Genomic DNA, 133,515 nt, shown 5'->3' on the forward strand with positions numbered 1-133,515 from the left:
TTCAGAACAGGTAGTGTAAAGTGGGTTTCCTGGTCTATTTTATTGCAGGAAAACACTGGCTACATTTCAATGAAGTGTTCAAGTTCCAAGTCCCAGCTATTAGGCATGTGTGTCTTTCACTTGTAAGGCTTACAAATGGATCAGAGCCTTCATTCATGCCATGAGCTCCACCTGTGCTTTTCCTGCAATGACAAGTGAAAATGTCTCCTGTGAATAAAGTTTATTTTGTAACAATACATCTTTCATCCCTTCAAAAATGGAACATGCTGGTTGGGGAAAAAGCAACTCTTAAAATAGTGTGTGTGTGTGTGTGTGTGTGTGTGTGTGTGTGTGTGTGTGCGTGTGTGTGTGAAACTATCAGTATCTCTGTCAGTGTTCGGGTGTGTGGTTGTGCTGCTTCTTGCTGAGACATTGAAGACTTTATATAATCTCCTGAATAGTGTTTCTTTGAAGTATAGCATAACAGCCCAAGGATCTGCTGAGTTGTGAACGCACAAATATACATTCACACACAGATAGACACACACAGGCACCCACACAACACATGAGCTCACAGTCACAAGACAATGTGTTCACATACGCACGCAAACATGACTACAGAGTTTTGTGTAAGCTGCATATATGGAGTTATTGTTCCTATTTGCCAACAGCTTGTGGTGAGGACAAAATTGCAGCAAAGTTGTTCATTCGTTATTAATATCGACATCCTTGTCAGTGTGTCATTGTTGAATTAGCCCAACCTACATGTCTGTAAATGTATGCTTTTATTGCACTCACCAATCATACCATATAATATCATGCCCGACAACATTTGCTGATCATGCGCAACTTGACAGATAGTCAGAATCAGAACCGTTTATTGTCATTGTATGTTGAACATATAAGGAATTTGACATGACGGGAGGTGCGTAACATTTAACAACAATCAACAACAATCAACAGTGCAAAGTAGAAACAAATTAAATTTGCAGAAAATATAAAATAAAGTAAAATATAAAATAAAGTGGAATAGAAGATGAAGTGAAATATAAAGTAAAGTAAAGTGCACAAACGAACAGATAACAGGACTATAAACCAGTGAGATGCAAGTGTAGTGTGAAAGTGTCGAGTGTAATAGAAGGGATGTGCGGGGGAGTGACCGGAGGGAAGTTGTCCTGGAGATGACAGAGTCAGTGGGGGTCCCGGGCTCTGTTAATGAGCCCGACTGCCGACGGGAAGAAACTGTTCATGTGTCGTGAGGTCTTGGTCCTGATGGACCTCAGCCTCCTACCAGATGGAAGGGGCACAAACAGTTTTTGTCCAGGGTGAGAGGGGTCAGCCCTTGTCCTTGGCTGTGGCTGCAGCGTACCAGACCGTGATGGAGGAGTGACGTATATGTTGGTGAATAACAGCGTTGAGATCACTGTCTGTCTAATTCCCATCTCTTGTGCAGAAACCAAGTGGCCCACTTTTCATTGGGGTAAACGATTCCTTTGGTAAGTGTAGTTTCTCTTGAGAAGCGCCATACAGGCTTTTATCATACTTTTAATCTCATGTTGTTTGGACACGCACTAATCGTAATCCAGGGCTCATACAATGGACTCACAATGTTATCGGCCTAATTCACACAGTTTCTGGCGCTGTGTAATATGTAGTATACTCTGTAGAAACAGAACAATAGACTCACAAAGACAAAAAGGAGAGCGGTATTACAGAATAAAGATCACACAGGCAAAGAAAGCGAAAGGATGCCACAATAAATGAACACACACAGAGCCTTGTAGGAAACTATTAGGGCGGGATCTTTGTGTTTGTTCAGTCATCTACCTGACTTTTCAGCTAACTGTCTCCCCTGACTTTCTCTTTTGTGAGTTTATGTTGATGGCTCGCCTATTCGCAGCGTTATCACCTTCTCAGTACTTTCTCTCCAGTTTATTCCCTCTATTATCTCTGTCCTCTCCTGTTATTTTCCCGGTTTATCTTCCGGCCAATTTAAACCTACTTCGCCAGCCGATATTGTTTCTCGTTTTATTGGCCTGAGCCTATTGTGCTGTTACCTGCAGCAACAGACCTGTTTTTATAATTCAGAGACCAAAGGTGTGAGCTGCACATTGATTGCTCTGGCAGTGAGAGCAAAATGTTATGGATTTTCACTTGCATTCATAGATGTGATTACATCGGTGCATTCGTGTTTTCATTAGGCGAGGACAGGAGGTCACCCATCATGGTACGACCCAGGGACACTTAGCATTACTGGAGATACACACACCCCTGTGCAGTAGCTATGGATTCACTCATGCTTGGTGGTGCACAAGAGTGTGAAACACTACCTACATGTTTAGACCATCAGAGTAACAAGAAGTGTCACACTCGTGCAACTGCTAAAGAAGTAACCATTGTCAAGTTGTGTAACAATGCAGCCGTATGTGTTTCTTTGACAGTTGGCATTTAATTTGCTCCGACACAGTGTGGACATTTTTCAATTGTAAATGCCTTTCTCTCACTGTTACACTTTAATTCACTTCCCTTTTTTTTACAACCACGTCAACCACGGCAAATATAGAACTTTTGTGTGTGTGTGTGTGTGTGTGTCTGAAAACAACTTCCTACTGACCTTCCCCCAGGCCAACCTATCATCTTCATCATCAAACACGCACAAACTCTCTCTCACACACACACACACACACACACACACACACACAGATATATAAACACTCTATCTATTTATCTGTTTATTTATTAATTTAAACAGGCAAACAAGGAACTTAGTAACGTTTATAGTAAGAAACTTCTGCAAGGCAGTTTTTAAAAAATAGAAAGAAATAACTAGTACTTTGTGCATGATTGTTTCTACATGCTCAAGTGGTCCACTTGAGCATGTAGAAACAATCATGCACAGTCGGGCAAAAGAAAAAGAAAATCACAAATAAAGAGCAAGGATACTCATCTTACTTTGCCCAGGGGTGACTTTTGCAAAATGACAGGAGGCCAGGGGCCAGTAAATTAGCAAACATTAAAGAGCCACAACTCATCTTTCTTTGTAATTCATTATCTTCAAATGAACTGACTTATTATTCAGGTCTTAGCCTCCTCTGGCACTTTTTTTCAATATACAAGCTCTATTAGTCTATTCTGATGCTTTTGTATGCACTCTGGCAACTTATTTTCAATAAAAGTACAAAAGAAAATCCCATTGTGAATCAATTTATTTTCATAGTGAATTAGAAAATGGTCGAGGAGCCACCGGGAGCCCTATCTGGTCGCAGAAGGCAAGATGAGGTTAACACACTTGTTCATCTTCTGTGTTTATCAAGAACAAGCCAAGGAGACAGAGGTAACTGTCTGCCCACTGTTGAGCATTCTTGTGCTTATACAAGTAAAAAGCATTATTATTCTTTTTACAAGGATTATGGATAGTATAGACATATTTAAAATTCTCAATGAAAGCAGCAGAAATGTATATATTATGATTTTGAGGCCCTAGTGTGGGTCAAACTAAAAATTAAAATTGTAAAATCGGTGGAGTGGAGTTTAATGAATTATTATATTAATAATATACATAATTGTAACTGCTGTTTTATTAAAGTACACACAAAAGTGTTTTAATATCAAGGAAATATATATTCGAAATATATGATGCTGAATACCAGACTTGTAACCAATGGATATCTTGTTGTCAATGTTTGTTTCTGTCTGCAAAGATCATAATTTCTTGAAGTCAAAAATGAACTTACCATCAGAGAACCAGCACTACTATGCATCTGTCTGAGCAGTGGCGGCTGGTCAATAGAGGGCCATGGGGCATGGCCCCACCATGAGCCACACAAAAAATTATAATAATCATAAATTATACAAATTGTCAATATTTGTGTTTTTGAACTATGGAATGTACCCAGTAATGTGTGTAAAATATGATATCTGCGCAAAATATATGCTTTTCCTGCTCGTCCTCTCTGCCTGTCTGCTCGTCCTCTCTGTCTGTGTGCACGACACTCTGAGAACGCGCAGCTTGGGGGGCCTGATCGTTTTGGCCCAAAAGAGGCGGGTCTATGAAGCAGTTTAGCCAATTGCTGATTCAAGATATAAATGACTGACATACAATTTAGCCAATCAGCGCCCTAAAATAGATTCAGCTTGGGGCCAGAACGATCAGGCCCCCCTCGCTGCGCGTTCTCGTCAGGAGAAGTCTCTACAGGCGAGCGCCAGCGCGAGCACTCCTCCTCCAAGACCCGTTTGAGAGGAGAACTTTGGCGGAGATTCTGCAGCCAAAGAGCTGATATCAGATCAGCCTGACCTCACAATCAGACAGCAGGCTCGCGGGAAAGGGAAGCAGTACATGCGAAGCTTCTGTACTAGCTGTACACCAGACAGGTTTGCCTAGTTGGATGACGTCATGCTAATAATTTATTTAGCTTTTTAAAACAACGGGGACGGATCCAGCACGGACAGTTACGGGGGTGAGGGATGAGGAGGTAAGGAAACATGAGAACACCAGGACACACATGAGAACTCTGTCAAGCTACATATTAGACAAAGTGAACATCTTTTCTTCTACATAGCTGTCCTCAGTCTCATCTGCTTAACTTGGTCATGGAGGCATCAACATGTAATAGAGATGTTAAATTAACAGTGAAAACTCATCATAGCTTAATTTAACATCAGTATTCATAATTACACTTCATGTTTACTTCTCCTGATCTTTACCTCCTAGAACAAGGTCCATAGGGGCATCTCAACAAATAAACATGTTATATTATATTATATAAGTGTTATTTACTGATTGTTTTCGTGTTGGAATACATGTTAAATATTTAACTGCCAAGTAATAATGCGTGTTTGATACTTACATTTTTTTTGCATTAAATCATACTGGGATGTTTGCTGAAATTGATAGGATGGCCCTACCTAGAACATTTTCCACCAGCCGCCACTGTGTCTGAGTATTTGTGTATCACTGTGGGAAAGTCTCTGTGTGTGTCGAACTGTGAGTCAGTGACCTCAAGATTTACAACAGCTGTGTGATAAACATCTTAATCCCTTAGAATTACATTTGATCACACACTCATGCACACACATGCGCTGAGTCTCTCAGGTGGGATCCTTCTACACTTCCTGGTAATTACCTCGTCTGTCAAATAAACGAACTTGGTGAGAACAAGCAAGGCAGAGATGAGGGAGAAAGAGAAGGGAGGTTATTTGGATAGCGAGAGGGGGAGGAGTTTGGCGAGGTTGAATTGAGGGGAGGGCAAAGCAGGAAATGGTAGCAAGAGCGAGTTTAAATGAATGGCGTAGGAGGAGAGGAGATGGAGAACGCAGGTGTTGTCTTTCAATGCGTACTGTCACTTCTTTTCTCCTCTGTGCTTGCTCTCATTCCTACTTTGTTTCCGACTGTTCCAGCCTCCATTGCTGTTTCTGATACTCTCCGTTTAACTCTTCCATCCTGCTATTATTGTTCCTTTAGCTTGCTCTGCACGTGTCTGTGAAGTCACAATCCATATCCGAATGAGCTAACACGATAGTGATTGAGCCTGTGGCTCACTGATGAAAGCCCTTTGCATTTGCATAATGATGGACTTGATGTCGCAAGCAACATTCCCAGGAAAAATCACATGCGTCATTCTGTGAGATCCCAAAACACATCTGCAATTTCTGCTTATCGCCGTAGGCACCAATGAGCACCAAACAAAGATGTACCAGATTTTAACTTTAAATCAAAGTTTACAATGACAACACCAGGGCTTGGGAGAAAGAAACAAGGGGATATTTTGGTTGGACTAGATTGACTGAAATGTCCGATATAATCTGATGACACTCTACCTAAAACTATACTAACATTATTACAGTTTCCTTTGACTATGATAAGTCCAAAATGCACAGACTTTTAGTCTACAGATTGAGTAAATAGGATAAAAACTAACATGGGCATTTGACACAGCACTAAAAAATATGTATCTGACCACATTCACACCATCTTCCAGCAGCACACCATCTGAATAGCTGTCATTTCAACACCCCAGGTGTCTTCACTCTCCTGTGCATTCCCTTTTGCTCCTCCTCTGCTTCCCTTTCTCTCTTTTCTCCTTGCTCATTTTATCAATCCCCTCCATGCCTTCACTTCCCTCCACACCTTCCCCTCCATATTTCACGGGACCATACCTCAGAGGGAACCAAAACGAATATCATGTCACGTGAGATAAGATCTAGATCCCATGCTTTCTTCTTCTGTCTAGCCCTCATGTTCTCTTGTACTGAAGTCTAGTCCAGTTAATTCATTTGTAACACCATTTATCACAAGGACATCTGCACAGAACAAAAGATATAACTGAGCAAGAATTTGATGTATTGTGATATGTAGTATGAGACACATGGATTGAGTCAGCTGCATACTATCAGTGCATTATACCATATAGTAGACTATATACGATATAAATGCAATGCATGTTGTTAATGGACATCCTATATCCATAAGAAATCACACAAGTACAGGGGAAATTACACCTACATTGAGCTGAAAAGAAATCATCAATTAAGTGTTACCAAATATTAATTTGGTCATCTTTTTCTGGCAACCTGACAGATAGAAATACAATATTTACTCTTAAAGCTCCACCAACTTCATATATGATTCAATTCTAAGCCTATTTTATTCACTGGCAAGTCCTTCTCTTTGTCTGTCAGCCAGTAGGACGATGATAATTGGGCATTGCCTGATGCTGGTACTCCAACAATCTGGCAACAATCTATTCTGTCGTTTCGATATGGGGACATGTTGGTGTAAAAGGTTTGGATAATGACCATGGACCATAATAGTCAGACACCATAGAACAATTTAGTTAAACAAAATGATTTGTTTTGAAATGATTATTACATTCAAACACATCTGCTTCCCATACGAACTGAATGTCAATTTTTCACTTCATGTAGATTTGATCATTTGTGCATCCTCACTGCAGCCTGGATGAGCCAAAGTAATTTGCAGCTTACCAACATCTCTTGAATATGCATCATGTCAGACTGACACCTTACTTTGTGTGTCTGCTCATTACGCGTACAAACTGTGCCAGGGAGTGGAAAACAGACAGCTCAGAAGTCCCTTTTACACCAGCTGACACAGCACCTGTGGCCAAGAAGAAAAGCGTAAATGTTACATCAGAATCAGAACCGTTTATTGCCAAGCAAGTTTGCATTCACGATTCAAATTTACAATAAAATATAGAATAAAGTGCACAACAAAACAGATAACAGGACTGTAAAACAAGTGAAGTGTAAGTGAAAAGTTAAAAAGTGATGGGTGTGTTTTAAATAGAGAAACAGGGATGTGCATGGGGAGAGACCAGAAGGAAATGTGCTGGGGATGACAGAGTCAGTGGGGGACCCGGGCTCTGTTAATGAGCCCGACTGCGGACGGGAAGAAACTGTTTGTGTGGCGTGAGGTCTTAGTTCTGATGGACTGCAGCCTCCTGCCAGATGGAAGGGGCACAAACAGATCATGTCCAGGGTGAGAGGGGTCGGCTACAATCTTTCGTGCTCGCTTCAGGGTCCTTGACGCAAACAGGTCCTGGAGGGACGGCAGATTGCAGCTCATCACCCTCTCAGCAGAGCGAATGATGATCTGTCCAATGCGCTACATTGGACAGATGTCGGCTGTGCGAGCTAACTTTGGAAATGAGCCCAGTGACTGAGGCCCTATCCATGTCAAAACAATCGGGGCACAGTTAGAAAACCAGGCTATTTACATTATGTGTTGTCACTCAGGTTGTACATTACCATTTTCTGTGATAATTCCAAACATGACGTGGCAGGATACAACTTAGACCAGATATGTTGTCGGCACAGAAACACCTGTGCCACATTTGCCACAGAAACTGATATTTATTATTAGAATATATAATGGAAATGCATTCAACTCTGAGCATGAAAGAGCACAACTTCGACATAACTTTGAACCATCAACCTCTGTTTAATTAGTTGTACTTTTGCCCAGTGTATGTCAGTATCCCTGTTTGTGTAATGCCACAGATCACCTTACTGATTCAATTGCTTTTGATCATAGGTCTGTGTTCGCCTTTGTTGTAAAATCGTATTCAAACAATGAAAGCAGCACAAGAAAAGATGTAAGCTGAGCTTGTGTGGCATGTCTTCATCTTCCAGGTCCATATCTCACTTCATTCACGTCATTTAAATACCTCATTCATGTGTTTAGTTGCTTAACCTAAATCATACTATAGCTGCCATTCACTGATATTGTAGAAACAATTCAAACACATTGTAACTGAACATATTCCAGGATTTTTGTCAATGTTTAGGTTCTTTTTTTTGTGATATTTCCAGGTACATTACTGTACTTTTATTTAATTATTGAGATGGAGGATACAACGATCTCTCATTCTAAAACAGTTATATTGTATATATTTTTCAAAAGCTTCTTCATAATTGTATTTTATGTCTAATCTAATTCATTTGTAATTTGTGTTATTAACAACAGCAGTACTTTGCCTGTAGTTTTATTTCCTCTTAATATGTTATATGCACCAAACACCAACTTGTGGATGTATCCCTCAAACCAGCCTTCCTGGATCGTATTACATTATCACAGTGGTACCTGAAGCAACACCCCCAGCCCCCAACCACCATGCAGCCCTCGCACACAATGCTATGTCGGAACGCCTCCTAACACAGTACCTGCCTGCATAGCTCCTGCACATAGACACATACAAACAAGAAATGAGAAAGTACCAATGTTTCCTGGGGATATTTTTTCACACAAACCCACAGATGCATTCACACAAAGTTGTTGACCTGTCATAGAAGGGCGGTTCAAAAAGGTTTGGCCTGTGAGCTGTACTGTGGCCTCAAACACACGCACCCACATATAACATACCCAGACACACTCATCTCTCTCCCTTGCTCTCTGTTTCACAAGCACAATGATTTTGACACACACTAAACTTCCCTTGTTTCCTCTATTATTCAGTTTAAGCTTGAGACATAATATGCTCATTAAAAATACATGGTTCTTTTTTTAGTTTTCTTATTTCCTTGTAAATGTTTTATTCATTGTTTCTGTTTGATATCTGAGCAGCATATTGTTTCTGGGCACGGACAGAGAGCTTATCATCATAATGACAATTAACCCAGACTCATGGAAACGACATTGAGTTTTGCTGGGATTGCTGTGTTGTAGGAAAAGATTTCTAGAATTGTATCCGGACCCTGGACCTAAAACCGATTGATTGAGAATTATTCTATTTTGTGGGAGCGCTTCTATTTTAACTCGTTCAGCGGACCAGGAAACACACCGACCAATTACATGTGTTGTAAATCGCATCACGTGATGCTACTCAGCCAGTCAAACATGTGTATTCCGTCAAATTTCCCGACTCAAGTGAAATTTACACACACGGGGGAGAGACGAGGAAAGAGAACGAAGAGTAGGAGAATTATGTGAGTGAGAGAAGTTATTTCTCATGGCGTTCTCCAAAAAGAGAAAAGTGGTCAGAGAGACCAGAGTCTTTAACCAAGAATGGACAGACTCTGGACACACGCAGTTTAAAACCAGTACGTCCCACATGTTCAGAGACTGTGACGATTATTAAAAGCGGTAATGTGAAGCGCCACTACGAGACAAAGCACAACTCTTTTGAGCAAACGTTCCCACTCAAATCCGAAATGAAGTCACAGATAATAAATGATCCAAGAGCCCAATATGATCATAATCCTAACACATGAATTCACTGCCCAACGATGATGTTAACTGAAAGGGGAATAGAGCTGAAACATGGTTTCAATAACCACAGATAAAGTCCCTGCAGACAGATTTCTCTTATTAGAAGATGAGAAAAATATTATAACGTGGCTTTTTTTATGTGACTTCACACCCAAATTATCTGAATTTAAAGCTGCAGGGTAATTCAGTTCAATTCAATTAATTTTTCTAAAATGAAGTACTTTTATTTTAAGAGCCACATTTTTCAAAAGCTTTCTGTTCTGTAATGTATTCTTTAATCCAGCCCTTATTTTACTTGAAGCGAGAGAAGAACATGTATTTATTATTAGAGTATGTATTGTTTATAATTCATCAAATGTATTATTGTTATTATTATTATTATTATTATTATTATTATTATTATTATTGTTATTATCCAGTTTAATATCAAATCTGACAATAAATATTGTTGAGATATTATTCAATTCAACATTCTTTGTTCGATTTGACAGTCAGTTGTTGACTACATACAGATGTTAATACAACTGTTGTCTAATTCAATATATATGGAACTAAATCCTAGCACAAGTTAGGCATTATTGTGATGCTCTGGACCTTTGCATGAGGGAATTCTCTCTAAATCGACCTCGCCGAACTTTAATTGAATAGCCCTGGTCTAGAGAAATGCATTACAACTATAAAAGAAAATCTAGAGGAGCTACATTACCACTTTGATCTCTGGTAAAACACACGTGTGTGTGTGTGATAGAGAGTATGTGCTTGAATATAATTTGCATAAGCAGTATTATATTGCACCACCCCCCGAAAACATTAAATCATTAAAACACCATCTATACATTAACACTTAAAGCCATTTCAGTGCAATGAACAGTACAGGCTATGCACATTAAGCCATTTATTTAAATGAAAGCAAAGTAGGTACTGCACATTCTAGACAACATGTGTTAGCACTGAGCTGATATTGTGGCTGAAAATAGTCCAAACAAATCCTTGTGTCAAAAGACAGACCTTTGTAGTTTGGGTGAACACCTGTTGCCTCTCTCACTGATGAAGGGCTTCCCATTAAGTCAACTCAGTCACATACAAAGGACACACTGTATACTGTAAAACTACTGAATAAAAGAAGTAAGGAGGCCTGCCAACCAAACCAGAAAGATAAGATAATAATAGTGTAATAATAATAATCTTCATTCATGGAACACTTTTCAAAATCCATTTTACAAAGAATGAAATGGTCATAAATCCTGAGGTTTTAGATAAAAAAAACAATTTGTTGTATAGAAAATAAAAGGTAAGAATATAAAAAAAAACATTTTTAAGGAAATTGAAACCAAAGGAAAACAAGGAAAGCCTCTCAGATAACAGTAAGAAGGGACTTAAAAGTAGTACATTTGAAATTCAGAGCATATCTATGATTGAGAGATTGCCTCCATTCAATAGGGAACCATCAGATAGCAGGAATTAGACATTTCGTTTTTTACATCACAAAGGTCAACTTATCAGTCCAGGTTCCGTGAATCTAATGGCAAGTACAATTGCGTATCATCAGCAAAAAAAAAAGACACAATGTCTTTCAATAATGTGCCCAAGGGGCACAAACAAAGAAATTAAAATTGGTCCCAAAACTGACCCCTGAGGAACAGCATACTTAACAGACACACAATACCTACTGATTGACGGAGAAGAAAACCAATCTAAAGCTGCATCAGATATCCCCACTCAGTACCTCAGTCTGTCTAACTGGATGCTGTGATCGATCGTGTCAAAGGCTGAGCTGAGGACTGAACACATGCCATCATCAGCAGCTATTAAAAGATAGTGGGTAACCTTTAGCAGGGCAGTCTCCATACCGTGACACAGCCGTACACAGGATGCAAATGTTATTCTTTCCGAATCAATATTCTCCATTCGACACATTTACTGAGACATTGTGACTGGTGTTCAAAATACCAACATGTGAAGTGGTTGGATTTGGTTGACTTCCCTCAGTGATATAAAATCACAGAGTGAATTGCACGTCCAGAAGCCTTGCTGACTCATGGGCAGCGAGGCTTCCGTTCAGGAGGTAGCGAGGCTTTCTCTGTGAGGGTTATGACGATGACGCTAATGTTAATGTGCTATTCCAAATCTGTGTTCACAGGTCTGATTCATGGCATTGTCATGGTAACAAACAGGGAGATATGGATAGAGCACAGGTGAGAGGATGTGCGAAAGAGAAAGGAAATGAGATAGAGCATGATGCCAGTGCCTGTCCGTATATATTTATATATATATATATATATTTATATATATATATATAAATCCCCTGAAAACTTTTCATCTAACACTCACACAGACACACAGGCGCTTGCTTTCCCCTTCCTCACGTTTCACTCTCTCACACACACACACACACACACACACATGTTTGTTTTCACCTCTTTCATTTAGTTGTTCTCACAAGGATAACAGCCTCCTATTATCGGAGTCCACACAAACACACACACACACACACACACAAATAGCTACACATGGAGAAAGTGACATCCATCATTTCATGGTCACCAAGTTGCCATGGTGCCCCAGGCAATAACAAACAGGAAGCAAGTCAGTTTAGGAGGATGAAGCATGACAGGAGGCACGTCGATAACGCACGAACACACTTTTGCACAACATATCTGCAAGCCACCTATACTTATCTCCTCTTTGCTGCATCCTTCGATTCCTTTTTGCTGCTCCGAGCGGACCACACCTTTTTTAAATCCACTACTGTCCACCGCACACTTAAAATACCATTAAAATACACCTCCATGCATCCACCCCAATGTTGAACGTTTGTTCACCTGCCTGTATTGAAGATACACAGATAGGGATCACTTCATTTTGTCAAGTCAACACTAATGTGTCAGTGTTTTTTTTATCAGTGGTGCCTGTTTATTTGCATCTACGTATATGTGTTGTTTGCATGGAAGGTATTAAGTTGTGTGTCCATGTTGTACACCGTGGATAATAATGTGATGAAGATAGATTGATCGTTTGTGTGAGTGTGTGTTGTTAGTGTGGGATGTATGTGTTGTATTGAGATGTGCATTAATCTTTGTGTATAGTGTGGGGAGTAATATATCACAGGGAAGTGAACCAAATGACACACAGAGCGAGAAAGAAAGAAATGAAAATATAGAATGAGAATAAAGTTTGTGTGTGAAGATAGAGGATCAAAGTATAGAAAAAGAAAACTTGAATAAACACAATGATCGCCATCAGATACTAAATATGAACATTCATTGTTTTTAGTACAGAAAGTTAAGATATAAATAGATGCAACACTTCAGAAAGGACAAATGCACAAAATAAAGAAAATTATTTCATCCAAAACAGTGAAACCCCTCCCTGGACAGGGATTGTCCAGACATAGCGTAGGAAAGGCAGGCCTATCAAGTTTTGGATTTCTTGGCATGTTCAAGTGATGTGAACAGTTAGAGCGCTACTCTCTATTCATAGAGTTGGGAGGGTCGTATCTTTTGTTTTTAGCCTCAACTAAACCCCAAAACAACACAAAAGCAAAACAGTGACAATAAAATATAGCATAAAAGGTGTATCTTACACAAAAGCTGTGTATCTTTGTCCAAGAATGTTGTTCCTTAAGTAAGCGCCAACACAAACTTATATGGAATAACATTTCAATTCCATTTGTATTAATGACATGGACTGCAATACTAAGTATCTCTATCCACCAAGACAAGCACAATGCCTCTCCCAATTTACAAGTCTTCTTCATGCATCATACACTGGTGAGAATGCAGACTTTTTGCCAAGAACTTGTAGCTTTGCTGTCAGTCTTTGAGCATATGTATGTAGCCGTCGTGTGAATATCTAAGATTCTTTGACATGGTTCTCAGTTTGACACAAGTCAGCTGATGTCATTTAAACATGGAGAGCAGGGCCGTCCTTCAATCAGAGGGTCAGCGGTTCGATCCCTGGCTCCGCTAGTCGCATGTCGATGTGTCCTTGATCAAGACACTTAACCCCAAAAATGTCTCCCGTATAGCTGTGCCTACGGTGTATGAATGTGATATCATCTGAATTGCTTTGGAAAGAAGCGTCTGCTAAATGATTGTAATGTAATGTCTGTAGACAGAATCAGCATCGGCTAATTAGCTAGCGCTAGCAAATAGAGCTGATAAAATCTATTAGCAACTGTTATCATTTCAGCTGACAAAATCAGTGGTTGTTCGCTAAAAATCAGAAACCCGCTTCTATTTTCTGAAAACGAATTACAGCAAATTTCAAAATGGAAAATCGGTATTAAGTCAGTATTAAGTTTGAGCTGCTTTTTGAAGAGGAGATAGTTACATTCTTAAACATAATTATTCATCTCAAGTGACAGTGACAGAAAAAAAAACAGAACATTTTTACATTTCTTCACATTAAGTGTTCGACACACACACACACACACACACACACAAGTTATATATGGTCTCACCCCCTTTGTATTGAATAACTCTGATTAGACACAAAGGGGAAGAAGAGCGTGTGATTTAAAATAAGAAGTGTGGGAGAGAGAGGTTAATAGAGACGTGAGGGACAGAAAGAGAAAGACAAGACCTTGACGAGGATAACTCAGCTTAAATGTGTGATTATGCACTTTGAAAGTAATGTGGGCTATTCAGGCTCACAGCCCTCGTTACAGCCTTGAACACACATGCCAACAAAGAACACAGTACCGGTAAATGTATGTGTATAATTACCTGCCAGTTTTAAAGAATATATTACAAAGCTAGTACCACTCTGATCAACGGCTATTATGTCTGTGACCTCTGGGCTACCTGACTCCCTTTTAGGTCTTGTTTTTAGAAGATTTCTTTCTGAGTAGAGTAGCAGCATGCCACAGATGCTTTGTCTACGGGAGAACAAACCAAAGCAAGTACTGCAATGCCATTCTTTATTTAAAAAAAAAATCTGATCCATCTGAGCCACCTACAAAACAAATTTATTTTTTGTGACATTTCCCTTGAATTCACATAATCATCATTCACAAACACGAAAACTATCCAGACAGTTGTTCAAAAACAACCTTCATCCATCACCACTATGCTGTTTATAAATGTATTCTATACATTAGATGTGCACTGACAGTGTGCGAAATACGGGGGTCTCGGGGGGCCTGATAAACACAATCACACACACATACAAGTACATGTATGAAATTTGATTTCTGCATTAAACCCATCCTAAGCATTTAGGAGCAGTGGGCTGCAGTAAAGCAGCAGGGGAGGAACTTATGGTTCAGTGTCTCACTCAAGAACACTGACATGCAGACAGTAGGAGCGAAGGATCGAACCGAAGGATGACCCGCTACTTCTTTTTCTTTCGCTGTACATTGTTCAATTAGAATACAATCTAATTGCACAGAAATATATAGTCTTATTCAGATTCATTCAAAAAAGAAAAACTGCACCTTTTTGACACAGTAACTGAATATTATAAGCTCCACATAGTTGTATTTATTTCAAAGATATAATGCTGGATTACAGTACGGTAGAGGTGGTCGTGTTATATCGTCCATGCACCGTATGAGTGAGTATGGACCGAACCTCTTAAGCAGTTCCCTTCTTTTAGCCCAAGGCTTAAGCTGTCCACAGTGCATAGATAATGAGACATTTACAGGTAGTGTTTCTTGTTTTGACCTGATGTCAAGCATATATCAGTATTGCAAAGCCTTGGGAGGGCAGAGGAGTGAAGTAATTCAAGGCCTGAGCCCCAGCTCTATTTTGTCAATGGGGAAAACAACATAAACTTTCTCTGAAAAGTGTTAGTGTATCCAGCTTTTAGATCAAAGCAAGGGGGAGAATAATGATAAAAGAGACAGCAAGTACGAGGAAAAAATAGTCAGTCATGTATTTATTATTCAGTATTCATTCAGTAGCTGAATTCTAAGGTTTATTTGGTAGAGAACTCTGACAAGGAGCATTTGAATGCGTTTGTCTTTTTAAAAAAATTGCTGTATTTGGAAGAAATGTGATGCATTCATTTATTGACCCTGTGACCTTTTCTCCAGAACCACAACAGGGACAACTTTTCTGTTTCCCATTGATCATAACCCTGGCGTCTTTGTGTTGTGCATTATTGCTCCAAATAGACAGAAATGTATTGATATCAGTGACCTTATGGCTTTGCCTCTGGCACTGACCGTCTAATCACGCCCAACCCTACTTTGTATAACCATTTTGTCATGTGCTCAGTAAAGTGGTTAGTAGGTAATGGCCATTGGCCTTGAAAGAAGTATGCACCATGTTGAGTACATTTAAGAGTCTGTGTGAACATGCATGCCCTTTCACATTGTCAGTGATGGGATGTAGTGTATTGCAATCACCATGCCCTTGACCTGCGGGCTTCTTCAATTCAGGACCTGTGCTGCTGCTATTTCATATTATGTCAGCATGAGAGAAAGAGCTGCTCTGTATGGTGCACATGGGACAAATATCTTCATCTGGTCCATAGAGCATTAGATTGCTTTCACATAAGCAAAAGGAGCTTCAGGCCTCCACTCCCTAAACAGTTTTAGTGTTAGAACGGAAGCCTTGCTACACCTGCAGGCAGATGTATTCTGCTTCACAAAGTCAGTTATGGGTAAATAAATGCCATTGTGAAATCAAGGTTGCACACAGTTTTAGCTCCTGCACGAGTTGCAAACTTTGCTTGCCATGCTAATGTATGTTGTGTACTTTTTCGGTCATTGTCCGCGCAGACACAATGCAACATTTCCACGTAAACGAAAAAGTAACACTTCAAAAAATATGCTTTGATAGATATATAAGTGAATACAGAAAAGGGCTGGGAAGATGCCTTCCATTATTTTCTACCCGGCCAAAGAGTGAAATTGACATTTGTAAAACAATGTAGAAAAGATTGTGACAAATTGTGTTTTGAGATTGGGGAATTATTAAAGGTAGAAATGCCAGCTTAGAGCCAGACTACTCACCAGCATGTGGTAATGGGTAGCAGTGTGCGATTACTGTTTTGTTTCAAATAGGTCTGCACAAATCAGTATTCCACCTGTTTTCTCTCATGTAACCAGAGGGAACCTGTACAGACATAGTTTTTCTAAATGACAATTTCCTTCAGCACATGGTCAATTTTAGCCAAGACAGCAGCCCTAATAACAGGGAGCTGTGACAACAAACACAGGACTTTGCACCATGGTACTGGTGGTCGAGACTGCATGCCACAAAGGGTTTTTCTAAACCTTACGAAGTGATTTTGTTGCTTAAACCAAACGTTAGTCTGTTGTGTAATATCGTCCTGACTGACAGAAAAACAAAATGTGGTGCAGGCATGAAAGATACTTCCAATTGAAATAGATTAGTTTGAAAGTGATGCTGAGTGTACACGAATGACTGTTTCACAAACTGCTGTTAGACTGTGTTGGAATTACTTGCCATAGATAGGGTGTGCTTTTCATACATGTAGAGCAGCAAAAGTTTTCCTTTTTATTCAGAATTTACACTTATATCATGCCATCTTGATCAAGGGGTTAGGTCATAAGATTAAGAACTCTTCCTTAAATGGCTGCAGTTCTTTTTTTTATACATTTTTTTACATGGATTAATCAGTCTGTGGGATCAGAAATATATCACTCAGCAAAATAACAATCTAATTTAATCAGTTTGTGCGCTTGGTTGTACCTGCATCCCATTTCAAGCCCCATTACCACTAGCAGTGTGCAGCGGTACAGACCTTTATACCTCATTGCCCAACAACAGAAGGACGGATACAGGCTCATAGCAGAGGTTAACACACCATTTTCTGATTTCTTAGATTAATCTTTTCTTTCTTTCAAGCTTTCTGCATTTTATTTTTGATTGATTTAGTTTTTTCAGGAATAAGATCAGGAAAAATAATTGATCGAATGTCTTATCACCTGCTTTCAAGATAATCCTGTATGGTGTAACACCTCCAAAATTACACAAAAATATTGGTGGAATCTCCCTTTAAATACAGAGTAAGTACCTGATAAGATATATGTTGTCGAGCTCTGTGTGTAAAGTCCAATTTAATTAGAGTTCGCTTTCAGATTTAGTTTTCCTCTTTTTCTAAAAAAAATATAAAACTGAAAAGTAAATCTTAAAGTTGTGGAAAATGACTGTTGTTAAATCCTTTGTTAAAAACATTTTGGCACATTTAGCATTTCAGTGAAAGCAGTGATTCCACTTTGTTCGGGTTTATAGTAATGACCATAGGCTACTATCAAGACCAAAGTAAGTGTCTGGACTGAACTGGAAGGATGTAAAGTCAATACATGAGATCAACAGAGTGAATGGCTGCTTAAGTGGACAATTTCAGGCTCTATAACTTCACTGATAGTGTGAGAGAGACCGCAATTGAGTTTGTCAACATACAAATGTGAATAATTTTTACCAATCATCTAGAAATTCTGTTAATGTGATATCCATTCATCCTCCTGTCTATCCTTCCAAACACTTTGTCCTCTTTAATTTATTATGACATGTTATGTTTGTTATTCTTCACTTTGTAACAGTCTAACTGGAGTGTAAAAGTCTATTTTTTGTTTCGTATTGCCATTTTTTCCTGTGACAACTTTATGATTATGTCACTCTTTCAGGACACCAATGTCACCAATCCCTGCCTCCTCGCCCTTTAAAACCTTTACACAAATAAACTACAACACTATTTTTAGCTCTCTGACAGATTCATCATTTGTCAGAGTGGCAAGTGATTAAAATGTATTTATTTTACTTATTTACTTCTTTAAAAATCTGAATTCAATGTGGTAACTCACTGGTATGTGTTTGGACAATTTGTCACAAAATGAGATGTGATGGATCTACTCTTGGGTTGGATATACAACAAGGAGATACGCTAACTGGGAAAAATATATATTACACACACATTTCTGCTCCAGCTGTTGCCAAAAATAAAATTCTAATTATCGACCAGCAATTCCTGTCTTAAAGATTCTGAGATTTCTGTTATCTATTTTACTCAATATGCGTATTCCATATACTATTTATACCACTTTTTAGAAGCCAATAGGAAAGAAGTCATGTTTTCACTCATAAAATCTGTATAAGTAAAAAGACAATGTATATGTGTGCATATTGCCTGTTGACATGCCAATAGCAGACCTTGCCTCTGTGTATTTGCTAATGGGACCACTTTTCCTGCATCTTGTAATTTCCCCTTCCTGACCCATACGTGTAACCCACAGTTGTTGAACTCCTGCCTGCCTTCCTTCCTTCCTTCTTTCGCTGCCTCTCTTTCCCTCATCTGTAGGCAGGTGCTTGTCTGCTGGTTCTGACAAGGTAATGGAGAGATAGGACGCGTGCTGACTACTGAGCGATTGGCTACACCAGCAAATGCAAATGCAGAGAGATGAAAAAAAAGGGGAAGGGGTGAGAATCCAGTAGAAATGGGAAAAGTATGTAAGAAGAGAGAGATTATTGAGAAAACCATCAGAGAGGGACCAGCGAGACAAGGAAACAAATGGAAACTCTCTGGGGATGACAGACAGGGAACACCACCAAGGTCAGTTTTGGCAACAATAGCAAGAATCCCTTTGAGAATACAGGATTGTCGAGAGAGTGAGGTGGTTGATGCTGCTCATTGCTGATTTTCAGGTTTTCTGCTCAAGCGTCTGTGCATTTCCATACAAAGTGACAGACAACATCCAAAGCCAGCTGGAAGAAAAGAAGGGCTGATCAAGTTGAAACTGTGAATAATTTATACGATTTAATTTATGCTCCTGTCCAGTGTGTCTTCCAGGGTGGTCTTAAACCCTAAAGGCTCTATACAACAGGTGTTAGACATTGGATAATCTAATCAATAAATGATTACTGGAAATCAATAAAAGCTGCTCTACTGTCTGTATTACATACCATGTGGGGCTATCCACTATCAAAACAACTAGTAATGCTTCTGTTTCTGCTGGTTATAATCTTCCTACGGTGAATTTATAACAGCTTTGATTCAGCAACCCTTTATTACCTCTTCATCAAATGCTGTACTAATATAGCCAATGGCAATCCTCACAAGGGCAGTGAATTGCATCTGTTTTTTTTTCTGAAGCCTCTGATTGATCTTCTTCTTTGTTGTCTCTTATTTTACCTAAAAGTGCTATTCAGGAAATTACGCCAGAGCTTTTTCTGGTGCTATTTCCCACTGTTTAATCTCATGCCAAGTTGCGAAGCACAGTATGATATATAACGTGTCTATTAACTTAACGGGCCCACTGGCACATCAGATACAATGCCAAGTTTCTTTTAACGATAACCCCAGTTATTCGCTTACCTTAACCACGTGGATGCAAATCAAAAAGATTATGACGACGGACCAGTAGTAGTAATTCTGACCCATGATTTTCCCCTAAATATAACTAAATCTTAACCATGGCCGTTTGATTGTGAAACAGATCATTTGTAATGACTTCGGAGGGCACTGAGAAACTGTTTCTTTCTATCAATAGTGGCATCATATCAGAAAAACGTTTATATGCAATATGTCGTTCTAGAAGGCATGGACAAACAATGCATTTTCTCTTTTTTATTTCGAGGACTTATCGTTTTTTTTCCCCTCTTACCACAATCAATGTCCTTCTATACCGAATATCTCTGAGATATTATGTTTGGATTTGTTTTTTTCTACATAATATAACTGCACAGTGCAAAAGTGAAGTCAATTATTAAGTCAACCTAAATACTTTTATGTGTTGGACTGATTTATTCCTTACCATACACCCACGTTGCTTACAATATCAGTCGGTTAATTGAAACTGCTGACTGCTGTTTTATTCATTGTGTGCACTTCACAGTTCACTTGTGGGTCACTCAGTCCCAACTCATTAGAAACAACCTCAGTGGTGTCACTAACAGTGGTATAGAGGCCCATGAGTGGAAGCACACTGCTGCCACAGTGCAGCAGTGTGTTATGTTGTTCGTTCAAGCTGTGTTTCTGTTGTCTGGAAAGGTACTGCCAGTTTGCAAAAGTAAAGATATTTAAAGGGTTGTGTGACACCTTGCGTCTCTTGGGTGTAACTCACGTCATGATTTGATGAACAGAATGAAAACTTCATTGGGCATGCCACCTGGAACTCACCTGAAACATCTGGCTGCAGCCTTTGTAGCTGTGATATAATAAAAAAAGATGTTGCCTTGTTGTTGAAATACTTAAAATACTGAAATTATTACCAGACTCACTCTTGAGACCCATCCAAGAACAACATTATGAGGTTACTTTTGTGAACAGCAAGCTGTGTGTCAGCCTGACCCAGCGAGAAGAGGAAGAAAAATAGATAGAAGTACTACAGGTACAAGGTCTGGGCATTCGGCTTTAAAAACTAAGAGCTGAAGAGCTTAAGGCAGAATCGGATGCCGAGCTGTGTATAAAGTGGATTTTACTGAAACATTGACTTGTACTGTACTACAGTTAACCAGCTTATTCAAGAAAATGCCAATGGTTACAGTAAACACAATGCAAACCTCAGCAACTATTTGCTCATGCACATCATACAATAACAGAAACAAACCACCATCAATAACCTGCCACCATCACCGGGACATCATCCTTGTGGACATTGCTGTGTTTGCCCTTTTACAAGCTTAAAATCCCAAGGTAAGCAGCACTATAACACCGATACAATGTCCTTGTCCCAAACTGTACATTGGCAAATCCAACAAGGATAACAGAGCATAAAACAGCATCAACAGAGAAAGCCCCGAACAAAGCCCCCCCCCCCCCAAATAAAGTTACCTGTGTAAACTCTATATATTAAGCCATATTTGTGCATATTCTATGCCTTAAACCATGTATATTTTAGCGCTACCTGAGCAATTAAAATGTTTAATTCTACACAGTTATTGTGGACATTTTGGAATATGAGAAATCAACTGCATTGTTGCAGTAGTTTGCTGCCCAGCTATGTGTTGAAGTGTTCACCACTTTAAGGGTCTTGCTTTTCACAGGGATAAGCTGTTTTGCACAAGGTGATTTGTTGATCATGTTGTCCACACTCCATGAAACATTATCTGTGCCACAGAGATTACTGAAGAGGACTTTGCACTACAGTAGGTGGTTATCTGTCGATTCGGTATTTACAGTAATATGTCTTGCATCACCTCTCTATGCTGCTGTTATGGTTAATACAGTTGTAAAGTCAATTTGGGTCATTATTTATGCACTTCATCTTCTTAATAGATCAACATTAAGATAGATGGATCATTAACTGTGTGGCTTCTAATCATGCACAGTGTTTCTTGCTTAGCATAAGTCACCATTCATGGCCCTGCTGAGCTCACTTTGTTGTCATCATTTGTATCCTTTTGTACTTTCATTCAAATTGAAACTGACTGAACAACATTAATTAGCTCACACCTGTCATCACTGTCGGGTAAACCGGGACCTGGAGAGAAACTGGTTGTGTTTTAATTTACATTTCTTTACATCCATGCGTCATGTGTATTTCAAATGTATCAAAGACAGAACTGAAGCACTCTCCTCCAGGCTGTCCTTTCTCTTTGACATTGAAGAGAGCTATTACTAGGAATTGTATAGAAGGAGTAATTTTAGCACAGTAACCTGGGTATACGAAGATAAACGGTTTAGCAGTGACTGTCACTAATGAAGACAAGCTCATCTCAACTGAAATTATCAACGCCTCTCAAACCATGAAAGCTGCCTTCTTTGTGTGTGTGTGTGTGTGGTGTGTGTGTGTGTGTGTGTATAGGTGTGTGTGTGTGTGTGTTCCAATACAAAATGTCCTGACAAGGATGGAGAAGAGAGGGATTTTCTCTCAAATTTAGAAATTGTGTTGGTATTTAACTACAAAGGTAAAACTTTATTTGACCCCCGTTTATAATACTGTAAACATACGTATCATACATTTGAATATGCTTAAAGCACTATAGCACTCAAAATTATTTGACCAGTAAAAATGTATTTTACAACATTTTGTGAGTTGTTCTTATGTAGATATAACAATATATATTTTTACTTTACTCACAACAAACAATGGCCACTTAGAGTCAATAATAATCACATTCGGCATTATAAAAATATAAGAAGATATAAGATAATACAGGAAATATGTATTACAACTATGATAATTATAATACACTATTATCCTTGCAAAAAATGGTTAAAAAGGATGATTCTTGACCTTATAAGTCAATATAAAATGCTTTAAAATGTGTTATGATGTTATGGTTAGAGTATGCATTTAGAAATGTTTGGTTAGAGTTCGGGTTAGCCATGGTTAGGTTTCAAAGACATCAACTCAAAGTATCCGAGCAATTGTGGTTTATTTTATAAACAGGCAAAAATATTACTGAATTTGGATCGTAAAACAAAACACATGAATTCATTTAAAATGTATTTCTCCTCTCCTGTACAAAAGTGTGTTAAGTAGTTTATTACCTTATTGTCGTATTGGTTAAGTGTGGTTGCTCCACGTGGAACAAACTGTCATTTGTAGAGTCCTTAGAACTGGAGAATTAATACAATTTAGAGGCCCTGGTCCTGACAAGTCTGTTTTCTTCCAGATGGACGGAACAAGATATAGGAAATTGCTGACGAAGGTCAAACAAGACCTCGAGAGGGTGATAGCATTTTCCATCAACGGTCTAAACAAAAGTGCCTCGACACTGCCTGAATGATTTCCAGTGATTGGGCTTAGCTCTCACAGGATCCACAGTGATTCTGTTCATGTGCATCCATTCTACTGTGCATGCATTATGTTGACCCATAACAGACACCAACCTTGGAGATGACGGTGTAGGTATTTTACCATCCAGTTATATCAACTAATCACAGGCTGAAGTGTACGGAAACATGTCATGAAACAAAGTCTGAAGGAGGCTATTGAACACTGCTGAATGAAACATGGCCAAATGGAACATAATTCATCACAGTATATTAACCTTGTCGGTTATTTTGTTTTTGTGTGTTCACCCTCTACTGATCAACTATAATTATCTTCTACTGATATTTTTTTGTGTTTGAAATTGTACATTTAACCAATTTCATTGATTTAAATTATCTACCATCCTCCAAAACTAGCGTGCAGAGAAGAAACTGTGTTCCAAACACAAAGGTGAACCACCAGGTCGGTTTCCATCCAAATGTAGGATTTGCGTCCATATGTAAATATTTATCAAATTTTCAAATTATAAAAATGTGCAAATTGTGAATGTGCATGAAACAGGTGGATGGAAATGCACCATTTGTACGAGACGGATCTCCTGCAGATTATTTCTAACTTCAAAGATTGACACATATTGCCATCGAGCTACTCTCAATCTTTCTGACTCACCTGTGGTTCAGGTCCTCTGTTCCTATTCCTGAACGAATGCCTCGAGTGCCTTGTGTTCCTCTGTTCAAGTCTCACACTTAAGATTGTTATGGTGGGCCAAATTTGCCTTTACCCTCAATCACAATTTTAGACATCTGAAATTGTCACTGTTTTGGTTAAATCAAAACATGAATCATTTCAAAACTATTATTTTTCATAAAGTCCTTGTAGAAATAACAAAGAGGAGGCATGCTAATGTGTTGTGTGGGGTCGTTCTGTGGGAGGTGCTATTAATGAGGTTGTGAAATTAAGTTATCATCAATCAGTCTTTTGAACAGTTTTTAAAGGACTCTGTGGTATTTTATAGGGACGTATTAACTGTGACTTTACCCTATAGCTTAACAGGAGACCTATGATTCATGAAATGCCTCTGCATCTGTCATAACTTTTAAATCGAGGCTTAGTGCAGCTGCTTGGTCTATGCTCGACTATTAAACATGCCAGGACTTTGCACTAAAGCTTCAACAAGCCTCAAGCTCAGAACAAGCTGTCCAAGCAAATTATTCAGATAAAAAAGCATATTGCTGGTAAGAGTTTTCAACCCACTCTCAAAATGTGTTTCAGTTACACTAATTGGAGCTAAATAAGGTAAAATCTTGTAATGCGTATCTAATTCCAAAGGAACAGAAATTTAAATGTTTGTCATTCATGAAACCCAAATTGATCATTTCAGTCTGTTCTCGGGAAACTGGGATCATTAACACAACAATAACGTTGTAATCAGCCTGTAATCAGACACTGATTAGAAACACTGACCCAGTCCTTATGAATGATTCAAAAATATCTTGACATTTCTGAGAAGGGCAAGGCTGAGAAAAGTGAAATTATTTACATGGGATTATACTGAAATTGCTTTACTTTCTGGTCTATCTATTTCAAGCCTAGGTGGGGAACGCATCTCTTTTGGCCATCTTGTCACCACCAGATCTTCATGCTGTTAGAGTGGGCCTCTTTGACAAGGTGTCTCACTACACTATGCACACACAACAGACCACAGTTGGATTTAAAACCCACCAGTGACAAGGACGTCTCATCTCTTCATCTGTCTACCAACTGCTTTGCTCCAATGGATGACAACAGGTTCTCCAAGCAGCTGTCTGCACAGAAAGTATTCACCCGCACAACATCAAAGTCACCTTACAGTGATGTGTTGCTGAAGGGCACAGGAAGCAGACCAAGGGCTACAATTTGTGGCAAAGGGCAGAATAGCCCACTCCTAGCTGTTGATTTCTAAATAGCATGCTTACGGAGCACAGGAGTAGATCATCCCTGTAAACATCATAGGATAGCGGTGAGGGAAAACAAATTTGCCTTCTTCACCCCCGCGACTCATGCGCTCTGCTGCCCTTATCTGAGATGCAGAACACTTGTAGAAATTACTGCTATCTCTGCTGTGTGAGATTTACATGTCATGGCCATGACATGCCAATAAAGGCAATAAACTGTGGTCTCATGAGTAAAACATGAGATGTTTCATTGTCAGTAGAAGCCTCTGAATTTAAACCCTTTGTGGATTGCAGTAATTACTCTTTCATAATATAATTGCAAAATATAGAATATAGTACAGCATGAGCAGTATCAAATTAGGTATCATGCTCTACTGTAACTGAGTGACTGCAGGTATCGGCTATATGTCCGATAGAGCAAGTTACTGCTGAAAAAAAGGGACTGAACGGCTGACTCACTCGTTATAAAGCTCCCTCTGGACATTAACCTGAGAAACCTGACTAAACAGTTAAAAGCCTGAGAAATTGTGTTTGTGGAGCAGAGTGCATTGCCCAGAGAAATGTTGGAATGAGGAGTTATTGTCTTGGTTTTGCTCAGCAGGCTATTGCTGATAGGCTCCTTTAAAAAGCTAACTGCAAATGTACTCAGTTAATTAGCTGATTTAGTTTTTTTGAATGGCTACATGGAGAGTAACTATCAGTAACTCTGCAAAAGAAACTGGCCTGTTGAGTAGAACCGATCAAGACCACTGCTTCTTTTACCCGTTGGAACATTTCTTAATCTCAGCTTGATACATTCTGATTACACGATGAAGCAATACGTGTAGTGAGATTTCTTTTCTGCACAATTAACATGTTGGCCATTTTGCCCTGTATAGCTTGTGATATGCATACGCAACATTCACAAACACACAAGGAAAAACTTCACAGCAACATAATCAAAGCTACAAGACAACAACATACCTGCATTTTGAAAAGCGCAACACTTTTAATTTTGACATTGCATGATACTTACATCATACAAGATACTTGCTGGCATCAGGGGGGGGACCATTGAATAGATTGAAAATATGATGCCTCTGTGTCTGATGTTGCCCATCTGCTGTAATGAGACGATATTGCTAACTAATGCTCAGCATCTGCTCTGATCCTGGTGCGTGAGAAGATGAGGAAAGGCAAGCAAGATAGAAATGGGGATGCACAATATTCTGAATATTTTAGGACTTTTTGATTTGCACTTGGGCACTGAAATGGTATGGCACGAAATGTGAATGTATCTTTTATTATGCTAAATTTGCATTTGCCAGTATTGTGTCATTTAAATCTGAAGACGAAAAAATATACAAATAGCTCTGAAATGATAGAAACTGACTAATGAGAAAAGGAAACTGTCTCAAAGAGAAAAGTGTTACTGTATTTCAAGTTACAAATGACAGCAGTATGAGCTTGCTTTACCCGTTTGTTTGAGACGAGTATTATCTCAACGTTATCTGGCTCTATTATAACAAGCTTTCGTGAGCATACCTGTGATACCCAGAAAGTAAGAAAAAAACAACCAAGGCAAGAGGTAGAAAGTCAGTCTATGAAAGCCAAAAGCCAAGGCTGAGAATAAAAACGTTTTTTTATAGCCCTATCAAGGGATTATCCTCATCCATTTCCATTTCCTCTTATGTTCCTGAGTTTGCTGTCTTGATTGTCAATGTTTTCTGTATGTTGTTCTGATGAGAGGTATGTAGTAGAATGCCTTATTGTCCTCAGCCTGTTATTGCTGAAAGACACAGGAATCATTTGTGCCCTCATTGGTCGCTCTCATGGTGGACCACATCTGCAGATGTACAAACCTGAGTATCACTGCTATGTTTGATGTAATCTAGAAATGTTTGAATTTATGTTTCCTCTATTGCGGAGCAGTCATAAAGCCTGTATTAGCCTGATTGCTGCATGACTTCACAGATGTGCCGTGCCTGAGAGTCAAGAGTTCACCACAATCACTCTATTGCAGCTCAGCCTGCTTCTTATAGCAATGATATGCTTGTGTGTATTATTTTTCAGTAATTCAGCACATGCTCTCATCTACATTCAATCACGACAGTCTGCATCAGGATGCATCGAGTTTCCATAGACGTAGAGATACTTTATTGTCAACAAAAGGGACATTTTTTTCAATATATACTTTCTGTAGAAGACTCCGCTGCAACATGTTTGTTTTTGTATTTCATTTTGGAGCAAAGCTTTTCATGCCTTCAGTGCCTGCTTTGGGCATATTAAGGCATATTATGGTCAAAATAAGAGCATACTAATTACTATTACTATCATTTTATTTATATCGCACTTTTCTAGCTAAAACCAGATTGCTTTTCAGATTAAAAGATCAACAGAATATAAATTAAAACGTCAGAAACCCATGAAATGAGTTTTAAGATGGCACTTAAAATCTGCAGTGGAGTCTGCTGATCTCACGCTGAGGGGAAGACTGTTCCAAAGCAAAGGGGCTATAGCCCGAAAACGCATGGTCACCCTTGGTTTTCAGTTTGATTGGTGGTATTGTTGAGCTGATCTAAGGGCCCCAGCTTGGCTGTAAGGGGTGAAAAATGATTTGATATGATCTGGTAACTATTCTGGAGGAAATGGGCAACCAGTGCAGTAATGATACAATTGGAGTGATGTGACAGAACCTCCTATAGATTTAGATATTAGGCTGCTGAGTTCTGGATGAGTGGGAGTTTAAACAGGTAAAAAGAGAGTTAGAGTATAGTCCAGGGGTGATGATATTGAAGCTTGTATGATTGTTTTCATTACAATTGAGCTGTTATCATTGAGATGTTTCTTAATTGATAAAAAATAAGCTTGGATGATATTTTGTGTATGCTGCTCAAATGATGCGTGGCTATCAAAAATCACCCCATGGTTCTTAGCCATGGATTTAACATTATTAGCAAGTGAACCAAGGGAGGACTGTATCTGTAGATTATGAAGTTCTGGAAAGATCAGAACTTCAGTTTTATTGTTGTTGAATTGTAGGAAGTTAGCTGCCATCCAGCCCTTGACATCGGATAGTCAGTAATGCAGTATGGTGAGATTGTTCAGTTCATGTGGTTTGAATGAGAGGTATAACTATCACCAGTGTAACAGTTAAACAAGATGTTGTGTTGCCAAGCGGTAACATGTTGAAGTCCAAGAAAAGATCCTTCGGGCAGTCCACAGGTGATGCTAGCTGTCGATGATTTAAAATCCTGGATGGACACAAAAAAAAATCCTGTTTTCCAGGTATGAGGAGAACCACTCCAGTGCAAATTCAGTGACTGCTGCCCATTCCCTCAGTCTTCCAATCAGAATGCGGTGCTCTATGGTGTCGAAGGCTGCACTTAAAGTCCAGCAGCCCCAGGACAGAGCAGTCTGCAGCCAGTAAAGTCATCCGTCGCACGAAGAAGAGACGTTTCTGTACTGCGTAGCTTTCAAAGATTGTTTTCCAGTGCTTCTAAAACTTGCATAAAAACTACTGTAACAGGATTGTACAGAGGACAAAGAAAATAGTGGCAGCACAGCAATCAAAGGCTGAGTCAGTTGTGCAGTTTTTCAGGGTCTTTAATCAAACAAAGTCCAAGTAACAAAAAAAAAGAAAATCACAAAACTAGAAAAAATAAACTCTTTCAGATTAAATGTGAAACGTTTTGGCCTCTCTCTTACTTCACTTTGGTATCATAACGTTGTAAAATTCTTTTGATGATTGATAGTGCACTTGCACTTTATTTCCACTTTTTCTGCTCTCCTGCATAAAGAGTCTGGGTGTCTTCTTCTGACCAGTGGGTCGCTCTCATTGACAATTTCAGCTGGGCTTTTAGAGGTGAAACCATGTCCAGGATGAATAGGCATAGTTTATGAAAACTACTGTATACAGTATACAGTCTGTATACAGTCTCTGAGATGTTGCCTCTGAAAGAGAGAAAACAAAGTATAGTATCTACACCCTGAATTAAAACGCTCAGAGGTATGCAAAGTGTTATTAGACTGAAAAAGTAATTCATCCTATCGTCCCAGAAAGGTAAAAATGATTCGATGCCATTATATACTTGTGTCTACAAGCAACAAATACACCCCATGAAGTGTATCTTTAGATTTAAAATGCACCCATTATCGTTGCAAATACCATCTTTCTCACTCGATCCCATTGGTTTATGCTTATGAACAATACATTATACCCTTAAAATCCTGTTTCAACAACAACATATCAAAAGCCAAATTTCTTTAAGATGTAATATGTGCCCCCCTGAAATCTCAGGTCATCTTATTAGACTCCAGCACCTTCTACATAGTGAGTTATTTGCTTCCCTCGCGGCGGAGGTTTTGCCTCCTCTAAGTAACACAAATAGATGCATGAGATATTTTACTCTATCAGCTATTTGCTTCAGAAACAAAATGGGATTGATTTGCTGTACCAGGTTTCTGAGTTGTGTTTTTTCCCTCGCTGCTTTCCTTGAAGGTTTTTTAATGACATGTGACTATGACAACAGGGATGTTGGTGCTAACCCTTGTCTTTGGGTCTGTGTGTGATGTATATCTATATTGTATTGTATGTATATATTGTATGGATTGCCATTTTATTCATTGTTGTACTTGATATTCATTTCTTTTGACTGCTGTTTGCAACCAATATTGCCCCTCGGGGACATTAAAGCTCTACTCTACTGTTTCACATGTGACTTAAAAGTAGCTGTGCCATCTCGCTGATATGGGCAGAGGAGATGGAACAGTGCGGGGAATTAAAGACTTTATTTTTCAATCCGGAAGTCGTGAAAAGGAAAGATATCTTAATGTCAGATGAAAGGAGGGGTGCTCAAGATAACCATAGGCTTAGTCACGGTGGGCTGAGTAAAGTACAAATCATAAGGAAACATCCATATGGGTTATGTAAGTGTAGTAGACCTGAGACAGAATCATTTGAAATGATCTAAAGGGCTCTCTGACTCTGAGTGTTCTGTCTCTCTTTCAACTGGGCCAGAAAAGCAATCATCAATTGATGGAAAGAAGGGTCATCTGGTTTTTGCATGCTGAAGAGTAGTTTTGTTTTTTTCCATTTCAGAATTTGTGTTTGTTTTTTGTGATGGATGGCCATTTCTGAAGACGGAAAGTCTACTTTCGTTTCATTAACTTTTCCTAGAGCTATAAATCACATACAAAACTGTTTACTCCATGTTACCAACAGCGGTGTGGCAAATAATGTGTGCTTTTCTGATGTATGGCCCAGTGAGACATACGATAATATTGTTCAACTGTTCCTCATCTTAACTGACTTTTTCATTCAAGTTTTTGACTTATTCAGTCACTTTATTACCCACAATAGTACAACCCACAATCATTCCCATACTGACTCTTTTGACTTTTCCTTGTCTTGTCTTTTCCTCTACCAACTCAGTCTCTTCCCTCAGTCTCTCTCTACCTCTGTCACCTCTCTCTCTCTCTCTCTCTCTCTCTTTTACTCCTGTTTGCTCTAGCTCATTTAAATCTGACACTTTTATTTTAAGTTGGATCATTGTTTTCTCCCAGAGGGGGTAAGAGGCTGCAAATGTAGGAGTTCACACCTAAATCACAGAGAGCGGACCTAAAGAGGGAGAGATTTAATGCTGTAAGTGAGCAACACTCGAGAAGAAGGCATGACTTGAGAAGCCTTGCCGTCTTCCTTATCATGGTGCTGAAGCTGAACCTGACAAACACAGCAAAGTAGGATCGTTGTTCAGTGGAAGTCCAGCATGAATGACTAATGACAGTTGCAGTTTAGCAACTTAGTTGTTTTCTTTTCTAAACATGCCAGCATCCCGAAATGTAGTTACATTGACTTATAGTAGCTCAGCACTGCCGAGGTGACCTTGAGCAAGGCACTGAACCCTTGGCATTTCTCCACAACTACTGCTTGTGTAAATGTATGCTCTTCCGATGTGTATGTGTGTAATTAAATAACAATAGACAATAGAGGGAAAAGATTCCCCAAGAAGAATTAATGAGCTACTTTTTCTTCTTAACATAAAACTTTAATTATCCCTGTGGGGAAATTGGGTCATTTCAGCAGCAACAAAATGAGGTTCACAATACTGTCTATAAGAGTATGAGACATACAACAAACCTTCACTGTCTAAACAGACGGTAAACATGCATGAATTACCTAAAAAAACAATATCCACTCTGTTACAATCCCCTCAATCATCACTTATGACCCACTGGAAGTGTGTGGTGGTGTCTGTATCCACAGAGACCCCACCCTCTGCCTGTATTTTCTCTTTTCTTCTTATTTTGCTGTGTTCACGACATTTCTGGGGGTCAGCAAAGAGTCTTTGGGTCCCACGTGGTGGTGTAGCCAGCCATATATGGTCGGCAAATACTTTTGTCACGCCCTGCATCTTAAATCAAGGCACAAGTCCCCCTTGAGCTCTGTCAGATACAAAGCGGCCGTAATTGAAGCATAAGAATGGGTCGTTACATCGCTGTGTTTTCCCAGTCAGTCTCTCTCCTCTGATGTGTGCAGAGGGGCTGATGTGTGCTGCTATCGGTGCTTCAATTTGACCGAGGCACACACACACACAAGCAGATAGGACAGGAGGAAGCCTGTCGTTCGGCTGCATTCCCACAGGGTTGTGCGGAGGTGTAATTTGTGTTTTGTGCTTTTGAACGTAACAATTGGATACAGATGTTTTATTTCTCTGAATTTTTGCACATCTTATCATTATGTATTGTGCTTTGTCCTCACTAATGCCACTCCCTCTCTTCAGTCACTCTACACTGTAGCTGGCCTGACCACCACTGTTCTCTCTATCTCCGAGGACGAACCAAACCAACCACTAATCATGTCATAGCAACCCCTGCTACAGTTGGAGATGCTGCCCAAAAGTAAGGAATGAATCCTAACCAAAGAGTTGTTTTTTACATTTCTGCTTATGTTGATTGGAGCCTTGAACAGGCATTTGCCCCATGTTTAGTTGAGGAAGATTGGTGTTGTTGAGGAATACCAAATGCAGACTCACATCATAGGAACAGATGTGAATATGTTCTAGCATGGCATAAGCAGGTTTGCCTGAACTAGAGGCAGTAACAGATGTCAATGCTCTCTCTCACTGTTTCATTCGGTGTACGTGCGTGTCTCTGTGTAAGCACTCAAAAGCTGCATGCTGCTTCTCCCTGGCTCCTGATGGCACTCAGCCTGGCATGCCTGGGTAAGCACTGGATTGCTTGGCTGTATGTCTGTGTCTGTAAGCATGTGTATGCGTGCATGAGAGTGTGAGCCTGCGTCTGAGCCTGTCTGCCAAACCTATCTACCAGTCTGACTGTTCGCATGTTCTGCATTCCCATCTCTCTTTTCTCACTGTGTGCTTTTCCTTTCCGTCTTCTTGAGCATCTGCTAATTTGTCAATTAGAATACAATATGTCTGCTTGCTTGTCTACTGTTGCAGTAGAAAAAGTCCCTGGGCTATGTGTCTCTAATGTAAAACTGTAAATTGAATATGTCCTTCTGCCACTTCCATCTTTCTCTATCAGCCTCTGCCGTTATGTCTATTATGTTTCTGTATCTGCGTGTAACTGTCTTCCTCTCAGATTTTTTTCTGTCGGTTTAACTATTTTCCGCACAGAACTTTGTTGATCCTGGCTATCCTGTCAATTTCCTTTCCACAGTGTGATTTTAGTGTCTTCCCTCTTTCCATCATCAGTAACCACGTTCCTCTCTTCTTTTCTCTATTTCTATCTTTCCTGCCTGGCTCACTCATTCTCTCCGCTTAGTGGTTATTTTAAATCTCATGCTTCCTTCTAAGTCAGAATAATTTTCTCAGCACGGCAGCAGAGGGTTGAGGTAAGGAGCAGAGCAGCTGCTAATCATCCAGCATGGGAGGGAAGGGAGCGAGGGCCAGGGAGGAAAGAGAGACACAAAAAAGGGAGACTAAGTGGATTAGAATAAAGGACAGAAGTGAAGAGTAGAAGAGAGAAACATCAAAGGTGTGGAGAGAAAATGATGTCTGGCATTGGAGAGGGAGAGGAAAATGGACGCAGAATAAGGCAAAACACAACTCACGGTACTATTACTTATCAAAACACTGACAGCAGGATTAAGTTAGCAGTCTGACAGCCCTACCTATAGACCTGAACCTACCATCAGTCCCTATGGTCTATCATAAAACTCAAGTACGGTCTATTCATTTGGGCCCTTATTAACAGCATGTGCTTGAGTTTCATCATTACTTTGATTTTAAAAAACCGTGCTTGCGCAAATCTCTGGTTCATGTGCGTGTCATGAATCACATTTTACAATCTTTATTTTCATGCTGGAACAATTTCACATTATAAGCGCCCTCTATTAGTCGTTGCCAAAGACTGGAGTTAAGAAAGAGGGTTTGGCATAACGATCACTTAGACTATACAATAGACCACAAGGTTGTGTAATGGTTAATTTGGACACAGGATCTTTTTAAAGTATAGATTTTGCATTGTAGATTTCACAGTGTTGTGGCTGACTTGGATATTCAGCTGGAGAGAGACTGCTTGAGGCTGCTGCTACTAATGCGGGGAGGATATGTCCCACGGATGTGGCCTCCTGCCGAGAGAGGAGCCTTTCCTCAAATTGTCCTCAGATGCCAAGAGAAACGCAACCATCCTTCCTCACTCAGAGGTTTGCTTGATACCGCCTTCAGGATCCCAAAGATCAACTGGAAGAGATAACCAAGATCAGCAGGGAGATTTTGGGGCGATTTGTCATTGAAGTTGGCTCGTTAAATGATCTGCCTCTGAAGGAGTGAGAGCCGTTAAACGTTTTAAAAAACTCCTGAGCATTGTAAAGTCCAAAAGTCAAGATTTATTTCACAAAAATAGATGTAATAATTTCCAAAACCCAGAATATGAACAGAATAGTCTGCTTCAAAACATATTTCTTGGTATTTAGCCAAAACAACATTTTTACTGATGTAAAATAATAATTCTCCTGAATGCACACATGGAGGTAACTGCACGCTCTAGCAGCAATCTAACAGCACTATGCATTACATTTATATACCCACAATAACATAAAATTAGTAAATACTCTCTCATCAAATATTCATATCATATATTCACTTATGTTTCTCACCTTTTTGAGCTGTATGTTGCAACTGGAGTTTTGCACTTATAGTCCCGCAGACTGTTTGCATTGCCTTTCATCACTTTGCTACAAGTACTTTTATGTATGCTGTGGGTGGTTATAAGATATGAAAGTAAGCCTTTTTACCACTTTGAATTATTTTTTTATATTCATGCTATTTTTTATTTGCTCCAATTGCCGGGGTTGCAGCTGAAAGATAAGGCTGAGATTGGCAAACATGCCATAATTTCCCCAAGGGGATGAATAATGTAGACCTATCTTCTACTCTTTTCTATACAAATACATTAACTTGATGGATAGGATAGAAGTTAATTTACACATTCATAAAGTTTGCAATGTCTTTGCCAGCTGTGCTTTCTGTGTGTGGCAGCTTTAACTGTGTTACTTTGAGCCTGGATTATGTTTATTATGTTAATTATGTTTATTATATTATTATGTTATTATATTTAACTTCTTTGTATTTGTCTGATATAGTTTGAGAGAGTTACCTTATTCTCTGCTCAGATAGACATTACTCCACAATATCTTTACATTACAAATAGTTGTTTTATGCTAAATTAATGCTCTGAAAAGACACACTTTATAAGTCCCACCCTGAGTTGTGGTGCAGCATTTCTGAAAAAAAATGTTTTGCTCATTAGCTGGTTATTGCATTTGCTCAAATAAACCAATATAATGATTCATTATCACAAGTGTCTTCTTTTTTAAGATGCACAGTCAGGTGAAAACAACTAGAATGGTTGAATGGTCTAGATACTTATCACAGGTGCACAAGCCTGTCTGTCTGCGTTCTGTTCTTAAGGCACTTGCACACATTTGTGACAAAATGGTTTATATCTCTTTTCATTTTGGGCCAACAGAAAGAGACCCCAATCAACTTGAATGGCCTTTCTGTGCCCAAGTGACCCATTTCCTTTATTCCGCTCATTTAGAATGAGAGAGCACTGTATACTTCTAGAAGCACAGGCTGCCATTTGGTTTGATTCCTTCAGTGTGTGGTCCCATCTGTGCTACTCATCCTGTGCATGCTCAACTTCTTTGACTACAGCTTCACAACTCTCCCCTATTGTTGTGTGTGCAGCAGGTCTCTTATTTCTCATTCAGGCGTCAAATATTATGCCGGTCGCAGGATCATGTTTTTCTGCTTGCGGCATCTTTGGAAAATGGTTCGAACTGTGGTGAGCATATCCTGTGTTTTGGTGTGTTGTTGATGAGCACTAAGTGAGACTGAAATCAGAAGTGGAGATTGTGTGTTTCTCTGACTCTGACAAAACAGATTTTTATTTTCTTCTTTAAATTAAAATAGAATTATTGGTAAGCTTTTTGCTTTTGCTCAGGTTTGTTAGTCCATTGTAAGTCCCTTTATTGTGTTCTCTATGGCTGAGGCAAGGTAAGATCAATTTATCTTTCAAGCAGGGCACACCTTTATCAAAGCCTTGATGGCCTATGAACATTCAAAGCCCACTCCCTGTTGCATCAGATGGCTGTATGAGAGCTTATATGGGCGCAGATGTCGAACTTCCTTCGAATAGTCACTTTATACACCTTGGCTAGTGAAAGGTTATTAGTAGGATTTACTGTGGCAGTTTCGGATTCATTCATTCAGCTGCCAGGAGCTTTTATCTCCAAAGCTTTATGTGACTGCTGCAGCTCTGCAGAATACTTTCATTTATTTTCGATGTAGACATTCCTGCTTTGCTCCAGAACAGATTCCCACTACCTCGCCTACTATGAGGAACAGATCACGTCGAACCATTTAAATTGGTTTCTCTCTGCATTTTTGTTGATTCCCATCCAACTTCTTTCATGCCAGAGTAATGACTGTTCTACTTAATTTGTGCACCAGATACAAGTTTAGAGATCTTCACTATCTGATCCCAATGCAGCAGTAGAGTGTGGCTGTTGCCCAGAAGATCCAATCACGAAAATGCAATTCTGAGTTCTAAGTAAAATCAATACCTTCTGTCAGTGCTGACTTCAAATTCATCTAGGTCTTCTGCCTAGTGTGGTTTCGCCAAAATATGTTACGAGAGGAGACACAAACAGACATGAGGGGGACATTTATCTTGAGAAGTGACTTTATTGCTTCACATTACAACAAAAGCAGCATGCCCACCAAACTCTGCTAGCCAGAAACAACAATGCAAAACAGATATTCTTACTGTGCTATATCTTGCCCAAACCTGCTTATCACCACCTCGTAAATTAGGCATACAGATCATTAAACCCCTCTCTCTAATGCCACCAACATAAAACAGTTTGACACAATTGTTTGACCAGTCTGTGAATAACAGATGTGTCTGGAAGCCTATACAGAGATGTAATCTAAAGCGGCGTAGGTATGGCACTACTCATCAAGTATTTGTGATTTGTCATGGCTTTGCCCACAAGAGGTAAATTGGAGGGAGTTCATCACTATTTAGACCACTTACATAAAGGATCAGTTGTTTCCTTTATTTACATGGAGCAAAATCAATCTAGTTTAACTTCAGGGGTGTAAAAATTTGTCTGACCTAGTTTTCAACACCCACTTCAAAACTACATCTGCTGTATTTTTGGACAAATTCCAACAAATTCCAACTACATCAACACATAATTAATATTAGGAAACCAAGACAACGTTGCTTTTTATGGGTTTGATTAATAACCATCTGAGACATACTAACCAGAGCACAGAAGCGGGTGTAGAGAAGAGGAAGATGGAAGAGAAGGGCATCTGGGAGGGGTACGGGAGAGAAAGGCAGATAATCATGTGTTTGACATTTTAGTGTCTGGTGAAAGAGGGAGGATGGAAGAAAAGAAGATGAATAGACAAGAGATTAGGAGTCTGAAAAGTAAGACGGCTTCACTTAAGATGCGTTTCCTCTTAAATGTGTGTGGGAAGAAGTGAGAGGAGGGCCTGTGGTCAGAAAAAAAGACAGAGAGAGTAAGAAAGAAAAGATGTGAGAGAGGAAAAGAAAGGAATAGTGAGAGAACCCTCCTACACTCACCAGTCTGTTATTTCTAAAAACGACCCACCAGGCTCTCAGGATGGAGTGACGCATATCTGGTTGCCTTGGATTTACTTGTTTTCTGACATGCACCACACACACAGAGACACACACATGAGTTCACAGAAATCAAAACACATCCATCTTCTGTCACTTCAAAAAACTAACTTCAATCAACTCCTGCCAGGCTGTCTATTTAAACCCATTTCATGCTGTAAAGGTACATGTAGGCCTATCCACAACATTTGCAAATGCAGGCAAAAGCTGGATCGTTTTCTGTGAATTTAGTGCAACATGTTTAATCTATCTTCACATATTTTTTTTATAAAATGTTTTGTTTGTTTCCATTTCCGTTCCCATTTCCCCAAACAGAAAATAAGCATAACATATCCACTTATCAGATTTCATTAGAACTGTCAAAATGTTGCTTAATCTTTTCCATAATCTGGTTGTTGGGACATGGCCATGAAGGGTTGTGTGAAAGCCAAGATACGACACAATGAGGCTGAACGACAAGACAAGAGAATGCAGATCATCATGTTCCCAAAATTTTTCTTCCCCTTTTTTTAGATCCTTTGAACCAGATGTGGTATTTTAAAATGAGCGTTTGATATTTGTTCCTGGCTGTCTCTTTCTCTTACTTTTAGCTCAGCAAGATATCATCTTACAGACAGGACAGGCAAAGTCACATGGTAGTTCAAAAAGTTTTGGGATCTTCAAAGAGAGGCTCAGGACAAGGCAAAATCATGTCTACGTAAATAAACTGAATACATGCGGATGCAGTGTCTATTGTAGGAGTTGACATGATATTCATCATTAATTACAGTTCATATTTATAATTATAGTTTTTTTTGGTTTCAGCCATTGGGTTAGCAGTTTAAAATCTCTTACACAAATGATGCAGTGGTAAACACCTCTACCGCCACCTGTAGCTTATCCGAGTTGACTCTGCACAATTGGTGGGAAGCCGGTGAGGGCTCATGTCTGTGTTGCTGTCATAGTAACCCCTACTGTTTTGTCTTTGCACCTCTTTGGCATTCACTCATTTTGTACGCAGCTCTCAAGAGACTGGGTGTGGATTTCAAAGTGGCAATGGTAATTTTATTTTTTTGAATTTGGCTTACACAACCAAGCGACCATGAATACATAGAAAACTGTTTCGAAGACTGTCTCATCCGTCTTTGCACAATGAAATGGATAAAAGAAGATGGCAAAAACAAGGCCAAGACTATCTCCACTCCAAACTCCAAGAGACTGTTCAGACTCACTCAGCAGCTTTGGAACATCTCCTTTCACCACACAGAAAACATCAAGCTGCACAGAAGTGAGGGACATTCTCAAATACATCGATAATTAACTTTCAGGACTAGCTTTCAGGACTCAATGCCAGATTTGTCTGATGGCTGTACTGCACAGAGAATTCCAGCGAACAGAATCACTCACCAGGGAAACTAAAATACTTCAAGATTCTGTAAAAAGCTCTCACAACCCAACTCACCTCCGTCATGAAAGAGAACAAGTTAATGAACTGACTATTCTTGGCCTTTTAACCACGCAGCATGAGTAACACATGTCTTTTCTTGCATTCTAGAAAAACAAACTTGACCCAAAAGAGAATGAAAATAGAGAACCGTCAATAACTTCATGCGTCATTCATCATACGGAACTTTTCCCTCTGCCTATTACAACACAAAAGAAGAGGCGTATCGATCTGATTCAACAAAAATATCCAATTTGTCCATAACACTATTGCAGATCCTGGCAACTCACATAATTCAGTTCAGAAGTGACTTTGCAATTGTTGGCCATCACAACACCCAACTGCTAGAGTATTCCTTCTTTCCCCCTGATCACAGCTGTCATTCACACATTGATGTATTCTTCACCACCAACTAATTAATATCAAATATCTCAGACTCACAGTTTCACCCCATTGCCATCAGTGACCATGCTCTTGTCACTAATATGGAATAGAAACTGCTCATACAAACCCATCAATGGGCATAAACACATCACAACTAAAATACCCTGAATTTGAGAATGACATCACCAACTCGCCTTTGTGAGACAGGTAAATCAAACTGTGAGGAAAAATAATCACGTTTGGAACAACAACAAAAAAGACACTCGTCGGCTCTTTGACATTATTTGTGTGAGTCAGACACACCTGAACTTGCAATAACCTTAGATGCAGAGAAGGCATTTGATTGGGTGGAATGGGATTTCTTGTTTGTTTTTTACACAGGAATTGGGGCTAATTTTGTTTCATGGGTTAAGTTACTATAACTATCCCCCACTAGCTTCTGTTCTGTCCATACTAATGATGACTCCTCTGTCGACTGAGACTACTAACTTTTTAATGTTGTCATTGAAGTCCTGGTTGGCTCTCTCTATCAGAGCACAGCTTATGACCAAATACATAGAGGGGGTATTACCCACAAAGTATTGCTTTTAGCAGGTTACCTACTGTAGATATCTTTATTTTCATGTCATGCACATAATGTGCCCAACACTCATGGGTTTATAAAACACCAAAAATACAGCTGCAGTGGACCCACATTTCATTAGGTTTCATTCAATTACAAAATTGCAGGTTACTTCACCGCTCGACCTGAAACAAAACATTCAGCCTTCTCTCCCAGGCCTGGCAAATAAAATCTGCTACAAAAAAGGTTCCTTTCATGAAGCACAACTCAAGCTTTTAGTGATCATCCAGCCAAAATAAATCAACATAATTTAAAGTAATTTTACTAAAGAATACATATGTCCTCGTAGATAGGACAGCAAAACAAATATATCTATATAATACTGCATTCTCCATATCCTCTATTTTGGGACAATTTGGAAAAATATCAGGCTACAAACTCAGCCTGCGAAAAACTTTTTTCACTTTTTGTCAACTCCCCAGCTCCTATATTGAGGTCACATTATCCCCTTGAAGCTCAGATTTAAAATACTTGGGCATTATCATTTCACACCCTTGAACTACTTTTTAAGCTTAATTTTGCCGTCTAATTGAGAAATGCAGTTCAAATCTTGAGCGTTGGTTTAACCTGCCTTTATCAGTGGCTGGTCGTATAAACAATATTTATAATAGGCCTTGCTTTTTGTATCTTTTTCAGAACATTGTCATCCCCTTGAGAATATTCTCACAACTCGATAAAAGTATTTCTAGTCATTGGAAATGACAAGCAACCACTTACTCGTAAAACATTCATCCAAAGCCCCAAACATTGCAGGGGATTGGCTCTGCCCAACCTACTCCACTACTGGGCCAGTAATATTCAGAGGGTTATTGAGTGGGTTCAGAATCATTCCAACCCTGGAGCTCATATCTGGATAAGAATGGAGTCTCAGATGGCCTGTACATTCTCTGGCCACTTCCCGTCTTTCCCCTCATATTCAGCTCGCGGGCTGATCACCCAGTAATTCTGCAGACTATAAAGAAATGGTCACAGTTTCAAAATAAATTTTCCCTGCAGGGTCCATCCTTGATGACACCCATTCTATCCAACCACCTCTTTACTCCAGCTAAACTTGTTCTGGCTTTCCAAATCTGGCAATGGAATGAAATTAGTTTTTTAAAGGTTTTATACGTTTATCGAAAAGCCCTAAGACAGACACAGTAGAAACTTATCACCAATAGCCTACTTTCCAAGAGCAATATAAAGACCTAAGTAAGTGAGTATATATCGAAAGAGTGTTTGCTTAACCTTTTTTTGCTATCTACAGATCAAGGCCTTTGTGAGGAAAGGCCACACTCCTTTTGCCAATAAATCACCACCACCATCTACCATTGTAGATGAACTTCTGTACTTGACCACTAACCAGACAGGATGTCTTTCTTAGATATACTTTTAATAAATACGTAACCTTTGGATCATTTAAGAACCCATGGGAACCAGACTTTGACAGACCCTTTACTGAGGACATGTGGGAGACAATACTAAAACAAGTGCATTCTGTAGATACGGTCTAATCCAATTTAAAGTTGTCTGTCGCTCCTACCTTTCTTAAACTAAATTGGCAAAAGGCAACTTTGTTTCATATGTTTTGGTCATGCCCCAGCCTTTCTGGGAGGCAGTGTTTGGATCTCTAAGTGAGGCATATTGTATCACTGTTGATGTACAACCCATTACTGCTTTCTGTCAATTCAACTTTGTCACCTAATATGCATAATGTTGTTGTTGTTGATGTGCTTTCACAACACTTCTGCCGTGCTGCCTTATTGTGTTGAACTAAAAGGCGTCTAGACCTCCCTGTCATGCTAGATGGATGAAAGATATACTGTTTCACTTACAGTTGATTAAAATACAGTTTACTCTGCAGGGGTGTATGGCCACATTTAACAAGGTTTGGGGACCTATTTATTTGGATAACTTGAAGGATGTAAAGGACTGGGATGACCATTTCTTGAATAAGTTACACTTCTGAATAACAATAACAATAACAATTTTCTTCGTCTTCTTTGTAGCTCTCTTTGAATAAGGTGTTCTGTATAATAATTGCTCCTTTTAATAATTATTTAATAGATTATTTTCAAAGAGCATGTTGAGAGGGGTTGGTTGTAGGTTAGTTTGTTTTTTGTGCCGGTAATTGTTTTCTGTTAAATTCCAATAAGAAGATTATATATAAAACAGAACATCAACTAACTGGTGGATCAGAGGAAATACAAAATCCAATTAATTTAAATAAGAAACAAGAATATGCAATTTTTCATACACAGGCTTAGACATGAGATGTTTGAGGGCAGTATTACATTTCATAAATATCCGGCAAATCAAAGGAAAAGAAACCAAGAAAAAATTATAATCACAGCCTCAACAATCTCCTGAAAAATAAATATTCTTTTAGAAACATCTTTGAAACACTGTATTTAGCAGAATACAGGTTTGTATTCAGGAGTATTTAACAAAAACTTGACAATCCAAGCTCTTGCTAATGCCCCATGGATGCCACTTCATCATGTGGAAAAATTCAAAGCTTGACAGGCCTACCATCAAGGTTTGAAATACGGGTTGGATTGAGGCGCTCTAACCCCATTAATTAGGACTTGGACCCCCACATAATTGTGATCAAATGTTACAATATAATTCCAATATTCATGCCTGGAAGAACCTTGTAATATTATTTCAGCTAAAGTGGACCATACCAATTCTTCACCTTGACATAGTTTACAGACCCCTCTCTATATGCTCACTTGAATTGAGCATGGAGACACGATAGGTTCATCTAAGTAGCTAGTATCTCCAGCTAGTTTAATACAAGTTAGTTCACCTTCAGAGTTCCTTTTACGCCCTGGAGATCGTCATTGTATTCACACTCTGCCTACCATGCCTATAGTTGTGAAGCTATTGGATTTTTGTTGTTAGGGGGCAGCTTTAGTGAACAGTCAATTAAGATAAATCCAGGAGAATCAGAATGTGTGCCCCAATATCCTCATCTTTAAATAATTATTGTATGTTGCACCTGCCTCTGACGGCCAGCAATGCAGGCCCGGACTTTCCATCTGGAGCGCCGCTAGAATTCTCAGTTGCCTAGCCAGCTGATTGGCTAGCATCATGCCAGTTTTAAAAATGGGTAAATCAAAGCAAAAACAACGCAGGAGATTTACAGTACAATCACTCCATCTGTGCACCTTGTTTAAGCATAAACCCTTTTCTCCATGAATCCTTGAGGTGTTTCCTCTGCAGCCTCAGTGCCAACATGCAGATAGTTTTAGTGGAGGTAGATGTGAGGTGTGTTTTAAAAAACTAAACAGCGCCTGGACATTTTAATATGAAATGTATACACATATGGTGTGAACACATATGGGGGAACCTTCAAGTGGGCCAGACGGTTCACACTCTAAATCCAAACAATGGCTTTTTTGTCATGTCAATCACTGTGTCTCCGTCAGAGAAATCACAAACTATTTGAGACGTCTCCCTTGCACCTGCTTCAAAACTGTCGAATTGACCACAAAGACCTGACACATACCCTCTCTGTGAAAGGACAGGGTCTATGGGGTTGCACACGTCAATTTCAATTGCTTGCAGTGCAGCACTCACTCAAATCTTGAGAGAGGACTTTCGAAAGGTTATCCAGAAATCCAATCTTGCACATTGCCGTGTTTAGAGTCCATGCTTCATAATGTGCAGTCACATCTTGGTTAATGTCAAAATCAATGCCAGATATTGACATAGTTTTGTATATGCTGACCATTTGTTTGTCAAATAGAGCCATTTCTTACAGGAACCTGTCATTGTGTCATGCCATTATTGCTGTCGCATGCATCACATCCATATAAACTAGTTGGCTATATATTTTCATTTCTATGAACATAAAGTGTTTAAAAGGTGCAAGGAGCATTACAAAAGGTAGGGTACATTAAGTTTTGAATATTAATGCTACCATAAAACCAAGGATATTTTGTCAAATTATAACATTTTTGCGAGGTACTTAGACTATGGAGGTATATACTGAGTCCAAAACACAAAGGTGACAACATTATTAGCTTCACACAAGTAATATTTTTTTGCAAGCCTTTTAAACTGGATTGCATTATTTTGTAAATGTGTTCCCACTATCTGTTCTTGCCCCTCTGTATCAGTGGCTGCAACTGAGGTTATCACAGAGAGAATCAGAGGGGGAGCAATGCATGTCACTACAGTAGCAGTAATAAGTCTCTGCGGTGTGTGCCAGAGTGTGCTACTGTGCACGTCAGCGTGTGTGGTATGTGTGCACGCGCTCTACAGTAATACGCTTGTTGGTGTATCCAGTTCATTCATCTGCCTCCATTCAGAGTGACCTTCAGCTGTAAGGCCTGCGCTCAAATAGTTTTTCACAGTGACATGCGCACACACACACACACACACACACACTGACAAACAACAAACAGTTGTAGGCATGCACATAGACAAGAACACACAAACGCACACTTTAAGTACTAAGTACTACTGCTGATAATCTCGGCCATAAAAATAAATTTATGACATTTTCATTAGGTTTCTGAATACACGTAAACCTCATTACATGGCTTATTCAGTTTTGCTTGGATTAGTGAGTAGCAAATTTACATCATAAGGTACAGCGCTTCAGCACATTGGCAATAAGGCAAGGCAAGGCAAGGTAAGGCATGTTTATTTGTATAGCACATTTCAACAACAAGGTAATTCAAAGTGCTTCACATAAAACCATGAAAAAAAGGAGATTTTAAAACAATTAAGAACATTCATTGCATTAAAACATTAAAAAACTGTGTAAGAAATAAAATACAGTAGTAAAATGCAGAAATGCAGGAAATTGATCAATATATTAATTGAATGTGGTTCAATTAAAGGCAGCAGCAAACAGAAAGGTCTTCAATCTTGATTTAAATGAGCTGAGGGTCTCAGCAGACCTGCAGCTTTCTGGGACTTTGTTCCAGATATGTGGAGCATATCTGAAAAACTGAACGCTGCTTCTCCATGTTTAGTTCTGACTCTGGGAACAGAAAGTAGACCGGTCCCAGACGACCTGAGGGGTCGGGATGGTTCATAAGGTAGCAGCAGATCGGAGATGTATTTTGTCCGTAAACCATTCAGTGCTTTGTAAACCAACAGCAGGATTTTAAAGTAAATTCTTTGTTGGACAGGAAGCCAGTGCAAAGACCTCAGAACTGGGGTGATGTGATCCACCCTCCTGGTCTTAGTGAGGACTCGAGCTGCAGCGTTCTGAATCAGCTGCAGCTTTCTGACGGACTTTTTACAGAGACCTGTAAACACACCGTTACAGTAGTCCAGTCTGCTGAAGATAAATGCGTGGACAAGTTTTTCCATATCCTGTTGAGACATAAGTCCTCTAATCCTTGATATATTCTTCAGGTGATAGTAGGCTGATTTTGTAATTGTCTTGATATGGCTGTTCAGGTTGAGGTCTGAATCCACAGCTACACCTAGATTTCTGGCTTGGTTTGTGGGTTTTAACATCAGTGACTGAAGCTGAGCGGTGATTTTCAATTGTTCGTCCTTGGTACCGAAAACAATTACTTCTGTTTTATCTTTGTTTAATTGAAGACAATTCTGGCACATCCAGTTGTTGATTTGTTCAATGCAGTTACCCAGCCCTTGTATGGGATTATAGTCCCCTGGTGACATAGTTATGTAGATTTGTGTGTCGTCTGCATAATTATGATAACACACTAAAAATAGCCTTTTACTTACTATAAGACAACAGAACTCACACAAGCCAAAATCCAGTTGAGTTACTGCCTCCCTTACACATAGAAGAAGCTTCCTCATCATTGTCGTAGAGCATCGTGTATAGTTTCTAAATTAGCACTGGTATCGCATTGGTAATTCTTAATTCTAATATTCTAGTTTAGGTCTCAGAATTTGTGTCAGAAGAGAAATAATAGAACCATTCCTGATCATGATAGGTATTGCTTCAATGTGTTTTTCAGTCATACTCACACAGTTGGGGACCAAGGAAATATTTTCTCTGACAGTAACAATTTTTAATTCTCGCCATCAACAAGACATCCAGTGTTTCCCGGCTGCTTGGCAGAACACTATGTTTTATTTCTGCAGGAGAGATGTTTTCCAGTCCTCTGGAGTTTTTTCTCTCTTGTTGTAACACTACAGACAGACAGGAAGAAAGCATCCATTATACAGGACTCTCTTATGGTCTGATATGTTGTTTTGTTTTTAATGTTATGATGATAACAATAACTGCATGATAACAGATACAGGGAGCCACCGCTTTTTTCTGGGATGATTGTTTGTCTGTTGAGTGTTTTGTCTTTGCAGGAACTGTGCATTTTCACAGCACAGTCCAAAGCCAGGGAGCAACGAGTGTCCGAATAAGAATGAACAGAAGAGCTTTATGTATTACTTATTACCTAGGAAAAGTGATGTCTAACAGCCTTTACTGACGGATCAGAGTTTTTGTAGTATTTACTGTGGTCACAGCTAGTAAATTTCAGGTATTCAACCTAAAACAGTTTATGTTTAAGTAAATGAGAACAAAAGGTTGAAAGTGATAAATAATTCCCAGTAATAGGCTTATGCAAAAAAGTATTTCATACAAAACTGATAGCAGTGACTTGCCAACCATTTTAAGTTATAAGTAAGCCAATAAGCTAGTGTAGTTTAGATAACCAACGCTTTAAATTCAAAACACACATTTTATAAATTATTAATTATGATAATGAAATATCTGCTGTGAACTATTGAACTGTATTATGGAGGAAATCAGATTAATTTATATAGTACCTGTTAAGCATAAATTAGTTCATTTAAAACAAAGTAACGACTATCACACATTCATGAAGTTTATCGACAGACTCTGGAAAAATCCCTGACATCTGCCACTCACTATATCCTGCATCCAAGTGGTAATTAATATACCATAGACAGATAAAAGGGAAATGTAGTGACATATGTCCACCTAATTTCGTTGTTAACTCTGTTGACTTCAGTTTTGGTATAAATCTATGAATAAATGTGTGAACCCCTCCCATATTCCAGGTTGTAAATGTCAAATATGTTCGATGTGATCATAACAGCTCACACTAGTATAGAGGTCAATCATGGAGTATGTCTTGATATTTCATTATGATCGCTCTGACACAATTTTTAGGAGACAGATTTAAAATACTCTGTTTCACACTGATCAACAGCATCTTTTTGCTGTTGGTTACCAGTTTGATTTGTCTGGCACCAGTATAGCTCTTATTTACTGACCTCATTTACCTCAATCCTTTATTATGTCCCCTTTCCCTCTTTCTTCTGATCCCCTTTTGCCTCATTTAACCATCTTTCTATCAGCATCTCCTGATATGTATCTCTCTCTCTCTCTCTCTCTTGTCTGACATTGTTTCAGACCTGTGCCTCCAGGGACAGGTCCAATTGAGGCAAGGCAGGAAGACAGGGAGAGGTGAAGGGGATGACTGACAGGAAAAGAAGATGGAGAAATCAACATTGACAGAACAAAGGATGTGAAGAAAGGAGATGGAGTGAGAAGGAGAACAGTGAAACATAGTGAAAGAAAAAGAGGAAGGGTGCAGGGAGAATGACAGCAGATGAAGGGAGAGGAGAGAGATTTCTGTGTGATGGTTTTCATTTCATTTCTAAAATCCAATTCTATTCAATAAGACAACACTCAAAACACAGTTTAACACTTTAAGTTAAGTGGTAGACACAGGGGGATATTAAGGTATATTAGTTTTGAACAATGCATGCCAATAATTGATGGATACACCACCCAGCACCTCTTTTCCCTGAGTAACTGTTGCAGCCAGCAGAACTTCATCAGTGTAAGCCTAAATGCTGATCAGGGATTTGAAAATATGAGATAGTTATGGGTAAATTGATCCTTTCCCATAATGCAACTCAATCCCCTACTGTACTTTGTGTACTGATATTCTTTTCCAGTCGATCACGATCTAAGTCAATTGCATACTTAAATGACTATTCTGTGGAAGGGAGTCATACGTTTCCCGTCAAAGAACCGTCTCACCAAGTACAATAACCAGTAGGGGTGGGAATCACCAGAGGCCCCGCGATACGATATCATCACGATACTTAGGTCACGATACGATATTATCACGATACTTAGGTCACGATACGATATTATCACGATACTTAGGTCACGATACGATATTATCACGATACTTAGGTCACGATACGATATTATCACGATACTTAGGTCACGATACGATATTATCACAATACTGCGATATTATCACGATACTGCGATATTCTGAGCATTGCGATAACATATATTGTGATGTATTACTTTTTTCAACTTGAAATTACGTCCCCAAAGGAAAACGGTGTCAACATGTTTTATCTAATAAGATAAAGTTTTCAGTCTGTTCATCTCACTTCAATCATTTTTATTGTCGAAAAATAATATTGTCAAGCAGACAGACTGACCAACAATGTCATAAATGTAGCTGCTTTTCCACTACTATGGCATTGTACTAGGGCATCTTTGAGCATTTAAGATCATTTAGGATTTCTTATGAGTAATAAACAGACACTAACTTATTCGACGAACATGATTTAACATAGTATAAAAATAGCTCCATGTAAATGTTTCCATGATAATGCCATCCGTAACAACCCGTTGTTTTTAAGAATTGCTGAATTATTTATCCTCTGCCCAGACAGTGGGCAGTTCCCCATTGCCGGTGTTTGACCAATACTCTCGGTTGTTGTCCGATAGAAACAATACTGGCCATGAGATGCACAAGCTCACCATGGCGACATAGTGGAAAAACAACTTATGTGGAACAGAAACCTTTTAAGGTGTCTCCCCGTTAGTCCCATGAAAGCTGTGGGTAAAGAAAACACTTGATTGTGTCCTTAGACTCGAGATACTTGTGGTGCTGAAGAGACTGCAGACGGTGATGGAAACGTATTCCTGGGTGCCTCTCAGAGGATAATACAAATACATTATAGGGGGATGGTGGGTTGAGCATCATTCAGCCTGAAAGACAGAATCAAAGATTCAGCAATGGCATTTAAAGTTCAACATCCACAGGCCGTTTGATTTGTTGAATGTATGAAAAAAGATGATTTCTCAGATATGGAGACACCTGGAATTTGTGAGTGTGAAGATTTGTGCTTTGACGGTATGGTGAAGCAGGAATATGGGTAAAATTGTAAATGAAATTTGATGGCAAGGAAATGTGTTAATTATATACTAGAAAGACACAGCTAGATCATTTATATTTGGTTATTTTATTATTGATAAAAAAAACACTTTGAAACCGGCTTGTATTCAACTCAAAGCAAGGTGAGATTCAAAGCTTTTTTAAGACACAAATTAAACATATCCCTTAGAAGGCACTGCTACTGCTTTGTAATGCTTTACTAAACAGAAAGGTTTCGATGCAGCCCATAGATCAAACAAAGTAGATTCTGAAAGGGCAATGTGGCTCCTCAAAAGAGGCCAATGGAGTACCTAAATAAAGTACTTACAGGCAGTTTAAATCGGCTGCTTTACAGTGTGCTTCTGCAGTGGCCTTGTTTCTGATGACTACACCTGCGCACCTTTGCATTTTCCTCAGACTAGTGTGGGCATCCTCTCATAGATTCCCAGGAACAGTGCAGCACATTCAGCCCTGAAAGGAGTAAGTCAAATGACCATCTATAGACCAACAAAGTCCACAATTGGGAGGAGGTCGGGGTGGATGGATGGGTCATTAACGTTCCTGAAACTCAACCATGTGTTTATTGTCAAACATGACGACAAAGCGCCCCTAAACTTTTCACCTGAACAATGGTATTTCCCTAAACTTAACCAAGTCCTTTTGTGCCGAAATCGAACCAAACCTTGACAACAGCATCAGACTAGAAAACGCTTCTATGTGTTGTTCTTGAGGGCAGGGACAAACAGTTAGTTAATTGTAGTTCTGTGCTATGTTGTTCCAGTTAAAAAGTAAATAAAAAGTTCCTAAGTTTCTAAAATAGTTCCTGGGTTCCTGGAAATGTCTCTAAGAGTGTTCTGAAATATACAACGAATGGTGATCGTCATTCTCATTGAAGACAAGCATGAATAAATATAAATACCCTTTATCACAATGCATTATGGGAGATATTTTTTGCAGTAGATAAATACATTAACTTGAACTTCATTTGCATTTTGTTGCGGCCCTTGGGGATGTGTTGTCCTATGTTTTTCCATCAATAATATATCATACACTGATTAATTAATGAGGTGGACACCAGAGTACAACAGATGGTGTTACAGAGATCATACAGAGAGATGTGGTTGCCCATGAAGCTACAGGGAGACACAGACCAGCATCTAGATGTGTTTCATGATGTGATTCAAGTTGTCACACTTCGGATTTGTGCATCCAAAATATTGTGCCTTGACTTGTTCTTCTGTCTGTACAGTGTGGTACATTCAGCGTGTGCTGCAGGTGGCATGTGACACAACGTCACATGAAACAGCAGGTGTGTGCTGACGTCATCATGCATAATAATAAGAGCTGTACAAAAACCAGATATCTCATCTGCATACAGGCCACTGTTTTATCTTTGCTGCATCTACAAACACTATATACCATAAAACTATGGGAGAAGGGATACAAAGTCCAACTCAGATTTTTAAAAAAATAAGCAGGGAAAAGCTGGTTGTTGGATGTAAATGAAGGGGAGAGGGTAAAAAATAGAAATAGTGGTGCAGGCAGACCGATTGGGTAGACCGATTGGGGCCGGGGTGAGTGGAAGAAGAGGAAGATGATGAGATTGAAGGAGAGAAGACATAGGGCCAGAGGTGAGGAATGGAGAGGCTCCATAAAAGGAGATCAGAAAAAAAGATACAAAAGATCAAGGGGAGGCAGATAAATGAAGGCAGAAGGGAGTGGGATTTACGGCGACCTTATTATCGAGCAAAATTACTCAATTAACTGTTACAACCTGACTTAACGAGACACACTGATCATTAGTGTGCACGTTGATGTGCATCTACATAAGTAATGTTGCATGATGTGTGTGTGATACAAGAGCAAGCGTTTGATACAGGCAATGGTTATTGGTATCTAGTTTTTCAGTGTTTAATTATTATTTTGTGTTGCTTCTCATTTCATGCATTTTTCTTGGTTTTGTTGCCAGTTTTGACAGAACAATGAACGAAACACTTGTGGTGAAAACTACTGTGTGAGTTGGAATAGCTGAGCACAAGCCTGGCTTTTATGGATCGTTCAAATTCTACCACCCTGCAGACAGAAACCACAGCAAACACTACAGGGATTATACACCCCTTTAAAACGCTCTCTGTCTCACTCCGCTTTGGTCCTTCTTTTTCGTTCCTTCTTTTTCTCTGGCTCGGTATCCTTCTTCCTTTCACCCCTCTCTTTCTTCCTCTGTCGCGATTTCTCTCTGTCTCCCTCTGATTTAATAAAAGTGGCAGCTAAAGGATTTACACTCAAAAGGAAATCATTCAGGGAGCCAGAAAAATAGAAATAGCCTGTCTTAATCACCGCATGCACATTCGCAATCACACACGCGCATGCGTGGTTTCAGAAGCACCCACACAGAAAACCATTCTTCTCTTTATCATTATCACGGGGTTCCAGGCAGCCGATAATCCAGTAACAGTTGACATTTAGCAGCCAGTTGTTCGCACAGACACATTCAACAGAAGCCCTGATTAACACTGGGCATTAACACATTTTATGAAGGAAAGATTAACACCAAAGATACATTCCCTCAAAAGCTGCAACAACACACAATAAGAGAATAGCGTCTTTCTCTGTTCGATTATTTTGTCGGTATTTTTACTTTGCAATAGAGACAAAGGCCGAGTTGGAAAAAGAAGAAGAGGTTGGAAAGAGGAAGATGCAAAAAGATGCTGCTGCTGCGCCGTAGAGCTACAGCATGCTCGTTGATTTTAAATGCGGAGTAGAACAGCGTCGATGGAATATTGAGAGGACAAAAAGAAATGTGCTGGACGGATTACAATTGAATAGAAAAGGGGACACTCTGATGAAAGGTTAGTGAGGGACGTTTGTTGCATCTCAATCAAAAAAGCCCACCGTAAAGATTAAACAGAGAGTATGTCGTCGACCATCTCACTTTATTTGCTGACCATTTTCAGCAAGTTTGCTGACATAATGCTGGCAACGATTGGCAAAAAAAGATGGCAACACTGGACACAAGGCTTTTCTGTCAGACAACCTATTATGGCTTTCATAAATGTATGTTGTCACAGAGTAAAGCGGCGGTGAAATGAGCCGAACAAGGTGCTGTGTAGGGCACAGTTCAAAGTTCAATTTTAGGACTATTTACAACGCATGCTGTAAGTGGTTAAAACACACCACAACTCCTCTTCAGCTCATTGGCTGTTACTTCCAGCAGTGGATTTTCTTCAAGGTCCAAGAAATCTGGTCGAATGAAGTGTGTGTTTACCTGTGCGCCCGTGTGCCTGTGTGTCAATGCAACAGCTTGAGGGCACATTTATCTGAGAAAGGAAATGGATGAGTCCTGTGAACTAATTACACAGCTGTAATATACTCATCAATATTTAAGGGTGATCACAGTCTTAACGGCTACTAATTACACCCAAGAAGAGAAGCATGACCCTGTATCATCCGTATGTATTTCAAACAAAGCTTATGGACAATTTTGGCATGAACAGTATAACAATATGGCCTTGGAGGAGCACACAGTGAGCGATAAAGTGCCTCCTATAGGTCTCTAGAAGCATAAAGAAAATAATTCAGGGTCAAGAACAATCCAACTAATGAGAGCTAAAGCTGGAATCTACTCTGAGTACAAAGTGCACATATATAGAGTAGGTTGAATCTAGAAAGTAGAGTAGACTAGAATTCTGAGCAGCAGACAAGAGCAAGAAATGAGATGCAGTCAAGCTCTCAATGTAAAGAGTTTCAAAAGTTCAGGTGGAAAATCTGTGCAAAGACTGCTTATGACATCTGTTTTCTCTCTTTGATTCCTTTCTTGTTTCCTTCTTATCTGGTCTCCCTTCCTCCACACGTGATTCATTGTTTCTCCTCAACATCATCGCCATATTTTTCCACGTTCTCCGCCTCGATGCTACGAAAGGAACATTCGCACAAAGCCATCACTCTCACTTTAAAACCCCCCCCGGGAGAGGCATGGAGCCGAAAACCATTGGAACATAAAAAAAGAAAACAAGAACAGAAAGAAACACCCAGTGGGACAGAGAGCCACGGAGTCATGCATGTAATTAACCAGTTGATTTCTCTGACAGACATTGAAATCAAGATTGAGAGAGAGAGAGAGAGAGAGAGAGACATTGTTATGGAAATAGTCATTACTGTACTCTAACATCATGTGTTCCGCTCCTATTATAGCCACTATGTGGTCTTACGTGCTCTGATTAGTCCAACTCTTCCTAGCACAAGAGGGACACAGATACTAACACAGACACTCTTATGCACATGCTCTGGGAACACGCAACCCACACTAGATCATACACACGCCCCTTCACAGTCATTTGCATCCACACCTGCATGGAAGCGCGCCAACACTCCTACACACGGTAATCTTCTGGTTTGTCACAGCAATTCTCAAACGCAGTCATATCAAAAGGGAAAAACAGATAAATGAATATAGATGAAACAAATAAAGGAAGAAATCTGAATTTGCTGAAAAATACAGACAGACAAGTGACATTGGAAAAGAAAAAGGAGAAATTTCAATGACAGAAAATGTTTTTATTTTGTTGGGAGGATTTGTGTCTATCCTAAATGTATGCTCATGATTCATTTTTTTCACTTGAATTCTGATGCTGTGTCTCATTTTGCACCACCCTTTATGACAGGAAATGGATTTCAACCCCCCCTCACCTGTATTGTAATATCAGGTTGTGGAAAACTCTCTATTAAAACAGCACATCCTGGCTGTGACACGTGCGGATTCAGATCCATGCAGTTTGTTGTCTAGCTTGTCCTTATTGTCCATTGTGTAAGTGAGATGCAGTAGTTTTTAAAGTCCTACATTTGTTCTTTTTTTAATGCTTTGTGTTGATTTATTACATTCATTTGAATGTTTCTTCTCTTTTTATACCATTTTCTTAGCTAACATTTTAAAAGAGACATTGAGAGAACTTCAGAACTGTTTTGCTTGTGTAATACAAATGATAAATCCTAAAGGAGTGATTTGGCATTTTGTAAAATGGGCTTATTTGGTTTCTTTCCAAGACTGAGAAGATTGATAGTTGTCCTCCGTACGGTAAAAAAAAGTCTAAAAGTCATTAGAGGTATCGAACATTGCCCTTTAAGTGATGGTCATGCTACACACACACACACACACACACACACACACACACACACACACAGATGTAATAAACCCTTCCAGTTGTAACAGGTTGCTCTCTTTGTGGTCACGTAAAAAACAAGGTTACTCTCCACATCTTGGGCATGCCAACTCCACAGGCAACCATGCAAGGTTATTAAATGGACCATCTGCCACTGCACTCACACACACACACACACACACACACCACACTCACGTGTGCCTTATTATGCATAAACACACATGTGTTTGAAGACGTGAAGAAGTGCGTGTGCATGAAAGAAAAAGTACACACACAGAAATCAGTGCACACATACCGACAAGGTTGAAGGTGTTCATTTGGGTCTTTAGGCTTCAATTGATTTTAAATTGGATCTATTTTTCCTCCTGCATTGCAGAAAGACATGTGGACACTCATGTAGCATATGCTACAAAAGATGCAAGGTTTTAGGCCAAGTATGGTATTGCCCTTCAATCAGCATACACACACACACACAGACGTGCTATAGTAGGCTACAATATGTTATACCAATCATTTTATGATTTTTTTGTGACAATTACAAAATTCATATCCTTGTGGCTGGGTTAATTTAAGAGTTAAAATGAACCATCACTCTGTCTCCCTTTCCTCATCAGCTACAAGACAAACAAACGTGACAGATAACCATGACAAAATAACATGCCTTTGTGCTCTTTAAATCTTGATATTAAATCGAACCTTGGCATTTAAATCTGCATGTTAATTTGGCAATGCATATACAAGACACAATATTATGTTTTCTAATACAATTCTAATTTCCCCCACCTCACTTTACCATTTATTAAGTGAACTGTTTCTTTAATGATAGCATGGACAGTATTTCTAGATGAGTGGTGAAGCCCCTGTGGGAAAAGTAAGAGCTCAAATGGCAAGATCTGAATGTTTAGTTTCATCAGTTTTCAAGCTTGATCAGAAAGCTGTCTGGATGCTGCTTGGAGGCTGGCTGGAGCACAAAGCATCTATAGATGCTATAGTTCTGCCAGCCTTGAATCTTGTTAGCAGCTAGCGCTTCACCTACTGTGATATTGTTGGTGGATTGTTTGTGCAGATTGTTTGTTTCATGCTGTTTTCCACTTCTGTATGCCTTGTGATTTATGCATTGAAGAGGACAGACAAGCTGTTCAAATGATCTAATCTGACTTTCATCAGTCCTGATCCAAACCATTCCAATCAACTAACACCTTTGCAATCAAAATTAATTTATGTTTATTCATTATGTTTGCATCTTACACGTCTGTGCAGATTGCATGTTCCTTGTCACTCACCAGGTTAATCCTAGAGCCAAGTGAGAGCACAGAACAAGAGAAGATGCAATAAATGTATTTATGCATGTGATGTTACCTCAATGTCACAGGAGTACAAATCCTGAGCCAGTCAGAGATCTTAGCCAATTTGTTCTCAAGCTTTTCGAGGAAGTTGTTGAATTAACTGAACTTTTTCTCGTCAAGCAGAACATCTTGGACTGGATGTTGAGGGAAATTTGGTTCTGCTTACATCGTTCCTTTATTTTCTTCCAGGAGTTGTTAAATCCCTGGACCACACTCCAGGACTGCTGCATCCACTTTGCAAGTCTTCAGTGCTTTTCCAATTGAAAAGTATGCCAAAAGCTGCTGATTTTGGGGGAAAGGCTTTCAACACAACTTTGGAGGTGGTGGTAAGTGGAGTTTTACATCGTGGTATGTTGAAATAAACTGTGTGGCTGTACAGTGATGCTTGTGGAGTAGTTCAAAACACATGAATTGTGATACATTTCAAGGGTAGGGTCTCCTTCTCAGGGCTTTGAAACAGCTGTTCTCATAAATTCTCTGAATCTTAACTTACTGACCCTGAAAGACATCATATCCACAGCAAAGACCTTGATGACTTCATCCTTACATGCACTAATCTCATCTGCCTTTCTTTTTCTCTCCAGAAACTCAAGTATGTCTCGCCATGCTGAACCGCTTGCTTTTGCTTGACCTTAAGTCTCTTGTTTCTCCAACTCTGCCGGTCAACAAGAAAAAAAGAAACTGTTAGTGACAACAGCACAGCAGAGTCAGCTCAAACATTAGCAGTAAATGGCTTTCCACAAGCTATCAGAAATTGTCTGGCTAATTGAATGCTATCATGACTGTGGTTATCGACTCATTCTGTCCACCGAGCTTTTTCCAATCTGGTTGTGATTGTGTTTATACTGTTGCTGGCGAACAAATTTGTCTCAATTTGAACCACTGCAGATGTAAATACAGCGGAATTATGAAGCCATTTTTCTTTTGTCGCTTATAGGCCTATCATACACACTCTTAACCTAATCATGACTCAATGTTACACTCCATTTACACATCACAGTTATGTATTGCATTATCCCTACCACACTCATGTATACACACACACACACACACACACACACACACACACACACACACACACTGCTTGTCTACATTGTTAGCTGTGGCCCCTTGCGAGTTGTGCAACGTGCAACGTTATGCATTTTGACTGTGGGAGAGATATCATCCGTCTCACAGCTGCTCTGTTACACACTTACACAACAGCTGTCTCTTCACTCTTCCTGCCCTCTTTCTCTCATTATTTTCTTTAACCTCTTCTGTGATCCAATCTCATTCTCTTTTACATTTCAGTACATTCCAGCACCCTTGAAAATGTCAACAAGCAAACAATGCCTGTTTGCTAATGAATTGTATGAATTTGATCAAAAGTCATTGCCGCTTTGTCCTACGAGTTATGAAATCCTTTCGATGCTGCTTCAATGTCTTTGCACGATGTGTAAGATGAGGACATGTTACACCTGATCACCTCAAGTCTTGTTCTACGTCTCCTTTTTATCCATATTGATTTTCATCCCTATAAATAATATGCTGTTAAACCTGATACTGCCATTTCTGTCTTCTTCTCTCTTTTCTGTCCATTATTTTCTCCTCAACCCCATTCTCGTTCTTATATGCTTTGTCCTCTACGCTCCTTACTCTTCTATCATTCCTCCTCTCATTCTTTTCATCTTTCTTGCCAAGCCTTTTCTCTTCTTCTGTCGAGTCCTTTAAATAACCTTTCTAAAAGCTCTCTTATGGGTTTATGTGCCTCTTTGGAATAAAACAGAACATGATTGGAAGCTGCGGCTTTTGGGAGCATTCGTCTGCGTGTGTTGCGTCTTCTAACAGCAGGGGGCACTGCTGCTTCTTAAATAGACATGTGCGCCGATGATAGCAATTGTTCACTGTAGGAGGCAGTTTCCTAATACAGTAGATGTGGTGGAGACAATTTTAGTACGTAAAATTGCTGCAGGTCACATTGTTAATTGAGAACATGTACAGGTCAGGATAGCCCATGATGTATTAAGATCTGGGCAGACAATGTGGTGAGAGATTACAATTCAATTAAAATAGTTTGAGAAGGGATTTTCATCACCTTGGCTCACGTAGAGCTTCAGAGAAGCAGGTGGAATATAAAGTGAAAAGTGCATATGTTTTAATTGCACTTTATCTGTATTTGATGTAATTTGTAATGATTGTGAAAGTTTGTTTCAATACACACAGCCATTGATGCAGTCAGGATAATAAGTGGCATTTTGATGCATCCACAAGGTCTAATAAGTTACTTTTAGTTGCCCTTGTGCACATTGGAGATCATGATAGTGTGAGGTCAGTGGGAGGGTATCATCCACATGCAATAGCAGAGATACTTGCCTTATGTTAATCTTTTAGTTAATATGCAAAATAAGCAAGCAAGATGACCCAAAATGAGAACTATTCCTAAACTTTTATTTTTTCCCCCGCTGGTAGCATGTTTCCCCTTTTATTCTGAGTAATGCATACATTTGTGTTGAAATTGTTTTCAAGAAAAAATAAAATACTACCCTTATGTCACTAAACCAAACAGACTTCAGCTGCACCCGGTGGAGTCTGAAGCCCACCTTAAACATATCTTGCCCCTGTGGGTGTATTAATTCGTCAAATGTGTAGAACTGATAATATAAACAGTTGTTATGTACTTTGAATGTCAGCCAACAATATGCTGCACACATATAAAGGATTACAATTAATTATACTCATCATTTGTGTGACTCCCTGCCTCTAATTGTCACATCTTGCCAACCGATAATTTATCAAAGGCCTAGTTATAAACCCATATAATCGACGTATTTACCACTTTGTTGGAGCATTCATGTGCACTTTCAAAAGGTAGATGGATCTGACCAAAGATTGAAATTGCACCCAATGACAGACAGGAAAGGGAAGCGGGTGAAAGATGAAGCGAGAGATGGGTGTTTTGTTAAAATAATCCGTCGCTCAAAATGTTACTCAGATTTCCGACAGCCATGAAAGCACCGCTTTTCCAGCGTCGCCTGGTTTCCCAGAAGCCTCCTCACCAGGAAGTGGTATGCCGGAGAGCTCTGGTTATGTTTTGACAATGATGGAGGAAGAAGAATTGGAGTTTGCTGAGGATTTGGAGGCTATATTGCATCTAACCCCAGAGGTGCAACTAGCCATTGAACAGGTAACGTTAGCCGTTTGACCTCGTTACCTTTGCGGGTTTTTAAACACTGTTCACCGGGTGTTGCTAACAGACCAGCTGTGTTATCAGGCTAGTTGGATGTGACACTGACGTTACTGTGTTGTGGCCGCTAACGACAGCTTTAAAATACCGATTATACTATATAAACATAATTTAGCTGAAGAAACGTTTGTCGGGTAGTTTAACTAGATATTGGGGTGACGTCAACGTCAGCTGAAAATAAAAAATACGTTTCAAAGCTGGATTTACCTGTTACTGTCACTCTTATGAGGCTTTTGTAGTGAATGTTAGGAAAACATTAGCATCTGTAGTTATTTATACATGACTCATTTAACGTTAACAACGTATATATGTACAGGTTGTCTGTAATGTAATGACCGTTGAATAACGACGACGTTAGGCCAGTAGGAGTCATGAAGTCATCCCAATGAATACACCATATTGCATATTCAGTGTAATTGTGTCTGTCACTCTCTGACTAACTGTTTTTTTGTCCCTTGTGAACAAGGTGTTTCCCAGCCAGGACCCGCTGGACAGAGCAGACTTCAATGCTGTAGAATACATCAACACACTGTTCCCCACCGAGCAGGTACACTGAAGTGACACAGAAATATCTGCAGCCAGACTCACCCTGGTGTCATGCAAACTGATATCCATTTTAGTGTGAAACCTAAAAGAATGTGTTTTTTTTATTGTATATGTGGTTCATAATATACTTAATCCATATACATGTCTGTGTGTATACTCTATCACCATGAGGGGTCACTGTAGTTTGTGCTTATATTAATAAAAGGGCTCCTAGTAGTCTGCATACCTTTTTACCTAATTTGATTTTGTGTGTAGTTATATATCAGGTGAGGGGTTACACATGTAGATATAATGGAACATCTTTTTTATAATTTGAAGCAAAGTAATCGGCTTGTTTAAGCACAAATGCATTAAACGCTACAAAGTATGTATTTCTTTGCAGATGTGTTTTGTTTTGTGTAAAATATAGGGTCCACAGCACAACATATTAAAGAACAGGATCATATAATAAAGTGTATTACTGATAGAAAGGTGTTTGTTTGTTCATCCATTCTCCTCTGTTTGTAAGGTTGCTTCATGTTTCCCTGATTTCTTGTCATTGTGTTTCCCCTCAGTCTTTGGCTAACATTGATGATGTCGTAAACAAGATCCGACTGAAGATCCGGTGAGTCGACGTCATTGACTTGATAACGCATTTCTTGCTTCTGTCTGTAGTTTACCCTCAGTCTGACTTTTGCCATCTTTTGTGTAACATACGATAGGCACCTGGATGACAACATCAGAACAGTTGTGAGAGGCCAGACCAATGTGGGCCAGGATGGCAGACAGGTCAGTCGAGCTGAAAGTCATATGGGGACCAATGGTCAAATTGCAATCTCTGAACCCACCGGCTATTGTGTGACGATGTAAACACTGAGCAGCACACAGAAATGCTGGCTGTACCTGACCCCCAAAACATATAGCCCCTTGCCCCCAGAGGCTTATCTGTTATGAGTTGCTCACAAAGGCTGATTGATATTTGTGTTGGTCTTAGTTTGTAAAGAGTATTGTTACTCACACATTATTGTAGAAACATGTAGACATTGCATGCCCTGATGGGGGATAATGGGGGAGATTACCAACTACTTTTGCATATTTTACTTACAAACCACCAGAACTGTTCATCACTTGTGGTGCTCAAAACAGTATCCTTAGAATAGTGCCACTGGTTGCTCCCAACTCAGAGTCAACCCGTTCGTCTGCTCATTCCACTCTCCACATTGCTTCCATGGAAAAGGACAAGATGACTCAGAACCATTCCCACTGCTCAAACTGCCCCTCTCCACGAAATCACGTCTGGGAACTATATTCTCGTATGTAAATACTTAAACTTCTTTTAAACCCAGGCTTTTGAGCCTTTGCCTCTTCTTGTGGGAGGATGACGGAAAAAAACCAGCCCTTGCTGATTCAATCCAAGTCCTCGCTCCATCAAGGAGTTGTGACTTTAAAGGAATGTGACACCTGACGGGTGAGTCGTGTACGTTGTGACCAGTTGACATGATTAGGTGTGCGTTGTCGTCAGGGTGTCTGGCCCGGTGGCCCCGTCTTTCCCAGTTAGCTACCGTTTGGTCGCGGAAACGCTCCAAATCCCCTCCAGACCAATAACATTATACAGTCACACACAATCATTTTAGTTTGTTTTTCCAACCCCACAGTGCCATTCCAACATTTCCAGTGGGAAATCCTTTCTGCAGACGGAAAGACGGGAGAGGTGTACATTTCAAGATGGCGATTGAAACATAAAGACAGCAGTAGAATAAAAGCAACAAGATCAGCAATTTAGTCATTTCTGCTGTTGACTGAACTCACTCACTGAGCTAAATGCAATCCCAAGGTTGAAATCCTAGACGGCAACATTTATGCAGGAGGGAGAGAGAGCAAGACAGGAGGGAGAGAGCAAGACGGGAGGAGAGGGAGCAAGACGGGAGGAGAGGGAGCAAGACAGGAGGAGAGGGAGCAAGACAGGAAGAGAGGGAGCAAGACAGGAGGAGAGGGTGCAAGACAGGAGGGAGAGAGAGAGAGCAAGACAGGAGGAGAGGGAGCAAGACAGGAGGGAGAGAGAGGGAGCAAGACAGGAGCAGAGGGAGCAAGACAGGAGGGAGAGAGAGCAAGATGGGAGGGAGAGAGAGCAAGATGGGAGGGAGAGAGAGCAAGATGGGAGGGAGAGAGAGCAAGACAGGAGGGAGAGAGAGCAAGACAGGAGGAGAGAGAAAGTAGGGGAAGTCTGAGCTGAGAAAAGCTGAAGCAACTCCAAGATAACTTGGCCACACAGCAGCGGTCCCTTTCACATGAAAACATCATCAAAGTAAGCTGCGGAGTGGCCGTGGTAATTGCTAAACATGACAAACCTTTTACGGAATGTGAGGTTATCAAAGACTGTGTTATGAAAATAGCAGAAAACATTTGCCCCGAGAAGAAGACAGAGTTTGCTAATGTTTGCTTGGCTCGTAACACTGAAGAGCTATCATCAGATACGAAGAGACAACTTGATTTTTTTCGTGAGCCTGTTTCATGTGTGTTGAATTTAAATGTTAGACAACTTTTCATCACCCTCACTAAGTCATATTTAAGATTGTCTTGAGGTGAGAATATTGGTCGGTTCCTATGTAATTAGCTTTTAGATGGCTTGTTCTTTGTTATCTGACTTTCAAGATGTGAAAGAAAGGCAGAATAGTTGTTGAGATGTGTTCACACATGAATGCTTACATTTGGTTACATTGCTATTTGCTGTCATTGAAAATAAAATGATAAAATAACAATGTATGTATAGGCTACTTGTATTGTTTAAAATAATGTCAGCAGGGACTGTTGGCCCTTGGGCATTTTCACATTATCAAATTTGGCCCTCTTTGAAAAATGTTTGGACACCCCTGCCATACGCTGTTATAGAATATATATATATATATACGCTGTTATAGAATATATGTATAAAGTTTGATCTGAAAAGTAACTAAAGCTGTCAGACAAATAATAGTGGGGTAGAAGTAGAAAATTGCATAATATGGAAATAGTCAAGTAAAGTACAGGTAACTTGAATTTGTACCTGAGTACTTGAGTAAATGTACTTGGTTACATCTTCTCAGCACTCTTACTCTTATATGTTCTAAACAGTTGCTTTCTTTCTTCTGCCTCCTAATTTATGATGTTTATGACTTTTAGTTTTCTGTATTTATATATATATAGATATATTATTAAGTGTCACACTCTACATACCTTATCAGTCTGTGCCTCTTATGTTTTTCCAGTATAGCCTATTGACTCTAATCTGACTCTAACATCATCTGCAAACACCAGCTGCGCCAAAATGTCTTTTCGCTTTGCAAATGGAAAAGCATTCAAGGAAATGTGTTGCAGCGTATTTATAACAAAGTACATTAGAAGAAGTGGTGCTTTTGGGTATTATTTACTGTCAGGCTTAGCTACAGTTAAACAATTGTTTTGACACGAGGACGGCTTCCATACAAAAGCACTTCATGTGCTATTCTTTCCTCTGTTAAGTGAAGCGCTCTTCTCTCTTTAAACTGTCTCTTTAAAAATGTTTACATGAAGCGTTGTGCTCAGGCAATGATCCAACTGTCAAAATAAACCTGTTTGGTTGATCAGATTTATTCTATTCAGAACTTACGCTGATGTCTGTCAGAGGGGGAAGTGCATCCAAAGCCTTGTTTAAGCCTTGTTCCATAATACCACCTATATGTGCCTTGGGACCTGTGCTTCTCATTGCATGTTAGGGACACACGGACTCGGTGTGTTTGTGTGTGAGAACAGACAATAATCTCAGGCAGGGAGGCGCCTGCAGGGCACTGGTCTCTCTCTGCTTTCCTCAAGGCTAAATACAGGAAATGAGCGCTAGGAAGCGAGCCAGATTGACTCAGCTGAGTTTGCATGAGCGACAATTGCAGCCTTGGATGTTCTGGCCTCTTCTGCATGCACTTTGTTTGCTCAAGAAGTCCTCCGGGGAACCTCTCGAAAGATTCAGTGGCACTCCCTTCCTCCTCACTCTCAGATCAAAGCGTAATCACATAACCTACCTGCTTCCCCCCCCCCCCCCCCCCCCAATTTATTTATCCAATCACCCAACAACCAAAGGGTGGCTTAAATCATAAAAAGAAGGATGCATGCAAGCTACGGTCAGCTGCTGCTTATCTTTATTGAAGAAAGGTTCTCCGTCTGGCCTCCATGGCACAAAATCATATTACACAGAGTAAATTAAGTTTTAGCTTAGTTTAAGGACATGCAGGTTCACACTCTCCATGGAGGGATTAATGAAAGGAAATGAATTATGAACTCAATTAAATTATTATTATTATGTCAACATGTCTCTTTGGTGACTTCATGACCTGGTCGTATGGCGTCGTGTTGACTGTGTCTCCGCGACACTGTCACCAAGTGCTGCGCTTTGGCTGCAATCAGGAGGGAGAATTAATCCTCTGCTGCCAGTGCAAGCTGTATTTATGTTTGTGCAGAGGTGCTTGTAAACTCGGTAGATTCCTTGCACAGTTGGTGCCGGCTGTTAGCATTCCGAGAGCGAGAGAGAGAATGGGGGGGGGGGGGGAAGAGGGAGTGTGTGAATTTGAGGAGAGTCAAGTTGTGTCACAACAAATGGTCAAGTGAAGCCAATTACCTTAGCATCAGATGTCAGAGCACAATCTCTGTTTAGGACCATCAAAGAGCAGCTGCCATGTCAGATGATGGGGAGATATTAAAATAGCAGGTTAACTATCTGACAACTGTAACTGTCTAATGTTATCTGATCCAGTCCGGCTTTTACAGGCTGTTAAATCTGCTAACAATCTCTCTTTAGCCTTTACAGCGACAGCGATTTAGATTACATTATATTACAGTTATTTAGCAGATGCTTTTATCCAAAGCGACTTACTTTGTGTGTTCAACATCGGTATTCAAGAGAACTACTCGTCACCAGAAGTCATAAGTGCATCTCCTTTTTTAAACAAGCATCTAAGAGCATAAACCAGAGCAAAAGTACAGCGCAGAAACAAAGTAGTATGAATACAATAAGTGCAACAAACTAGTATAAATACAATAAGTGCTAAGTGGAAGGCTCACGGTAGTACTTCTTGAAGAGGTGAGTTTTCAGCCTGCGCCGAAAGATGGGCAGCGACTCTGCTGTCCTGAGGTCAGTGGGGAGTTCATTCCACCTCTGTGGGGCGAGGACAGAAAACAGCCGTGACCGGGTCGATCAGCCGCAGGGACCTCTGAGCGAGAGGCAGCAGAGCGAAGTGGTCGGGGGGGGGGGGGGTGTAGGGCTTGACCATGGCCTGGAGATAGGAAGGAGCTGTTCCTTTCACTCCCCTGTAGGCGAGCACCAGAGTCTTAAATGGGATGCGAGCTGTTACAGGGAGCCAGTGTATACGGAGAAGGGAAGTTGTGTGGGAGAACTAAGTCCTATCAATGTCAGATATCTAGATAGCTCCACAATTAGTCTGTAAACCAGACCTGGAAACAGGCATAAGAGGGCTTTTTTTTGCCAGTGGTGAGTGTGGATAAGAAAATATCCTTGGAAATTCGACCCAGGCTGGCACACAATGATTCCTCACACAGCCTTGCTTCTCACAACAAAGTATTATCAGTGTAGCATATTCTTAGGTAATTTAGGAAAGTTAACGGGACGTTTATGTTTTATTTTTGGGATGACACATTTTCATGAAAAGGTTTCCACGTTCTCTGCCCATGAACTTGTGGATGAAAGAAAATCCAGACTGTCCCTTTCGTTAAATTTTTGACATTTCCAGCGGACACGGGAGGCGTTTGTTAATTTGACTAAATCACAATTATAGCACAGTACAGTCTGCTAGGATTTGTTTCGGATGAAGATAGAAACATATTTTATCCGCTTAAAGACACGCGTGTATTGCATCTCGTGGAAGCACCAAACAGCAGAAGACTTGTTTTATCTTGTCTGTACCGTTTGACTCGCCACTGCTCAACTGATTAACCAGCCAACAGATAGAGAACTCTGTAGCTGTCGGCTCAGTCGAGCTGAGGAGTGAGAAGTTTCTCATCCCTTTCTTCTTTTTAAAGGTTATGGTCCAACAGCTCTGTTTGGTTTTCCTTTTAGTCCTCCACTTCCTGCTGCTGTTCCTGCTTAGTGTGTTTGTCTGACACGATTAGTGATGGACTGAGCTGGACTTTGGTGCTAGACTTAAGTCCGAACTTAAAGCTTATTTTGTTGTGTTGCCCATTCCTAAGAATACAGACAGACACACACTATCTGTGTCTCTTTTAAACACCAGTTGAAATTGGGTCTTCTCTGTATATTTCATATTGCTCTGTTTGTTTTGCGCAGGCTTTGGAAGAGGCCCAGATCGCCATCCAGCAGCTCTTTGGCAAAATCAAAGACATCAAGGACAAGGCAGAGAAGTCTGAACAAATGGTATGAACACACACACACACACACAAAGGTGGCCTGTTAAAGCGTATAAGGGACATGATCCATGACCCTAGCACAGGGTAGATACACCCTGTATCCTTCCGATACAATAGAGGACAGTGGGAGGAGTTATTTATAGTTGATGTAATGCACCTTCCGTGTGTGTGTGTGTGTGTGTGTGTGTGTGTGTGTGTGTGTGTGTGTGTGTGTGTGTGTGTGTGTGTGTGTGTGTGTGTGTGTGTGTGTGTGTGTGTGTGTGTGTGTGTGTGTGTGTGTGTGTGTGTGTGCGCGCGCGTGTGTGTCAGAGGAAGGCTGGTGGGCTGGGTGTGTAAAGAAAGGACGAGGGGGAGATTGGCAATCAGACCCTCCCTCAGGAGGCATGTAGGAGCAATGATTTCCCAAACCAATGGGTGTGTCGTTCATCTGGCTCTGTTTCTCTTTGTTCCATCACTCCATCCAGTGAATCATCTACATTTGTTCACCTTCTCCTGCTTCTTCTTTTCCCATCTCTGCACTTTTATCTTCTCCTGTCTTCATGCGATTTACGACCAACCTGTCTGACTTGTTCCTCTTCCTGCACAGGTCAAGGAGATTACAAGGGACATAAAGCAGCTGGACCATGCCAAGCGCCACCTAACTACATCCATCACCACCCTCAACCACTTGCACATGTTGGCAGGGGGTGTTGACTCTTTAGAGTGGGTACAATCACATTTCACGATTCACCCTAAAACGTATTCCACCATAATAGAGTATTTAGGGTTGTTGAGTGGCTCTGTAGTTGTGACATGCCCTCTCTGTTTTAGGAAAAATGATTAGTTGCTGCCAGTACAAAGCAGGTCTTTTATCAAACCTCGTAAAACCCTGAAACCACAGGCTGAAGGATGAGTTTTACTGCAGTCCAATCTGTTTTCAGCAATGTCGGCAATTTCCCAAAACCTTGGGGTTAAAGCAGCTAACGTATATTGATGAAATTGACGAATGATCTGGTTTAACTGCAAAACAAGAAGAAAATCTCATAAAATGTCACCTTTTTCCAGACGGGTGGAAAGAAAATCACACTGTCCAGTGCCCACAAAAGGGCTTAATCATTTTAATCTCTAGTATCCATATTCTGTATTCTGTATGCAAAGCTATGCTGGATTTGTCTCACCTTCAGCTGATGTTATGAATGAATTTACACTTGTGAGAGATATACAGCTTGATTGATGCTTGGCTTATTTATTTACACAGCTGTGTGGCATAACCACTTTACAATTCTAGCATAGAGGATATAAACATAGATATTTTCTTTCTATAATAATAGAAACAAATCACATTTTGTGTTCTGTTCCAGAGCCATGACCAGAAAAAGGCAGTATGGTGAGGTGGCCAACCTGCTGCAGGGAGTGGTCAACGTGCTTGAACATTTCCACAAGTACATGGGCATACCCCAGATCAGACAGCTTTCTGAGAGGTAACTAACACACACACACACACATACTGTATGTGCTCACATAAAGTTATTTCTTCGCGTATTTTACTCAGCTTCACGGTCTCTGAGTGTAGCATAGCTGTAAGAACCGCTCATTTCCAGTAGCCAGTTCAAAGCTCGATCTCTGCTTACAGCTGAACTATTCCATAGCTCGTCCGCTGAACTTGGCTGGAGGTATTTTGTGTATTACATCCTGTTTATGCAGATATTCACACACATGCACGCACAACCCCACACATACAGGAACTCACGGGAAGGAAACGCTGAATCGGGTCTTATTATGCCAGAATTTCTTTCATTGTGAGAGATTAGAGGCATAAATATCTGAGGATTTGTTTGTGTCTCCATATGTAGGTGTGTGTGTGTGTGTGTTTTGTATAAAACACATTTAATACATTATGCGCAGAACAAAGTGCATTGTTACAGTGTTGTTTCCCACAGTCCTAACTGATTACATTTCCATTTTCATATTACTTTCCAAGACCATTGGAATCAATTTGGGACACATTGTCCAAGCTGATGTTCAAGTTCAAAGTAGTGCTGATCCCCAAAAACAAAAAAAGGATGACCATTTGTTCTGTTTGGACTGAGGTGTGGCAGACTGTGTTCATTCCGAACAACAGCTGTGTAGAAGAAGAGACACTGCTGGAGAAACAGATGATAGGAGAGACATGGGGAGGGGGGGGGGGATACAGACAGACAGCTGGACACAAACAGTTAATAGAAAGTAAGTAGAAAAACCTCTCTGACAAAAAAGGGCAGGCTGGATATAGAGGCAGAATGTTGGATCAGATGGTGAGTTCACAGAATTACAGCCCGGAGGAAAAGTAACACCGGCGAGTATTGTTTCCGATATAATCAAACCATTTCTGTATATTTAATGAGAGCAAGACAACAAAAGACACGTTTCTATTACATTCTGAATTCATACATGACGCAAAAGAGTAGACTTACTTTAAATCAGAAAGATGTCTCGTAAAAATATGTAAAAACAAAATTGAGTGGGATGGTAGAATAATTTAGGTGGAATATTTCTGTCACTGAAATTAACTAATTTTAAAACTGAACAGGAATAAACATGAAATACTTGTTTTAATTTGTATGTAGGCTCAAACAAAAGTATCAAAGAAAATAATTTGTCATTCTGAAAAATAAGAGTTTTTGTTGTAAAAACTATACGGGAATTTTCCAGCTCAAAAAAGGCACGGTTCAGTTTTAAACAAATATTACAGTCTAAATGCATATTACAGCCTTGATCTGACATTTTCCATATTCCTTCATTGATAATTCTGTGAAAGAAATTGGCCTTTTGTCCCGACAGTACTTTGAACCGTGACTAAACGGAGTCAGTGCAGCAGGATCAACTCAGATTATTTGTTAATAAGCCTTTTCATCGCTCGATGCTTTCCTTACTGTCTGAACTACACGGTCACTGTCACGGTTCAGCTGTCGGGCACTATTGTATACTACGCGTTAACACATACAAACAAAAAGCAGCCGCAGACTGGACACAGTCAGTCAGGCCGGCTGCTGACAGCTTGCTCTCTGTGACATCAGCTTATCAGAGAGTGAGGCGCATCTTAAACAGGAGCTGGAGAGTCTCATACTCAGTAGCTGGCCAGACACATGTGGGTACTTGAGTCGATAGCCGACAGCGAGCACTTGAAATGAAGGCTCACAGTTCAGTTGCCATCCGTCTGTGATATTATCTGCCCTGTTTATTCTGGACGATTGTCATTGCTCTGGGGTGCTGTCCTCGGATAACCCGGCCTGGATGAACACAGAATCGCTGGACAGGACTCAGATTGTCTCAGTAGCCCTCATTATATTTGCATTTCTCCACCATTCCTGTAGTTTTCCAAATATTTTAAAGTAGCGATTTTATGTGGGTGATGTGACGCTTCAAAAACATTTTTTGGTCTTGAGGTTTTCCACCAAGTAACTTGTAAATAGCGCCTTTCTCTGCAGTTCTTTAAAGAATAATTAAACTATCCATAAAAGGTTTTTATATGTTGGACGCTTCCAACATGAAATTGCCACCATTCCAATATGACATTTGACTGATTGAGAAACCACTGAATCATTTTGTGTCGTTGTTTTCTGTCCATTCCAGAGTGAAGGCAGCTCAGAGTGAGTTGGGTACTCAGATCCTGGCAGATTTTGAAGAATCTTTCCCCTCTCAAGGCTCCAAGGTAAACATGTTGTCTGGGAATCTGGATTTTCAGATCTGTTAAGTTTCCATTTTATTTCTGGACACACTACTTCCATTGATCTCTATTTAGATAATGTTCTTGTCTTGTCCCCCCCCCCTCCGTACAAAACTTTACGTCATCCATCCAGAGACCAGGTGGTCCCAGTAACGTGCTGAGAGATGCCTGTCTGGTGGCCAACGTGCTGGATCTGCGCATTAAACAGGAGATTATCAAAAAGTTCATCAGGCAACACCTCTCAGAGTACCTGGTATTATTCCAGGAAAACCAAGATGTGAGTAAGAATTTTACTTTTAATAATATAAATGATTGAAAAAAAGGTGGCATTTGGGTATTAATGAAAAAGTATCCCGTTGCTCAGGTTGCATGGCTCGACAAGATTGATCGGCGCTACGCCTGGATCAAACGGCAGCTGGTGGACTATGAGGAGAAGTATGGACGCATGTTTCCTGAGGAGTGGTGCATGACGGAGCGTGTTGCTGTGGAGTTCTGCCACATCACCAGGTAAATACACACTCTGACACAGAGTATAAAAACCCATCGAGGAACAAGCGTCACAATTTAAGTGATCTTAGACGATGAATTTTTGGGGTTTGTGGCTTTAGCCTATTTAATGACTATTTCATGCTGTTTGTCTGTCCCCAAGAAAAGAAAAAAGAAAATTAAGTTGAAATATAATTACAAAGGCAGGAATTGAGAAATTGGTTGTGAGACTTCTCTGCATAATGAAGTGAACCACACTGGTATCGCGTGCTTGACTTGAGTCTGTGATTCTAGTGCAGTTGAAGAAGGTGGCATACATGAGCAGTGACCGAGTGCACACACTTCTCAGTCTTCTCCCCACAACTGCACGAGGGAAGAAGGAGAGTGGGCATTGTTTGTGCGTTACTCCCAGCTGCAGCTGACAATAACAAAACATCTGGCCAAAATTGTAGTTGTGTTGCTAAAAGGACAAATGCAAAGATTGTGTACTAACAAGGATCATGGGAAACATTTTGGGATGTCAGAGCATAGAAGTCAAACTGATGACATGTCAACATTTCATTCCATGTGTGTTTCTAAGGGTGGAGCTGGCCAAAGTGATGCGAACACGCGCTAAGGAGATCGAAGTGAAGCTGCTTCTGTTTGCTATTCAGAGGACTACGAACTTCGAGGGTCTTCTGGCCAAACGTTTCACAGGATACACCTTGACGGACATACCTGGAGTGAGAAAATGACACAGAAAAACAATGCATACAGGTCTATTCATAATCAACTACAGCTTGGAAAGCTTTGGTGTTTTAGAAAAATGGTAGCATGCAGATTTTACCCCATTAAGGCAAAATATTTCATCGAAGTTGCTGGTTTTTGTTTGTATTAAAATCACATTTCTGTGAAGCTGCAGATCCGTAGCTTGTTGTGTGCTACACTCACGCACACAAAGAGCACTCTCTTTGTCACAGCTTGAAGAAACCTTTTAGTCCAGGTCAAGTTGGCGTGTGGAGGTAAAAGCGATGCAAAGAGAATGGATGGATTATGATTATTTTGTCGGGGGACATCTAGACCAAGCTTGTTCAGAACTGATAACATTTAGGCTAGTCAGAGGCCCTTTTGTCCTCAGCTCAGTTCACACCCATGCCTGTTTGGTTCTGTAATTCAATCAGGGACTTGGTTGGGTGGAATTTTATAATTGGAGGTACAGTTTCACCAAAGCCTCCCATGAAAATGGTCTCCGTAAACATGGAAGCAAATGATGAAACCTGGATTGTATTTAAAAGAGTTTGTGATAATTACAGAAACAGTTCTGTCCGTTATTCACAGCATGGACTGCCTTAGTGGCAGTAAAACCCTTAATACTGCTCTTAATAATTGAGCAATAGAAAAAAATACTAAAGTTTTATTTGTGCTTTTATAGCAGAAAAAGCCAGAGAGCCCTCTCGAGTCCACTAACCCCTTCCTGGAGGACGAGGGAGGTGAGGATGTGGGCACAGATAAGGACGAGGATCTGGCTAAGGTGAGTTGGCCTGGAAGGACCCCATCGGACCCGTTGTTGCTTTCTCTGATGCGGAGCTTTCTGTAGGCAGCTATGAATGTTTTTTTGTTGTGCTCCTCATAAAGGGAATATGAGTAGAACAGTGGTGTAGCAGCCACATGTGCCTATGAGGCAGTAGTTTGAACACAAGAATATTATCGTGGCTGAAGGATGTTGGGTACACCAAAGGTGAAACTACTCCACTCTAATATAACTGAGTTTAAGTAATACTTCTCATGATAACACAACACCGTTCAACATAACTACAAACTACAGCCTCCAAAAGGATCATTACGTTGAATCCACACCTCTTTAAAACAGTATCAACAAAAAATAACCATTATAGCCTTTATTCAGAGTTAGGTAGCTAAGTGTACTGTATGCATAGGAAGTACATTTCTTCAGTTTCTAACATCTGACACCACCGTATCCTTGAAAACTGTTTGGAGGCTAAACATAAAGTCACTGGTCAGGAGCTGAACCTCAATCCTGTTTTTTCACGAACTCCTCCTCATTCTTTTTAGCCAAGGAAGCCAAAAGCTCCGGACAACCCTTTCCACGGCATTGTCTCGAAGTGCTTTGAACCTCATCTCTACGTCTACATAGAATCCCAAGACAAGTGAGCAACACACACTCATACAAGCCCACCGGGCCAAATTGGGTCGTGGTCCACACGGAGCAGGTTGTGTTTAAAGCTGGCACTTGCCTCCTTTTTCTATTGTCCACTCATCAATCTGATCCCCCACCTCCCATTCTACTTCATGGCCTCTTCTGTCTTTCCATCTCTTGTTCCTGTACATGCCTCTGTCTCCACTGTGGCAGATTTGTTTCCCATTAGCTACACGACCACAGACGCTGGGAGAAAGAGAGCGAGAGAGAGGGAGGTTGAATAAGTGCTGCCACAGCAGATCTGCCTATTTTCCTTCCCACCTCTTTATTTTAATATCTTTTTGGTACCCCTCTTTTTTTTCTGTGTAATCTTTGTTTCATTCTTTCTTCATCTCAATCCCTCCAAATATTTTTTTGTGTTTCTCTCCCTATTTTTTTTACAGTCGTTTTCTGTTTTCTTCCCGCCTCCCCTTCCTCTGTCTTCTACCACCGTCCTTCACTTCTCCTCCATCAGTCCCCTTCCCCAGTCATGCTGATCGCTCCTCATACTGAGCACAGCTCTGGGACTGCTGTGCTTTGCATGCAGCGCCTGGCTCCTGGCTCTCTGGACCGTTAAATGCCGTTTGTCTCTCCGAGGGGACAGGATTGACCTATTCCGCAGCTACAACCTCATTTCAATCCAAAAGCCTGAAACAGGCAACAGCCAGATCAGCCTGTTCCCAGTGGGACATAGCAGGAGAGAACAGTGGCCTGCTTGTTTTGTCCTTGGCTTTAGTTCCAAGATTCAGTAGGATTGGACCACACCAACTGACTGTGGACCTGTTGACTGTAGTACTGAGGATTTTGATATGCTAGGAATATTTTCTCCTATTTATCCATGCGGCACTCTGTCTCTCTGCTTGTTATTTTATCCTTTTATTTATTCTTTGGGGGTTTAGGAACCAATCACATGTTTTTAATGTTTATATTTGATTCATGGAATTCCTTTCATGTGCCTCTAATCCAACCACCCGCGTGCGCATGTGTTTTTGAACCTATGTGGGTTTGGTTGTACATTTTCGGGCATCTGCAGGAACCTGGGCGAACTGATTGACCGGTTTGTGGCTGACTTCAGAGCTCAAGGTCCGCCCAAGGCAGGCACGGAGGAGGGCGGAGCAGTGCTGCCCAGCTGCGCTGACCTGTTTGTCTATTACAAGAAGTGCATGGTGCAGTGTTCCCAACTCAGCACCGGAGAGCCAATGATCGCCCTCACAACCATCTTCCAGAAATTCCTGAGAGAGTACGCTTGGAAGATCCTCTCTGGCAACCTGCCCAAGTAAGAATGGTTCAGGTTTGGTCATTAAAAAAAAGTCCTATATTAGAATTGTCCTTTGTCATGTACCGGTATGTGAGGTTACAGTCTGAACACGGAGCGAGGGATACTCGTGGTTTCCCGTGAGTACACTTTGTCCCATAGTAGAATTAAAACACAGAGAGATTCAATGTAGCAACACAAGGTCAGTCTGAGCGTGACATTGTTGCAAGGTGCTGAATAGACGACAATAACGGTACCTTTCACTGACATTCCTAAAGCAACCAGCTTCAATATAAAGACACGTCAGGAGTGACTTCAACACTATGCTTTGGAAGTTGCTGAAGCCAATATGAAAGAATTAATATGTCCTGTAATGGTCAGTAGATGCTGGCATAAGCCAGCAATGACTTACTCATACTGACAAGTATTGCCTGTGTATTTCTCTGTGGCATAGATCTCCATTACTTTCCAAAAACTATTAAAAACACAGCGTTCATCAATCACACATACACCATCATGCTGACAAGAACACTCACTAGTACTTCAACTGTTTCCATCCATGAGAATCATTACATTTTCTGGGCGGTAACACTAACAGAGATTTAATCAGGATTCATTTTTCATAAACAAGTAAGTCATGCCCATATTTGTTCATTCTTTTGGTATGGCGATGGAGCCGTTTAGGAGTTTAGTTTAAAAACGTAATGTCTACAGTCCTCGCTGTGTTTGATGGATTGGAATGGCATGCTATGAGGGATCTGGCTTTGGTTATGTTGTGGTAAAGCCTAATATGCTACCAGTAAAAACATATCTGGCTCAGTGGCAACATAAGAAATCATCACTGGCTATGGTGAACACAAACACACAGGTGTGCTCTGTTTCTGCTTCTCATGCATGCTAATTACACTCTTGCGCTCTCTGACTAATGTATGCCATACTCTCTGAGCTGGATGCAAACACGATGCTGAGATGCACTCAAAGGCTTTGCAGGAGCGTACACTTGCAGACACGGTCGTCCAATGTGGTGTGCTGTGAATTGGTTTTTGCGAGGTTTGGAGAGAGGCCCTCGAGAGGAGCTTGAGCTATGTTGTGGTTTTCCCCACGTCTCTGTTATGACGTTTATTAATGACTGGGCCGCTGCTGAAGCCTCGTCGGTGCAGCATCCGGACACTTGCGTCTGCTCGTAGTTATGCCTGTTGTGCCTCGGTTATTACTTCTTTACCTGCGGTCACTCAAAGAGTTTTTCTTAAAGCGCAGTGGGCAAAGGAGGTCCACATCAGCCAGTTTTAGGAAAAGCAATACACAGCATCTTGGGGTTCGTCTCAAACCCTGATCCCTCTAATTCACCCTATAACTTAACGGCACACAGTGATCTGTGATCCGAATGTAAACAAAGAGAAGTCACCACAAAGCTTCAAAATACACAAGACTAAACCAGCAATCACTCAAACATTGATGGATACCTTAATACAAGTACTAACACTTTAAATAGTCATTATTCATCATGAGTAGACTCTTATTTATTTACAGTGATGATCAGTTGAGGCAGAAACTACTGATTGGACCTTAAGTAATATCCCCCTCTTTCTCCTACTCTGTCTCTGTTTTACTGATGTTCTCTCCGGTTACGTCTGTCTCGCTCTCTCCAGATCCAACAGTAACAGCGTGGGTCTGACCATCAGCAGTCTGCTGAAGGAGAAAGAAGCCTCAGAAGCTGCAAAGTTCACCGTGGACGAGCTCTGCCTGATCTGTAGCATCCTCAGCACTGCGGAGTACTGCCTGGCAACCACACAACAGGCACGCACACAGAATAAGAATACAGACTTGAGGCCTGAAGAATCTATGAATCCATGCCTTAAGTTGAACTGCAGTGACTGTATATGATGGGGAACATAAGCGATGGCCATCATGTAGCAGTGACACAATGTTTGACCCGTGTTTCATCAGCGTTTTAAGGAACTCACAGTGGCAATTCTGATTGCAATACACCCTTAAAGGTTTCACCCATGCTGTTTTTCAACACACATACAGCAATTTAATTCAGTATTTTTTTTAAAAATAGACCAACAAACATTTGAAAGGGTGCACTCAAAGTACGCTTTTTATGTGTTTATATAAGTGTTTTTGTATGTTCCAGTTGGAAGAGAAACTTAAGGAGAAGGTAGATAAACTCCTGGTGGAAAGAATTAATTTGACGGGAGAGATGGATACATTCAGCACGTAAGTGACAACTACCGGACCAGCAATGTTCCTCGTATCAAAAAAGAGCCGACCTATAAATGTGAAGAGTATGTTTTAATGGTGTTAATTATTTACTGTCTTGTTTTCTCAGTGTGATCTCAAACAGTATCCAGCTACTCGTTCAAGATCTTGATGCTGCCTGTGACCCTGCTCTTACTGCTATGAGCAAGGTTTAACACACACACACACACAAATAGTCACAGTTGCAGGTCATAAAATATAAAGAATATGGAATCTAATACCATTGCCAATCATTAAAATTACATATTTTTGCCTCTCTTACTCTCTCTCTCTCTCTCGCTCTCGCTCTCGCTCTCAGATGCCGTGGCAGAGTGTGGAGCATGTGGGTGACCAGAGTCCTTATGTGACGTCAATCATCATGCACATTAAACAAAATGTGCCGAACATCAGAGACAATCTGGCCTCCACACGCAAATACTTCACACAATTCTGCATCAAGTTCACAAAGTAAGATACACACACACATTCATATGCACATCATTGTTCTATCCATAAGCCGTAGTGTTCCCAAAGTTGATGTATTTGTCACTTCTTTCTTTCCTTAGTTCTTTCATTCCCAAATTTATCAACCACCTGTTCCGATGTAAGCCTATCAGCATGGTGGGCGCTGAACAAGTAAGTCTAATCTATGCTAACGCTTTCCCAAAGCTTCATTTGAGCTGCGCTGTGAGTCATCATCTTAAGGACATTTGAAACCGTACATGCATGTGCGATATTACACGTGTATCAATTCAGAAAATTCATGCTTTACACACGGGTTTAATCTTGAATAACTGTTCTTATGCCGGAGTTTCTGTCTTGTGTATCCACTTCAACCAGCTCCTCCTCGACACTCACTCCCTGAAGACCGTCTTGCTGGATCTGCCCTCCATAGGCTCCCAGGTGCTCCGCAAGGCACCTGCCAGCTACACCAAGATAGTGGTGAAAGGCATGACCCGTGCAGAGATGATCCTTAAGGTGAGGCACCTTAGATGCAAGATGGAAAACCACTCAACCGTGCTCTTAAGGCCAGTCGAGAGACTGTTTCAAACAGTTTACCCATCACGTACAAACGCCGAATGAGCAAAGTAGTTCAACTTCAACACATTATCAGAGCAACTTCATCTTTATGGGACACTTCAGATTTGATGATATTTAACTTGGGTGGCTGAATTCATGCTGGCCATTTGTACAACCAAAGCTTCACTTTCTGACCTTTAAAGGCTCTGAACTTCAGATGGACCCTTTTGTCTGAGTGCGGTCTGAATGACTTGTCTTTAGCTCTTGTTCGCCGTTGTTCAGATTTTGTCATTGAAATTCTGACATATCCAGTTAAACACGAGCTTAAAGTGTTTGTTTTGAGTCACTCACGCAGATTATCTACTTCAAGTTTATTTTGGGCGAAATAATCCTTTAATTGGGTCTTTAACCTCTCTCACAATAGCACTTTATGAGCATGTTTCTATAAAATAACGCACCTCGGGAATAGTAATCGAGCCCATGCTCTACTGGTTCAACAGAAGACACACACACACACACATGTTCCTAAACACAGTATGTGGTTGACCTTAAGCCAGTGGAAAGTTGTGAGTGAGTAAATACGTAGGTACATGCAACCATGCGTCTACTCACGAACACATGTCCAGTAAAACATGGTGTATATAGGATGGACATGATTCTTAGCCTCGCCTCATCATTTACCTCATGAGACCCTGGAGGACAATGGTATGTGGCTGCTGTAGATAAACCACACCCTAATTAACTGTCTCTGGAGTGTACAGAAATGCACACACACACACACGCCTGTCCCTTGATTTACCTTGGCCTCCCGGGAGGCCTTCTTTCCTTCCTGAAGTTATGCTGGTTGGACTGCCTTGACGTTTGTAGCAGTTAGTGTGACCTGCTCTAATCCTGCTATGCTGTGCTATAGTTAATGTAGTTATAATATTGCAACCACATCTTAAAACCTGTCCTAGATTTGGGACTTCAGGCACACTAGCTCTGCAAACCCCTCTCCCCTATTTCAGATTCGATAGCCTCGTTCTACTGGGATGCACGCTGGTCCATGTGGTCTGTTTAAGTCTTTGTTCCCTGGAAAGATGCCCTGAATGCACTGTATATAAAAGAATTTCCACTCATCTGCCACACATTAAAAAGGCTTTCACATTATAGAATTATAGAATGCATTCACATCAGCGTTCACTGTCTAGCTTTTTTCTCTGGATCCGACTGCCAGTGGGCCCCTTCAGCTGGAATGTGATCTTCATGACTTGTGAAGCGGTCTCAAAGACGTAGCTCACACTGCATTAAGGCCTAGAATGATTCGCATCGATTACTGTGACAGCGGAAGAAGACATAATAATCATTCTGGAGGCTAGAAAGCTGATACTGCAAACAGCAAACATCCTTTTGAAGAAAAGTCTTACTGATAATTCGAATGATAGATGAATAATACAGTCCTAACCAATAAGATACAGGCAAACATTGCATTTTGTCCCTGGTAGCAAGAAGGCATAAAAAATTATGAAAAAAACCCACATTTTTGAACGAGCAAAGTGTCTTCTGTGAACGTTTCTGGCCTTTGAGAGAGAAAGCCCATCTGAGTAAAGACAAGCGTTTGTACTGTGGCCGGCATATTAGCCATCAACTGTGCGCAACATCAAGGTTCCTCACAGGTAATTGCTTCCACCTTGGGCTGAGGCTGAAGCCTCTGAAAGACAAACCCATCTAGAGAGGGTCAATACCTCCTCCGTCTAGCCTCAACAATAGTTTTAAATTACACTCTGTGATGCTGTGACTTGAAATCAAATCTGGCCTACCCCCACCAAGAAACACTCGAAGGAGCACTTTAGCATTTTCAAAGCTCACTTTGAGATTCAAGCCAATAGCCCGCTGCAGGACTCCTTGTACATTTCAAATAATTAAGCATAATGTAAATTCTTTCAAGTGGAACCGTGTTCTCTTTCCACGTTTTGATTTATACCCTTGAGATCTTGTTTAAATAGTCCAGAGAGGTAAACTGGAGTGGAAGCAAAGCTTGTGTTTCTACACACTTAGTCCTGAAATCAGCCTTTTTTTTTAAATCTAAACCTCAAGCAGGTCATCTTGTTAACTCATAACTGTTCTATATGCTTTTTTTCCTTCAGTTTTGTAAGATTAAAACTATATTTATAATAGTATTTATTCCTGAAATGTTGGTTAGTGTTTGGTGTTGACCTGTTTGCCATGGCATGTACACAGCTGCACATTTTGATGTTTTTGTGGTTTTTGTTCCACAGTTGATTTGATGATCTCAAACCAATCAAAACTGTCCTGTTGATGTAGCCAACAGGTGTGAAGCAACTATAACCTTGAGTACCATTCTTTTTTTTAGATTTGTTACATGTCACACATTTAGCACACATGGACTAACATGAATATTTATTTTGAGTTTGTGGTGTTGACTCCCGGAGGGGGATGTTTGTCTCTTTAGCTGTGTTCACAATGTTCACCAGCTAGCTGCTAACTTTGTCTCTCAGCTGTTTGGTGCTGGGCAGGCACCACATAGAGGTTTGTCAGAGCTTGTTTGCTAAAAGCAGCAGCCTGCTGCTGAAGTGAGAGGAAGACGGCACCAAAACAAGGAAGTTCTGTGTCCTAAAGCCAAAACAATGAGCTTAAAGCTGCTAAAACGGTCCATAAAGCTGAAGGGAACTGTGATATTAATACGAGCGATCCATTTCACATTACCCGTGCTCATATAATTAATAGTTAATATAAGAATATTGATTGGTGAAGGTTTAAACTGAATATATGGGCTTCAGTTCAGTCTCAAGAGCATTATTACTGTAATTATTTTAGGTTTCCACTGCTTCCATAGTCTTTATGTAGCTGTCAGAGTAAGTACTTTCAGTGTTGAAGAATATATTTGTGTTGTCTGTTTTGAGAGCTCGTGCTCCGTTATGTTCGGAGTTCGTGGGATTCCGTGTGAGACGGCCTCTCCTGGCCGGTACGATGCCTGTGAGACGTGGCTGTTTTCCACGCTCCTCCAGCCCAGCCCACCATAGCTCCAGCTCTCTCTGGCTCTCTCTCCAACCTCTGAAGTTTTCTTCTGGGAAATATTTAAAAGTCAAACCCCCCCTTCCCCACTCTTGTTCAGCCTAAATGCACCCCCCCACTTCCCTCTCCTTACTCAGTTGCTCTCCCTCTCCCTTTTTATGCCCGTGTTCATTCTTAAACTCCCTCTCTTTCTTTCTCTTTTTTTTTTTAACAAGGTCCCTACAGGCCTTTCCTTTGGCCTGGCTCCAGGACAGTTGCTCAGTAAATCACTCAGTCAGCAGGGCTTGTAAGAAAGCGAAGAATTCCACACAATCCTGAGCCTTTCATGCCTGCTCTTCCCTCTCTTTCTACACTCGCTCCCTCCCTGTGCAGCTCACCTTCTCACATACGTTACCTTGTGTAGAAAAGAGTCAACACTGAAAGGACAGGTTGGGTCTTTTTTTAAATTATTTTAGAAGTGAAGGAAAAGAGAAAACATTTTCTTAGATGATCCCTGTGTGCATGTGTATGCATGAGATGGGAGGCGGTGGTCTGTCGGCCATGTGTTGGTCTGCCTTCTTTGTAGCGGCTGCAAGAAATGCTACCCGATCCACGTTTTCCTCCCCAGTCTCTATTGTTAGGGAGGGAAAGAAAATAGAATCCAATCCAGAAAGACATGTGCCCCGTTTAAACCCTTTCTGCCTGGTCTTGACGAATGCAGATTTTTGCCCAGACACGTTATAACCGCAAAATAATTACCGGTGAAACCAATTGTTGCCCACCGATGCGTGGAGTAATTGCCGTGTAAAAAGGGGGGAAAAAAAGAGAGTGAGTACTGGGCTCCTAAATACAGAACCATAGTCTCAACTTTGTTTGCTGCCAGGACTATACTTGGTTTGTCAGTTGTAGTCCCCCCCCCCTCCCTCATTTGAGCCCTAGCTGCCCCATGTGGGATCATTTAAAGATCACTTGGGTCGTTCCATGATGGTTCACAGAAAAGGAAGGGAGGGGGGGAAGAGAACCAACATTAAACTCTACTTTTCCGCAGGTGGTGATGGCCCCACATGAACCGCCAGTGGTGTTTGTTGATAACTACATCAAGCTCCTGGCTGATGGAAATCCTGAGACCTTCCAGAAGATTCTGGACATGAAGGTCAGTAGGTTTCTACTGTACCAATGATGTAAAGACAGAGTTAGACATTTTGGGAAATCCGGTTATTTGCTTTTTCTGTTGGGAGATAGATGAGAAGATTGATAATACTCTCAAATATGTAGCTTCAATATGGACCTGGACCTGCTTAACTCATCAGCTAGACAGGTTCTGTTCGAAAGGTAACTAAATCTGCCCACCAACACCTCTAAAGTTCACGAATTAACATCTGCTCATAACCATCCATAAAACTACAAGTTGTAGTATTTATCACTTTGTTTTTTGTATTAATTAGTGAACTTTAGAGGTGCTGGTAGGTGGATTTGTTTAGCTCTGAACAGAACCAGGCTTGTATTTATCTTGTCATGTAACTTTAGTCAAAAAAAAAGCATACAAGCATTGTTTCCAAAATGTAAAGCTGTTGCTTTAACATTGTAATATTGCATTATGTCTCTAAGTTATCTCGTCTTTTTTTTTTATTTTTCCCATAATTCTGTTTAGCATATGTTTTCTAACATGTTCCTGTGAACCAACACACTCCAAGTTTAGCGGTTTCCTCTTGTTTTTGCGTTCTAAGATTACATTTTTTTTAATATCTTGTGATTTGCCCTGTTTGTGTGTACTTGTGTGTGGATGTCTGTGTAGGGTCTGAAGCGCAGTGAACAGAGCAGCATGCTGGAGCTCTTCAGGCAGAGGCTACCCACTCCACCTTCCGGGGCCGACGGCGGGGCCTCTCTCTTCAGTTTCCCCACCCCTGAACAGGAGTCCTCCCGCATCCGCAAACTAGAGAAACTCATCAAGAAGAGACTGTGAACAGACGCACGTTGAAATTGCATCGTGAAAATGAAAAAGGGCTGCTGGCTGGGATGGTAGTCACGTCTTTTTTCTTTTTTTTTTATTGTAATTCATCTCAAAGACATTCAGTTATCGTGGAGAAAGAGCAAAAAGTTGACTGACAGTAATAAGAACCCACGCTGACGTCGGAATATGAAGAAACTTCCTCAAATGCTACTTGTTCCATATGTAACTTACTTCTGCAACTTCCTACCTTTCTTTTCATGACACCAATGTCTTGAGTTTTGTAACATTACTACATCATTGCACATTACTACATGCACTCAGAAAAACTGCCTCTTGGGACATGTCTAATCCACAATGATTACGGGAAGCCTGATCTTAATGAAAGGTGATGTTTTCTGAACACAACATATTTCAATGGTAGCCATGGGTTCCCCTCAACTATTTTAACTTCAAGTAATGGATACCAGGTTGAAATTCATGTGCATGTCTGTCAGCCATTGAAGTGGACACAGGTGATGGGGTTGTTTGTGTGAACGGTGGCCTAAAATGAGTCACTGACTCCGGGTTTAGAGTCCCCACGTCTGGGACAAATAGAATCTTTTGATTTCCTTCATCATCAGTCCGATGTGACTGTGATTCTCTTAATATTTAAAATCCATCTACCGTTAGGTTGACTTGAAAATGAGAACCAAGTCTTTTCAGTTGGGCCGTTGCCTGGGCAGTACACTATATAAGTATGTGTACCTAAGTATGTTAGTATACCAAGTATATGTACATAAGTATGTTAGTATACCAAGTATGTGTACATAGGTATGTTAGTATACTCAGTATGTGTACATAAGGGCACATATGTGCAGCCAGTCTAATTTGTTTAACAGTCCAAAAACATTCTTTGATAATTTAGTCCTCCGTCTCCTTTGCAGCGACATGTAAACAAGGTTTAGTTCTAGTGTATCCAACATATCCATCGGACAACAAAATGCTCCGTGTCCTCTGAAGTTGCACCCTCACGAATCCTCTTCAATGTCCAATACATCAGTCTGGAAGAAAGCAAAAATCAGCTATTTATTTGAAGTCAATGCCCTGATCGCTGATTTTAATGCCAGTGCCTCTCAGTTGTAGTTGCTCAAGTCAATGTAACTGCATTAGTGTACACCAAGGGGTAGGCAACGGTAGCGTAAACAATGACACACTAAGTGTGCAAGAGAGTTTTTTGGAAATGTTTGATTCTTTTTTTTCCCTTGCAGGAAGACCCACCATACTCTGCCTCTGATTGGCTAGTACTTGTCTTCTTTGCTGAATTGTATTACTGATTAACAAGATTGGTGGTATTAATGATTTCAACTCAGATATGGTTGTTCTAATCAGCCTTCTTGTATACTGTCGAATAAAATTACAATGACCTGATTTTGGGAGAAAATTTGTGTTTTTTAAACTATTACTAAATTACAGATCCATTGGATATTTAATTGTTGATGTGCCATAATTCAACTTAAAGGTAACTTTGATGTTGATATTTCACACACAACAAAAATGGCACATCTTATCAAAAAGGTTGCCTGCCCCATGGCGTACACATCAACGCCTTCAGGTACAAGACGTTGCTTCTTTGTATTGTATGTTACACGCACAATTGTTGAACACTATTAAAATATTACCGCCACTATCCTCCTTGTGCGTCATGAAATGTGTGTACACTGTATCAATTTGCACAATATGCACAATACCAGGAACAAATGTTAACCTGATTTTTACCAGGATTCCACTTTTGAACGAGGGGGCTGGAAAAGTTCCCATGAGCAGCTCCGGCTGCCACTTATCCTCCAGCCAATCGGGGGCGTGTAAATGCTTCACGAGGCGTTTCCTTCGGTGTGTTCGTGGATCTTAAGGCCCCTTTGAGGGAGATCAGTTCGAAGCCGACTAGCCGAGCTACGGGTGGCTGCAGGATCCCGCTCGCATCCTCTCTGCTCAACTCAACAGCGGACGAATTTTCCCATCTTTTTATACAGATTTACTGCGGAGTTGGGTTGTGTTTTGGTATTTTTTTATGTCAAGGTAACTTTTTTTAATTGTCGTATTTTTAAGGTCTGGCGGGGGACTCAATTACCGCCGAGTTGACACACATTTCCACCGGACGGCAGTGCATCCTGTCCCGGGAAGAGGTTTGCAGTAACACCCTGTTTGGCCGTTGATTGCAACAAACTCCGAGGACGAAAACAACTCGGAAGGAAGTTACAATCTGGAAGTATTTCTCTGTCGAAATCTGCGTTTCAGTTGCTGGACTTTTGCAACTTTATTTTTTTTTTATAACTCGAAATGGTTGGCAGGTTGAACTTGCCAAATGCTTGTGAAGGAGATCCACTGGATATGAGCTGCAGGGCTGATAGAGGACTTGACAGCCCGGACTCCGGGTTACCCCCGAGCCCGAGCCCCAGCGCATGGCTGCTGCCGGTGTGCGCGGACAAACCCGGGGGCGTGAGCCCGGTGTCTGAAGACGAGGGAAGGGGCTCTTTGGTTGGTAACACTACTACCTGACTAATGCTGTGATTTCAGTTCATGTACTCCCTTTAAAGTCAGGCCACCGACCACTGAATGCATATGAACACATTTATATGTAGTACATGTTGAGTTGCTGTACTAACGTTGCATGTTATAGGAACTTAGTATTGCAAGCCTGCTGGTTTCCACACAGGATAAATGTTATGTGGTAGGTTTTCCTACAAATTGCAGGTTTTCTTGCATTGGAATAGCTGTTTCCTCTGAACACCAATTTGTTGCTAACTCTGCAGTTTGTATAGTTTTGCACCAAATGTTTGTGGTTGTTCTTCACAATAGCACTTGTGACATCCTGTGAGAAGAAGAGGAACACTCCAGCACTACGCTGGACCTGAGTTGCAGTATTGTCTCCTCGTGTGTTGACTGTGGGACTGATTTTATCATTGCAGGTTCCAGTTGTAGCCTCTGGCTCGTTCCAGCAGCTACACCCACTGTCCTACGGGGAAGGCATAGCACTTTATCCGTTACCGGCGAAGGAAATAAGGTGGGTTTTGCTGTGCCCTGTTCTGTGCAGCATTAGACCCGCAGGAGGATGTGCTCAAAAGTGACACGCCATGGGGACATGCAGGCTGTAGCGGTTTTATTTGAATATGCACCAAGATGGCTAACCAATGCAAAGTGTGTCCATAAGTAGACAAGAGAAACATGGGACTGGGACAAACATTGCTTTGTAGTGTAATGGATAGTTGCTGCAAGAGGCTGCAGACTAGTTTACCTCAGTTTTCAAACTGTTACACTTTCCCTCTTCCACAGGTTTACCTCATCCGTGCACTACGGCTCGGACCGCCACTTCATCCAGGGCGTGGCCCTGCAGCCCACTGGCCAGGGCCTTGAACACTGCAGGCAGACCATTATGGCCGTGCCCCACAGTACCTGGCGGCACTACAAGACACAGCTGGATTTCCAGCCTCGCCATCGGCCACAGTGCTTCACGTGCACCACCATCGTCTACCCCAAGAAAACCAGTGCCCGCTACACCACAGAGCTGAGCTACGACTGCCACCGACTATCCAAACGTTTCTTCTCCAGTGTGGAGCTGGAGGCGGCCGGTCGCAGAGAGCTACCTCAGTGAGGGAGGGGACAGGTGGCTGGAGACACACAGCCCCTATACTGTAGCTCCCCCCCCCAAGGCTGGCTGTCTTTGACCTGCTGTGTTGTCTTTGTACAGTTGTGTAGCCTGTTTTCTTTTTTAAGTACCATTCCAAGCTGAGGACAGGAAGCGCCTGTGATGTTATGGATATAAGAAACAACAAGACATGAACAAAGTGGATAAAATATCCATTCAGTCCATGTCTTTGTGGTTATATTCCTGACACTGGATGATCTGTCGGTTGGAGTGGAGTTTTCATTAAATGCGTCACTTTGCAGAGTGATTGGTTTTAAATTCAAACGATGAGGCCGGTCTCAGTTCAGGTGATTTGTTTGCGATCATATCGAAGCCTTCTTTAAAAACTGCTATCTTATTATATGGTTCAAAGCTACTCGTATGTTAAGGCAGAGGAAGGGAAACTTAAATGTGCTTGAGTTTTGACTGCATGCTAAGAAATCACTACTTTATTCCACACTGTACAAAGGATGTGGTTAAAATACTAAACTCGTGTTTTGTTTGTTCACAGGGTATTGTGTGTTTCTGCACGACAGGCACAAGCTATAAGCACTTCCCAAGCCTTTTTTCTGACCACTGTCTATGGCTGCGATTCTTAATGTATTATGAACATGTTGGTAAATTAAGTACGCTTTTCTTTGTTGGGATGTGTAAGCGTAAACAAACTAATTAAATAGGTAGTCTAGATGGATCATGAGTGTGGAGTTTACTGAAAAGTGGATATTGTTTTTGATATCACTCACTGGCTTAGTAGTGAAAATAGCAAGCTGCATTCCACTGCCATCACTTTCTTTGTCTTGGATTGAAATTGTATTTATTCTGTTGGCGTTCTAGGGTTTTATCCGCTGTTTAATGGGTCTCCAGTCATGCAGGGGCTGTTTTTGTGATGCTCGTTGTGCCTTATTGATGTGGCTGTTGATTCTTCTTTTTGAAAATAGGCACTTATTCAGTGCAAGTTTGAAATAAAACGTTCAACAATTTATTATATTTTAAGAGTTATTCTGTGTTTGTTTCAAAAGATGACAGCAGAAAGTGGTGGTTATTTTGGCCTGCAAAATAACAAACATGGTCACACAATTTGACCACGGGAATGTAAAAAAAATTAACTGTTCACATGGTTTTTGGGGTTATCAAGTAATTCATTCACATTGTACTTCAGAGGAGAAACATTTGGAGGTTTCGGCTGCATTGATGTCCTAGAATCTAGAGCTGGATGTTTTCTGTTCAGGGTGAAATGTCTCATTTAGACGTCGTGCTTTACCGCCCTCTTGTGGCCAGAGAGGGAAAGTACAACAGGGAACTTTCTTTAATTCGAGGTTGATTCTGTGCTTCAAATCATATTTTCAACATCACGTTTTTATTTTATTTTTTCTAAAGATTTTCTGTTGACTTGGCGCTACACAAGAGAGACACAGAAAAACGGGGATGATTAAAATAACGTGCAATTGAGCAAGTATCAAAATTACACTATAAATCATTCTCTGGGATGGCGAAAAGTATCAAATTAAAACTGCAGCCCCGGTCTTTAGAAAATGTATGTAGTAGTCACTGTAAATTGCTAGGAGAAAATAGAAAACTTATCAGGAAGCCGCTTCTGATATCAGCCAGCAACATCTTTTTGGCTTTTTACCTATTTCACAAACATACAAAGTTAAACATGTTAACTCTCCATCTTTTGACTGCTGAGTTTGTTCTTTACTGATTGGTTTTAGTGTGTATGTGTATAAAAAATTCTGCAGGATTAGTGCTTACTCCCTAAATTCAAGGTTTCATGAGCATTTTGGGAGTTTCCTCAGAAGATCCCTGCACCATCATGAACTGGGTAACTGGGTAGTATTGGGTAACCTCTTGCAGCATCTTTTAGGTGTATTTTCTTTTTTGTCTTTTCACAACACATCTGACCCACTGTTGCACTTATAATTGAGTTTATTAGTTTGAATTGGCGGTTTTTAATATTTAAGTTAAAGAACTTTAGACTGAACACTGGGATTGATTATATTTTTCCAGCTTGTCTATTTGTATGTAAATGTCCGAAAATAAAAGCTCTTTTTGAGGACATTGGAATCGTTCGTATGTCCAATGGGCCCGTTTTCAGCAAGTTATTCTATTCGGACAAACTCAATGAAATAGTATCTGCTTTGATTTGACAGCTGAAGATCTACATTTCTCCCATATAACCTGAACGCAGCATTGCACCGATGCGTATGACGTATGTGACATCGAACAATTCAATTAATTAAATACATTTTAAAACAAAAAATTAAAACATTGTACAGCCTAAACTGTTTACATTGGTATATGAGCGTTCAAGAATTCAAATAAATAATACAAGCACAAACACTTTGCTTTGTATGACGTGTTACGGGTTCAGAGGTCGTAAACACGCCCACATGTCTTTCCAGCATGGTGGACTAAAGCGTTGTTTATTATTGTTACACAGTAAACCTAGCCAACGTTATAAATATATATATATATATATATATATATATATATATATCTGTGTGTGTGCATCTGTATGTGACTGTGGGGGATTTTATGGCGCATATCCGGTTGTCTCTCGTCTTTGAAACGAGGAAATAGATGTCAGACGAAAGAGTCCATCCTTAACTCTACTGTCGCTTGTTAGCTTGTTATGCTAACGTTAGCCGGCTGAAGAATGAAGACCTCCAACGGAAACACCAGCGTCATGGACATGTTTGAAAAGGGAAAGGTCCTGAAAATATGTGCGCCAATGGTTCGATATTCAAAGTAAGTGGAGTCTTTGTTCTTTCTGTAATTGCATTTATTCGTTTTTACTCCTGTACCAACTACGTGTGAATTCAAGGAGCAAAACATTCTGCAGGCACAGTTATCCTTTATCGTGTGTCTTCTGCAAACTATGCTCAATAAAGTATTTGTTTCCTGTAGGCTTGCATTCAGGTCCTTGGTGAGGAAATACGACTGTGATATCTGCTTCACCCCAATGATAGTTGCTTCTGACTTCATGCGATCTGTGAAAGCCAGGGACAGTGAATTCACAACCAATGAGAGTGAGTAGCAACATTATCTGTAACAGTGCTACACACTATGAACCACCTCTTGTAATGCACAGCATACTCACACAAACATGTCTTATCTTCCACATGATGAATGTGTTGTTAATTGTGAGCGTTGTAAATAATGCCATATTGCTAAAACTTTCAGAATTAAGACCTTTTTTTTTTCTTATTTATTTTTCCTCCTCAGGTGACCGGCCCTTGATCGTGCAGTTTGCGGCCCCTGATGCCCAGACTCTGGCTGATGCAGCCTGTATGGTCGCACCTTTCTCAGATGGGGTTGACCTCAACTGTGGCTGTCCACAGAGGTACAGTTACAGTAGGCCTTGATATATTTTGGCCTCCTTTCTTTTTTTTAATATTCTCTTATTTCAGCTCAAAAGCGAACAGTTTGTTTGAATTATTCATTTCTAATAAAAACAGAATGTTTCTGTTTTCATCACTAGTATTTTGAATACTAATGAAGTGTTAGCATATTGTATTCCTGTACAAAGATCTATTAAACCCTGTGCCCACTGAACATGCTTGCAAATCTTTATTTAGGTTGTTTGATTATTGATTTATTGTTGTTGTGTTTTCAGATGGGCTATGTCATCTGGGTTTGGTGCATGCCTCATCAACAAGCCTGAACTTGTGAAAGACATGGTCAGACATGTCAGAAATCAAGTGGGCAATCCAAACTATACAGCGTCCATCAAAATTAGGTAAACAAAAAATGAACCAGTTTGACATTTAATTTGATTTAACATGAGAAAGTTTGTCCACTGACGAGTTTATGTTCAACTTTAAAATGTCCAATATTCTTGGTCAAGATAATAATAATAAAAAATAAATCCAAGGTGTCATGTAACTCCATTTTTAATGTGTTAACATAGCTCTGTTGTGTTACAATCAGGTAATAATAACAACAATAAAAATAAATTCACTTCACCCACAGAATTCACAATGACCTGAGGCGGACAGTGGATCTGTGCCAGAAGGCTGAATCAGCAGGTGTGTCATGGATAACGGTCCACGGCCGCACAGCAGAAGAACGCCACCAGCCAGTCCATTATGACGCCATCAAGACAATCAAAGACAGCCTATCCATCCCGGTAATCGCCAATGGGGACATAAAGTACCTCCGGGATGTGGAGTCCACTCACCAGCTCACTGGTGTCGATGGTAGGTTTGCGTTCAACCAAGTACACGTCTCAATTCATGACAGATTAAAAAAACTACAATATTCCTTTTTAATTTGTTATTTTTTGTTTGTTTGTTTGTATTTGCTCATTAGGTGTGATGGCTGCGCGGGGGTTGCTTGCAAACCCTGCCATGTTCTCCGGCTATGAGGACACTCCTTTGGAGTGTATATGGGACTGGGTGGACATCTCTATTGAGCAAGGCACTCAATTCACCTGCTTCCACCACCATCTTGTCTACATGCTGGAGAGGGTTAGCTCCCAGCCTGAGAGAAAAGTGTTTAATTCTCTATCCAGTACCTCAGCTGTAATAGATTACCTCGAGAACACATACGGGTCAGTGCGTGATCTGGGAGCATAACCATATTCATGTGATGTAAATGTGATATTTTTAAGATTTGAACATTTTTTTAACTTTGTTTTATTTTTATGCCAAATAAAAGTGCAACGCTACAGAGGTGTGTCACTGTCACCGTCTGTCTTCTTTATTGCTGTTTTCATGATCATGTAGTTAATTATATCTAGTGATTATTAATTATTGTGTTACACAGTAAGGAGTACATACTGAGACTTGAGTTGTTTTGCTTCTCACTGACTATTTACCACATGGAACATGTAGCTGCACACCCTCAAAGATCACAAGAATTTTAATAATTTTTATCAACAAGAACATTTCATATCGTGCAATATTCTAAGTCAGCGGTTCCCAAACTTTTTAGGCCACGCACCCCCTTCTACATCCCGACCGGCTTCACGCACCCCCAACCCCACACACACACCTTAAAAAAAAAAAAGCAACAGAGCCGCATAAAAATCGGACGAATGAGAGAACAGTTTGTTCGCGCGTGGCGTTTGTTTTCGTGCCTTCGAAAAGGTAACGGACGTAACGTTACGAAGGTAACGGACGATTGGCCAGATTGGCCACATCTGTAGGCTCGTCTACTTGCGGAGAGTAAAACTCACTCTTCTTCACGCGACCGACCAATGTAGCCAGGATGTCTTCGGACAAAGCATTGTAAATAAAAATATACATTCATTCAATGTTAAACACAGCTTATACGCGGATATGTGAGTTCTAGTACACGAAGGTCAAAAACGCCAGGTGGGGCACTCTCGCACTCGCCTGAACAAAGTGGAAATTACTAGAACTCTGAAGGATAGCTTTTGCCCCAGTTAAATGTCACATAGTCTTACAGAGAACCAGTCTCAACTGCCTGCTCCATCTTAGAGATAGAAAGAGGCGCCCTTGCATATCTAGCGCCTAGCTTATCTAGTTGGCCGAACATAACAATATGCGGCTGAATCAACATCTCACACACTGACGTTCCAGAGAAGGCGGATCCCGGACGTGAGCCAGTGTGGGCGGAGATGCTCAGTGCTCCATCGGGCCATTTGAATGCTAGAAACAAATCCGCCTCCTACTATTGCTTTGACCAATAGGCTCCAAAAGGAGGACCTAATATATGAACGCATGCGCACTCTGTCTAAGCGCCTTTTAGCTTTTCATTCACTCCTACAGAGTGAACTTTTTAGGTCCGTGCACGTTTAACTGCTGGACATAATACTTCTGTCACAAATAAACCTTATTGCTTGAATTGAGCTAAACGCCTCGACCTAAGTCTGTTCACCTGAGTTTTCTCCTCAACATGAGATTTATTCTCAACATGGTATCAGCGATGGTTCTTAACGATCAGTAGGAGAGACATCTCGTGACGGACTTTTTCTTCTGTCAACAGACAAAACAACAGGTGTTTTCCCGAGAGGCTGGGGATTCCGGCTGACAATCGGAGCCATTCTTATCATCTCGGGAAACTGATCAAAGCAGCTGCAATCAAAAGGTAAGCAGAGCCTATTTAAATGAAATCTGCAGAATTGTATGTAGGAAAAACCAAATTGAATTGATCAGGAGTACCGGGGGTGAGTAAAGAATTGCGTTGACTAAATTTTTAAAGATAAATTGACGAAGCATTGTGACAGGATTGTTATGACAGCAGTGGGGGTTTTTTAGCATAGAATGTACATGTGTGTGAGTGGATCTAACAGAAATTAAGGATTGTAAGTTCTATAAACTGGCATCGTGTTCACCGTGTAAGTTTTGATAACTGTTCGGAGGTTACACAGCCGTGGCGAAAGCTTCGGTTCGCTGACCAATGACGGTCTGAAAGACTGAATTCCGGGCCACACTGTTGATTTATGCGAAGTTGCAAGCTGAGATTTGGATCAAGTATATAGAAATGTTGTTGGAATACGCTGATGTGACTGTAGTGTGTCTGGAGACTGCAAAACGCCATTTCCTAAAGGGACCAGGTTCATGCAATGTTGTACACTGTAAAACGAAGATCCATCCAGAGAATTTTAATTGAGAAAAATAAATTGATGAGGTCAAATTGAGGTAATTGATGAGGTTTGTGTACCAGTATTGCAGAAGTGGCAGTGTATGGGTTTGCATGCAGCATAGATGATCTCAGGGAGACATCGATTCAATTGTAGCACAAGAATTCGCCATTTCCTTAGGGACCGTGTTCGCACAAGGCGTACACTGTAAACAATAAGGTCAATAGACCTTTCCTGACGAGGTCTGTGTGCGATTATTTGTGGAATCACGGCAGTGTATGGTCGATTGAGTGTTGAGTAATGCCTATTAGGTATCCATCTCCTTCGGGACCGTGCTCGTGAAAACGCTATAAGAGCAGATCTATATGTGATTTGTGCGTATTTCAGTGACGGCAGTGTATGGTGTCAATCTGGTATGGATGTGAGTGACTGTGTGAAGCGTACAGGTGTTAGAGAGTACATGTGTAGTGGTAAAGTTGTAGTGTTTTTCACCAGGTTGGTGTGCTTTTCAGAGATTGACGGTCAGTGGAGCAGAGCACACGCATAAGACACAAGCTTTGCACTCAAACACAGAACCACAAAACACTAGAATAGAAGAGGAAAGCTGAGGGTTAATATATGTGTGAGTTTTACTGGTAGAGTTACAAAGAATACAGATTTATTGGAAATTGTGTTCCATTGGAACCGTGAACAGAGTTAGGAGCGAAGACACAGCAGGCAAAGGCACAGAGGCAAGGGAGTGAACATCTTAGATAAGAAAGACAGCTGCAGCCAAAGCAGGGAGAGATAACAACTAGGACAGAGGGCACAAGAACATTTGACAGGAGCTTTGGCTCCCTCTGGTGGTACTTCAGGAACTGCACAAGAACATTTGACAGGAGCTTTGGCTCCCTCTGTGGGTGCTTCAGGAACTGCAAGAAGAACATTCGACAGGAGCTTTGGCTCCATCTGGTGGACATTCGGGAGTACTGCATCCAAACATTTTATATTGAAAAATTTGAAATTTGAAATTTGAAATTTGAAATTTGAAATTTGAAATTTGAAAAAAAAAAAAAAAAGGAATTTTGAAAAAAAGAAGATTGGAATTGAAAAAGATTGATTGAAAGAAAAAAAAAAAAAAAAAAAAAAACTTGAACTGAAAAAGAAAAGAACAACACAAGAAGACATGGCTGGAGCTGTGGCTCCATCTGGTGGCTACTCAGGAGCACTGCGTGCAAAACTGAAAGAAGCTGTAACAGACACAAGAGGCAAGACTGCATGGAAGAGAGACAAGATTCATTGGGATAACTGCATGAAACGATGGACAAAGGAGGGATGGTGGAGGGCGGCTAGTCCACTGCCTCCATCAGCCAACAACCTCCGATTCTTTGCCAAAGATTCGACAAAACGAGTGGCCTACGCACAGACAGCAGAGAATAATCAAACCAAACGACGTGTGTTCATTAACCCCCTGAAGCAAGCCCGCAAAGACAGAGAAGAGGAACATCGAGTGGCGATGATAGCATTAGAATTGGCCATGACAGATCGGATACAGGTGGACATGCTGACTGAAAAAGAACAAACCAGGCCCCATCAGTTACTCGACATCACCCCCTTCGACATCACCCCCTTCGACATCACCCCTACCACACAAGCCCCGGTAGGTCTGGAAAAGACTGCACAGGAACCGGGCCAGGCATCTCTGGCCTCGGCCCCTCCCCCGCCCTCAACTGGCCTGTATCCAGCACTCCCTCCAGTTGCTCCCCCATACTCCTCCAACAATCCGTTTATACAAGCACCAGTGAGAACAGTGAAAGGAGGAATGTTGTCAGGAGCATTCAAGATGGCACTAGATGATGGGTGCACCATCGAGACGAGCTCCACCCCAACAGAGCGAGCAATGAAAGACATGATGAAGAGGATGGAGATGTTGGAAAGAGTTGTGACAGGAGTCACCAGTGGGGAACACAAAGAGGATCTTCAAGGAGCAGCGAGAGGCCAGTGGTACAACGAGGAGGAAGGAGACGACAAGGGGCAGCGAGATTTCAATCAGGAGTACATTCAGCGACTTCGCGACAAACTCGCTGACACATCACCTCGCCCCATGCACTCAGAAGATACCTATGTGACAAACAACCTGTACCATAATCCTGGAACTGAAAGACAGCCATCACGAAGAGACTCAAGCGGACCAACTACATTGGAGCAGCTCTCTGTCGTGCGAACAGAGGCAGAAGAACTAGTACAGACTCTAACCTCAATTATGGGCAGCGGCAGAGAGTCCAGCAACCAAGGAGCACCGGTGGAGCGGTCAACATATGAGGTGGAGGGCACTCTACACGGAAAAGTCACCCCCCTTCGGGCAGGGACTATCGCTCCTCCCCCCCACCATTACCTTCGGTCCCATGGCCCGCCCCCCAAAGAAAAAACAGAGGAGACTGTCAGTGAATATCCCCTGAGAGCAGCCCCCACCCTCGCGCAACCACAGCGTGTTCAATTTGTGCCTTTTGGGTTTGCAGACCTGACCAGCATAGTACAACAGCTTCCATCCCTCCATGCAGGAGCCGATCCGTGGATTCAGCTCACGGAAGCTTTGACAGCTGGCCGTCAGCTGGCGGTAGGCGACCTGAGAGCACTTCTCTTCCGCTGTCTGGACCCAACCCAGTGTACTACCCTACTATACATGGCAGGCGCCGGTGTGGCACCAGATGCCGACCCCTTTGATCGATATCATACAGCGTTGTGGCAGGAGCTCAGAACTAAGTTCCCCACTCCAGTGAACCAAGGCGCAGTGGCAGCATTCATCTGGACCCCGGCAGAGCCCCCACCCCTGTATCTGGCCAGAGCAGAACAGGTGTGGCGCGAGGCCTTCAGAGAACCACATGATGCAAGCATTACCACAGTGGCACTATGGCGCACAATGGTAAAACGAGGCCTACCTGATGGACCTCGCCAGAGCATGGACGCAGTGGTTGGCCTAGAGGAAATGACACAAGACATGTGGAACGCCCAGCTCCGACATTACCTCTCCAAGCACATTCAAACTGAGGCTGGAAGTGAAACAGAAATTAAGACCTTGCAGAAGGCCCTACTCAAGAAACAACTCAAAGAACACGACGCGGCTGAGGCCGCCGCGAAATCTAGGGTTTAACAGGCTACTCACGAGCCCATATCCCAGACTACACCAACAACACCACCATTCTCAGCTCCCACTTGAAGCAAGCACTTGCACATGCCGCCGCACTCATGTCCCCAGACTACTCCCTACCGTTCCACCTTGATGTTTCCGAAAGAGACAGCCTACTCAATGCTGTACTCTTCCAGAAAAAGGGGGGTGAGAGACAGGTACTGATGTATCATTCTTCAAAACCATTTCCGGCCCACCTGAGCTCACAATCGAGCACATCAAAGAACATCAAAAGAAAGCAGGACCTTAGGAATGGTCCGAATGGACACGAAAAGGAGCCTCAAAAGACAAAGAAGGTCTGTGGAGAGCCCACGACGGCAGAGTGGTTGCCTCAGCAGAACTGTGTGCAGCACTCCTACCAGGGGCCCACGGACCTACACACGAGGGAAAGAAACGGACATTGGACAATTTGAAACAACTATGGTGGCATCCGCACATGGAAGCGATATCTTTCCTCTTCTGCGATGAATGTCAAATTTGTGGAAATCACAACCCAAGAAAACCATTCAAGACACCGATGGGATCTTATCCCGTGCCCTCTGCCTGTTTCCAAGACATCAGCATAGATTATACAGATATGGGACTAGAGAACAGAGTGCAGGGAAAGAGGTACATCTTGGTAATGGTAGACAGATTTTCAAGATGGGTGGAAGCAATTCCCACCAAGAGAGAAGACGCGCAGACAGTTGTAAGGTGGCTGCAGACAGAACTGATTCCCCGTTACGGAGTGCCGAGATGCATCCGCTCTGATAACGGATCACACTTTAGCAACACCATGCTCGCACAGGTAGAGCAATTTCTGGGAATCACACACCGATTCGGGTCAGTCTATCACCCGCAATCTCAGGGCCTGGTGGAACGAGCGAATCAGACCCTTAAGGCCAAAATTGCCAAAGTTTGCGCGGGCTCCAAATTAACATGGGTTGAGGCCCTGCCCCTGGCCCTTATGGCCATGAGGTCCGGAAAAGGGGGAGAAACACATCTCTCCCCACACGAGATCATGACTGGCCGGCCGATGCCAGGTCCACCCAGAGATGGAGGTCATATGCCACCTCTGGATGTACAGCAGATTGAAATGTCTGACTATATGAGTGCCCTAACTTCCCTTGCTGAAGCTCTCTCCAAGCAGATCGAGAGGACTCGAGCAGTACCTGAAGCAGCGGCAGCTGGAAAGCAGATACAAGTAGGTGATTGGGTCAGGGTCAAGGTTCACAAGCGCAAGTGGACTGACCCCAGGTGGACTGGGCCGTACGAGGTGAAGGAGGTTACTTCACACTCGGTCCAGGTCAAGGGCAAATCAGGCGCCCCTTGGCACCACCTGACACATTGTGTCCCAGCACCGGTACCAACCAGAACACTAGGAGAAATTCGTACTAATTTGGAAAATGCATCAGGAACTTAGATTATGCAATCTTATGCAAACCCCGCCGACCGAGGTCGGCAGCGCTTCACCTGGGAAGGGGCGGGATGTGGGAAGAAAACTATAATGGGGGTGGGAATGGGCATACTAGTTGCCTTACTGATCTGGGGATTAGAAACCAAGTATCAGACACACCAGCACCCATCTCATTCAACTGCCCCTCTTCCCTCTCCATCCCCGAATCAGACACACACCCGAACTAGACATAGCACCCCACCAGTTTCCGATCTAGACGATTCAGATGATAGGGACCTAAACATAGAGTTACAGCCATTGAATGAGTAGTTCCAAAACATAGAAGTTCACACCTAGCAGGTGTGAAAAGGGGGATTTGTAAATAAAAATATACATTCATTCAATGTTAAACACAGCTTATACGCGGATATGTGAGTTCTAGTACACGAAGGTCAAAAACGCCAGGTGGGGCACTCTCGCACTCGCCTGAACAAAGTGGAAATTACTAGAACTCTGAAGGATAGCTTTTGCCCCAGTTAAATGTCACATAGTCTTACAGAGAACCAGTCTCAACTGCCTGCTCCATCTTAGAGATAGAAAGAGGCGCCCTTGCATATCTAGCGCCTAGCTTATCTAGTTGGCCGAACATAACAATATGCGGCTGAATCAACATCTCACACACTGACGTTCCAGAGAAGGCGGATCCCGGACGTGAGCCAGTGTGGGCGGAGATGCTCAGTGCTCCATCGGGCCATTTGAATGCTAGAAACAAATCCGCCTCCTACTATTGCTTTGACCAATAGGCTCCAAAAGGAGGACCTAATATATGAACGCATGCGCACTCTGTCTAAGCGCCTTTTAGCTTTTCATTCACTCCTACAGAGTGAACTTTTTAGGTCCGTGCACGTTTAACTGCTGGACATAATACTTCTGTCACAAATAAACCTTATTGCTTGAATTGAGCTAAACGCCTCGACCTAAGTCTGTTCACCTGAGTTTTCTCCTCAACATGAGATTTATTCTCAACAGCATCGATGCGCCCGACAGTGTTGTTGGACACCGGGATCACGTCCAACTTTTTCGCTTCTCTCTCTCCAATCATACATTCCACCATCTCTTTAACATTTTTCCCTCTCCACCACCGCCTCTCCTCCCTATTACGCGGTCAGAATACTACCACAACACGCCGCCTGTCTCCGGCAGAAATGCGCTCATCCACGCACGGGAACAACACCGAGTTGTAATATATACCTCCATAACACCCCGCCACTCTCGGCTCATACCTCCCCAGCAACGAGGCACATCACCCGGTCACAATACCTCCAGAATGTCACCCGGGTGAAATCCGGGACTTGGTTTTATGGTTCCGAGTGGTGGGCGCTCACTCGTTGGCGCTGGGACGCGAGGTCTCCAGCCGCCCCCGCCGTGAGGCACCCGATCGTCAGGTCTGTCAGCCCTCGGAACAGGCCGCGGGTCAATAACTCGTGGGTGGCGGGGTAGAGGCGAGGCAGATCCCAGAAAAATAATAAAGACTAGAGTACAGCAAAGATATGTTGATGAGAAACGTATTTGTACGTCAAACACAAACGTAATCAGGGAGAAAATACGTTCGTGGTAAAACGTAATTGAGAATGCATTTTAGTTTTGGGGGAACGTAATTTTTAGGAGACAGGACTGCACCGCCATTACATTTTTCCTCTCGCGCACCCCCTAGAGGCAGCTCGCGCACCCCCAGGGGTGCGCGCACCCCACTTTGGGAATCCCTGTTCTAAGTCATCATCAAATATAAAGGATATTACAACTAGTGATAGAAAAAAAAATTTAAATAATGACAAAAATTAACAAGGTGATACTGGTACAATGGTTATTTTTCATGCAAGTTCTGTGTAATCTTTATTGACAATGATTACTTTGTGTGTTGATCTTTTAGCAGCATAATCGATATAAGTACTGTTTTTAAAGAAACAACATTTAAATGTATTTTAGGTTTTAATTATTCAGAGTATTTAAAATGTATATACCGGAAGTAGTGCAATTTTGCCTTCAAAGTGATTACAATGAATCCAGGGGGATCGATGGGGAGGTCGATGGGTTGTACAGACAATAGTCAGAACAGACGGTTTCAATTTCAGAAGGTATTACCGAACCACGTATTTCGCAGCCAAACTCATTTTTTGTGTCAATATGCCCATAAAAAAAGATCATCTTGAAATTTGTTTTATTTCGAAGAATGAAATAGGACCGGAAGCTATGTCTGAGCTGACCGGAACCAACGACAGGAACAGGAAGTGGGACGCGGACGTATAAACTTTTATGGTGATCGATTTCAAATGTTAACTCCCTCTTAACGTGTTCTGTTTAAATTCGTATTTTTGGTGATTTGCTGGTAAGTTGTGACTCTTTATGCCTGAATACTGATATTATCTTATTGCCATTTTAAAATGTGTAACGCTAGCTAGTTGGCGTTAACCTAACGTTAGCTATTTCGGAATCGCGCAGGATAGTTTGACGTTACGTTAGCTTTTAGTTAAGGTGTCGTTAGCTCGTGTTAATGGCAATTGGATGTATGATTTTGAACATGGATAAGTGATAAAAATAGTGAAAGAATTATTTGAAGCACATGCTATCAGTATTAATCTCTAATGAGCATATAAACACACTTTTTTTGTCGTCACATATTGCTTGTGGTGACACGGATGTAAAGTTTACGTTGAGGTATGTGCACTTTGAACAGAGCCAATAAGGAGCTTAAGTCAGCATGTTTTTCAACTGAGGCTGCATTGTTGGAATAGAAGCAATGCACGCTAGCTAAACCTCGCCGCTGCACCAACGTTACTGACTGAGCTTTATGATCTTGACAGTTTGTTGTCGCTGTTTCGTCAGAGAGGCTGGTCAGAAACCAGTTCTTAACTGGTTTTGTGTCCATCTTTGTCAGGTTATCACCAGAGGCCCTCGCTTGTGATGACGCTGCAATGGACTGTTGTGGCTCTCTTTCTCTATGTGGAGATGGGCATCCTCGTTATCCTCTGTTTACCCTTCATCTCAGCACGGAGGTACGTAACAGTCATACGCGACTTGTGATCTTAAGACGATCGGGATTGTGTGTCGCATAGTGAGTCCTTGACACACTCGAACATGCTGCCTGTCTACACATTATTGTGATGTTGTGTCTGTGTGTGGTTGCAGATGGCAGAGTATTTTCCAGCTGAGGATCTGGAACTGTGTGACAACGTTCTGGAACAAAGTGTTTCTCACAATGATCATAATACTCATTGTCCTCTTCCTTGGTAAGTGAAACATAAAGTGTGTCCGTGTTTTTCTTACATCCTTGTATATACTTTTGGGAGTAATTTCAAGTTGGACCACTTGATATTCTGTGAACTGTCTAGTCTCAAAACAACAGTCAGCTGGGGGGGGGGGGGGGGGGGGGATTTGGGGGCATCTTGGTGTACTTTTGAATGCTGTAACATAAACTAGGTACATAGCAGAAAAGAAGTAACATTTTGGTAATTTCTTACATCTTTTTCTTTTAGATGCCGTGCGTGAGGTGAGGAAATATTCAGCTAAAGAACTCGGCACAGACACCAAGCTGCTACCGAACATGTTTGATCACCTGCACATGAAGCTGTTCAGAGCCCAGAGGAACCTCTACATCTCCGGCTTCGCTCTCTTCCTCTGGCTGTGAGTCTTTGCTCTCTTACACTGATACCCAGATGACCTCGGTGTTTCTCAATCCCCCTGTTATTTTATTCTATTTGCAGGGTTATGAAGCGAGTGATCACCTTGATTAACCAACTGGCATCGGTGTCTGGCTCTACGGCTGCTCTTCAGGCGCAGGCTGAGAACTCTACCCAGACTGCCAAGAAATACAAAGAGGACAATGAGCTGCTGAAACAGGTAGACTTCACATTGATTGGGCGAAGACTCAAAGCTGCAAACAACTGCAAAATATACCACAGACAATGAATTGATCGGACAATACTAATGAATGATGAAATGGATTTGTATGTAGCTGAAATATAAAAGTTTCGTGTCAAATTGTAGGTGTGGATGTGTTGAGTTTTCATGTACTTGAGGTTCATTTTTATTTTATGTATTTCAGACTCTGATGGAAGGGAAGGGTGATAAGGCTGCCGGAGAGGGCATGAAGCTGTTGAGAGAAGAGGTGGAGAAACTGCGTGAAGAACTGAGGACCTCAGGAGATGGTTAGTATCCACGTACATATAGTGTTTTGGTTATAGTGTTGTTTTTATATAGAACTTTAAACTTTAAAACTATTCACTTCCTGTGCTGATGTGTGTGCGTTTCCTTTCCAGCACTGAAGAACTCTCAGTCAGAGGCCGATGCAATGAAGAAGCAGATGGATGGCTACGCCAGGGAGTACGAACGACTGCTGAAAGAACATCAGGAGCTCCAGGTGATGCTTAGTCCGAAACACAGCAAGATAAGGACTTGTTAGGTCGCTCGCTACCTCAATAATTCACGTTTTTTGAGAAGCCATCATCAACTCAAATGCTGTATTATATTAAACAAATATTATTAATGGTTGTGAAGAGAACAAATCCAATTTATTTCCAGGATCTCAACTAAAGAAACGCATAAAAGTTAGATTTACATTGGATAAATGGAATATATTTTGTTTCTATAATACATAACGTATTAACTGTCATGTTTTTGTCTTTTCAGAATCTTCAAGATAGTGGAAACAAAAAAGACGACTAGTTATTGTGAAGGATGAAGTGTTTTACGCAGAAAATTAGCCCAATCACGAGAGAGCCACTGCAACGCATGCTTCACCTTCATACAGCACCTTGTGTCACACAGCATATCATAAAGCCACCATTGGCTCCCCTGGGATAATGGCCTGACTGGTATCCATAATGGTTTTAAAGCATGGCGGTGGATTTTGTTCTTGAAGGAGTAATATTGGAAGCAAAGACGGCTACACAGAGTGCAAGACTTGTCAACAGCTGGAGCAGCGACGGCTATGAATGTATTTTGATACATGATCTGTAGCAGGGACACCTGCTGCACTCACTTTTGAGCTTAACATGTAAATTCAGCCAGCGCTCGCATGGCTGTGCAAATCTAGTTGGCATATACAGTTGCACTTCACACGTTTTTGTTGTATTCCAGCTGATGATCTGTTTAGCTGGTACATACGTTTTGTTTTAGTTCCCTCCTTAACTTGAACTTGTAAATGTTGAAGATGGATAGAGATACAACTGAATATCTGTGGGCATAGAAAATTGGTTTCAACCACTCAGAGCTTATTTAAGGTTTAAATGTCTTCACTTCAAACTTTTACGGTCCAGATTGTCGTATATATTTGCTGCACTGCGTGTTGTACTGTGTTTGTTGTGAAGCGGGGCTGTGGGGTTTTTGTTGCCTCAACACTGTGAAAGAGATGAGATTATAATCATCGGATGCGTCAAGGTTTTTATTGATAAATAAGTAGGTTATTGGGTTTATCAAAGTAACTTCAGGTGATAAAATTGCAGAAATACATTTTTTCAAGTTGTATTCTGTTGAAGAAAGAAATCATATAGAAGTGCCTTTTCGGTACACTTTGTTGAATAAAGAATTTCTCTATGCCATGCCTTGTTTTGAATAAATAACACAAAACACATCATTTCATTGGATATTAAAAGTTTTATTTTACTATTACATTGAAGATATTCTTTGAAATTTTACAAAAAAAATCCAAGAAAATGATTTACATTCTGATTTCGTGAATGCAAGTAAATGCCTTTACAATATTGAGATAAAGACTTCCTTCCTCTCCGAGTCTGTGCCTGAAACTAAACCTGAATTGAAAAGACGATTCAATCAACTAAATGGTACATCTCCATTTTGGAAAAGTCTTACAAAATGATATGCTATACATTTACGAAAACAAAAGAAATGCTTACAGTAACTAGTCTATTATTTTTTGCTTCAGAGGTTATGACGTGTTGGAAAGGAAATGGGTTGTGTTTATGGAATGAAGCTGTTTGAGAATAAAATACAGTAAAAACCTGAGAATAGACCATGATCTTTCTGTTTGTAGGTTTATGCACACTCAGAAATACAAACACAAAACAAAAGACTAAAAATAGACTGACCAGTGAAGCATATCGACAGCTTATATACATCAATAACATAAATGCACATTTCCTGCTGTGATATCTTTCATCAATGTTGCAACAGTACAAATTCTGCCTTTTCCAAGGCACAAAAAAGAGCAAACATTCTCCTCAGCCATCTGTTTCAACAGGAAACATTGTGTTATACCAGAGCCTGCTGCGGTGCATTGAGATATTCTGAGCAGATTTAGTCCAATCTTAACCGTGTCGTGAAAAGTTGAATACGCTGTGTGTTTCTCCTTAATAATACCAGATTTATTTGTGAGTTAATTGGCACTGATGCTGGTTGAAAGTATACAAATATGGAGCAGCCTCCAGTAGACAAAGAGGTAAGCAAATCTCACTTTAATACAATTTCCATTTTTAGTATGAGTACCAAAGGAACAAGTTCAGATCCAGAAAGTGAACAACACAAACTGAAATACAATCACAGCTGACTGGGCTTAAAGGAACACACAAAACTCTCAGTCAGTCAGAAATTAAACATTTTTCTGAGCAAGTGTTAAGACTTGCATTCAGTCTGAGATGAGTGAAAGCAAAATGAAACAGCGTTCATATAGCTGTTCAAAGTGTGAGACGCATGATTTAGAGGTAACTGTTGAGTGAGTGAGGCACATACATCATATCAACCTCTGACAAGCCTTTTAGAAGTAACTGAAATACATATTCATACACATTTCCTTTTTATGTTTTCTATATTTCTGAGAAAAATACATCCTTACTTCCTGTCTCGTTGAAGGCCTAATTTTCCTCACCTTAATCCTACTTTTTCTGTTTAAATGTAGTGCTGCACCTCTGGTTTATAAGGCCACGTTTCCTCTCGTTAATTCAGGAAGAAAAAGTTCATTTGAAAGAAAAAATCCGAAGAGGCAGCTTTATAAGTGCTGGTAGTGGTCTACACAAGTCCCAGTTCCCATCTAATCTCTCGTGCAACCATTCAAATGTGAAAAATATTGTTATATTGAAGAAAAATAAAAGCAAGATATATTTCAGTTATATCAAATTCACAAAGCGTTCACAGGTTCAGTAGTACAAATATAGAATGTATGCTTTATATGAGATGATCGGATACAACATGTGATTCCCTGCAAATTGTGTTTGAGTGTGTGTGTATATGTATGTGTGTGGTTGTATTTTTTCACCTGTGGTGTGTGTGTGTGTGTGTCTGTGTGTGTGTGTGTGTGTGTGTGAGAGAGATGGAGACGAGCTGAGTCAGTTCTGCTGGATCTGTCACAGCCGTGTCTCCCTGTCTGTGCTGTTGTCTGGTGTTTGTTGTTGTGATTGGTCAGAATTAGAAGTCACAAACTCTTCCTTCCTGAGTGCCTCCAGTTCTGTTCCGCCGTTGGCCAGATCACCGTGGATGGCATTCCGTTCCTCCTTCCTCAGCTGCCGACCGAGTAGAATGAAGCCCGGGATGCAAACAATGAACGAAACAGTGCGTAGGCTCAGAGTCAGACCCAGGTACGCTATCCTGAGAAGTTCAGATGGTTCGTTAAAGATTTATGGGTTTATGGATTTTTTTATGAGGCGACATCAAGGACAATGACATCGTTGAGTGTAAGTTCCAATCATGTCTGTGCGTTCGGATTTGATCGATTGACTGTCCCTGTTTGCATTAAATCATGCTCCTTATGGGAGTCATAAGGAGCATGATTTAATGCAAATGGGGACAGTGTAGACAGGTCAAAGCTACTGTAACCAAAAGACATATGGCAGACAATGTGCAGCAGCAATTGCAGCACAGAATGTTTTACTTCAAAGTTTACCACCAAGTGTTTATGGTATATTACTTATGCTTTGCATTGCAATCAAATATATCAGTGAGAGATTAACAGAAATGTCAAACGTGGCAATATCATGGCGCTCAGTTTTAATTTTTGTCTAAATCGGTTCGAAATTACATTTTTTTTTTGTTCATTGCCAGATAAAATATTATAAACCTGCCACATAGAATATGGCATTGCCTGAAACAGTGACATTAACTTTATTTTACAAATACAGAAAATGAAAGATCCATAAAAGTCGTTTTTACTACCTGTATGCAGTGGTGTTGTAGATCCGACAGGCTCCTATGCCTCCACACCTTTTCTGACCCCATTTTAAGCATGTGGTGTCAATGATTGCTCCAAAGTAGATGGGTGCTGGGATCCCTGCTGTAAGACCAAAAACACATTTTCACAACCACATCCCCAAGAACTGCAACACAATCGATTCTACTGTTCCAAGCAGTCAAGTAAACGACTGAAACACTGACATTTTTGATCTGGAAGTTCAAGTGACAGGCAAGTTTGAAAGAAAGATAGAACTAAACCCAAGATAACACATTTACAGAGTTTCCTAACCCTGAACCATTACATTACATTACATTACAGTTTAGCGGACGCTTTTATCCAAAGCGACTTACAAGTCAGATTCTATCACATGTTTAGGCACAGCTATGGATACTGCTATCCACTTAGCCACAGTCGCCCACAGTCGCCCACAGTCGAACCACTCGATAAAGGACATGTTTTGAAAAAGACATACCGAGGGTACGTGTTGCCATAGCATGGAACCCCAACGCCAAAGATTTTAGCTGCGGTTTGATGCACCTTCATGAAGAGAAATTACAGACATTTTTCAGGAAATATCTTCTTCTTTTTTTTTAAATGGTTAGAAAATGTCAGTTATACTCTTTAAAACAGCTCAAACCACAACCGATTCAAGGTGAATTCAAGTTCCTTTCTAAGGCCTTTATTTAAAAAAAGAAAAAAAAACTACCGTATATACTCCATCAATGTAAACAATGCATGTTCAAGTATTCCATGAGGAAGGAGTGCATCATCGTATTGTACTGACAATAAGACAGCAAAAAATAATTCAATTCTAGTGAGGCTTTGATCAGGATCAGCTGATATGGATTGAGTAGATCGTGTGTGTTTAGTAGATCTTGTGTGTGTGTGTGTGTGTGTGTGTGTGTGTGTGTGTGTGTGTGTGTGTGTGTGTGTGTGTGTGTGTGTGTGTGTGTGTGTGTGTGAGCATTAAATCAGAGATTGGCTTTGAAGGATTTATGAAATCATATGATAATCATATGAAACAGACCATATTTTACAAACAAACAGTTTCTTTGTCAAAGCTAGTTATACACAAAGACACACACAAAATGTAGCCATTGCCAATAAGTCAGCTATGAATGGCCCAAATCATTGTCTCAGGATGCTTTCATTAATAAAATGATTCACTTCCACCGATTTCTGGAAATAAGTAGATCAGAAGGTCTACACAATCAAGTAAATTAATGTAATATTTTTTTCTTTTCAAAGAAACTGAATCAAAGTAACACATAACAACTGAAATAAATAACAGAAATGCTGTTGACTGTACATGAAGAACTCTAACTTAATAAACATAAACTACAAATCTGGGCCATACTAAGTGGAATGCCAGTTAGCAACATATGCTCGCTATAAAAGAGCTTCTGAAACAAACACCGACTAACACAGCTCCAAAGGGTCCATCATCTATGCCCAAATTAAAATTGCATCAATATATCAAATGTAAAATGATTTAACATGTCAAGGGGGTACAATCTGGGAAAAATCCTTACAGACAAAAAGAGAAATAATGGCCATGATGGCATGAAAGCTAACATGACCCTTTGTAGCAGTGTGAGTGATGGTAATGTAGTAACTTTAAAGTCCTTTTTCACTACAATTTGAATCTGACCTGATGAGAAACATGTAGCCTGGTGTGCCCCCAAGGGAGATGATGAAGGAAGTGACGACAGAGAGAGCCAGGAAGTACGGGAACATCATGTCACAGTCATCCTTGTGAGGGCACTGACCTGTACTGGCCGTAAAATTACCAGCCGCACCGACACAGCTGCAGTTAGAGAAGACCTGGAGAGACATGCATAGTTGCTCACACGTGACCATGTATAGCAGGACATAGACACACATATATGAGGCTGCACATCAACAAAATCACTGCAATTGCTAATGATGCATAACAATTTTTGAAAAAGCCAACCAGGCACAGTAAAGACAACATGGCTCCTTTGATAGCACTCACATAATCTACTACAATATTACGGGATCTCATTTATAAGAAAATGAAATAACTCAAAAGGAAATATGACAGCTGTAAACAAACAAGAATATGGTATGTGTAGAACCTTCTCATTTACGCACAAACAAATGGCTGCATAGGTGATAATTGGTGATGGCTCATGGATCATACAGTAACGTTAATATCTCATCAACAAACATCAACAGTGTATTTGAACACCCATGACGTTCAGTTTTGTACCAATATTGTGAACGCAGCATGCACAATACTACGGTATCTAATACCAGAAATACATTTTCCATTTGTAATATTTCTCATAGCTTGAGTACCTCGTCAACTTACTGTGTTTTTCCCTGAGCCAGCAGAGGTGGTGCAGCCAGCAAGACAGGGGGAAACATATGTGATGCCATTCTCTCCACAGACTGGGTCCCAATCACTCGTTGAACAAAAACAGTGCGAGTTGCAGGCTGCAAACACTGAGTGTTTATCATACGATATGGTGTCCATGCTGGAAGGAATAGAGCAAGAGAAAAGTACACATTCAATATGCTATATACCTGTATATGAGTACTCTTTACATAATTATAATTTAAAAGCAAACTTAGCATTATGCATTCGTAAGATAAACAATGATGGCCAAAGCCTACTCGTATCCAGCAGAAACTGTTACATATTTTAATACATTCGGTGAAAAAAAGAGAATGTAGCGTGGAGAGAAAATGACTCATTTAATCTTAATGTTGCTTTCTCACACAAATTCTCACTCTTAATTGAACTCTTACACACCTTCCTTGGTATGTGATTCTGTCTCTGTTGTACATGTACAATAATCGCCGAATATCTGATGCAATTCATTGTCTTTAGAGGGCGTAATTCATGATACGAAAACAATCAAAAAGATACATTTTGTTACATCCAACCATATGTACTTGAATGCCCCAATCCTAGAAGCAGAAACTCATGAGGTGCATTTAAGGTACAGTAAGTAGTGACCTGTCTGTAATTGTACACTGTGAAGTACAGAAACCCTGACACACCATGTGATGTTCTGTGACTCACCTGTTGTATGAAAGTGTCACACCGGCTACCTTGGCATTCTCGCAGCTCATTGCGAAAAAGAACAGCGACAGGAAGTAACCGATCAGAGATGTGCCAAAGGCCAACCTGGCGGCTCCCATGATGTTCAGCTTAAGCCTCTTCATCAGTAGCCCGCCAGAAAACATCCCCAGTGCCACAGCTGGGATATTGATCACACCTATTAAGATCAATATTATATGAAATGAAATGTTATTTCAAAAGCTTAATCTGGATCGGAAAAAGACAGACAATATAATCTGACTTTTCACAGTTGCTAAAACCGAGAGGGGTAAAATAAGTCTCTTCTCTTACATGTACCTTCATTTAACATCAATCTGAAGACACGCTCTTTTATCTACACCCATGTATTTTGCTCTGGTCACTAATATTGCATTCTCTTTCATATGCAGCCAGTCTATTCAATGCAGGCATCTCCTTTGATGCCATGAAGACTTTCATCTTGTTTTAGCAGCTTCATTAGATATTTCACTTTATATGCAAAGCCCTTTCCATATCCACTAAGCTCACCTCTCTGCAGCTGCTGCGGTTAGTAAGCTGCATTACAACCCAGACCCAGTTCTCCTATCTTTAATGATATCCCCCCCCCCCACCCCCCGACCACCTTCATGATTTTCTTTTTTTTTGCTTTATTCAATAAATGCAAAATACCATAAATGAACTAGGAACACAACACTGACCTGTAGTTACATTATAATAAACATACACATGTTAAATATGTAAGCTTGACAGTGTATGTTGTGTACGTACATCACACTAAAATTGATTTGAGATAACTAGGCAAATGCAAGCAGAAAAGCCGTTCCTGGGGCTGTTATGTGCCGATTTTCCAGGTTGTATAATAGACAAATCATTTATGTGACACACAAGTGTGCCATACCCATGAGAAAGTTGGCCTTTGAGGCAGACTGCCTGAAGTGCTGCTCAATGTACTTGGGCTTGTAGGTGACCATGCCAATGAGAGAGTTCAGCTGGATGATTGTCACACACAGGTAGATCAAATACACAGGGTGTCCCAGCAGAGTTCGCAGGGTAGGAATAAAGTCTGGAGAGGGATACAAATCTGAGTTGAAACACACCTGTCCAAAATAAATATGCAATTTCTCGATGTAAAACTACTGCTGAGTGTAAAAATCTCTGATTATTGCCATGATATGAAGGTTGCCTTTTCCGTCTACGTGAAGTATCAGGAAGTGAAGGAGTATTGTATGTGGTGACTTTAAATTTAAAAGTAGCCCATGGAATTTTCGGGCACTAGGAGCAATGTTTTTACGTATGGATCTGAATTTTGTTTGCATTGTGCACACTCAAGCACATGGTCGTCACAATTCACATCCTTCTGTTGGTGCCACACTATTCCGCTGATTGACAGTTGGTGACGGTAACGCTTCAACAAACCTGGTAATGCGCCAACAAAGGCAGTGAACAAGATTTCTAGCGAGTAACCATGGATATAAATATGACAAATGTGAACAGTTCAGTTGTCAAATGACTACAAACCTCTATATCCATCCTTACCTTTGGCCATCTCTATGAATGTGCTATTTTCTTCTGTAGGATACTTGTGCTTCAGAAGAGGAGGGTCTTTAATGAAACTTGTCTGCTCTGGCGTGCATCTTTCTGGGCCCTGGGGCCCTGATACGGGTAGGGGTAAGGAGCGGGGCAGAAACCAGAATGGGATAGCAGAGAACAGGGTGATGACCCCAGCTATGAGGTAGCCCAGCCACCAGGCCCCCACCCAGCGAGAATCTGCTGGGGTGATGGTGATAGTTTCTGTGTTGGGGGTACAGATGATGTAATAAATGCTCAGTGATACACATATGGACAAACACAGATCCTGTATGGTTTAGTGGGATCATTTAATAATATGATATGCAGTTTTTTTTTATACTTTCTAAAGCTTACTGAACTCTGTATACTTGACTGGATACCCAAATGAAAGGATGTAAAGATGGACCAACGAGGGCAGTTTCGACCATAAGGCATAGCAGAGTTCATCAGAACAGCCCTAACAACCTGTAGGCAGCCTTTTCATCGCTACAATTTCTGAAATGAAAAGCCCAACCTGGACTTTTGTCATCCTTTATAGCCTTGGTTAGCTTTTTTTAATAAACTTATTTTCATCACCAGGGAATGTTTTTATTTGTATTGGTTTATTAACTTCTCATAAGACTTGTTTCGTCCTTTTTTCCTTATTTCTTTCCCTTTTTCTGTTGCTGGTTACATTCCCCCTTTCCTGTGTTTATCTCTCTTCTTTTCTGTCTTTTCTCTCTACGGTTAATTTCTTTTGCTACTTTTCTATTTGTCTGTCTTGGTTCTCCTTCTCCGCCTGCTGCACTCTATTTGATTGTAGCGCATCACTGGGCTTTGATCTTATCGCCCACCGTACCTTGTTCATTAGCTGATTGATGCTAATCCTGGACACCTGCTCTGGGTCTGTGAGCCATACATATCCTGCCTGTGATCCACCAGTAGTTACATCTGATAATATCGTGCCTCAGTTTTATGAATGAAGAGGTCTTTTGTTCAGAGCAGACATTTTAATCTGTAAAGGTTGAAAAGTTCAGGTTTGACAAATAACATTACCGATGACTCTGTTCTATTCAAGTGTCCCAGACAGACATGACAGTGAGACGGCAAGCAATATACCAGGACCCTGAAACCAGCTTCAGCCATCATTCATTGTATTACTCATACCGGTGCTTTTCAACCTGTGACAAATGTATTCCATGAAAAATACCTACTTTACATTTTTGGCCTTGAGAGAATTCTACTAACACTTAAATCATATCTAAATTATTTTATTAAAATATCTGAGTCGTGACACACATGCAGCTTTTAGAGTTGCCAGTAAGTCAAATATACATCTGTTAAAAAACTATTGTCAGCTGTGATGGTTGCTTTACTGGTGCAACAGTGTAGCCTAATAATTCATCATGACAGTATTATAAAAGATTGAATCTGACCTGAGTAAGTGTGTGAAACCGCAAACATACAAAGGGTTTTCCCAACTTACTCTGGTGACTAATATTACAGTGTCTTTCATCGGTAATTATGATACATACTGTCAGAATATTCCAAATTATTACTTTATAGAACAAGTGTTAAGAAGTTTCCTAAAGTGGGTTGATGTTGTAAGAAAAAACAAGCTCTTTAATAAGAGTCTTGGATGAGGGGTTATTGACAACATTTCACATAATGGTCTGGCCTTAAAGTATTTGGACATGTATTTATGTTTAAACTCACCCATTTTTACAAATCCAATGTCCACGTAGATCTTGGCACATAGGGAGCCTAACAGGTAGCCAAACACAGGTCCAAGCACTGAAATGGTCTGCACACAGCCTAGGACAACACACAAGCCGTTTAGGATTCTAGCCATGTGTATTAACAACTGAGACACTGTATACACACATGACTTGGCAGCATGGACCTCCTGTCTGTCTGTCTCTCTCTATCATAGTCATTCAGGTCTTATCTTTAGAGCCCCCCCCCCCCCCCCCATTTCAAAATAAAAGCTCCAGAGTGATTCCTAACTGGAATGCTTGTGATGAAGCCTGACATTTAACAGTATGTCTATAAAAGTAATGAAAAAAATCATACTATAGCATGTTGAAAAACGTTATCGTATAGCATGTCGAAAAAAGATACCCACAGGTAAGTATCGAACACAGACTGAATTTGGCTGTGGGGCAGCGACACTAACCACTAGACCACCTGTGTATCATGAAACATTCAGGGTGTCCTCATAGCATACTGATTCATTGTTAAAGGATATCCTGAAAAGTCATAGAAGAGTATGTCGAAAAAACTCATGAAAAAATAGTCATAGTATATTAATTCGAAACAAAGACACCCACAGGTAAGTTCTGAACCCAGTTTATTTGGCAGCGAGGTAACGACACTAACCACTACACCACCTATGTTAGGGTTAGGGTTAGGGGTTAGGGTTAGGGTTTAGGGTTAGGGGTTAGGGTTAGGGTTTAGGGTTAGGGTTAGGGTTAGGGGGTTAGGGTTAGGGTTAGGGGGTTAGGGTTAGGGTTAGGGGGTTAGGGTTAAGGTTAGGGTTAGGGGTAGGGTTAGGGGTAGGGTTAGGGGTAGGGTTAGGGTTAGGGTTAGGGGGATAGGGTTAGTGGTTAGGGTTAGGGTTTTTAGTTACTATATTCTAAAAGTTACTTTTTTAGTTACTTTGTAAAAAAAGTTACTTTTTTAGTTACTTTGTAAAAAAAGTTACTTTTTTAGTTACTTTGTAAAAAAAAGTTACTTTTTTAGTTACTTTGTAAAAAAAGTTACTTTTTAGTTTCTTTGTAAAAAAGTTACTTTTTAGTTTCTTTGTAAAAAAGTTACTTTTTAGTTTCTTTGTAAAAAAGTTACTTTTTTAGTTACTATATTCTTACTAACCAAAAAAGTTACTTTTTTTAGTTACTATATTCTTACTAACCAAAAAAGTTACTTTTTTAGTTACTTTGGAAAAAAAGTTACTTTTTTAGTTACTTTGGAAAAAAAGTTACTTTTTTAGTTACTTTGGAAAAAAAGTTACTTTTTTAGTTACTTTGGAAAAAAAAGTTACTTTTTTAGTTACTTTTTGAAGATACTCAACTGTATCAACTGTTACAACAGTACTCCAGGCTATGACACAAATGTGAGACCTCAGAGCCCTGAAGGTATGCTGTAGATCAGGCATGTCCAAAGTCCGGCCCGCGGGCCAATCACGGCCCGAGGTCAGATTTTATACGGCCCGCGCCTTCTGTCTTAAAATGCATTATTTATGGCCCGCCAGCACAGTCAAAACGGAATGAATAAATCATACAAATTCAACATGCAATTCCTATTTTTACCTCATGGTGGCAGCACCACTCTGTAACTGTCTGGCTGTTTGAAATTGGCTCTGACCCTTGAACTGTCATGGCTACGGCAAGTAAAAAAAGGAAAGTCGATAATGAGGGCCGCCGCTTCCAGGAGAGGTGGAGATCGCAATATTTTTTTCACCGAAAACCGAAACAACTGTGTCTCCCTAATTTGTCATGAGACTGTTGCCTTGTTTAAGGAATATAATGTAAAGAGACACTACGAGACCAAACGTGCTAATGCTACAACAAGCTATCAGAGAGCGTCCGTGCTAGAAAAGTGAAGCAACTCCAAGATAACTTGGCCACACAGCAGCGGTCCCTTTCACATGAAAACATCATCAAAGTAAGCTGCGGAGTGGCCGTGGTAATTGCTAAACATGACAAACCTTTTACGGAATGTGAGGTTATCAAAGACTGTGTTATGAAAATAGCAGAAAACATTTGCCCCGAGAAGAAGACAGAGTTTGCTAATGTTTGCCTGGCTCGTAACACTGAAGAGCTATCATCAGATACGAAGAGACAACTTGATTTTTTTCGTGAGCCTGTTTCATGTGTGTTGAATTTAAATGTTAGACAACTTTTCATCACCCTCACTAAGTCATATTTAAGATTGTCTTGAGGTGAGAATATTGATCGGTTCCTATGTAATTAGCTTTTAGATGGCTTGTTCTTTGTTATCTGACTTTCAAGATGTGAAAGAAAGGCAGAATAGTTGTTGAGATGTGTTCACACATGAATGCTTACATTTGGTTACATTGCTATTTGCTGTCATTGAAAATAACTTGTATTGTTTAAAATAATGTCAGCAGGGACTGTTGGCCCTTGGGCATTTTCACATTATCAAATTTGGCCCTCTTTGAAAAAAGTTTGGACACCCCTGCTGTAGATAGTACACAAACAATATACTACAAATTGTACATACACATTGATTTACATCTCATCTGCTGTTGTAGAACACTAAAGGCCTTGCTAATATCTGCGCAAAACACCTTTCAGCAAGCATGGCATTATTGTGAGATACTGTATTGTGCTCTGAAGAAGGCTGTGCTGGCTGCTTCACACGAGGGCTGCAATAAGCATAAAACATCCATATTTACTGAACAGGCTTTTACTCTGGAATGTCCTTTGACTGTTTGGATTTGCTACTAAAGAGCACATTTACTCACAGTGTTGTGGACTACCAAGCATTCCAAACATTATTCTGCCTTTTTGAAGCTTTTTTAGTACTTGAGTAGTAAAAATAATAATAAGTAGCTGTAGTATTTAATCAAGTATTGTGACCTTTGTCTCAGACTATTAAATGAGCTAATGTGACACTAATACCACACTTCTGGGCTCCTTTAGTCTGGGCATGCATTTTGCCTTGGGTGTTTCCGCAGTGTGCTGTGGTGATGACTGCATGGAAAATATGCTTTGCTTATGAAACTATTGTAAAATATCTTATGACACCAAGTTAGGCCTATTAAAAAATATCAGAGAGTATATAGCGTGATCATTTTGTCTGGTTTATATTTGAATGGATCAAAGACATGTTTAACTGACATCAAGGTGCGTCTCTACAGGACCCCTGTCAACTGATTATTTTTGGTGGAGGTGTAAACACTTCAGAAATTACTTTTGTGGATCATGTCCATGTAATATCACCAATGATGGCGTGTGTTTACATTTTAAGTATATCTCTACCACTGGGTGAGATTTTCCTTACCAACATATAGCGCGGCATTCTCCTCAGGAGCAAAATCATCGATATAAGAGATCCCAAGTGGCTGAACAGGCGTCTCTCCAATCCCCCGCAAGACGTTTCCCAGGAGCACATAGATCCACATAGACAGGTTGGAGTCCCCCTCACAACCTGGAGGAAAAGATGAGTGCAATCTCAGACATGTTAACTTGTCAACACTAGTGTGTGTAAAAGTGCTCACCTGTGGCTGGCACTTGAGACAGTTTACCATCTTGAGTCAGGTCTGCTGGTGAGCCCACCGGACAAGGAGAGGGGTTTTGTGTTGAGTTCACTACCCACCGCACCGATGTTTCGAATTCATAGCTGTACACAAAACACGAATGGAACTATTAGAATACAGGGGATGGAGAAGAAATTAAAAATCACAGCCAAGACTCAGTGGAACAGCAATATGTTTGACCTGGTATAAGCCTGACCAGTTACAGTGTGATACAAGGTGCAGTAATATATTATGGAATATATTATGTTCATGTGGTGCCAGTGAGACTTTATCTAATTGGTTAGTGATACAGCATATTGTATAAAGAGTCTTATTGTGGATCTGATTTTTACAAGACTGTAAATAACATCAACAACAAATCAAAATTGCCACAGATTAACAAAGGTGCTACAATATGTAGCTCCTGGGAAGCTTTTATTGATGGGTTGGAAACTCAAGCTTTACTTGTATTAAATCTAAATGAATTCAATGTTTTTGTGTTTATTTTTATGTATTTAAAAATAAACAAGTACCTGAGATTTTAATGTTTCGTTGAAGTCATACAACAACCAGGCTTTTTAACTCACCGTCCGATGATGAAGTGAGGCAGAGCGATAATGAAGGTGCCAATGGACATCAGTACACAACCCACTGCAATGATCTTTGGCCGATGGAGCTTGGCCCCGAAGTAACTGACGAAAGCTATCACCAACAGGTTACCTGTGAAAAATATATTTCTCAAGACACAGGCTCACAAATATATTTCTGATGTAGACACTAACAGTTCTTGTTTTAAGTAAATGTAACAAATAATAGCATTTTTAAAATTGAAATAGACATATTTGGATGTTGTTGCATTTAGATACACACTGCTGAACCTGCATTTACAAACTGCTTGTCATGTGTGAACTTTTATTATACTTTTATATGTAATGATAACTATTTGTGTGTGCATTGAAAACTATTTTTGTTGAGCGACTCGTTTATTATTAGCTTAAACAAGCACACGTCATATTGTTTGACAGAAAGAAAAGACGATTGGATTTTGATTTTTTTGTAAATACTTTTGCATATTTTGTTAAATAGGCACTCAATTTGGGATAAAAATATATATTTGATTTCTCAACTTTTTTATGTACAGTATGTAAGTACATGCTCAGAATTATTCGTGCAGCATTTACAAGAATGTGTGTGTATACATCAGCTGTGCCTCACCAGTCGTTAGCACTCTGTACTCTTCTTTTTTATCCTTTACTTCTCTCTTTGTCTTCTATCCGCTCCGCTCTCCTCTCCTCTCCTCTCTTGTTTCTTGCACTTTCCTCTCTCTCCCCCTTTTTCTTCCGCCTTCACGCCGCTCTGCCTCTATGTTACCCTGGTAACATTCTTATAGAAAAAGCTTGTTGCCTAGGCCACGTGAGAGAAGCTGCTTTCATAGGAGATGGAGAGATACGGAAGGAGAGCGATCCGGGGTATTTAACTCTGACTGCACCTTTTCTGTCCAGCATATACACTCCTTCTCCATCAGAGTAACAGCGGTCTGCACACTTCACCATCAATTAAATGTGAATTATTCTTCACTACTATCGTGTCAACATGGGCCGAAACCACCTCCCCAACAGCAAAATCACAGAAATAGAATGGCTGACCGTGGATTATGATTTTTATCTTGTATGAATCATGTCTCAGGGTCTCGTCTCGCTCTTCAAGCTTTGTATAATTCATAACCGACAAAAGGCACTTTAGTTGAACGAACCAGCCTTACATAATTGACCGCGAAACTGGTCAGGGGACAATCATGTTACACACTTTGCTGAATGTCATCAAGAATTTCTCAGGGTTAAAATGAACCATAGGTTACATACAGTATGTGCAGAAGTTGTGGTATGTATACAGCAGTGATGCAAGCCAGATCTACCCACTAGCTGTACATTCACAAAGTAAACCTGTGGTTTGGTGCAATCATTTAAGTCAAACTAACTAAGAATCAGGTATTTCAACACAAGTAAAGTGGTACCTGAATAAATTAAAATCATATTCCACGCATTCGTCTTCCTTGTTAAAACTGGGCGCCTACATTTCCCACAATGCAACTAAACACAGTCAATCTCAGAGTTGGGTGTGTTATGCTAGTAGCGACTGATGTAGCATTGAGCTGCTAGCCTCAAGCAGAGATGAGAAGCACGCTGCAGAGGTCTGCTAAGCTCACTTCTTTCTAACTTCATATCCCCAGATTTATTTGTTTTTCTGGTATTCTTCACTGACACTGACTCCAGTGACATCACTTGAGGACAATAACACAACGCAGACTTCAGATAACCCCCTCTGGAGCCACCAAAGGCTTTATACAACTTTCCACATATGACATAGTACTCCGCAAGACCTGTTAACAGACTTTGATGTGTAAAATCAGTTGAGTTCACCTTTAAAAGCAGCTGCTTCATAATTTTTGTTTTCATAATGTTCCAGGTGGACTGGGATTGGCATAACGCCCTGAGACACAGTTTCAAAATCACATATCCTTCGCATTTCTGAGAAGCAATTTCTTGTTACTTATGAGCAAACATATACATGGACACATATAGTATCTGAGATGAGTAAAAATTGGCTGATAGTATCAGTCAATATGCTCTGATAAGGAAAATTGCTTTTTATCCATTTTTATTTCATCAGTTTTTGCATCTACCTCATTTTGTATTGAAAAGATTATTTGTCGCTCAGATAATTTGTCACTAGTGAGTGGGACAGAGAAGGGCGAATGCGATATTGTATGTAAATATCTGCACAGAACAGTTTGTGTTGCACTTACAAAACATTATTCTTAAAGTTGGTAAATGTCAGCTGAATTCCCATGTATATTATTATAGTATAGAGACGTTATCGCATAACAAAACCTTACAAATGATTGAGTCTGACTGTCCACAGCAAAGAGAGAGCTTGGAGCCTGCTCTGTCCCTGCTTGACACCATGACTCACTACACACACACACACACACACACACACACACACACACACACACACACACACACACATACACACACACTGCCCTGTCCTCTTCTTGGAAGCCTGATGAATCCTTTATCTGCAGCTTAAACACCTGAGTGACCCATTCATGTTTCCGTCCCAAAGACAGAAAGAGAGAAGGGAGGGGAGCCCATGAAACAGAGGCTGTGAACAGAACAACAAAATAACAACAGTGGCATGGCAGGTCTACTCACCTATCTCGAAGCTCCCATCAATGACACCTATTAGGTAACTGGGGATGTCAAAGCGCCTCTCCAGCTGAGTTATTGTGCTCTTCATGTAGCTCCCCGACAGAGCCTTTGCAAAATAGGCAAATGACAAAGCCACCAGAAACATCTGGTAGAGGAGAGTGAGATGAGGAAAAAAAGAGAGAAAGGGAAACAAAGAAAGGGAACTGACATTAATATGCACGAATAATAATCGACTTGATTGAACGATGTTCACACTTGTGTTTTGTCCACTGGGAACGAACAAAGAAGGATGAATTCATTGATAAACAAGGGAAGGTAATCCATGTAGGATGGACTGATTTGCAGTGGGGTTTAATGGAAGTTCCTCAAAATAAAATAAGTCAAAACCAATGCGTGACAACAAATGACAGGCAGCTCAAACTTTGCAACCAATAGCTGAGGATGGGGAATGCCAATCCCAAATATTCAAATGTTTTTATCAGCGTATTTTTCAAGGCTAACAAATTGTAGCTAGACAATAATTAGATAACAGCTGGATGAATGTAAGCAACTCATTTTTATCATTTACAGTCTAAAACTGGGTTCTAAACAATGCTTATCGGGAACCTACAAAATGTGACCTTGTAAAAGTAAAATTACTATTTAAGTATTGACTTGAAAAATTGTACTAAAGGCTCTTAAGTAAACAACAATACTATTGCTAATGTGTTACTTGTAGTGTGCACATGGCCACACAACTCCTTCTTTTACTCATGCGTCCTTGGTTCTCTTACATTGACTCTCATTCCACTTCATTTAAGTACCGGTGCTTGCTCCTTTTTTACCAATTTGCCTTGAAAACAAAATGACAGAGGTTTCACACAGAGTTTGAAAAGAGGAGAATAAAGGAGAATAGGCTAATCTTGTTCAGTCTCCCTGAACGCTTAATAAGTCATGGTTTGTGGCCTTTGTCATGGCTCTTGTGCTGCATCTCATCCCCTTACTGAGTATTCAGTACTGTTGTAAGAAAAGCAGCGCACACGAGAGTCAATTTACACAAACGATCAGGCAAAGACGCATGGTTTAAAAGTATTAGTCACTTGTAACATATCCCAACAAAATCGCTCAAAAAGTGCAGACCTTTTGAACATTTAGTGGTAGTTGAATTAGAGGCAGCTGACTATGCTAACAGCGCTGATAAAACTACATGAACAAAGTTAGAGAGGGAAAGAGAAGCATTGGGTAGAAGTATATTCAGCATGCACGACAACAGTTGTGTGATAATCAGGAGTTTTACTGTCATAACATCCTCATACAAAGTGCCCATTTACATGATATGATGGGATCAATGCAAACAGACCTCTGTTCATGCTAATCATGCTAATCATGCTAACCACCAGTCCCGACTGTGGGGCATTAACGAAAGTAGCTCATTACGTGTGCATTTCCTGGGGGGATTAACGTGCAAGCATGCATACAATTCACGTTTACCCCCCAAACAAGGAAAAGGCTTTTCTTATTTACTATTTCCAGTCTAATTCTCACTCATTTTGTTGGTGAATTTGTGCACTTGCAAGGAATTGTCCATAAATCCAGTGGTTGCTTTCCTCCAAACCCATTCTTAGTCACATCTTTTAGTTATTCTATTTCACATTTAAAGCTGTTTGGGTCAGCGCAATGTGTTCAAATTGACACAAGCTCTGCACTAAAATGTTAATTTTGGCAGACACAGGTGTATTCAATTCTGCTGGCACCTGTTCAGTTATGTAGTGGCTCACTATGACATCGTTTGTACCAGAGTGGGTAACAGAGTCCGTTTAGAAACTCATGTTTGCAAAAATAATTTTAATATCAAAGATACTTTTACATTTGAACTTTTTTGAACTGTTCACAGATGACACATCTTTTGTTCAGTTGACTCATCAACCGCAACCTCTTAATGTGCCATGGCGGGGACAACACTGCTTTTAAAGGACACTGTTTCCAGTCTTTGTGCTAAGCTAAGCCAACTGACTGCTCGTTGATGCCTTACATTTAACGGGCAGATATATATTCTCATATTCTCAGAAAGACGGCAAAGTAATTACTTCCCTTATTGAGTCCATCATGAGTCATGAATTACCTTTTCTTAAAAACATCTTGCTCATTTGGGGATTTGCGACAATGGTATGCAATGCATTGTAAGATTTTCATTCTGTTATTGTAATTGGTTTTAGCAAGTGACGTCAAAAAGCAGAAAATAACTTATTATACAATGCATAACATGACCAGAAAGTGTTTAGGGAGTTGAGATGGTGTTTGAAGCAAGAAATGAATGAGAAAGAAATGCACCAAAGTTCTAGTCTTTTTGATGGAATTAACAAAAAAGCAGAAAATATCACAGAGCACAGGATTAGAGTCGATGCCATGTCCCACCCAGCCGGTCAGGGAATCAAACAATTCTGAGAAGAAATACAAGTCTGTCCTACCACCGCAGTCTGTATTATCATAAGCTGCTTGAACACCATTGTCTCACATGACTTTCATGTAGGGAGAAAGCAACGAGATTGTCTGAGATGTCTGATCCATTTCTTTTTTGAGAAGGTTGTTTGAGGGTGGAGAAAGAAAAGAGAAAGAAGAAAAGCCGTAGGTAGATGAGATTTACTGATGTTCTGTCTTATTTTCTTACTGAAATAGAAAGCCATTTGTTTAAGTTTGTTTAATTCAAGGGTCTTTTGATTGAATGTTCACAGTTATACATAATACAAGCGCTTCGGCAGGATATTTGCTTCCCTAAATGCAATAGACATATCATGAGTTATTTGAAGGAGCCTTTTAAAAATTTTGGAAAATGTTAACATTTATTTGGAAAACTTAAATGTTTCCCCATACTTTGTGTGTAAGTCACAAATGTGGACAACTTTTTTTTCAAACTAGTCCAGTAATGAGTGAGTACTCTGCAGCAGGCAGCAGTGTGGTGGAAAACTCATTGCAAAGTCATGATAACTTATACAGTACATGGGTATATTCATTATTTAGAGAAAAAGCAATTTGCTGGAAATCGTTACAATGACTGTTTAGAGTTAAATATTTAGGTGGCACTCATCGTAGCATTTACAAAACGTAGCTATTCCAGGTAGTGAGAAATGAAACGGCATTATGGGTCAATAGCACAGCAGGCAAACAAGTAACATTAGCATGTAGCGTGAGCATATACTGTATGTTAAGAGCACAGAAGGCCACTCATTCTGTATATTGCATTAGTAATGTCAGCAAGACCTTTGAAAACCCAGACATAGTGACCGGTATGTTTGCCAGATGTATACAGCCAGATGTGCAAAATGCAAAACCTTGTATTAGACGACTACAGTGTACGAATAGAATAACGATCCATTTCCTCTGGCATCCTATGACTGTGCATTATTAAGACAGAGAGGTTAAGAACTATCAGGTTAAAAACTACAGCATCCCTCACTGACACACACATCACCCTTGTGGAAGTGACTGTTTGAGCTGTAATTTGGTTATTTACTTAGTACACGTCTCTACACACAGAGATGCATGCAACACACACATACACACACACACACACACACATAGCATCTACAAGCGGAATAGGGGTCAACTGAAACACCTTCATCCTTGACATGTTAATCTGTATACCTTAAGGCTTCTGCAGGGAGAGGAGTGCGGTTCTCTGGCCGCGGCGTCGCTGCGTCTGTTCCCCTGAGAGCGTCCTTGCTCAGCTCCCGCGTCCATCGTTCAGAAACGTGTCTGTGTCTCCTTTGCAGAAGTCCTCCACGTAATGCAGTTTCTTGGCACTGATGCATGCAACCCTGCAAATGGATAATTCAAGCATGTGACCCACTTCTCATCCTCTGCACACAAACAGCCATCGGCCAGCCGAGGGGACACACAGACACAAACAATAGTCCCTGTATGTGTTCTGGAGATCTTAAGACTGAAATCACAACTAAACATTGTAATGACACAGTTGATGTGTGCACTCTATTAGAATAAAAGGTTTTCATTTTTCTTTTTTTTAGCCACAGTATCAGAACTCTGAGATAGCATTCCTACATATCACAACATGCTTTGTTGTATTGTTCGGCCGGTAACTGACGGCATGTGACAAAACGCCATGAAGCAAAAACCCGGGTTGTGAAGTGTGGTAATACCTCAAATCAACTTAAGAGGATATTCGATGTACTATAAGATTGATATCGTGAACATCCGTTGCTTTTGAGACAGGACCTACTCACCATCAGTGGGGAAAGGTTTTGTAACCAGCGTGAAAATATGTGTCCGACAGCACTGCTGTTCCATATACGCTCTCATGTTCACTCTATTGGCAGTGATCTGCCTATGCCATGTAAGTTGGTAGGAGGGAAATGGATGTAACTTATTACGTACTGGCTAATATTCATTTTTCCCCCCCCAACATCTGTTAATAAGGCTATAGGAATGCAAAAAGTAGTATGAGTGCTCAGCTTCACCAAACGCAGTTCTGATGCAGAGCCAACATGGTGTTTAACTAAGCTTGGCTCGTCTTTTTTGCTACCTCCACTACCTTTTAACATCTTTTTTTTAAGTGACAACCATGTATGTGTGATGTGTGGAATACATGTGCTGGACTTGTGTATGTTACATATAAATATTAGAGGTATAATGTAAACAAATATATAAATAAGGGAAAGAGTGCCGTTGTTTGCCACATGGTTGTATTGTAGGCAGTACATGGCGAAAATGCAACAATGGCTGGATGATGTAAATGTGCTTTACTTGAACCACTTTAACTAGCATGGTATTACCGACTTTAGGTATTGTGCCAATATGTTCCATAATGAATTTGCTGCAGGAAATTCCTGAGCCAACCTATGCAGTATCCATGCAGTGCTTGTGAACAGGGCCAAAGCATGATCGTGGAGTGGCTCCAATGAACAAAAAAAAGTAAAAACACTCACATGTGCTCATCATTCAGTGGTTTTATAGCTCCCGACTAAAGTAGGAGTTGCTGCTGTTTGAACTGTGTTCAACATTTAGGTTCCTATTCTGATAACCCATGTAAAGTTTGGAAAGAAGCCTTAGTGTTTTCTGATCTGATCCACTCTTTTGCTACTATATTTACCTCAAAGACAATGGAGTTCAATACTCCGTTGCATGGCTGTTTTCCTATTTGCGCATGCCAAATCAACACTTCCTGGTAGCAGCTGCTTCCCTGTAAAAGCCTTCCAGCGGTGCTTTTATACTTCATACCTTTTGTCTCCTTTCACCTCATCCTCCACCTCTTTACTACTGACCTCTATCTCTCCCTTTTAATGAATACTTTCTTCTAACTCTTCACATTCATCTTTCTTATTTCACTTATTGCCCTCTCCTCCCCCCTCAGTTCATTTCCAGTCGTGATGTGACACTGTGAATGTAATTGCACAAGGGGACGAGGTTAGTGAAGGCCATGCAGCAAAGAACACAACCATCACCATTTCTGTCAATGATACGGAATCCAGTACCAAATGTAACACGCTCTGATTTCTCCCTGAAGACCACAGCAACGGCTTTGACCTACTTTCAAGGAATTCGAACAGCAGCTTTAAGTCGGCCAATCTGAAGCAGTAGTGCACTGCTTTTTTTTTTACCACTAATGATTATTCTCATTTGAACCTCTTTCTCTCATTCTCACTCAGTACATTATTATATTAAACAACATTTTTCTGTCACTGTTATGTAATATCTGGACTTCTTTATTCAGACTCAAACTTAGTCCCTGCAGCAGGGATGAAAGTGGGTGATTTCGTCCACGAGACCACCAGGTTAGGGTGACTTGTTCTAGCTTCCCATCCACAGTATAGATAATTAAATATAAAAATGATACAGTATATGAATATGTCACAAGCCTAATTACTAGCATCAGAGCTTTAACTCAAGCTCTGTAGCCGCAGCAAGAGGATCCCTGTGCTGAGTGTATCTTTACAATATATTGTTCTCAAAGGTTAGAATGCAAATACATGCTCAAATCGAGGAACAAATTCATTTTTTACAGTATCATATAAGTCCCCGCTGATTGCAGTAAATTAAACTCAGATAAAACCCAAATCTAGTGTCACTAGTCAGTTCACTTGTAACATAGGCTTGCCCCTTAAAGGCCCCTCGTAATCAGCTGAGATAGAATGCAGCTAGATAATGCCATACATACTGAATAAGGCAAGCGTTATGTGTGAATAGTTGCTGTTGTTCACAGATCTTTCCTTTATATAAAAAAATGCATGTAGGAGTAAATTAAGCTAATTTCATTCCATGTCAAGCACTGAGGCCAGCATGAACTGACGCCCACCCTCCTCAGAGTTAAATGTGGTCACCACATTACTTCCCTTTCTCTATAAACATAGATATCACAATGGCAATAATTACAAATCAACATCATCATACCAAGCATGAACAGCAAATGGCTGTTTGTGCTGCTGACTCCCTCCAGCAGCCCAGCCTCCTCCTTCTCTTGCTTATTTATAATTATAGACATGAAATGGTAGTTGTCTTCTCTCTCATATACCTTATTACACATCTCCACACAAAATGGCACTGCTCTGTATATCTCAAGGGGTGTTGACTGAGCTCCCAGCTGTATCATTAGTATTCTGCTAAATACATGTGGTTATATTCATGATGTCAGAATAGCCAACTGAATTCACTGAGAAGTATAGGGTGCAGAGCAGGACTATTTCATGAATACTTTCTTCTAACTCTTCACATTCTCTTCACATACATTGTAAAAATACTACTGAGTAATAGTACTGTAGCAGACAATGGCATATGGATGTTCGAGTTGCCAGTTCACAAAGATCTTCAACCGATCACTGGAGCTGTGTGAAGTCCCCTCCTGCTTCAAACGCTCCACGATCATCCCGGTCCCCAAGAAATCCTCCATCACAGGATTAAATGACTACAGGCCCGTCGCCCTGACGTCTGTGGTCATGAAATCCTTTGACAGACTGGTGTTGACCCATCTGAAGAACATCACAGGACCCCTGCTGGACCCCCTGCAGTTTGCCTACCGTGCAAACAGGTCGGTGGATGATGCAGTCAACATGGGACTGCATTACATGCTGCAACACCTCGACTCCCCAGGGACATATGCAAGGGTTCTGTTCGTGGATTTCAGCTGTGTGTTTGGATCGGCCATACGAGCTATATATATATATATATATATATATATATACACACTTTTTTCTCTTGGATATATATTTATACTTGTATTATAGCTAAATGTTTATACCTACATCCGTTCTACTTTTTTCGCTGCCCTTTTTGATTCTTTATACATATATTTTTCTTGTTTATTGTAAATTTGTGTTTGTACATTGTGTTTGTACATTGAGAGCGGAGTGGACACCGGAGACAAATTCCATGTATGCGTAAGCACACATGGCCAATAAAGCTGATTCTGATTCTGATTAACCCGGCTGCCATGTCTCAGCCAGAATAGGCCCGCGTCTACAATGCCAGATTGGGCCCAGATTTGGCAGCCATCAACGGGCCAGAACCTGTTTCAGTGCTGGCTGCCGATTAACCCGGCTGCCATGTCTCAGCCAGAATAGGCCCGAGTCTATAATGCCAGATTGGGCCCAGATTTGGCAGCCATCAACGGGCCAGAACCTGTTTCAGTATTGGAGTATTGGTGGAACGAAACAGCAATACATCTAACCAGTAAAAAACAGTGTTTTACTACAATAATGTTTCACATATATCATTTTCAAAACTGACATGTATTTGCAACAATTGCACAATGATCAGTCTGTCTGCCCGGTCCATTCTTGGTAACGCAGTATCTCAGGTACACTAAAGGGAATTTACACAAAGTTCGCAACCTGCACTCAAGGATGAAGCAGCGCCCCTACACCCGGATGCTGTGTCGGTACAGCAGGTGCCTTAAGGTGAATTTCCCCCTCCACATTTACAGCCTGCTCACTGTTGACCAATGCTGTTCACTACATGAACGTGTATCACAGTTCATAAAATAATCAAAATAAGCTTTCATTAAAATACTCTTTCCACTCGGATGAACTTTTTTTTCTGGCGGAATCATTGACCTTTAATTCGAAATGAATTACTCACAACACATAAAGTCAAACAGTGGTACAGCCTACCTACAAAAATCAGTGCAATGAAGTCAGATTGTGACGGCGTAATAGCGCAGACACGCGAGACAAATACCATTTTTCATCAGACATTCTAATTAGGATGTCAAACAAATAGCATCAGGATGAGAAGGACGCACCACTTACCACGCTGTCCTGTGAAACAGTCTTCCAGTTACTTGAGCTACAAATATTTCGGAAACACGGGAAGCCTCCCTTCAACCAGCTCCGGTCAAACTTCTCATGGGAAGCACAGCGGAGGAGAAGCGTCGACTCTTCTCATGAATGCTCTCACACCGACATGTATCTCCAGAGTTCATTTCCAGCCGACTTCACGGTAACTGCCAAGAAGACTAACCCAGATCAAATGGGGATTGTTATCTCCTGAAACATGTTTCTGGTTGGTGTTCATCCGTGAAAGGCAGCTTGACCCCTACTGCTACCTCTATTTCTCGAATTGATTCTGCAGATGGATGGGCTTCAGTGGAACAGTTCTCTCGCGTTCTCCTCTCTTTCTTTCTGTCTCCCACCTATGAGCCTCCCCCTTTCTCGCTCCCTCTCTCTCTCTCTCTCTCGCTCTCTCTCTCTCTAATAAAGAAGCTTTAATAGAATCATAGCATGTACAGTGACGTGCATTTGTCAACACGTGGATTTGAAAGCATCATGCTTGTCAGGAAACTAAGATTTAAAGTAATAAATAACATTTGTCTGATGGCTGTGTTTTAATTTTTGATTTTGTTGATGAGGTTCAATCACTGCTGTGTATTCCCCTCTTGAGCTGTGTCGTCACTTGGTCAGGCTACATTTTGTAATCAATTTCCCAGATTTAATTCATTCTAAGATGACTGCTAAGTCCATGTTTATAAAAGTATTCATTTTGTCTCTATGTTGCCCTGGAAAAATAGAAATATCCTCTCCTCTCGTGCCAGCATCTGTAAAAGTCCTGCTTTCTGTTTACCTTTTGAACTTTTTATAATTGGCCGATCGTTGAGTTCTGGATCAGACAATTCTCTTACTAATTGCATTTGCTAGAAGTGTTCCAAGTTACCTTAAAGTTCAGACGCAAAAGGAATTACCCATGTTTGTTCTTTATTGCATTGCTATTTTATTACTTGACAATAACCACTGAAGTCATCCGAGCTGCGTTTTGGGACTATAGGACCTCTAACTCAGACTCACTGACAAACAAAAACTCCCCCTCTAAACACCAGTTTCAGTAGAACCATCGTATTTGTATCACACTAAAGTAGTTAAATGAAAAATGTTACCAGTAACACTTAACATCTGCAGTGTAAGAAATACTGTTAATCTACAAAGAACTTGCACTTTGTGTTGAATTTGGCGGTCCCTGTTGACAAAAGCGGTCGTGTTATCGAGCACCAGAATCTTTTCATGGACAAATTATATTACAGCAGGGTCTGACAGTCTGTCCAGATATTTCCTGGTTCTGGTTCTCCCGCGTTTAACTTTGTCTCTTTCAAATGTCATTAATTTTGTCATTTTATATATATATATATATATATGTATATGTATGCATCTAATAATGTGTCTATAAAATAAATGACAAATGTCATTGGCTAGACAAATGTAGATGTTGATGATTTCATTGATTTTTTTATTCATGCATAGTCTGAGCAATAAACGCTATACAATAGTTTAGGATTTTCAAAAACAATTCTGCTTTCAGAAGGGTAATGTGCAAGGTCCAGTTATGTTGATCTGAGTGCAGATGTGATTGGTGGTGAGTGGTGATCCCTCATCCTGTCTCACAAGGCTTGATTCCTATGCATGCTCATTATCCACAGAGGTTAGAGCTAAGAAGGGCATTTCATGGTTACCGGGAGAGAAGCATGAACGAAGGGGAGGAATTGTGTGCACACAGAAAGATGGTGAAACGGGAGCGAGGGATCAAAACACATTCTCAGCTGATTGCCAAAGCAACATTGAATGAAACTGCCGGGGCATCATCTTCAACATGACTCACTGAATCCTTTCATTGGCAACCAAACATCTCACTTTGTCAATTGAAAGGCATAGTTTTGCAGGCTATCATTTAAAAAAAACTAAATGAAAAAAAAGATGACCAAAGGGATTACTTTGAATCTCTACTAGACAGAACATTTAGTCAATTTATGAAATCCTATACCCTGGAAATACTAAAGACAAAATCTTAAAGATTTATTTGGTGATATAGTCTTTGTAAGTTTGGAATGAACAGAAAGAGTTTCAAATCCCAGGGGTCCGCCTGTGCATACATTAAAACTCAAAATTACAACTGGCTAAGCATTCAAAAGAACATGAAGCAGAAGACAGTCACTGCAAACATTTAGTGAACATCACAACATTTCTGGCATCCTCGCATCCCACAACCTTCGGTCTCTCTCGCTTTTAGGCAGCCTTGACTATATACCAGTAGCATACAACAAGGTTACATACTCGCAACTCGACAGGCAGGAAATCTCTTAACACACTTCAGTATACAGACCCAGTTAAGTGTACATACTCTAAACATCTTGAATTTAAATGATATATACAATATTTGGTCTAATGTATTTTATAGAACATACATATTATTAAATTGATTCATCATTTAATCATAATTTTAAGAAACATACAGTACATCGCACATCTCATCTCCGCTTGAGGCTATGTTATTGCTACTGCATTGTGGGTAATAAAGACGCGAGACACAACTTTACACTTTAAAACTGAACTATGGGGTTGAAGGTAGACAGAATGACAATAGCAAGTAGCATATGTGGGTCCTGTACCAACAATGAATAGATAACGTTCAGCTGTCATGTCTACGCCATGCTGCAAAGTGTCTTACTGACCAATTAGATGTAAATCAGATGTATAGTGTATGATCCTCTGTGGCTCCCTGTCTGCCTTTCCTCTCCAAACTCAACCTGTGAAAACGTTGTTTTTGCCACCACTACAAAGGCTCAGTGGTTGGCTGCAATACTGTGGGTGTTCTCGTCGACACCGACTGCTCTCTCGATAGTGTGTAGAGCAGTGTTACTATTCACTTAGCTGCACTTCCATTACACATGTTGCGAGGTTAATTATGTATACATTAAAGTCTAACAGCATTATTAATTACAAAGTCATCAGCCCATACGGTCAGAGTCACAATTGAATAGGCCCAAGGCAAAGAACTGTACTTTATGTTAGTTAGGCTCAGTTAAACTGTGTTTCAAGTTGATTATGGACCAACATGACTGTTGAACCGTAACCCATTCAGTGTCTGACCAAATGTGAAATATGGTCACAAGCTCCATATTTAGTTTATGAATTCTTGAGTCATGGCCGAAAACGTGTTTTGTGAGGTCACAGTTACCTTTGACCATCAAAATCAAATCAGTTCATCCATGAGTGGACGTTTGTGCCAAATTTGAAAACATTCCCTCAAGGCGTTCCTGAACAACATAATGCCGAAGGCCACGGCTGTTTTTGTTTCAACAATTGCAACTTATATGAAGTCAAACTCATATGTTGCAGTGTCTAATTATAATTTACACTCTTTAATTTAGTTTGAAACATGTCGTAAAGTCGAACAGAAACTTTGAGAAATGGCTAAAGAACCAGACAAACACGTGTGCAGCATTTATAAATCGTATTATTCAACAATATTCACATTACAACATCAACACTGCTCTGCTAGTGACAGGTTCTAATAATCCCAATATATTGTATAGTTACTTTGTAATACATTATCGAGAGGCACTTCCAGCAAGTCTGGCAATGGAGGAGCTACAGTATTGTGTCTAAATTACAAAACAGTAAAAATAAATATTTTTCTAAAAGTTTTTTGTGATAATATACTTGAGAATCTGTACAGTATATATTTTTATACAAAGTCAAACAATATCTAGAAATAGTCATATTCCACTTAAACAAATACTGGTGAATCACACAATTTCCCCATCCTGTAGGTATTGCTACATGTGTTAAGTGCAAGATACTGGAGAGAAGAAAATAATTGAATCTGTGAAGTGCCTGCCATTGAAAATAAAAACATACCAGTCTTGATTTTCTTGCTTTCAAGGTATGAAAAGGTATTTGTTTTGGTTTCCCTTGTGACAGACAAGGAAAGCTGATGAATGTAGCATTCAAACAATGTAGACATACATACGTACATGTGAAAATGGTATGGCACAGGAGCATAGCCCCGCTTTTTAAACCAGTGAAACAACAAACAATAGGAAAAAAAGGAATGTTTTTGGTTTAAACCATCAAAAGAAACTACAAGGGCTTTAGTCAGAACAGTGCGTCAGTTGCACTGAAGTGCTACTGCTGCCTTTAATGACACGGCAGTGAAATTAACAACAGACAGCAAGGATAGCTCTGGTCTGTTATTGACTAAATGGTTATTATGTTGCTTTAATCTGCCCTGTCTTCACATGAGAACTGTTCAAAAATATATGCATGTCCAGACGTCCTCCCCATGTTTTGGATAAAACTGACAAATAAGAAGATGCAAAACAAATGCTCCTTTGAGGGCTCAGTTTGTGCAAGTCACAAAAAAAACCACAGAGTTTAGAAAGTTTCTTTGGTTTGCACAAGTTAATCCAGTGTAGCAATGTATGCACAAGCAATCCCCATCTTCTCATAGTCATTTCAAATAAACCACTGACATTGGCTTTTAGAAACTGATATGGTTTTGTTGTAGACCCTGTACGTTTGTTGTTTTCTGGCCCAGTTTTTACACAAAGATGAAGGACGCACCAATTTTGAGAGCCAGCAGGAAGTTGATATTACCAAGGACCAAAAGGAGGGGAGCCAAATGAAATTGAAGAGCAACACCCTCTGAAAGTCTTGTAGTTGCTGACCTCCAGTGGTTTAACTTTTCAACTTGCTGCAGTGATGTAGTCGTGCACTCGAGGGCGTGTCAGTACACAGTGGCATCACTGCTGGGTGTGGTTACAGGTTCAACAAAGACAATCCCATACCACTGATGCTGTGAGTGCTCGCAGTGAAACACTGCTTTTCAGACTGCCGATAAGTTACTTCAAACTGAGACCATGTTTTAGGCCCTTTTACTAAATCCCTTAAACTTGACATTACAAGTGACCATTTTGCAAACAATGCTGCTGTGTTTCAATTTGTCAACATTTGTTCAAATTTAGATTATTTGATCAACTGGTCCAACGAAGATCAAGTCTGCATTACTTTTTGCAAGTTGCATTGTTGTTCTAAAGTGATGCGGTGCAGACTTTTGAAATGAAACTGCCTAATCAAGCACATTAATTCAAACAAATGTTTACCGTTATGGACTGTGCTAAAGGACTTTACACTGTAGAGAAATAAACGAAAAACAATGGCTTGGGCCTGGGAACAAAACATTTAGAAAATCTAAATATGTTAAGTATACATTTGTGGCAAACACCGGCAAAAACACTGGTATGGTCCTCATTGCAAAAACAACCGGAACCTGTTCTTAGAAGGTTGAAGGAGACAACCAGTAGGCCACTCCCTTGTTTCCCATTTTAAAAAACCTAAATGGCTACACACAGCTTTGGATTATCAATGAAAAATATAGCAACCCCCAAATTCTACCACAGCTTTGATTAAGTCTCTTTAATGACTGCGCTGTAGTGAACACAGTAAGTGAGGCAGGGCTGAAATTCAGAGGTGGGAGGCGGCCATTGTGACGAACTGGAACCCTAGTGAGCTTTGAATTCTCTGATCACATGGAGTTCAAGCAAATAAAATGAAAGGAGTGAAAGGAAGTCTACGAATTCCCAAACATAGAGGTGGAGCATGGGATGATACAAGATGTAAGATATGAGGAAACAATTCATAGCAAGAGTTTGCACATTAGACTGCAAGTGAAGCATCGATATACTGTATGGTGCATCAGGTATTTACAGTGCAGGAGCACAAGCCCCTTCATGTGGGCTCATGTGCCTGTTTACAGGAGGCAGGATGCTTGCAGAGCTTTTTACAGTATTGGTTAGTTTTAGAATAACTGAAGATTGAAAACGATGTTGCTGTACAGCTTCAAAAAAATGCTCACGTAAAAGACCCCAGTCGATGCCTCACATGACCCACAGACGTGTCGATCAGTCGAGTATCAGCTGGTGTTTCCAGATCATTTCTACTGCTACAGGTAGACTTATAGTGACAAGCCAATGCAAGGCTATTGGAAGACATTTTGTCCAGGTGGGGACTTGGATAAATCCAACTGCATCTTGCTGCATAAGCTACAAATACACTGCTGCACTTTGTGTTGGCAGGTCATTCAGGTGCCAAGCAACATTATAGACTTTCTTTTTGTCCGAGGTTCCCGTCAAATTCACTTCAACACTGGAGGTACAATTGTCTTTTAATAAATTCACTTACAGTTTGTAAAATCTTTTAGACCACAAATAAAGCCAGAAATCTTGGCGTAGTCATGGATTCAGACTTAAATCAATCAAAAATTGAAATACTTGTGTCGCAGCAGGATTGAGAAAAACATCTCCATTCGTTTATCTTCGGTATAGGCTCTCTCTAAAAGTTGATCAAACAGCTGCAGCTGGTTCAGAACCCCCGAGTCCTCATTAAGACCACAAGAGACCGGTACAGCTGTCAGATCTTTGCACTGGGTTCCTGTCCGTCAAATAATTTACGGCACTTTAAAATACTACTGTTGGTTTGTAAAGCACTGACTGGTTTAGGGTCAAAATCTATTTCTGATCTGCTGCTTTGTCTCAGATCATCTGGGACAGGTCTGCTTACTGTCGCCAAAGTCAAAACTAAATACGAAGAAGCAGCTTTTTCTGCATCACATATCTGGAACAAACTCTTGTTTGAAAACCAGAAAACCAGTTTTCCAACTATTTCTTCTTATAAATCAGGGCATAAGAATTGTCTGTTAGCCACTTTAATTCTATTTCACAATTTAATTCCTATTTAAATGTTTTTTTTATATTGCCTTGTGTCTCTTTTCTTAATGTCTTACGTGAAGCACTTTGAATTGCCTTATTGAAAGGTGCTAACTTGCCTTTCCTCTCAACTACACAAACAATAAGCTCAGGCTTTGGTTAGCACAGGCTTTCTCGTTCATAGCAGTAAAAACAAGCTCAACCACTGCACCCTTTTGTAAGTACAGCGAATAAGCAGTCAATGGCATTATGTTGCACAGTTTAGCCCATCTTTGCACAATGGACGTTTTGATAACAGTGCAATGGATACAGCTGTGGATTTAGACAGTATTAACGTTAGCTTAACTCTAATTGAGTTAACAAATTGGGTCACAGTAGGGCAAGTTTAGCCAGCAACAACTTCGTGTCTGCAAACAAGTCTGTTAAATTGATTGCTTTGTCGGTTTTTATCGAGTGTATTTGAAGAATGCCGAATGGACTGATTGCATTGCAAGTATATCGTATCCTTGGCGGATGTTTGTATTTCTATCTTATGCTGTGGTTGCCGTTTCAATTTTCAAAGTTTTTTTTCTCCGTTTCATCTTCTCAGGTAGTGTGATCAGTTATTAGCCTTCACCCAGCAACTCACCAGCCACCAGCAACTTGCATGGCTTCAAATTGTCCGTTTGCTATTTTGTTTCTGAATGTTTACGGAGACGTAAGAAATACCAATACTTCCTGGCATTTCGCCTCGTCTCCTGAGCACCTCAGCTGATCGTTAAGGGATTTACAACTGCAATGTTGCAAATAACCTACGTGCTAGAGCTGAAACTAAATGTACAGATCAATGCTACTTAAAAGCTTCCGACAACTAGTGCCACTGCAGATATAACCACACACTCCCTATAAACTGCTCTAAAAAAAAATCTGTCAAAATCCAAGAAAGTCTTTCAATTGAATTAAAAAGCGCCCCTATTCACGCTGCAATCTTGAAACAAAGTACCTGCTACAGATCAGTAAGTGAAGACACAAAGTATTCTTAAATCTCTGGATCTGAATCCCCAGAGTTCCCGGTTGCTTTTCCAACATCAGATCAAATCGCATCGCATATCCCTG

General features: G+C 40.6%; 4 protein-coding genes across 4 annotated transcripts; 3 read left to right on the top strand and 1 right to left on the bottom strand.

The window, feature by feature from the left end:
* Nucleotides 1–58,558: 58,558 nt before the first annotated feature.
* On the top strand, nucleotides 58,559–83,096 carry vps53 (VPS53 subunit of GARP complex). The gene is made up of 22 exons (XM_079272561.1): nucleotides 58,559–58,660; nucleotides 59,187–59,267; nucleotides 59,821–59,870; nucleotides 59,968–60,034; nucleotides 65,553–65,639; nucleotides 66,219–66,334; nucleotides 66,973–67,092; nucleotides 69,224–69,302; nucleotides 69,451–69,594; nucleotides 69,682–69,824; nucleotides 70,384–70,525; nucleotides 71,215–71,313; nucleotides 71,856–71,950; nucleotides 73,013–73,255; nucleotides 74,884–75,031; nucleotides 75,372–75,454; nucleotides 75,567–75,645; nucleotides 75,795–75,943; nucleotides 76,042–76,111; nucleotides 76,316–76,453; nucleotides 80,538–80,642; nucleotides 81,285–83,096. Exons 1-22 carry the CDS (start codon nucleotides 58,574–58,576, stop codon nucleotides 81,450–81,452), a joined length of 2,493 nt encoding a protein of 830 aa, XP_079128687.1. The 5' UTR covers nucleotides 58,559–58,573; the 3' UTR covers nucleotides 81,453–83,096.
* Nucleotides 83,097–83,368: 272 nt separating this feature from the next.
* Nucleotides 83,369–86,081, top strand: rflnb (refilin B). The gene is made up of 3 exons (XM_079271225.1): nucleotides 83,369–83,954; nucleotides 84,386–84,480; nucleotides 84,750–86,081. The coding sequence occupies exons 1-3, from the start codon at nucleotides 83,757–83,759 to the stop codon at nucleotides 85,066–85,068; spliced, it is 612 nt and encodes a 203-aa protein (XP_079127351.1). The 5' UTR covers nucleotides 83,369–83,756; the 3' UTR covers nucleotides 85,069–86,081.
* Nucleotides 86,082–87,516: 1,435 nt separating this feature from the next.
* dus4l (dihydrouridine synthase 4-like) lies at nucleotides 87,517–101,785 on the top strand. Its single transcript, XM_079271578.1, has 14 exons — nucleotides 87,517–87,849; nucleotides 88,009–88,130; nucleotides 88,327–88,444; nucleotides 88,718–88,840; nucleotides 89,074–89,300; nucleotides 89,413–89,672; nucleotides 93,474–93,960; nucleotides 99,128–99,245; nucleotides 99,379–99,479; nucleotides 99,726–99,873; nucleotides 99,954–100,089; nucleotides 100,295–100,397; nucleotides 100,509–100,609; nucleotides 100,879–101,785. The coding sequence occupies exons 1-14, from the start codon at nucleotides 87,758–87,760 to the stop codon at nucleotides 100,912–100,914; spliced, it is 2,172 nt and encodes a 723-aa protein (XP_079127704.1). The 5' UTR covers nucleotides 87,517–87,757; the 3' UTR covers nucleotides 100,915–101,785.
* Nucleotides 101,786–103,547: 1,762 nt separating this feature from the next.
* On the bottom strand, nucleotides 103,548–121,178 carry LOC306779741 (solute carrier organic anion transporter family member 1C1-like; the record flags this gene model as incomplete). Its single annotated transcript, XM_079271735.1, has 14 exons — nucleotides 103,548–103,788; nucleotides 104,353–104,470; nucleotides 104,844–104,908; nucleotides 106,023–106,195; nucleotides 106,707–106,872; nucleotides 107,424–107,619; nucleotides 108,340–108,504; nucleotides 108,978–109,232; nucleotides 110,706–110,804; nucleotides 114,015–114,161; nucleotides 114,232–114,353; nucleotides 114,837–114,969; nucleotides 117,465–117,606; nucleotides 121,083–121,178. 14 exons carry the CDS (start codon nucleotides 121,176–121,178, stop codon nucleotides 103,548–103,550), a joined length of 2,118 nt encoding a protein of 705 aa, XP_079127861.1.
* Between the last annotated feature and the right edge of the window lie 12,337 nt (nucleotides 121,179–133,515).

This window comes from Melanostigma gelatinosum (genome assembly GCF_949748355.1).
Source record: "Melanostigma gelatinosum genome assembly, chromosome: 7".
Classification (NCBI taxonomy): Eukaryota; Metazoa; Chordata; class Actinopteri; order Perciformes; family Zoarcidae; genus Melanostigma; species Melanostigma gelatinosum.

What these genes read in the sequence shown, in the direction of transcription:
- vps53 (XM_079272561.1), top strand. Translation starts at nt 58,574, where the DNA reads ATGATGGAGGAAGAAGAATTGGAGTTTGCTGAGGATTTGGAGGCTATA. An exon ending in AAGATCCGACTGAAGATCCG is followed by an intron (nt 59,871 to 59,967) that starts GTGAGTCGACGT and finishes AACATACGATAG; the next exon opens with GCACCTGGATGACAACATCA. An exon ending in AGAAGATTCTGGACATGAAG is followed by an intron (nt 80,643 to 81,284) that starts GTCAGTAGGTTT and finishes ATGTCTGTGTAG; the next exon opens with GGTCTGAAGCGCAGTGAACA.
- rflnb (XM_079271225.1), top strand. Translation starts at nt 83,757, where the DNA reads ATGGTTGGCAGGTTGAACTTGCCAAATGCTTGTGAAGGAGATCCACTG. An exon ending in ACGAGGGAAGGGGCTCTTTG is followed by an intron (nt 83,955 to 84,385) that starts GTTGGTAACACT and finishes TTATCATTGCAG; the next exon opens with GTTCCAGTTGTAGCCTCTGG. An exon ending in TTACCGGCGAAGGAAATAAG is followed by an intron (nt 84,481 to 84,749) that starts GTGGGTTTTGCT and finishes CCTCTTCCACAG; the next exon opens with GTTTACCTCATCCGTGCACT.
- dus4l (XM_079271578.1), top strand. Translation starts at nt 87,758, where the DNA reads ATGAAGACCTCCAACGGAAACACCAGCGTCATGGACATGTTTGAAAAG. An exon ending in GGTCAGTGCGTGATCTGGGA is followed by an intron (nt 89,673 to 93,473) that starts GCATAACCATAT and finishes GGAGCATTCAAG; the next exon opens with ATGGCACTAGATGATGGGTG. An exon ending in AAGAACATCAGGAGCTCCAG is followed by an intron (nt 100,610 to 100,878) that starts GTGATGCTTAGT and finishes TTGTCTTTTCAG; the next exon opens with AATCTTCAAGATAGTGGAAA.